The sequence below is a fragment of the Ruditapes philippinarum genome, unplaced genomic scaffold (genome assembly GCF_026571515.1).
Source record: "Ruditapes philippinarum isolate M1 unplaced genomic scaffold, ASM2657151v2 ctg19_1_1_1_1, whole genome shotgun sequence".
NCBI classification, from domain to species: domain Eukaryota; kingdom Metazoa; phylum Mollusca; class Bivalvia; order Venerida; family Veneridae; genus Ruditapes; species Ruditapes philippinarum.
Genome location: NW_026854201.1, coordinates 7,784 through 151,962, shown reverse-complemented (window position 1 = coordinate 151,962; position 144,179 = coordinate 7,784). Strand labels below are relative to the sequence as shown.

At 34.1% G+C, this 144,179-nt stretch overlaps 13 protein-coding genes across 19 annotated transcripts in view; 8 read left to right on the top strand and 5 right to left on the bottom strand.

The window, feature by feature from the left end:
• Positions 1 to 15,947, bottom strand: part of LOC132739392 (condensin complex subunit 1-like) — a 36,057-nt gene extending 20,110 nt beyond the window's left edge. For all 3 annotated transcript variants that reach the window (XM_060727086.1, XM_060727087.1, XM_060727085.1), the window contains exons 1-9: positions 15,804 to 15,947; positions 9,240 to 9,372; positions 8,676 to 8,751; positions 6,353 to 6,411; positions 5,196 to 5,365; positions 4,547 to 4,692; positions 1,842 to 1,969; positions 468 to 591; positions 1 to 39 (exon numbers count right to left, since the gene is read on the bottom strand). The exon at positions 1 to 39 is cut by the window's left edge and continues 109 nt beyond it. In XM_060727086.1, coding sequence (XP_060583069.1) covers positions 1 to 39; positions 468 to 591; positions 1,842 to 1,969; positions 4,547 to 4,692; positions 5,196 to 5,365; positions 6,353 to 6,411; positions 8,676 to 8,751; positions 9,240 to 9,357 — 860 coding nt within the window. In that variant the 5' untranslated portion in view covers positions 9,358 to 9,372; positions 15,804 to 15,947. The remainder of the gene's footprint in view (positions 40 to 467; positions 592 to 1,841; positions 1,970 to 4,546; positions 4,693 to 5,195; positions 5,366 to 6,352; positions 6,412 to 8,675; positions 8,752 to 9,239; positions 9,373 to 15,803) is intronic.
• A 224-nt stretch (positions 15,948 to 16,171) lies between these two features.
• LOC132739393 (nuclear pore complex protein DDB_G0274915-like) lies at positions 16,172 to 31,187 on the top strand. The gene is made up of 15 exons (XM_060727088.1): positions 16,172 to 16,759; positions 17,171 to 17,362; positions 18,182 to 18,271; positions 21,124 to 21,186; positions 21,768 to 21,896; positions 22,559 to 22,676; positions 23,175 to 23,393; positions 23,947 to 24,063; positions 24,532 to 24,649; positions 25,348 to 25,539; positions 26,064 to 26,150; positions 26,732 to 26,869; positions 28,224 to 28,817; positions 29,322 to 29,921; positions 30,697 to 31,187. Exons 1-15 carry the CDS (start codon positions 16,491 to 16,493, stop codon positions 31,170 to 31,172), a joined length of 3,402 nt encoding a protein of 1,133 aa, XP_060583071.1. The 5' UTR covers positions 16,172 to 16,490; the 3' UTR covers positions 31,173 to 31,187.
• Positions 31,188 to 38,624: 7,437 nt separating this feature from the next.
• LOC132739391 (2-phosphoxylose phosphatase 1-like) lies at positions 38,625 to 43,650 on the bottom strand. Its single transcript, XM_060727084.1, has 4 exons — positions 43,317 to 43,650; positions 42,504 to 42,615; positions 41,063 to 41,302; positions 38,625 to 40,405 (listed from the first exon to the last, which is right to left on the bottom strand). Exons 2-4 carry the CDS (start codon positions 42,580 to 42,582, stop codon positions 39,183 to 39,185), a joined length of 1,542 nt encoding a protein of 513 aa, XP_060583067.1. The 5' UTR covers positions 42,583 to 42,615; positions 43,317 to 43,650; the 3' UTR covers positions 38,625 to 39,182.
• Positions 43,651 to 48,949: 5,299 nt separating this feature from the next.
• Positions 48,950 to 53,617, top strand: LOC132739390 (endoglucanase-like). Its single transcript, XM_060727082.1, has 5 exons — positions 48,950 to 49,104; positions 49,634 to 49,773; positions 51,182 to 51,296; positions 52,413 to 52,654; positions 53,481 to 53,617. Exons 1-5 carry the CDS (start codon positions 49,065 to 49,067, stop codon positions 53,565 to 53,567), a joined length of 624 nt encoding a protein of 207 aa, XP_060583065.1. The 5' UTR covers positions 48,950 to 49,064; the 3' UTR covers positions 53,568 to 53,617.
• A 2,067-nt stretch (positions 53,618 to 55,684) lies between these two features.
• LOC132739388 (polyhomeotic-like protein 2) lies at positions 55,685 to 81,703 on the bottom strand. Of its 5 annotated transcripts, none has more exons than XM_060727077.1 (19): positions 81,585 to 81,703; positions 80,409 to 80,605; positions 77,233 to 77,361; positions 76,283 to 76,453; positions 75,069 to 75,162; positions 74,057 to 74,184; positions 73,107 to 73,337; positions 71,831 to 71,915; positions 71,328 to 71,398; positions 70,616 to 70,862; positions 68,360 to 68,472; positions 67,131 to 67,332; positions 66,525 to 66,721; positions 66,042 to 66,206; positions 64,963 to 65,092; positions 62,044 to 62,205; positions 58,494 to 58,570; positions 57,125 to 57,286; positions 55,685 to 56,711 (listed from the first exon to the last, which is right to left on the bottom strand). In XM_060727077.1, exons 2-19 carry the CDS (start codon positions 80,589 to 80,591, stop codon positions 56,514 to 56,516), a joined length of 2,745 nt encoding a protein of 914 aa, XP_060583060.1. In that variant the 5' UTR covers positions 80,592 to 80,605; positions 81,585 to 81,703; the 3' UTR covers positions 55,685 to 56,513. The 5 variants fall into 5 exon arrangements, with proteins under 5 accessions (XP_060583060.1, XP_060583063.1, XP_060583062.1 ...); XM_060727080.1 differs by having other exon boundaries at positions 70,640 to 70,862; XM_060727079.1 differs by having other exon boundaries at positions 74,057 to 74,181.
• A 5,390-nt stretch (positions 81,704 to 87,093) lies between these two features.
• On the top strand, positions 87,094 to 89,593 carry LOC132739384 (long-chain-fatty-acid--CoA ligase-like). The gene is made up of 2 exons (XM_060727073.1): positions 87,094 to 88,263; positions 88,530 to 89,593. The coding sequence occupies exons 1-2, from the start codon at positions 87,147 to 87,149 to the stop codon at positions 89,093 to 89,095; spliced, it is 1,683 nt and encodes a 560-aa protein (XP_060583056.1). The 5' UTR covers positions 87,094 to 87,146; the 3' UTR covers positions 89,096 to 89,593.
• LOC132739410 (uncharacterized PPE family protein PPE13-like) lies at positions 89,570 to 90,544 on the top strand. The gene has a single exon (XM_060727111.1). It carries the CDS (start codon positions 89,570 to 89,572, stop codon positions 90,542 to 90,544), a length of 975 nt encoding a protein of 324 aa, XP_060583094.1.
• On the top strand, positions 90,541 to 91,188 carry LOC132739409 (uncharacterized PPE family protein PPE13-like). Its single transcript, XM_060727110.1, has one exon. The coding sequence runs from the start codon at positions 90,541 to 90,543 to the stop codon at positions 91,186 to 91,188; it is 648 nt and encodes a 215-aa protein (XP_060583093.1).
• Positions 91,189 to 92,503: 1,315 nt separating this feature from the next.
• LOC132739387 (3-[(3aS,4S,7aS)-7a-methyl-1,5-dioxo-octahydro-1H-inden-4-yl]propanoyl:CoA ligase-like) lies at positions 92,504 to 96,198 on the bottom strand. The gene is made up of 2 exons (XM_060727076.1): positions 95,074 to 96,198; positions 92,504 to 93,696 (listed from the first exon to the last, which is right to left on the bottom strand). The coding sequence occupies exons 1-2, from the start codon at positions 96,185 to 96,187 to the stop codon at positions 93,131 to 93,133; spliced, it is 1,680 nt and encodes a 559-aa protein (XP_060583059.1). The 5' UTR covers positions 96,188 to 96,198; the 3' UTR covers positions 92,504 to 93,130.
• Positions 96,199 to 106,262: 10,064 nt separating this feature from the next.
• LOC132739408 (uncharacterized) lies at positions 106,263 to 112,063 on the top strand. Its single transcript, XM_060727109.1, has 5 exons — positions 106,263 to 106,398; positions 107,074 to 107,173; positions 107,949 to 108,102; positions 109,092 to 109,433; positions 110,514 to 112,063. The coding sequence occupies exons 2-5, from the start codon at positions 107,096 to 107,098 to the stop codon at positions 112,061 to 112,063; spliced, it is 2,124 nt and encodes a 707-aa protein (XP_060583092.1). The 5' UTR covers positions 106,263 to 106,398; positions 107,074 to 107,095.
• Positions 112,064 to 112,215: 152 nt separating this feature from the next.
• Positions 112,216 to 113,151, top strand: LOC132739407 (zinc finger and SCAN domain-containing protein 12-like). Its single transcript, XM_060727108.1, has one exon. It carries the CDS (start codon positions 112,216 to 112,218, stop codon positions 113,149 to 113,151), a length of 936 nt encoding a protein of 311 aa, XP_060583091.1.
• Positions 113,152 to 121,718: 8,567 nt separating this feature from the next.
• On the top strand, positions 121,719 to 122,729 carry LOC132739406 (protein zntD-like). Its single transcript, XM_060727107.1, has one exon. It carries the CDS (start codon positions 121,719 to 121,721, stop codon positions 122,727 to 122,729), a length of 1,011 nt encoding a protein of 336 aa, XP_060583090.1.
• Positions 122,730 to 130,852: 8,123 nt separating this feature from the next.
• Positions 130,853 to 131,863, bottom strand: LOC132739386 (protein zntD-like). The gene has a single exon (XM_060727075.1). The coding sequence runs from the start codon at positions 131,861 to 131,863 to the stop codon at positions 130,853 to 130,855; it is 1,011 nt and encodes a 336-aa protein (XP_060583058.1).
• Between the last annotated feature and the right edge of the window lie 12,316 nt (positions 131,864 to 144,179).

Genomic DNA, 144,179 nt, shown 5'->3' with positions numbered 1-144,179 from the left:
TCACGTGAGAAATCTGATCCATCCATTCTACCTATCTCTCTGTAAAATAATTTACACATTATCTACATCTTAAGAAGACTTTACAGTGTACCTCATTAGATAAGACAATCATATCATGTGATAAAATCTCACAATTACATATTATTTTCCATCTTCAATTGTCATACTATACAATTAATGCTTAAAGGCAGTTTGACAAACAAGTTTTCAGATATAATATTCAAGGAATCTCACTGCTTGGATGCATAGCAATAAATAAGAAGCACATTTAACTTCAGTAACTGCAGCAAAAGTAATTTACTTTGAAATATTAAGTAAATTTTCATCCACCTAGCAGCTGGGTAGATATTGTTCAGCGTGTCATGACTGGATTCAACCTACACTGGTAAATGACAAGCGATGTTAGCCACCTAAACTTCTTGGTTATAGGAACCCTTTTTTTACAAATGGTTATTTCAGGGACATACCTGATTAATTCTGCTACAATGCTTTTATAACCATAATCCTCTACACAAACTTTAACAGCACTAGACAACGGACCAACAAGATGCTCAAAATGTTGCAATAGTTGTATTATCTTCAGACTAGCACCTAAAATATACAAATTAACAAAATACAGTCAAACGTGTATTAAGCGACCGGGCAAGGGAAACACCCAAAACGGTCGCTTAATGAAACGGTCTCTTAAGACAGTCAGCATGATATAAAAGTCAAAATTTATAAATGACATCTTTTTTATTCGGTGGGATTGTTTTTCAACTTCATTTTTATATAAATGTTGAAAAAAGTACGCTCCGATAATCTAAATGGATGCAAATTTAAAAAATAACTTTCTGATATTTATTGACAAAACAGTTCAAGATCCATTATATACGTACATTCTCCGTTGTTTTTCCTTGTCTCCAACACGAAACCCCTATTAGTGAAGATGTTTTCTGTTGTTCATTTTTTTCATTTGAAATAAACAAACTACATCTATTTGTTACGATTAATTTAATGGCTGATCAAGTTCAAGGTCAATTTAATGCAGTCTAAATGTCAACAAGCGAAGCGTATACACCATCTTAGTATGGGCGGAGCATTGCATTGTTTATCCGATATTATTGGATAATACACATCACGCGTATACTTAACTTCATTTGCATACGCTAAAACGGTATGGGAAATAGAGTTTTTCACACGTTTATTGTTGTGTTTTGATTGTTGACACTTGTGACAAAACGAGGTGGCGTTCTCTAAAAACACAATTACTTGACAGGTAAAAGTGGTCGTTTAATGAAAAGATTGATGTCAATTAGGTGACTAATTAGCGGTCGCTGGTCGCGTTGAGCAAAAGTCGCTTAATACATTAAAGATATAGAGAGAAAATGATCGGGGGGAATTTAAAGTGGTCGTTTAAGACAAAAGTCGCTTAATACACGTGGTCGCATGGGCAAGTTAGACTGTAAATTCACTGACATATGTTCAAAACTAAAAGTTTCTGTTCATTGAAATAACAGTAAGACAGTGGGTCTCTGTATTCCAATATATTTTATCAACTATTCAATTATGGCAAAAATTCATGACATGGGTGGGCAATATATTGTAGTGTCTTAAATAAACAATTTTCCCTCAACATTGTTGATAATTTCTTTTGGTGAAAGCCGGTACAAGATTAACTTAAATTGGTGTTTCATTAAAGAATGAACAGATTCAAACCATTTCAAAACAGACATAAAAAAAACCAATTTCTATTTCATGGTAATATTTACTGATTGGTGAAAATTTGGCAATATTCTTTTTTTATAAAAATATTCTTTTTTTTTATCAGAAAAATAAAATATATCTTTATGTAAACTTACTTAAACCATGGTTATATCGTTTGACCATTACACCTATGATGTGACAGATGGCGTCCCTGAAATCTTTGTTTACAGCATGGGTTATCTCTGGGTTCTCCAGCATCTTGTAACAACAGTTTGTTACTAAACTGTAAAAATACACAACACTTAATATCTCATACAATATTACATATATCTTAAATTTCATACAATATTACATATTTCTTAAACCCACTTTTAATTCCCTTGATTCTTTTTTCTAAATTTCTGTCAGAGAACATTCCAAACATGCTTAAACCTTTTCATCCCTGCTTCATATTTTATTTTCTGTAGTAATAAATGATGATAGATAAGTATATGCTATGTTCAAAGGTAGAATCAACATTTTGGCAACTGGCTGCTTCAAGACATGAAAGTTTTTTGTTTCATGCTTTTCATACATGTTCTCTCTACCTAGTAAATCAAATAAACTGCTCATGAAATAGTAAATACAGAATCTATCTCTATTTAAGTCATTGATAGAAATATTTGAAGATCCAAATGATGCCTTGGATTGTTTCAACTCTTTATTTAGTCAGGTATTAAATGAACATGCCCCTCTAAAACGAAAACGTGTAAAACACACACATCTTCCAGACTGGTACAATCCTGATATTCTTCATGCCTCTAAACAAAGAGATAAAGCTAAAAAAATAAATAATAATGAAGATTATAAGTATTGGAGAAACAAAGTTAAAAACCTGATTTCTAGTTCTAAGAAAAGTTACTACTCAGAAACAATAAATAACAATAAAAACAATGCTAAAGAAATGTGGAAAAATCTCAAACAATTATCAGGGAAATCTTCTAATCACCAGACAAGTTATATTCAAGATGAAGATGGAAATAAAATTACAGACCCACTAAAAACAGCTGAAGTATTCAATAACTATTTCATTGATATTTTTAAATCTGCTCCAGCAAATTGTTCAAATTTATTACAAGAAGATGAAATAAAACTGCATGAGTTTATTGAAATGCATTCAAAGACTGATTCTCCATTTACAATACCAGAAATTACTGAACAATTCATAATCAAAGAACTTCAATCTCTTGATTTCAAAAAATCAACTGGTCTAGATGGTATAGGACCTAAATTTCTTAAAATGAGTTCTAAAATTATTTCCAAACCCTTAGAAAAGATATTTAATCTCAGTATATCAAATGGCATATTTCCTTCAATATTTAAAAAAGCAAAAGTTACACCTATACATAAGAAGGGCAACAAGAATGAAGTAAGCAATTACAGACCAATTTCAATACTACCAGTCCTGTCAAAAATTCTAGAAAGACATGTTAGTGATCACCTAAAATCATTTCTTGAAGCTAACTCTCTTTTTCAACCAAATCAATCTGGCTTTCGCACAAATTATTCATGTGAAACAGCTCTAACTTCAATTGTTGACAACTGGATTAAAGCAATAAATGAAGAGAAACTTATAGGGACAATATTTCTTGACCTTACAAAAGCATTTGACTTAATCAATCATGAATTGTTATTAAAAAAACTAAAATTGTATAAACTAGAACTGCCACTATCATGGCGTGAATATCCCCGCATACCACTTTGTCAGAATCAACAGTGGCCATTTAGAGCTCAAGGACAACCTCCCTGCCAAATCTGAGGTTACTAAGCCAGTGCATTGCTAAGTTATGTATTCTACATGCTTCAAATGTGAAAATGTCAAAATCAATACATTGCGGACAGGACATTCTTTAGCAATTGAGAAGAAAAGCTTTTTTTATCAAGGTCCCTGTGACCTTGACCTTTGACTCAGTGACCTCAAAATCAATAGGGCTCACCTTATAGTCATGATCAACATCCATACCAAATATGAAGACTGTGGGTCAAAGGAATCTAAAGTTATTGGGCAGACAAACTTTTTGAAGTCAAAGTCCCTGTGACCTTGACCTTTGACCTGGTGACCTCAAAATCAATAGGGGTCATCTACTAATCATGATCAACATCCATGCCAAATATGAAGACTGAGGGTCAAAGGAATCTAAAGTTATTGGGCAGACAAACTTTTTGAAGTCAAAGTCCCTGTGACCTTGACCTTTGACCTGGTGACCTCAAAATCAATAGGGGTCATCTACTTATCATGACTAACCTCCATGCCAAATATGACGACTGTAGGTCAAAGGAATCTTAAGTTATTGGGCGGACAAGCTTTTTGAAGTCAAGGCCCCTGTGACCTTGACCTTTGACCTGGTGACCTCAAAATCAATAGGGGTCAACTACTAATCATGACTAACCTCCATGCCAAATATGAAGACTGTAGGTCAAAGGAATCTTAAGTTATTGGGCGGACAAGCTTTTTGAAGTCAAGGCCCCTGTGACCTTGACCTTTGACCTAGTGACCTCAAAATCAATAGGGGTCAACTACTAATCATGACTAACCTCCATGCCAAATATGAAGACTGTAGGTCAAAGGAATCTTAAGTTATTGGGCGGACAAGCTTTTTGAAGTCAAGGCCCCTGTGACCTTGACCTTTGACCTAGTGACCTCAAAATCAATAGGGGTCATCTACTAATCATGACTAACCTCCATGCCAAATATGAAGACTAAGGGTCAAAGGAATCTTAAGTTATTGGGCGGACAAGAAAAAACCGACGGACGGCCGGACAGCCGGCAACCTTAATCTCTTGAATGATTCTTATAATTTCTGTTTTTTACAACACATACCTGACAAATTCATCATCTACGACTGGTGGGTCCCATAGTCTGTGAATATGTAACTGTACAAGATTGAGCAGCGTTTTCATGCCCGTCTCCCTCTCTCGTGCCCAGTCTATCGTCATACTAGATGCCTTCTTCTTCCTGCTCTTGCCCTGTAACAAACAGTGTAACATATAACATACACCGTTTATATAAGCACCACTTTGTTTGGCTGATTAGCAGTGATGTAATGAGTCCGCAAATACTCGCTGACCTGATGGTTTGACTATGACAATAGTCATTAGTTTTTTTAAATCTTCTTTATTAAAATTTGATTATGGTTGCGGAAATCCTATGTTAATGTCTGTGAGCGTTATACTTAGGTTAGTAAGGTGGCAGTGTCATTTAGTTAAGAGCAATATTTCTTTTTCCTTACAGATCTATATTTTAGCCGTGACAAAACCAACATAGTGCGTTTGCGACCAGCATGGATCCAGACCAGCCTGCGCATCTGATCAGGAACCATGCTGTTCACAATCAGTTTTTCTACTTGTTATAGGGTTTGTAAGCAAACAGCATGGATCCTGATCAGACTGCGCGAATGCGCAGGCTGGTCTGGATCCATACTGGTCGCAAACGCATTATGTTGGTTTTGTCATGGCGCGGCTCATTTTACCTTGATAGCTTGGTTTGTACTGGGTTTAGTTTCGTCAGATTCCAGCATCTCCATATATTGACAGAGAAGATAGCATGTCATCTTGACAAGGTTACAGTTTGTTTTCCTCATTCCTGCGTCTAAATCATCCTCCAGCACGGTGGCGAGTTTTGTAGATAACTGGGCAGCAACTAGTTAGTGAAACAAACAGGTAATTAATAATCAATTCTTAGTTTGTCTTAGGCTCAAAGTTATAAAGAAATCTTGTTTAGATCAAAACTCAGATCTTAGGTATTTGTTTGGTCAGAAACCGTCATAGTTATAATGTACACTGGCCAACGGGAATCCTGAGCTCAGAAAAGTTTTTGTTACCTCATTGGTTCAAGTTTAAACAATTTTCAACAAGTATTGTAATTAAATGCAGTCAGCAGTGACCTAACAAGTGGATTTTCTAAAAGTTCTTGCATGTTTTGCTGCAAGTAATTACAGTACTTTTCTGCATCACTTAAAACAGTAATGATGGGTTAACAACATTTCAAATACATTTTTCAACAGAAAGAAGGCCTGTTGCAAAACCTTCACCTCAAAGCAAACCAGATGGGTAGAAATGAATAAACATAAAAGTTCTGTTACACCATTATTAAATATACTACACATGTAAGAGAAATAATATGTGGCTTTCAGTATTATAAATTTATATAAAGTTTTTATTTGTTCAATTATTTCTTGATTTTTAAACATATGATTATAAGGATTTATAATCAAGTCATTCATTTCCTGTATTCAGATACCGTATCTTAATCAGCAGTGTAAGAAATTCGGATTTGAATCCACTAGGCTGGTTGGACTACCAGATTGGACTATTCACTAGCCCAAAAGACATTTCACTAGCACAATCTATTTGTTCAAAACAGTTGTTTATATTGCCTCTGAAAATACAGTAGCCTGGTTGAGCTTGTTACAATGTAAAGTTGGTAGCCCAAGGAGAAATATAGTAGTCAGCGGCTATCAGATTACTGCTAATTTTGAACACTGTAATTTATGTTAATGTATGCCGCTAATGCGCTTAAAATATCAATAATTTTTTGTAGCTTGAGATTATAAATACACATACAAAACATTTAAATTGAGAATAATATCAGAACTGGTGTGAGATAATATAAGCAATTAAAACTCACTTTTCACAATGTGTCCCCAGGCATCCTCTTTTACCTCTGTATCCACATCTTTTTGTAAACTGTAAATTTGTAAAAATAAATGTTGCATGGCTCAGCTAAGCTATGAAAGACCTGCTTTTATTGGCAATATATTTGCAATTTACCCTTCTGACAATATTCTACTGCGTTTTTTTCCTTATAAAAATTGGGTTATATAAAATGAACAAATTTTACACACTCCCATATCAGTTATAGATAGATAGATAGATTTATTTCGGCATAAAGGTAAACATGTTACATGATAAACAAACACAATATAGATTAAAACAATTACAAATTAATAAATAAATAAATAAATGAATAAATACTATATTATGTAAACCATGACATGTTCCCAAAACCAAGGATAACACAAAAAAGAGCAAGCTCTTATTTCCATTGTGGTCCTTAGCATTTGGTGGCATGACATAGAGAGGTATTTCATAAAAGCAAAAAAAATATCACAAATTATAAGATAAATCACATTAATGAAGGATATCATTTAAAATCATCACAATTTAAGATGTAAGGTATTGTAAATAAAAAGTCATTATCACATTAAGAAATAAGTATGTGCATAGTAAGAAAGGATTACATTAAAAAAAAAATTATCACAGTTGTTATGAGTATGTAAGGAAAGAACATGCCATAGATTACACTATTCAAAAAAGATAAAGTTTTTAAAATCTTAATAAACAAGAGCTGTCCGTAAGACAGCGCGCTCGACTTTTTTATTGCTTGCCAATAAAAAAAGTTTTTGCAGTAAAAGGCAATACAAGAATCTCTGTATTTTTAAAGTGAACAATGGCCATGAGCATTAAGATATTTAGTGAAGAATTATTTTACTGAATTGTGTGATACCCTTGAACACTGCAGCAAAGTTTGAAATGTTTAAGTCAAAAGAGGGCTGGTAAGAAAGAAAAAAAAACTGAGTTGAGCCTTAAATAAATTTAATAGTATTAAACCCACTTTGAGAGAATAAGGTATTTTTACGTCACTCAGAACACCTTGGTAAATGACATAATAACATAATTTTTCAAGAAATCTATGCCAAGGAAGCAGTATATTTTTGTACAATCAGCATAATATATAGATTTGACTTTGTATGTGAAAGTATTATAGTTACCTTATAATACAAGTAATAGACATGTTTGGGAATCATGATTGTAAACAAGTATTCCAACTTTCAAATTAATATCTCAAACAGTTCAGTCAAAAAGTGGACTGGTACTAAAAACTTAACCAAGATTCTAAGTCGATAAAAGGCCTTAATTTTTAAAACAAATCCTTGACAGAGTTACCTTCTCTTGCGTACAGATGGGGGTAATGATGTGAAATAGCATTAAAAGTTTCAAAGCAATATCTCAAAGGGTTAAGGCAATAAGTGGATTTTACCCATATTCAATGTATTTTCTAAGTCAAAAAGGGGCATAATTCTGTCAAAAACCTTGACAGAGTTATGTCCTCTTGTCTGTTGATGAAGGTCGTGATGGTAAACAAGTATGGTCAGTTTCAAAGCAATACCTCCAATGGTTTTGAAATAAAGTGAGGTGGTACAAAAAACTTAACCAAGCTCAATACACTTTCTAAGTCAAAAAAGGGCCATAATTCTGTCAAAAACCTTGACAGAGTTATGTACTCTTGTCTGTAGATGGAGGTTATGATGGTGAACAAGTATGGTAAGTTTCAAAGCCATACTTGTAATACTTCTGAAATAAAGTGGGGTGGTACGAAAAACTTAACCAAGGTGTGACGCCAACGCCGACGCCGACGCCGGGGCGAGTAGGATAGCTCCCCTTTTCATAGAAAAGTCGAGCTAAAAATTGGGTGTTCAATCAAATAGTCAGATGTCCCCACATTCCATTTCATCGCCAGTCTACATACTGACAGCTTGATGGTATACTGGTGGCATATATGTGGACATTACCGCAACTAGATTTCCAAGGTTTACACTGAAATTCTATTATCCCAAAGCCTGCTGGTGGCAACAATTTTTTGTTTTGTTTGGTTTTACGTTGCACAAACACAGTATAGGTAATATGCTAACTTTCCAACTTTACTGGTTGAGGAAGACCTCAGGTGCCCTTCTTTGCATTAATAAAGGCGCAAACTGGCATCTGAGTAGAACAACGACTTTCTGTAAGCAAAGTAGATAGCTTCCTCACATGAAAGAATCCAAAGTCTCTGTTGGGCTCTGTACCAACAGTGGTGAGGGGCAAGTGGTTTGAAGTAAATGAAAGATCGGCAAGTCAATTTAAGGTATTTAGTTGGGGTAAGTGTTAAGTATAATACAAAGGTCACTCACCAAAGTACACTGAAGAAAGCATCAAAATGTCCAAAAACACAATCTGGTCCTTTACTACGGAAAGCTGCTCTAACATCTGAAAAAATGTATTAGAAAATTTAACTAAAACTTGGCAATGTTTGGGATATTATATATGGTAATAGTTGATAAATGCAGGCCAGCTTACAGAAGTTGCAATTTTTTACAGAGTTTTTTTGCATTAAAATCATAGCAGAATGTAAAGGTTTTTTTTCTTCATTAGATTATAGAATTTACAAAACAGATGAAAATTTCTAATTGAATCTTAAAAAATTCTCCTTTACAGGAAGTTTTTTTTTTCAAAAGAGCTCAACTTATTACACATATAATCTATATGGCTTTCATTGAAAATCACCATTTAAAGGATACAACTGAGGTTTCTTGACTTTCTGTTTTAAGTGAAAGAAAATAAAATTTTATGTTTTAAGCTTGTGGACCTCATCAGTTTGTTACTGGTAGCTATTCTTTATTTTTCATAGTTTAAAAGCCATAGGCAGCTAACTAGTTGCTGATTAAAAGAGTTAATCACTGTTATGTATTACATACCTTGTATAGCGCCAGTTACTTCTCTTAGAGTGAGAATTTCATCAACTACAAACTGGTTCACACCAGTTTTATTCAAAAGGTCATCTCTAGACACTGGTATCACAAATTCAAAATCCATTTCACAACTTTAAATCTGTTGAAAAAAGAATTAACAAGATATGTTTGTAAAACATGTATGCCCCCTATCAGCAGCCAATTATTCATGTGATAAGGTAATTATGCATGAATTCTAACCCAGTGATCAAACAATTAATAAGGGTTATCAAGTATCTACTGGTCATGACCTTGACCTTTGACCCAAAACTCAATAGGGGTCATCTGCTGGTCAAGACCAATCATCATACAAAGTTTGAAGTTCCTAGGCCTAAGCGTTTTTAGTTAATTGATCAGAAACTGTTTTTACTTACAATGTCAATGTGACCTTGACCTTTGACCCCTTGACCCCAAAATCAATAGGGGTCATTTGCTGGTCATGACTAATCACCATGCCAAGTTTGAAGTTCCTAAGGGTTCTTTTATTATTGATCCGAAACCGTTTTAACATACAAGGTCAATGTGATCTTGACCTTTGACCCCAAAATCAATAGGGGTCATCTGCTGATCATGACCAATCACTATGCCATGTTTGAAGTTCCTAGGCCGAAGCGTTCTTTAGTTATTGATCAGAAACCGTTTTTACTTACAAGGTCAATGTGACCTTGACCTTTGACCCCTTGATCCCAAAATCGAAAGGGGTAATCTGCTGGTCATGAAAAATCACCATACCAAGTTTGAAGTTCCTAGGCCTAAGCGTTCTTAAGTTATTGATCAGAAACCGTTTTTACTTACAAGGTCGATGTGACCTTGACCTTTGACCCTTTGACCCAAAAGGGGTCATCTGCTGGTCACCACCAATCATCATCAGGGGTTTTTTTTACTAACAAATTGACACCGATAGTCGGCGTCTTCCCCTCGGTAAATAGCCAAGTTTTTTCCCCAAAAAAATTCTATTTTCCTTTAAACTGGTTCAGATTTAATAATCACATGGTTTAAAATATTATTTTTCTTCATTTTATGCAGGATAAACCACCAATTGTTGTTCAAAATAACCAAAAACATTGCAGGAAACTGCAAGTACTGTCTCAACATGGAGGCAGCCATTTTTTTTTCTTGGCTATATCCCGTACTGAACGGTACTATTTCTGGAAATCAGTTGCTATTCAAAATATTGTCATTTTCTTGGTTATTTTAGTAAAAGTAATATATTTTGTACTTCTTATTATGAAAATGACTTATATGGAGCTAAAGTGTGTCACAGATACACTATTATACCTATACTGTATTAACTTTCATACAAAAATATAAGTATAAAAACCATTCACCACCATACATATTAAGAAAATATGTTATACTGCAAAGAATATTTTGCATGATGATTAAGTTTTTAAGGGGAAAAAGATATAGTTGTAACTCTCTACTATGTAGTTAAGTATATAGTATAAAAAACGTCATAACAAAGTTTCCCCAAATTGACTTTTTTCGTATATTTTTTCCCCTCCCTACCAGCGTCCAGCGTCTTCCCCTTTTCCTAAAAAAAACCCCTGATCATACAAAGTTTGAAGTTCCTAGGCCTAAGCGTTTTTAGTTAATTGATCGGAAACCGTTTTTACCTACAAGGTCAATGTGACCTTGACCTTTGACCCCTTAACCCCAAAATCAATAGGGGTCATCTACTGATCATGACCAATCACAATATCAAGTTTGAAGTCCCTAGGCCTAAGGGTTCTTTCGTTATTGATTGGAAATCGTTTTTACCTACAAGGTCAATGTGAACTTGACCTTTGACCACTTAACCCCAAAATCAATAGGGGTCATCTGCTGGTCATAACCAATCACCATACCAAGTTTGAAGTTCCTAGGCCTAAGGGTTCTTTTGTTATTGATCGGAAACCGTTTTTACCCAAGAGGTCAATGTGACCTTGACCTTTGACCCCTTGACCCCAAAATCAATAGGGGTCATCTACTGATCATGACCAATCACCATACCAAGTTTGAAGTTCCTAGGCCTTAAGGTTCTTTAGTTATTGATCGGAAACCGTTTTTGCTTACAAGGTCAATGTGACCTTGACCTTTGACCCCAAAATCAATAGGGGTCATCTTACTGATCATGACAAATCACCATACCAAGTTTGAAGTTCCTAGGCCTTAAGGTTCTTTAGTTATTGATCGGAAACCGTTTTTGCTTACAAGGTCAATGTGACCTTGACCTTTGACCCCTTGACCCCAAAATCAATAGGGGTCATCTACTTGTCATGACCAATCACCATACCAAGTTTGAAGTTCCTAGGCCTAAGGGTTCTTTAGTTATCACTCGGAAACCATTTGGTCTACGGACCGACAAGTGCAAAGCAATATACCCCCTTTTCTTCGAAATGGGGGCATAATAATATTTAATTTTAGTTATTAACTCATGCTGGTATCTTTGAACATTCATTTTAAAACAAGCACACGGGGATACAACGCTTCGAGATCTGGTATTATCCCCTATTGCTACCCCCCCCCCCACTCCAGTCAATTGATGAAACTCACCAACGAAATTCCCGTCCAAATGATGAAATTAATTTCATACTGCAGTTACACGAAGAAAAATAAAACGGACATTTTCTTCTTCTCTCATGCTTCCATCACAAACACAAATACCTAACCCGGAATACTATACCTTTTTTACCTAAAGTAAAAGATCGATGCTCTATGATAAAATTAGAGTATTCAATGTAAAGTTAATTAATGTGAAGTGACGAAAAAAATATCCGTTTTTTTTCCACATAGCTAAAATATTTTGTAAGTGTCATTGATTGTTCAGTTTTTACAGATGCAATGGCATTTTTTTAATAGATACATAACATATATGAATGCATAATTTGAGATTTAATTGATGCAAAGAAAGACTAATCGATCTAAGCAGTCGCAGATATTATAAGCTTGGAACAGGTAAATATGATTTATCTTTTTTTGTGCGTAATACTTAAGTGACATAACGACCATCTTTTTCGATGTCATGTTGAATTTCATTAGTAATATATTTGAAAAGAGGCTAATATAATGATTATTGACTAATAATTGATCATGAAAAATGTGTATGATACAATATAAATATAATTCATATAAATTTCTAATTTGTATATCATTTAAATGAATATACATTTATATCATAATTGTTAACTTTTTCATACTTTCATTTAATTTTTATGCTTGCAGCTATCGTGCAAAACAACTTTCAGCAATGGCACTGCTGAAGAAGATTTCAAGTCTTTAACAACCCAGGGTATTGTGAGACAAGAAGCAGAGTAATGTTCAGTGATAAGAAGTGACAATAATTTGTGTGAAAAACCTCATATGCCCCATACAGTTACATGTATACTGTTTTGCATGTTTATAGTACATTGAAGATAAATGTTAAAATTGTTATACTCAGACAATAAATTGATTGATTACTTGCTTTGTTCAGCCATGGTTTGTCATAAGGTTAAGTATTCCCATCCACACAATTGTGTTTTTTATGCAACATTTAAAAAAAAAAGAAAAAGAAAAAAAAATAAAGAAAAAAAAATGGGGCCGATCTGACTATTTTGGGGCTGATTCAACTTGGGGCCGATTTGACTGTAAATCGTTCAAGTTAGCCTAGAAAAGTGGAAAAATGTGACTTCTCTTATACGGCAAAATTGAGAGGTATATATTTACTACCAGCAATAAATAAATTTCAGCTTGTATCGATATTTGAAAATGTGTATCGATATTTTATCAGATGATGAATATTGATCATATATCGATATCGCGATATTCAATGACAGCCCTAGGCCTACCTAATTTCATATTAATTATGTTCATAGTTTACTGGTTTAAGCTTTCTTCTTTTTATTCCCTCAAATATATCAATCAAATTCTTGAGATTGCCATTTCATTATTTTGTTTGGTACTTCAGAAAATCCTGCCAACTGTGATAAATTTATTTGATGTGTTTTGTGTACTGGCATGCGAGCAGTTCCCGTACAGAAGCAGTACCCGTATTTTTCATTTCAACGCTTGATTCTTACTTGCATTCTTCAAAAATTCATTTCAAATCAAGCAGATACATAAACGAGACAAAATCTAAGTGTCCGTTTGGCCAGGTACGTATATTAACGGTATCCGCAACTCTATACAGTAAATCAATAAAGGTAAATTATGCTGTCGTGGCAGATAATCCACCCAGACTGCCGACCGTTATTGATTTTTATCGACGATTACGTACCATTAAGCGGTGTTAAGCGATATGATATTTGACCTGGGTTATTTAAATTGCCGTCAACATGTTATTTTCTGTTCAATTTTCTAAAAGTAACATATTCTAAAAAGCTTAAAAATAGATTTTTTCAAATATATATTTTATAAATCAGTGCGTTTACTATGAAGAAAATTATGACGAGTTAAACACAGAGTTTTTTTTTTTTTGTCTCCCGATTATGTCAAAAATTCAGTCAAAATAATGATCCCCTCTTCGAACAAATATAAGATATTTTCGTCATTTATGGTCCGAATTACGCAAAGTTCCTATCAAAAGAAAGCTGAGAATTTGTTCTTTTTAACCGTGTAATTAATATTTACAGAGCTAAAATATTTTCGGAATTGCAACGAGTTAAAAACGCATCATTTACTACCAGCCAAATGGCGACTTGTACACAAAAAATCTTTTCATATAGCAACAAGTTATTATTGTTTCTTCATTTTTTGACCGAGAATTGTGAAATAACCTCCATAAAAATCGTATATTCTGTAGTAATATAAATATATATTTTTTTTTAATTTCTTATGCGTATTCAAATAAAATGCGACGAATTAACGCCCCAAATTCACGGTACAATCGCGCGGTTAAATTGTCTTGCATATTTCTAAGATTGAATTTTTATTGAGCTCTTTATATTTTTATTTCACCATTGTTTTAAAGAATGAAATTTAAAGTCAGACACTATTTTTTAAATAAATTAAAAGTATGATAAAATAATATTCAAACCGCGGTTGAAAAAAAAAAACTATTATAAAAATGTTCTTTTCTAAAAAAATGGCCTAAACACTTGTTGTGATAAAAGTATTGCAATAAAGATGAAAGAACATTTTGGATTACATTGTTTGTTGTTTTTTCATTTAAAAAGCCCTTTTCATTAAAGTATTTAATCCTCAATTATTCAATCAGAACTTTTTGAAAGGCAATTTGTCCCATCAAACACCTATTCATCTATTTGATATATCCTTTGATATGAAAAATAAGTACTGTCATAATTGATGTTTGCTGCAGATTCAGTAATTGGTTTAATTATGATAATTAATGTGCATCATTTTTATTGTTCCACTGTGATAGTTTTCACACTTTTTCTCAGTTGTTACCGATTGAAACTGGTAATCCAATTAAAATCCAAAACACACATATTTCTTAAGAATGGAATGAGACATATAAATGCTTTAGACTTCACTTTTTGTTCCTATTACTTAGTAATTTTTTCACATGCGACCTTTAATTTGTTAAGAATGGCATACTGTAAAGATGATTTTGTTAAGTTCTCAGATATCGAGGATCTTGAAGCAGTTTTAGGGGATTTTACTGAAAGTGAATATAATTTTAGTGATAGTGATTTTGAGGTAGAACAGGAACATAAATCTAAATGTAATAAGAATAAGGAGAAGATAAGTGTTACCAAGACATCTAAAAAATTGTATCAGTGTGATGAGTGTGACAAGTTAATATATATACCTGGTTTGGCAGTTCGTATATAAAGTCTCATTTTAAATCACTTTCACCTGTGCGTCGTCAAAACGTGACCTTGTTTTCTCTGGGGGATTCCGTCCTTGCGCGCATGCGCAAAAATACTTACACGTGAGGCTTGTTAAAGGGTTTTCCACTAATACCACCTGTTTACAAATAAGTAGGCAATGTGATGTAAACTTGTTTAATTATCAGAATGTTGACCAATATTACTATATATAATAATTTCATGGCTTTGATGCTTTGATGCGTAAAATATCATGCATACAAGCATGCTATTGCATGTGAATGCGTTGGGGTAATGGTACCGGGTAATTGATACCCGCGTTTAGTCTACGCTCTATTTCCTGAATTACATCTATTTATCTCTTAGATAATGGTCTGTTCAACAATTGTAAATGAAAAATAGGTCCGATATAATAAAATTGTATAATTATAATGGGTTAGATTTTATGTACGGGAACTACTTCTCTTCATACAAAATAATGGATAATTTCGGTACCCCATATGAGGCCTCATAAGTAAGGGTTATTCTATGTTTAGAACATCATGGAATTTCCATGATTTGTGTGACGAGCTGAATATTGATGTGTAACATTCTAATTGTGGTGAGTGAGCGTAATAAAAAATAATGTTTAAGTAACTGTGATTTTTGTACGGGAACTGCTCGCATGCCAGTATGGTTTTAGAAAATCAACCGACAGTGCCAAACATAAATTTTGGAAAAAACATTGCCTTATTTTTTACAAAATAGATCTAGATATATACTTTAATGCCTAAAATCTTACAGTATAGAAAAGGGTTTTGAAACAATGTTGTTTTTGTTGAGATTTGCCTTTTTCCACTTCCTCTTGTTGTTGTTGTTCCACCTTTCAAACAGTGCGCCAATACTTCACTTTCAACCAATTAAAAGACAGCCGGCATTTACAGCGATTTAAATTTAATTTAACAAAATAATAATTGTCTAAAATAAATAGAAATATTAAGAAATAATAAGTGAAATTAACGCGAGTTTGAAAAATAGTATGAATTAATATTGTTTATTTTTATTCCTATACATTTGAATTGATTATAGACCAATCAGAGAACACATTTTTTTCAGTACTCAATCTTTAGTAACTCTAAATACCAAATGAACAAACGAAAATTTTTATATTTTGTGATCATTTTGGATACTTTTATAAATTATTTTTGCTTATTATTATTATAATTTATGATTTTGTAATCAAGCTTTTATATGCTGTTTATCTAAGACACCTGATTTTTTTTTCTTTTTAAATCCTTCCAAGGGAAGTTACTCATGTAAACCTCAAAAACGAAAGCAAGATGTGGTGTTTAGACGTTACGAAAACGTGATATATTTAAATAACTCATCCACTTTCATCATTGTCAGCAGTTTAAATGGATACATAAAGCAAAACAATATCTAAATCGATTTAAGTTTACCGTCAACGTTCGTTGATTTACGTAAAATCATGTGGGGAAATAAAACCGCCTATCATGCCAGTCCAACAAATTCAAAATTAAAAAAGAACTCAACTGTGTCTATTTTACCATCTTCACCAATGATAACAAGAAGGAGGCAAGACATGAACAATTCCATTAATCTAAATGGTACACATAGTACAAATGGAGATTCAAGTCAGAATGTGCTTTCTGGAGCTGGACCACTTCTATCTTCACCTTTCATGCCACAGATTAAAAGAGCTCTTGGATTGGAGCCAAAATTACAGCATAAATATGGGTAAGTGTGGTAATGGGTAAATATATTGTCCTGCGCTCATAAGACAGGAAGAGATTTCTGTTTTTTTTAATGCTTACCTACAGGGGTAATCAGTTCTACCAAATTGATTTAGGGCTTTTTTGGGGGGAAGCAGTCCTGTCCTTAGGAGAAAAAACTATATATGGTATATTTGCAAAAGGGGAAGAAAAAACTTTATGTAAATTCAATTTTTGGGAAAAGTACATGATTTAATAAACTTTCTTTGGGGAAGCTGCCCTTGCTATAAAAGGAATGAAAGCCGTGAACTTTCTATCAGATTTATTTCTCATGAAGCAATATTATAATTGTTGTAAAAACTTTATGTAATATAATTATATCCTGCAAAGTGCAAATTACTAAATATGGCTTTCATGTTGTTTTTTGTTTACACAGGGAACAAAGGCGGCATAGCTTTGGCATTGGAATCACCCCAAAGTCCCCAACTATCACAGCAGGATCATTACCCCATGTGAGACTAAACAAAACAAGGAGATTGTCTCTCTCTGAACGGAATTCTTCAATGTTGAACAAATCAAGTACTGTGAAAATAGCTCCACCTGTCATTGGGAAAGTAGCCAGTCCAAGGTAAAATTAAAAAGAAACTAGTACATAATCATTTTTATTTTAGCATAGAATAATTTGTCATAGTTTATGTTAATTGTATCCTTATTCTTTTTTTATTATTTTTTTTATGTTTTAATATGAAATTAGGTGCTACCTATGGCGCGGAAAGCTCCTATGAATTATGATTTTAGCATAACATAGTTGAGTGTACATGTAAACCAGATCTTTCTTGAAGATATTTTGTACCATAAACAAAAACGAATAAATTGGTGGTGTTCAACCTATCATCGGAGCGCTCGGAATATTCCGAAAATCTCCGAACGTAAAGGGGAACCTCTGCGCATGCGTCGGTGTTCAGAAAATCCCGTCCGCCAGTTTTGTTAATCTCTAATCACAGTTGTTGTTTTAATGTTAATTTTAATGTGCTAATTTATCAAAAAAAATTTTTTAATATATAATCGTTACTATAATTCTTATCAATGAAATGCAGGTTTATTTTCTGATTTTGTACATCATTCTTTCACCGGAAGTGTTACTTAGCATGCGTCTGCTAGCAATAGTCTGAATTATGCTGACGCTCATTAAAAGCACTCTGATATCTATATTTAGCTCAAAGGGATTTCAAAATGGCAGCGCCCATTTAACTAAGGATTTTTTCACAGCTCATTAGGTATAGGATATATTTTTTTTGAAAATTTCATTTAGTTTGAATTTGATTTCATTTGAATTGATACGCGTCATACATGTTATCTAAGAGCGCTACAGCCCTCGCGGGGCCTTTGGCCCCACTCGGACTTTCCGCGTATAAAAAAATTAATGAAGATATGTATTTTGTTTCAGCCTCTATCACATGAGATGTAATACATCAATGCAAGAAGATAGGAACACTCCAGATACGTATGCTGTCATTTCAGCTTTAAAAGAAAGAAGGTACTTTTTAATAAAATAAAAAATTATACGGTATGCAAAATATAGAAAAATGTGTCCTGACATCAGGGAAGGCAATAAATTATCTGCTTATATGTTAAGTTATTTTTAGAAGAAAAGTTTATATGTTAGTAATATTATTTATGTATAATATTATCAGGCTGTCCAGCGTCCCTAAAATTCCTAAAAAATCCTAATTTTTTTCAGTTTGGCTAAAATTCCTAAAAAAATGAAAAATTCAAAGGGAATTCCTAAAAATGCCCTATTTTTTCACTTAAATTCCTATTTTTTTTATCTTTTGTGATAAACATATCCAGAAACAACCATGTTTAAATCACAACCTAAATTCAAACACAGTCAGTGGAGTTGATATGACATGTTTGACTAAATTGCATAAAGTCACATGTTGTATTTACTTCAACTCCTGCAGAAATGCCATACTTGATTAATTGTCAGATGTTATCAGAAAAATAATAAGAAACTGTTTTTTTTTAAATGGAACAATGAAAATTGTACCACTTTGACTATATCAAAATAGTCACTTGTTTAAAAATGTGATAAAAAATTTCCAAGAAAGTCACATTTTTATTGGCTGCAGAGTTTTACCATTTACCTCAGTCTTAGGTGTATTTAAAGCAACTATTAAAAATTTTACACGATGTACCACTATATTTCATCAGACTTTATGCAGGGGTCCTTATTAATAAAATCTTAATTTGTAATCAAGTTAATTTCAAGTGATGACTGTAGAACAGATCTTTTGTAAGTGATACCAGCTGGCAGATCTAGACAAGTTTCCATATTTGCTAATTATAAAATGGGTAAAGTAAACTGGCAGTAATGATTGAATGCTTTAACCATTTTGCTACCCAATTAGCGTACTAAGAAGTGATACATTCAGCTGCCCTTTTTGTACACATTAACATGTTCTGAACATATGTTATAACATACAGTGTAAGTTTTTTTTAAATCTGGAAAAAAACTGTTGAAAATCATTGAAAAAACTGACACGGTAGTTAAATTTTCTACAATTTTTAGTAGCCTGATTTATCTTGAACAATGAAATTTTCTACAATTTTTAGTAGCCTGATATATCTTTCTACAATTTTTAGTAGCCTGATTTATCTTGAACAATGAAATTTTCTACAATTTTAAGTAGCCTGATTTATCTTGAACAATGAAATTTTCTACAATTTTTAGTAGCCTGATTTATCTTGAACAATGAAATTTTCTACAATTTTTAGTAGCCTGATTTATCTTGAACAATGAAATTTTCTACAATTTTAAGTAGCCTGATTTATCTTGAACAGTGAAATTTTCTACAATTTTTAGTAGCCTGATTTATCTTGAACAAATTCTTCATAGGTGTATATCCTGCTGTTTGAATTTAAGTTTAGATATGCCTGGGAATGACTAGTGGGTCATATCATTTTTATCATTTTTTAAGAAAGCTCAAGACTTCTTGAAAAAACCTTAAAATGTTGATAAGAAATGCATTTTTAGCTTAAATAAATTTAAAGCATAACTTCCCCTTCCATTTATTATCAGCTTATTATATCTTTACTAATTATTTTAACTTGATTAATTGTCAGATGTTATCAGAAAAATATAAGAAACTGTTAGTTTTAAATGGAACAATGAAAATTGTAACACTTTGACTATATTAAAATAGTCACCTGTTTAAAATTGTGATAAAAAATTTCCAAGGAAGTTACATTTTTATTGGCTAATCATAGCTTAACTAATTGAATATTGGTTGTTCCTGGATTCTTATAACTTTGAAAATGTTTTCATTCTAGTTATGTTTTAATGTAGTTTTTCTTTTTAGCTCTTTTTAAAGGCAGTTGACCAGTGAATCAATTTATTCACTGGTGACTATGGAACACTGGTAACACATTTGCTATAACCGAATTAGAGCATTATTTGTGAGTTACTTTTGTGTCAAATATGCAAAATTGAGCCCATATGCAGGGCCTGCAAAATCAATTGTCCATATTACCCAGGTTGTCCCACAGCCTGTACGGACAAGTGAAAATTTTCAAGAATAAACTATGTAAATATCATAGTTACGGACAAGTTAAATGATGCTTCACATAAAAGCGGACAAGTAAGTCAAAATCAGATTTTGCCGGCCCTGATATCATGGTCTTTTGAGGCCATAATTTAGTATAAAATTCCAAATTTGAGCCCTAAAATTTCTTTTATTTACCCTAAAATTCCTAAATTTTAGCCCTAAAATTTCTTAAAAATTGCCCTAAAATTTGCCCTAATTTTTTGTCAGAAGGTGCTGGACAGCCTGTATTATATTTATTTTTATTATATGCATTAACTGGCTGTCATATATGTCATGTTTGGGCTTATAATAAATTTTGTGTGTGTTTTTTCTCTCAAGCAACTTTCCTACAAAAAACTGTCATGACCCAAAAGATTTAATTGCCATACAATTTTTTTCCTAATAAAATACAACTATATTTTGGTGGTACTGAATATTATAGCAGAAAATGAGAATCATTTTACATAATAAACAAACAAATGCTGAAAACAATGATCTAGCATTCAAATGTTCTTTTTCACAAAATCCAAATATTTCATATGTCTGATGACTAGATGCAAAATCATTTTATATAAAACGGTTATTTTAAATAAAAAAAGAAGATAATTTACCTACCTAGGCTAAACTGACCCTAAATGTTATGTGTTGTGGGATATAGATGTTTGTTTATTTTTCAGGCTGGCCTTATTCTGTTCCATATGTAACCTTCTCTATTTTCGTTAGAATTTCTATCATTATTTACATTTAATTTTAAGATGGTTTTTAACGTGTTTTCTTATCGGTCATTGATGATTTATTACAGGAAAAGATCCATAAATACATTTGAAGAGCATATAGAACCTCCCCAACAACAAGCTAAGAGACGGTATAGTATATTAGTTTATTTGTATATGAACACATTTTACAAAAATGTTAATTACGAAATTAATATATTAATTTGTTAGACTACATCGTATTCAAGGTGATAAGGTTAGTAATAAACAGGATAGAAAGTGTGGATTCAGATATTATGACTATAGTTCTGTTTAAGTGTTGTATTGCTAAAATTTATCAGCCGTAAAAGCCTGGTCAAACAGCATGGATGTGAAGGCTGACATAATACTTTAAGTTTGACATTAATTTAAGCATTCAAAATTTCCATGGCATACATCATATCTTTATGTTTTAAAGGTTTTCCTCCCCTGATATTTCACACCCCCCCCCCTTCTTGAAAATTGCCATTACACATATGTGGTATAGAAAGGAAAATTAATTTAATTGAAAGTGACCAATTATTGAAACATTTTTGCAATATTTATATTTCTGTTATTGCAGAACAACCTTTTTAAACATACAAAAAAAAAAACGTTTGTAATTTTACCTCAAAAGAAAAAGAAAGAAAAAATTTAGAATAAAAATTCATTTAAAACCAAACTGTGTGTAACTTTTGTTATTGTTTGTTTTCAGACGTCAAGAAAGTCAGCATTCAAATGCGTCAACATCATCTATGCCTTCAATGCCGGAAAACTTTCCCGATCTTACAGGTGCTGACTTCACAATGAGGCTGGATACTCCAAGCTTGAAAAGACCTTCAAGGTAATTGATTATGATGTGTTTGTTGTCTGTTTAACTATCTGTTGACTAACGGTAACAGATTCTACCTGTGTGATATCTGATCATGGTCTGCACTGTTTGCTTTTCAGTCAATATACATTTTGGTGTTAAATGATACAATTTATGATTAGTTTTGTCCAGGTTAAAAGATGGATAAGTCCATTTAATATATTTAGAGGAGTAAGGGTTATTTTGAACATATTCATTTAAGCTTACGAGTAATGTACGTATGGAGATTCACTTGTTTCACTAACCGGTCATATGAGAAACCATAAAAGTGACCTAAATAGAGCACAAACCATTGGTTTAAAAAACAGACTCTATAACCAAAAAGCCACCTTTCCATTTTATGCCTCCAGGTTATCTCTTTGAATATTCTGTTTTTGTGCACATTTATGTGTTAATATTGTAAGATTCATTTGAGGTTTTAAAGAATGCAAAGGTGAAAGAATTTCCTACATTTTTCTCTATATTTCTTGTCAATATCTTTCTGTATGTACAGAAATTATTTCTAAATCAGAATTTAAATTACGGATGGAAAGATAAAATATACATGTATATAGTTACTGTTGCATATTGTGTTTATCTGCACTGCAGAGTATGACTATGTAACTTTTAAAAATGAACACCTTTTTTTCTTGTAGGCCGAGTCAAGAAGATGTAGAAGAGTGGAATAAAATGAATAACTCAAAAAGACACCAGTATGAGGGCCGAAATAATTCTATACTCAGCAGTCTAAGCTCTAGTCAGAGATTAATTGAGGTAATTTAATAACTTTCAATGCTAGTTGACATTTTTGTATCAAAAGATGAATTTTTGTGGCATATTTAAAAAACAAGACTACATGTATAAGAAGAATAGAGTCTTTTTGATGAGATGGGGGGAGGGAAAGTGTTCACATACAGTCAAACTTTGTTCACTCAAACTCCGAGGGCCTGTGCAAATTTGTTTGAGAGATCAGTAGTTTGAACCAACCGATGTTGAACTATTATCAAGTAATACATAGGCCTAAAGGTTTTCCAGCATACATTGGTCGCTCGGTATTTTTCTCATCACTATCTTATAAACTTTACAAATTATATTGCTACTTTTCCGAGAGTCAGGTGATGACTGTCTGTATCAGACAAATGCTGACGTCAGACTATGTATATACCAGAAGGAGCTGTTAAACTGCCATTAGTCATTGAACAATATTGGTGTTCTTGAAGCAAAAATTAAATGAGAAAAACTTAAGTATCAGTAATTTTTACTTGTTTTCAGAAGTCAAAGAGGAAGGCTGAGTCTAGTTTCACTGAGAAGGAGAACAACAGTTATGTCACAAAGTCACTAAGAACAGAGCCTCCCAAACTTACACATATTGACATTCAGTACAATACAGATAATACTGTCAGGACACCAACTGTGTCAAAACCTTCAGAGAAATCTCCACAAGTGACCAATGGTCATTTAGTTACCACTTCACAGCCAGATACTGAGAAGGTATGTTATATAGACAATTTATAAACTTAATTATTCTTTAATATATGAATGATTTATTAATGTAAACAGTTACTATTAAGTCTTGCCAAGTTTTCATTTGCTGATTTTGTAAGTGACTTCAATTCACTTGCCCGTCACTGCTTTTGTGGGTTTAAATCCTGTCCGGGAGTTTGGATTCTTTCATGTGTGGAACTATATGCAGCTACCAACCAGAATGACAGTGGTTCTACTCAGGTGTGCTTTCATTCCTGAAATACAGCAAAAAGGGTCACCTGACATGTTCTTCCATCAGTAAAGTTGGAAAGTTGCAGTATTACCTTTACAGTGTTGATGCGACTTAAAATCTAAGAAAACAAATGAAATATTAAACAGACCTTTTACCTACATGTAGTTGTAACTTCTTCCTTCACAATTTTTTGTCAAATAAAATTGGACCCTTTATGGAATTACATGTAATATGGATATCAATTGATAGGTAAAAATTTGAAATATTTTTAAACCATTTATGCACATACTGATTTTTGTACATTTCTTTTATTTATGTGTGTTTCAGACCCAGCTATCACAGAAAAAGGAAGAATCATCAAAACCAGAAGTACGGAAGATGCCCTCTATGAAGAAAACGGCCAGCATATATTCGGGGTTGAGCTCTGCCACAAATTTCAAAAAGGTAGGCTTAAAATTTAGTATGGTTGATTTCTCAATGTGTTCTTCAAGTAATTAAATTGTTGGGTACTCTCTTTGTTTTGTTTGGAACATTATCACATTCAGGTAATTATTTTAAATAAAGTTCTGTTATTTAGTTATTTAGTCATAGGAATAGTTTTAACGAATTGATCACTCAAGATAATTCTATGAATAAATCAGGTAGTCTATTAGGTTAATAATAATTGAAGTTTTTTTAGATTTAGCACTCACGAAAGGCGTGTGAATAAATCATGTTTAGATAGTATTTTATGGATTTTTCATTCATGATACTTCTACTAGTAAGGATGAATATTTTCAAGAAATCTAAACAAACTACAAATATTAATGTCATTGAAATTCTTTGAGTTAATCACCTCGGGGGGAAAATTCTATAATGTATTAAGATATTTTACTATATTAATCAGCTCAGTTCTATCTTTATATATAACAGGCACAGTATGCGAACGTTGTAGCAACATTAGATGATTACGATGCTGATAAAGAAGCCGAGAACCAGAGAGTAAAACAAATGCTCATGGACTTAGATGAGTCATTCACACAGAAAGAAGGTTGGTTCCCGTATTCTCTAATACATAATTGTATAACATGCTGTTCTATATAACATTGAATTTGACACAAAACCATTAAACAGTGTGGTACCATTGAACACAGTTAGGATTAATATTATACAGGTACTGTGTGATGATGAGTTGAATTTCAAAGTCTATGGACCTGTCTACTCTGTTGTTCACTAAGGCCAAAGGAATTATAGAATTGAATGTTCACCAAATTATTCATTTGTTTAATTTTCAAAGTTGTCTGATTGCTTATTTTCATACAGACAACCCTAGATAAGTGTACAGAAAGAGCAGAAGTTGTTTTCCTGTTTCGGCACCTTCTTTTGTTAAACTTGTAATTTTCATTAGATCATCAGTGTATTTTTGCCCTAAACTTAAAATCACTGTCTGAATCTTAATTTACATATGATGTTTATTTTACATAGCATTGTTTTCGATGGGTTGTCAGGTACCTTATATTCTGTTAAGCCGTTCAAGATTGGTTTCTAATAATAGAAAATTATGCAACAAGCTATTTGACATAGGTTGTTTAGGTCAGTATAAGTCAAAATCAATGCCACTTTCAATCATTAAATTGTTAGTCTTAAAATAATATCATTTGTAGTATCTTATTTAGATTGTAATCTTTTCTTAATGAGACCTGTTCTCTACTTAAAGATATAATTGGTTTTTTTTCTATCTCCATCCAGCTAATAAAGAAGCGGTGGTAACTAGTACCACAAGTGAAACAACAGTTACTACAACAGTTTCCACGGTAACATCATCTTCAGTTTCCATAGTAACCACTTCAACTGGTCCTCTGACACTGAACGTCTCTAAACCTGCTTCTGTATTGTCAGCTTTGGAGAAATTGTCAAAATCCCCTGTACAGGAAACTGGAGGTAAACTTAATCATTGAAATAGTTCTTTTTAAGATTTTTAATCAGCAATTATTTAAGGGCTTATTATGAACAAAGGTAAGGTATAGGCCCCACAGGATTTTTTTGTCAGTTGCGAAATTGAAATTTAAGCAACTTTGATGGAGTTAGGTAACAGTTCATGGGAAATTTGATGTAAGTTTGTTAGAAAAACATTGGCAAAAATAATTGGCAATAGTTTCAATTAAAGACCTAAAAATTGATATTTTTCTGTTTTCTGGATAAATACTGCAAGTTTCTGAGGATAAGGAAATAAAATCTGTCTTGATTCCAGAAAAAAGTTTATACCATACACATGTTTAAGCACTGTCAAAGTAAAGGGCTTAAGGCAGACGAAAGAAGTAGACATTGATGTTGCAATTTTACTATTTTTTTCCTGACAAAGGATGACTGTTAAACTAAATGCAGAGCTAACTTTTGCAGAAAAGTTCATGTAACTAAAGCAGTACCATATTATGGGCTGTTAATAATGTTGAAATATTTTTTAGGGTTGCCAAGTACATCTGTGTCGACATCACAGCCAAGTATGACATTTAAACCATTGTTTGGTACACTCAGCACTTCATCAAGTTCAGGTAGGAAAATTGGCTAGAAATTTCAAAATGTAGTGGGGAGAGGTCGAGGCATATCTATCCTTGATCAACGACAAATCCATTGCAAGATACACATTTTCTATGTCCATAACACATATCTAGTTTACAGAATGTTGGTGGTTCTATTCGAAAGCCGGCTTGTGTGTGGAGATAATGCATGAAGGGGCATCTGAGATTGTCTCCCCCTAGTAGAGCTGGGAAGTTGCTATATATGACCTTAACAGTGTCAGTGTCACTTTGAAATTAAATAATTTGAAAAAGAATATAATATAAAGGATTGCCGTGGGGATGCTATTTTGCTATCTTCAAGATAATTTATTGTTCTTTACCATTCCAGAATGATTTTTAAAACCCAACAAACAAAGACTGTTGATTGTTTATAACTGAAGTTATTTTTAAGATCTTAAATCTTGATCTGTAATTGGAAATGAAATATTTTATTCAATTTTTATCCATTGTTATTCTAGTTTATGAGAACATGCCCCCTTATTACTGTGAATATAAGTTGAGTTTGATTTCTTAAAATATACTGGCATTACAAATCTGTTTCCTTGGTATTGCAGGGGTCAGTGGCACAACAGTGGCAGGGTCAGTAACGACTGCTACTGTGACTGGTACCCAGTCTAGTTTACCAGGAGGGTTCACCTTTAATACACCAAAAACTACACAGTCTACAGTTGGCTTACCTAATCAGACAACAGGTAACTTTTATTTAAACATAATATGACCAATGATAATTTTAATCAAGGTCCCCCCAGTTAATGCAAAGTAAATGTGTAAATGTAGTATAATAGATTGTTTCCCCATTAACAGAACATAAAAAGTCAATACTTACAAAGTATTTACGTCATTTAACCAATTTTTGTGTCGCCTCTACGGAGTAGTGGCGACATATAGGGATCACTTCTCCGTCGTCTGTCTGTCCGTCTGTCCGTCTGTCTGTCTGTCTGTCTGTCTGTCCGTCCGTCCGTCACAAAACTTGTCCGGACTACTCCTCATAAACTACTGGTGCAATTTCATCCAAACTTTACAGGAATGATCAGTACCAAGTCTAGTTGTGCATATTGTCAGGATTTTCCGGTTCAATGATTTTTGTCAGAGTTATGGCCCTTTAATAATTTTTAGTTTTAAAGTTTGTCCGGACTACTTCTCTTATACCACTAATGCAATTTCAATGAAACTTTACAGGATTGATCTGTAGCTCAAGTCCTTGCGCATATTGCAAGGGTTTTCCGGTTGAATGATTTTTGGCCGAGTTATGGCCCTTTGATAAAAAGGTTTCTTTTTCTGTGTGTTGCCAGATACACAAAAGCTTGTCCAGACTACTCCTCATAAACTACTGGTGCAATTTCATCCAAACTTTACAGGAATGATCAGTACCAAGTCCAGTTGTGCATATTTTCAGCATTTTCCGGTTCAATGATTTTTGTTTGAGTTATGGCCCTTTAATAATTTTTATTTATAAAGTTTGTCCAGACTACTTCTCTTATACCACTTATGCAATTTCAATGAAACTTTACAGGATTGATCTGTAGCTCAAGTCCTTGCGCATATTGCACGGGTTTTCCGGTTGAATGATTTTTGGCCGAGTTATGGCCCTTTGATAAAAAGGAGTTTTTTTCTGTGTGTTGCCAGATACGCAAAAGCTTGTCCGAACTACTCCTCATAAACTACTGGTGCAATTTTATCCAAACTTTACAGGAATGATCAGTACAAAGTCTAGTTGTGCACTGTCCGTCTGTCTGTCCGTCTGTCACAAAATTTGTCCAAACATGAAATTGGCCATCATGAGGCGACACATGTGATTACTGATCGCTCTTGTTTAGTGTCAAAATAACTCTTGAAAAGGATTTATGTAGTAGCTAGATATTAACAAACTCTGTGACTATTATGGAAAAAATATAATACACTTAAAAAAAAAATTGTGTTCCTACTGTTAAAAAATTGATGAAAATACCTATTAAACCCCTGCTACAAATTTTGATCATGTGTACGAAACTGACATTATTTTGAGCTAAAAGGATGACTTGATTTTGTTTTAATTTTTATTTACAGCTACCACAGTGTCATCAGGATTTTCTTTAGGAGGTTCCCAGGTGTCCACTCAGGTACCACAGCATACAGGTATTGGTGTTGTATTCGGGGCAACTACTACAACTGCAGCATCGAGTTTGGCTAATACTGGTGCCGGATCTGGGTTCAACTTTGGTAGTGTCACTACAAGCACTGCTGCGCCGTCTGCAGCAGGTGGTTTCAGTTTTACCGGAGCCCAGTCGACACCTTCCTCGACGCCAGCAGTAACAACAACGACAGTAGCAACCGGATTGGGATTTGGATCAGTCACAAGTTCCGGTGCAACTCAAGCGCCAGGTGCTGGTATTAGTTTTAATACTTCCACAGCACCTGCACCGACGTCATCTACTCCGGCAGGTGGATTCTCTTTCAGTTCTAAACCTGCAGGATCTACAGCTGCAGCTGCAGGGTTCTTGTTTGGAACAACAGGGAGCTCTGCAGCTCCTTCCACTGGAGGATTTTCTCTTGGAGGGCAAACTGCTCCTGCAGTCACGACAGTGGCTCCTTCACAGTTTGGAACAACAACATCAACATCGGCTGCTCCCACGTTCAACTTTGGTGGAGCACAGAATACAGGTTTGTTCTTTATTTTACAATAATTTTATATTACAACTTTACAGTTACTTCATTACTTGGAATCAACTCTGCACCTTAGTGTTATAAAATTGATTTCTGTTATGTCCACATACATGTGCAGTCAAATTTGTATTAAGAGACCATGCAAGGGAAACACCAAAAAGCGGTCGCTCAACAGTCTCTTAGACAAAGCATGAGAAAAAAATCAAAATAATTTAATTTATTAATGATAACTTTCTTGTAGTGGGGGAGTTTTTCAAATTTTTTTATATACATGTAAATGATGTATAATAATTATAATTCAGATAATCTAAAATATGCTAGAATTTGAGGAGAAAAAAAGACTTTCCTCCGGTATTTATTGACAAAGCGGTTTGATTGATATCCTTTATGTTGTGATATTTTTCCAAAATTTTTAAGAAAACAACTTTTGTTATTGAAGTATTTGGATTTTTTTTTGTTCAAATAGTTAATTTTAATTCAAAATTATCTAAACACTTGCAGGCACAAGTACAGCAGTTGCAACAGGCGCTGGATTCTCTTTTGGAGCTTCATCCAATACAGTACAGTCTGCGACATCAGTATTTGGAGCACCAACTGCAAGTACAGTTCAGTCACCATTTGGTGCCCCAGCATCAACAACACAAACCCCATTTGGTGCCCTAGCATCAACTACACAGTCCCCATTTGGCGCCCCAGCATCAACAACACAAACCCCATTTGGTGCCCCAGCATCAACAACACAAACCCCATTTGGTGCCTCAGCATCAACTACACAGTCCCCATTTGGTGCCCCAGCATCAACTACACAGACCCCTTTTGGTGCCCCAGTGTCAACTACACAGACCCCTTTTGGTGCCCCAGTGTCAACTTCTCAGACCCCATTTGGTACTTCTACAGGAAATGCGGCTGCAGCATTCAGCTTTGGATTACCAAAAACTTCTGCGTCTGCTTCTCCATTTTCATTCAATGCGGGGTCTACAGCTGCGACTGCAGGGAGCACACCATTCCAGACAGGACAGACAACTGGTTCTACACAGGCTGGAACTGGTATGTTCCAGTTTGGAGGAACAGCAGTAACAACTGCTGCTGCTCCAGCTTTTGGTAATGTTTGCATTGTTTAATCATACAGTTGATAACACAAAGTATTATAATTTGTCAGGGAGTTTGTTTTGTCATTTCTGGCAATGATTGACAGGCAGCTACCAATCAAATGTCTGGAGTACTATCATGTTTTTCTGCAAATTACTTCATCACATAATACATTTTAATCAGCATTTCTAGAATGCAAGGCACTCTTGTTATAACTCAAATCATTATGTATACATTTGACTGGGGCTATTTATTTACATTTTTGATTTTATGATTTGACAAATGAAAACTGAGCATCAGTATTAATAAATGTTTCCAGTAGATGATGACAAATGATCATATCTTATCATGCATAGGTTTGAATCACTTACCTCAATATGTAAGGACGATTGTTACCTCACTTATCCAGCTAGCTTACAGAACGTTGATGGTTCTACTCAGGTGCACGTTCCTGTCTGAAATAATCCATAGAAGGGCACCTGTGGTCTTCACCAGTGAAGCTGGAAAGTCGCCATATAATCACTAATGTGTTGGTACAACGTAATCAATTACTTTAACAAAATGACGCAAGACCCAAATATTAAGTTATATTAATAGAAAAAGTAGTATCGAGATTTTAAAATGATTCTGATAAATTGACTTTTGAGATATTATGAATGATGTTAAAATAATGAAAATGAGTATTTTGAACCGAGTTATAGAGTTGTTACAAAGTTCTTTTGATGATAAAAAACTAAAGAGAGGTTATATTTTGAATATTCATAAATTTTGTTAAATGTAATTTTAGGGGCACCTTCGACACAGCCTCCAGCATTTGGGACAGCTAATCCAGCAACTGCGTTTGGATCAACTGGTCAGACTCCCTCTTTTGGTGGTAGTAGTACTACACCTGCCTTTGGTGCAGCCAATCAGAATTCAGTATTTGGTGCGACCAATCAAACTCCAGCATTTGGTGCAACCAGTCAAACTCCAGCATTTGGTGCGACCAATCAGACGTCAGTATTTGGTGCAACCAATCAGACTCCAGCTTTTGGTGCAGCCAATCAGACGCCAGCTTTTGGATCTGCCACGCCTTCATTTGGTGCATCAACCAATCAGAAGCCAAGTACACCCGTTTTCGGAGGAACTGCAAACAACACAAGTGGATCAGTGTTTGGAACCACTGGTAGTACTGGAACTGGGTTTGCTAAATCCCATTCTATGCCAGCATTTGTTACAAGCCAAGATAGCACTTCAAATCCAGGTAATAAATACGATCAGTAATAACAACCCTACCTTGAATTTTTAGATCATTGACCAGATTTTTGAATTACTTTTATACATTGACAAATTGACAAAGATTTCTCGGCACTCTTAACAGGTAGTTTTACCCCCTTTTTTTTATTTTTTTAATTTTTTTATTTTTTTTTATTATTAAAAATTTTTTTTTTAAAAAAAAATTTAAATTTTTAAGGTTTTGGGTAATTTTTTTAAATTTTTTTTTTTTTTTGTTTTTGGTTAATTTTTGGTTTTCCCCTTTTTAAATTCAATTTAAAAAAAAAAAAGAAAAAAAATTTAAAAATTTTTTTGGGGGAAAAAAAAAAAAATTTTTTTTCTTAAATTTTTTTCCCCCCCCCCAATTTAAAGGGGAAAAAACCCCCTAAAAAACCCTTATTTTTAAAAAAAAACCCGGGGGCCCCCCTTTTTTTAAAAAAAAAAAAAAAATTTTAAAAAACCCCCCCACCCAATGGGAAGGGAAACTGGGGGGGAAAAAAAAAATTTAAAGGGCCCCAATTTTGGAAATTTTTAAATTTTTAATTTTTTTTTAATTTATTTTTAAATTTTTTTTGGAATTTTTTAAAGGGGTTTTTTTCCCCCCTTTTTCCCCCAAAATTAAAAAAAATTTTTTGGGAAAAAAAAAAATTTTTTTTTCCTTTTTTTAAAAAAATTTTTTAAAAAAAATTTTTTTTTTAAAAAAAAATTTTAAAAAAAAATTTTTTAAAAAAAACCCAAAAAAAAAATTTTAAAAATTTAAAATTTAAAAAAAGGGGGGAAAAAAAAAAAAAAAAAAAAATTTTTTTTTTTTAAAAAAAAAATTTTTTTTTTTGTTTTTTAAAAAAAATTTTTTTAATGTTAAAAAAAGGGAAAAAAAAAATTTTTTTAAAAAATTTAAAAAAATTTTTAATTTTTTAAAAAAAAAAAAAAAAATTTTTTAAAAAAAAATAAAAAAAATTTAAAAAAATTTTTAAAAAAATTTTTTTTTTAAAAAAAAAATTTTTTTAAAAAAAAAATTTTTGGGAAAAAAAAAAAAATTTTTTAAAAATTTTTAAAAAAAATTTTTTTTTTTTTAAAAATTTTGGGGAAAAAAAAAATTTTTAAAAATTAAAAAAAATTTTTTAAAAAAAATTTAAAAAAAAAAACTAAATTTTTTTTTTTTTTTGGAAAATTTTATTTTCCCTTTTTTTAAAAAAACCTTTTTAAAAAAAATATTTAAAAAAAAAATTTAAAAAAAATTTTTTAAAATTTTTAAAAAAAAATTTTTTGGCCCTTTTTAAAACCCCCTTAAGGGAAAATTTTTTTAAAAAATTTTTTTTCAAATTTTTTTTAATTTTTTAAAAAAAAATTTTTTTTTAAAAAAAAAAAAAAAAAAAAAAAAAAAATTTTTTTTTTTAAAAAAAAACAAATTTTTTAAAATTTTTTTTTTAAATTTTTTAAAAATTTTTTTTAATTTTTTTAAAAAAAAAAATTTTGGAAAAAAAGGGGGGTTTTTTTTTTCCCTTTTTTAATAAACTTTTTTTTAAATTTTTAAAAAAAAATTTTTTTTTTTAAAAAAAAAAATTTAAAAAAAAACCAGTTTTTAAAACTTTTTTTTTTCCCTTTTAAAAATTTTTTTAATTTAAAAAAGGGATTCAAATTTTTAAAAATTTTTTTTTTAAAAATTTTTGGGGAATTTTTTAAAAATTTTAAATTTTTTTTAAAATTTTTAAAAACCCCCTTTTTTCCCGGGGGGTTTTTTTTTAAAAATTTTTTTGTTGGGGGAAGGGGAAAAAATTTTTTTGGGGGTTTTCCCCTTTTGAAAATTTTAATTTTTTTTTTTTTTTTAAATTTTTTAATTTTTGGAAATTGGGGGGAAAAATTTTTTTTTTTTGGGTTTTAAAAATTTTTTTTGGGGGGGGGTTTTTCCCTTTCCCCGGTTTTTTTTTTTAAAAAAAAATTTTTTTTCTAAATTTTAAAAAAAAAATTTTTTTAAAAAAAAATTTTTTTGTGGAAATAATTTTTAAAAAAAAATTTTTGAAAAAAAAAAACCCCTTTTTAATTTAAAATTTTTAAATTTTTAAAAAAAAATTCCCCAAAAAATTTTTTTTTAAAAAATTTTTTAAATTTTTTTAAAATAAAAATTGGGGTTTTTTAAATTTTTAAAAAATTTTAAAATTTTTTTGGGGAAAAATTTTTTTTTTTGGGGGGTTTGGTTTTCCCCCCTTTTTTTTTTTTTTCCTTTTGGGGTTTTTTTTTTCCCCAAAAGGGGGTTTTTTTGGGGAAAACCCAAAATTTTTTAAAAAAAAATTTTTAAAAAAAAAAAAATTTTTTTTTTTTTTTATTTGGAAAATTTTTCCAAGGAAAAAAACCCCAAAAAAAAAATTTTTAAATTTTTTAAAAAAAAATTTTAAAAAAATTTTTAAAAAAATTTTTTTTTTTTTTTTTTTTTTCCCGGTTTTTTTTTTTTTTTTTGGTTTTTTTGTTTTTTTTTGGTTTTTTTTAAAAAAATTTTTTTACCCGGGGTTTTTTTTTTTAAAAATTTTTTTTGGGGCCCTTTTTTTTTTGGGGGGGGTTTTGGGGGAAAATTTTTTTTTTCCGGGGGGGTTTTTTTTTAATTTAAAATTTTTTTTTTTTTTTTTTGGGTTTTTTTTTTTTTAAAGGGTTTTTATTTTTTTTTTTTTTAAAATTTAAATTTTTTTCTTGGGAAAAATTTTTTTTAAATTTTTTTTTTTTTTTCCCCCCTTTTTTTTTTAATTTAAAATTTTTAAAAAAAAAATTTTTTTTTTTAAAACCTTTTGGGGGGTTTTTTTTTTTTTAAAAAAAAATTTTTTTTTTAAAAAAATTTTTTTTTTAAAATTTCAAAATTTTTGTTTTTTTTTTTTTAAAAATTTTTTTAAAAATTTTATATTTTTTCCCCCTTTTTTAAAGGGGGAAAAAAATTTTTTTTTTAAAAATGTAAAATTAATTTTTTTTGGGGTTTTTTTTCCCTTTTTGTTTTTTTTACCAAAAATTTTCCCTTTTTTTAAAAAAACCCCCAAGGGTTTTAAAAAATTTTTTTCCCCGGGGGTTTTTTTAAAAAAAAATTTTCGTTTTTTTAAAAATTTTTTTAAATTTTTTAAACAAAATTTAAAAATTTTTTTTTTAAAAATTTTTTTTGAAAAAAAAAAAAAATTAAATTTTCCCAAAAAAAAAAAAAAAAAATTTAAAAAATTTTTGGTTTTTTTTTTTTTAAAAAAAAAATTTATTGGAAATTTTTTTTTTTAAAATTTTTTTTGGGGGGGGTTTTTAAAAAAAAATTTTTTTAAAAAAAATTTTTTTTTTTTAAAAAGGGGGGTTTTTTTTTTTTCCCTTTCCTTTTTTAAAAAAAAATTTTTTTTTTTTTAAAAATTTTAAAAAAACCCCCCCTTTTTTTGACAAAATTTTTAAACACTGAGGGTTTTTTTGACATGACAGGACTGGAAACAATTTTTCAAGATAAATGTTTCATTTGATTTTGGTCTCGATCAATAACTTGTATACAAAATTTGAGATCATTTGTCCATTCTGTTTTTCTTGGTGATGATTCTTATTCTGAAAAATGACCTAAAATAGAAAAAGCATTGCACGCTTTTACTTAAATCAGGCAAAGAATTACACAAAAATACAATATTCAGTATATTTCTGAATATTTCTTAATAATCTTTCTGTTTTAAGTGCCCCAACAGATCAGTGTAAGAAATTCAGTTTTCATGTTTTTAGACTTTAGCACCTCAGGGGAGTCCCTTTAAAACATGAAACCGCCATTTTATGAAGTTCCAGATCTTTTTATGCCCCCACAAAGTGGGAGCATATAGCGTTGCACTTGTCCGTCCGTCCGTACGTCTGTCCGTCCGTCCGTCCGTCTGTCCGTACGTCCCGAAATCTTGTGAACGCAACTCCTCTTAAACCGGATGGCAGATTTTGCTTAAACTTTCAGGGATGAACAACCTTAATGTGTAGATGGTAGTAAAGGAAGGAATTTTCGCTGCGACCAAATTTAACAGAATTATGGCCCTTTGTTGATTTTTTCACTATATACTATATAGAAATTTTGTGAACGCAACTCCTCTTAAACCGAATGGCAGATTTTGCTTAAACTTCCAGGGATGAACAACCTTAATGTGTAGATGGTAGTAAAGGAAGGAATTTTTGCTGCGACCAAATTTAACAGAATTATGGCCCTTTGTTGATTTTTTCACTATATACTATATAGAAATTTTGTGAACGCAACTCCTCTTAAACCGGATGGCAGATTTTGCTTAAACTTCCAGGGATGAACAACCTTAATGTGTAGATGGTAGTAAAGGAAGGAATTTTTGCTGGGACCAAATTTAACAGAATTATGGCCCTTTGTTGATTTTTTCACTATATACCATATAAATGTTGTCAGTGGGGGCATCCGTGTCCTTTGGACACAGTTCTAGTTTCATTAATTTCTTTCTAGAAAAAATTAAGGAAAGTAAATAGATGTCATTTTCAATATATTGAATGTTTAAAATCTGTTTAAAATCTGTTTACATTGTATTTTGGTATAGATTTGTCAAAGTGAAAAATATTTTTTTCAAAATTTAGGTTTCAATAAAATGCTTACATGTTCATGTAATTGATTCGTAGACGTTTATTACTCCAATGACCATTTAAATGGCCCATTCTTCTTAGAAAGCTAGAAATTCGTGTATTTTATGAAGTGACAGCATAAAAAAACATTTGAACAATTACTTTGAAACATACTACAATTTTTATGTACAGTGATTTAATGTTTTCTAGAATTAATTCACAATTATGACATTAAATTGTGTACATGTATGATCTGATATTTTGAATAGATTTTGTTTTACTGTCTTTGTCAGATAATTTTGTAAATAATATTGATTGTAAATTACAGGAATATAGTCTTATTTATAAGATTTGTAATTTGTGAACACAAATGTGATTAAATATGATATCTTTTCATTGGTTATCTTGCTCTCTTTTAAAACCTCTTGATTGCTCAAGTTTGATGATAACTTACCAAGCACAGTAGTCAAATGGGAACACTGACTACAACAAGCATAGTAGTTCAAAAGGAACCTGCCTTCAAATGCTAAAAATAGGGCGATTATTTTATTTGTTTGTACAGTGCACCAACACAGTTTATATCATATGGCGCCGAAAAAGGAAAGATGATTTTGGCTCACCTTGGGTGTTACAAATTTAAAGCAACACCAGGGATCAAAAGCACCTCACCTGCTGGAGCTAAAAGATGCATAGGAGTTCAATAGATCGAACCCATTTTAGCCGCATCACGACAAAACCAACATAATGGGTTTGCGACCAGCATGGATCCAGATTAGCCTGCGCTTCCGCGCAGCCTGATCAGAATCCATGCTGTTCGCTTACGGACCCTATAACAAGTAAAGAAACTGACAGCGAACAGCATCAATCCTGATCAGACTGCGTGAATGCGCAGGCTATCCTGATCAGACTGCATGAATGCGCAGGCTGGTCTGGATCCATGCTGGTCGCAAACCCATTATGTTGGTTTTGTCGTGACGCGGCTCATTTAGTCTCCTGTTACGATCATGCAGGGTTAAACAGTGGCTGCAATTCTGATGCCTCAACCTGTAAAGACATCCCCGCTTTGGTCATCATATGCAATTCCAAATAAAGTTATTGGCTTGTAATAAGGATGACCCCTTTCAAATCTATTAAACTGAGCTACAGAAAATTAGCGTTAATATTATTTTGAACATTTAAAAAAAAACACCATAGATTTAATATTAAAGGGACTCCACTGAGGTTTAAAAGCCTAAACCCTTCACATTTGAATTTCTTACATAAATGAGCTGTGACACTTTAAACAGAAATATATGCAAAGATATTTCAGAAAAATACTTTGGAATAAATTGAAAATCATATTTTTAGCTCGACTATACGAAGTATATGGAGAGCTGTCCTACTCGCCCCAGCGTCGGCGTCCAGATTTTAGCTTAAAGTTTTGGTGCAGTAAAATATTTTTCACTGTAACTTTGTCATTTCTTAACGTATCAACTTCAAATATATGATCCTTATCATCAACCACATCTTATGTGACAAGGTTCATAACTCTAGCACCAATATTTTCAGATTTATCTCCCCTTGAACTTAGAATTTTCCTTAAAAAATACAATTTTTTACTGTTACTTCTTTATTTCTTAAGAGATCAACCTCATACTTCAAATATATGTACCTTATCATCATCCCCATCTTATGTGACAAGGTTTATAACTCTAGCACCAACATTTTCAGATTTATCTCCCCTTGAACTTAGAATTTTCCTCAAAAAATACTATTTCTTACTGTTACTTCTTTATTTCTTAAGGGATCAACTTCATACTTCAAATATATTTACCTTATCTTCATCCACATTTTATGTGAAAAGGTTCATAACTCTAGCACCAAAATTGCAAGAATTATCTCCCCATAAACTTAGATTTTTTTACTAGAAAAATGTTATTTTTTACTATAACTTTTTTATTTTTAAAGGTATCTACCTCAAACTTCAAATACTTATACCTTATCATTAATTACATTTAATGTGACATTGTTTGTAACTCTTGAAGCAATATTTACAGATTGATCTCTCTTTGAACTTAGGATTTTCTTTAAGAAATATAATAACTTCTTTACTTTCTAAGGTACAATGTATCTATTCAAACTTCAAATATATATTTCTTATCATTACACAAATGTTGTGTGACAAGGTCCATAACTCTAGCATGACTATTTCTAGAATTATTCCCCTTGATCTTGGAATTTATGTTAACAGATGTTATTTTTTTACTATAGCTTCATACATAATTATACATAATTGATTTTTCTTTCATAGTTTTGTCCTCCTTACTGCGTCCAGTATTTTATTAGTCGAGCTTCGCTGTCTCCTGTGACAGCTCTTGTTATACTTTTCTTAGCCTGATTCGAGTGAAAAGCGTTTAAACGCTTTTCTTTTTGGGTCATTTTTTTACAATTTGAAAAACGAAATGCGCGAACGATCTGAAATTTTGCACAAAGATAAGTGGTCTAAACCTACATCAAATGGTACATTTATCTGAAAAAAATATTTTCAGTACCATCATGACAAAATACCTCAGTGGAGTCCCTTTAAAATGCTCTTTGTGAAGACTGATCAAATATCTTGATTCTTTGTTCAGTGTCCAAAAATAAAATGAACATAACCCGTGCTTTCTCTCGCTAAACTTGAAATGAAGAGTATTTCAATGGCTACGAAAAAGGCGACTAAATTTGCTTTTACAAATAAATCGACAAAGAAGACATAACGACCCTAGCTATTTCCAGATGTTCAGCATAGCAAAATTATTCGAACAACTTTAGTAGAGCTTCATGCTAGTAACATCCCAGGAAATTGTCATCAAATTTGGCCCAGTGCAGAAGTCGTTAGGGGGATGGGGGAACTGCAACGCTAGAATGATAACGACACTCATGCAAAAATAAATTTTAATGACAAAATTGTATTGTTCATTATTGGTATACAAAATTGTATAGAATTAAAAGAACTGAATGTAGAAAAACACCCGTAAAATCAGAAAGAAAATGCACTGATAAAAAAAATAAACAGCACTAGATCTACCGATCACGAAATGGAAATACTGACAAAGTGGTTTTCTTATAATACATCCATTCTAGTTTCCTTCATTCGAAGTCTCACCATTTTCTCTAAAAAATGCAGCAGTAATTATCATCATAAAACATTCACGAACAGTCTTTCTTTGACATGGGATCAAAAATATGGCCCCAACTTTGACTTATTCATTTCTTGAGTTTACCATTCTTATGAAAGAACAGGCAAACCGGTGGTCTTATGATATTGAAATAAATATATTATACATAAAGTTTATACAAGTATTTTCCCTTTATCTAAACAATCGAGTATACTTTTTTTGTTTCATCACAACCCAACTTAACAATGTCGCCATTCAAATGGCAATAGTATAACCGCGATCACGCCGTCTTGCGTTGCGATTTTATATGTACAGCACAGCTTCACCCAAAACAGGCGTCACCATAATCTCTGTAACCAAATCTATTCAATATTTCATGAGTTATAAAGTCACTAAACAATTTAAGTTTACACAGGCCATTCAGCGTCTTATTTTTACAGAACACGACTTTTTCAGTTTTGTCAAGGCCGTTATACAAAAATTTTAAGAAATATTTTTCCTCAGTAAGGTCGTTTTCATTTTCATAAAGCTCCATGACAACGCGCGAGGCGTATGGCGGCCATCTTCCATCATGCAAACCTAAAACGTAGAGTAACGGTGACAACGTCACATCATGTCCAGAGTATAAAATAAATTTCGGTGTATTTTTATTTTCTATTAGTTCCTTTATTCTGTGAAAGACCTCTATCAAAACGGGAGTCATTTTAATACTGCAGTACTTCAAAAAATTAAAACTTGGGTCATCCCAGTTTGAAAATTCTTTGTCTGTTATGGCGTCCCATATTTTACCAAGCAACTTATGATCCACACATTTTGAGGGATTGAATGTAGAGCATGGAATTGTAAAGTTATGGCAAAATGTGGGGACCAAAGCGTCTGCTATCCCCGAAAGCCATTTTAAATCATTTTTATCTATTTTAAACAATTCACTCACGAAATTTCGAAGATCTTTAAAGTACGAACTATTTTTACCCATTGCGCTCTGGAACCATAAGGCGCGTATGTACAAATCACGCGTATGAGGACAATTGCAGTCCTTCACATGTTTCGTCGAACAAAAGTGAAGGTCTTTCGAGTGGTTTATACTTACATCAGACATGTTAAAGTTTGGAACAAAACCGTAAAGAAACGCTACTGCACTTTGAAACGTCCTTTTAGTACCCGTACTTATAGTGTATATTTGACTAGACAGTGGTTGTTCGAAAAGATGGTGATGCTTGCTGTAGGACTTGAAGATGTGTTGACCTAGTTTTAAATGCTGCAACGCTCCTCGGCTGGTCAAAACTGCATCCATGCACGTGTCGAACTTTGGATATGTCGGCCATCCCTGGAAATAATAATTTTCTTTTCTCCTTGCAGACGACATCATTTGATCCATACGCGACGGAAACGCTTTGAATTTTACGTCATTTCCTGTGTACCACCTGCTGAACTTACAATCATAAGTTTCCGGCTTGTATCCAGGGAAATTATGGATCGACGTTCTATCACCATGTCGTATAAAAATATGTACCATTTTCAGTTTAAAATCTTTAGAAGATGTACCTGGAAGTAGAAAAAAAAGAAACTGAATGGCAGAAATAACATCATACCGAGAAAATTGACATAAAGTAGATTTACATGAAAATTTAAAAAAAAAAATGTTTTTTGTTTGTTCGCACTAGCGGCATATGGCAAAACAGGTCGTACCGACCAAATAAGAGCTGACACCCGTGATCCCGGCATCAGTTTATATCAATGCATTTAATATCAGTTTCATAAGCGGATGCAATTTTGCCCCGGCTCTTCCCTGATATATTATTATTAGATAATTCCATATATCAGGGAAGAACCGTTTGCTGATGTTGTAAGAACTCGTGGTTCAACCCTATTGCTACTTTTGTATTTATATTATGATTATATAATGTTACAAATGTGTAAAAAAGAGCAATAAAATATGTTTAAATCAATTCAATTTTGCAGACTGTTTAATCATCATAAGAAGGGTTTCCCCCCCCCCCCTAAATTATGTTCAGAAAGTTGCGTTATTGAAGGCATAAATTACTAGCATATTATTATTATTTTTATTATTAATAAAGAAGTTATCGCCAAGAATAAAGTTGCCCGACAGAACAAGAAGCGTAAAAAGACAAACGATACAACGAGATCGAACATGTGCACAACGTGACTTGTGCACCACGTGACTAATCAAAGTACACTTACCTTCCTGTCCCACTGTTTCCTTCATGGGCGAGTTACAATAATTCTGCAATGCATCTATGCCCCTTATATGTGTTATTTCCTGAACTATGGAAATCCGTTCTGGTAACTTTTTCCGTCGTTCTGGTAGTTTTTCTCGTCGCTTGGATACTGTTGACTCCGGTTTGTAGTCGATCTTCGAAAGATGTGATTCATTGGACGAATTTGTTGCTTTCAACCAATCAATTTGGTAAAACAAAATAACTGAAAAGAAAACAAGAATGGGATCTGCATAAGAGCACATATGTATACAAGTACTCAAAATTACCGTCTTGTAAAATTAAAGTCGTATATTCTATTAAGTGATACATTAACTTATGCAAAACAAAATTCGACATCTTAGTGCAAGAACAGAATAAGTCATTTTAAAAATTTAATAGCAGTTAATCAGTTATTGCACTAAGGTCACTATATATTTCGTAACACTATCTTCATTAGCTTTACATTGAGCTAACAGCTTTTGAGCGAAAAAATATGCCGGTTCTGTTCTGTTCTGTTCTATACTTTTAACATCTCTCTATATTTGAAACCCCTTAGATAAAAGTGTACACTTTGTAGTATACCTCAACGTTTAAAGGCCCATTATGTTTCATTAATGCTTTCATTTTTATTTCTCAAAAACTCGTTATTTTTGGTATCTTGTTAAAGTTTCAAAAAATTATTCTCATTTGACATATACATGTAGTTGAACTATATTTTGCTTCTTTTGCTCTGTTGGTAATTGGTATGATATCATAGTGCATTATAGTATTTTGTAGGAAGTCAAAATTCTACTATGTATTTTGTTTATATTTTGCTACCTTTTACAACATATTACTTTATGTGTTCAGCACTACAATTGTATGTTAAACATCTAACATGCTTTTTATACAAATGATTGACATGTCGAAGAATTTAAAAATATGGATATCAGAAACATAATGTGCCTATATTAATTTATCTTCTTAAACAGATCTATATTTCCTAGTTTTTCATCAGCCTACAAGATATAAGCAGCTTTTCCCCTGCATTAACATCTGCTGCAGGACGTAATTTAACCTAAAGCCCGTAGGATTTTGAAATGCTTGAAATCTTCTGCAGATGTTAATGCACGAACAGGAGGGCCGTGATGGCCCGGGATCGCTCATTTGAAATACTTTGCTGGAAAATGTCACAAGTTTTTATATTTCAATAATAAATAAGGTCATTTTTTACCCAAGCTGCATAATCATTAAAGAATTTGTAGATGGCAGCAACGAAATGCTTTGTGCCAGTTCAATGGTATTTTATAGTACATGGTTCCGAGTTAACCTACCGCTTGCGCACTCTCTATGCAAGAATAACCCTTATTAAATGATATAGGCCTACATGTAGCGAAATTTTATATTTATGAAAAAAAAAAAGAAAAATGTTTTTCTAGACTTACAACATATAACAGCTGCTATTAAAAGTAAAATAGCTCGTTTCATCAGGCGTTGCTGTCGTCTGCGTGTTCCCATCACCATGACAGCACTTCATTCTATATATACGAACCCTTTCTGAAACAATAAATCAAACAAAATTAGTCACGTGACAGTCCTGGTCTGACTAGAGGAGTAGATCTTTGGTCTTTGTGGTAATATTTTGGTCCAGTACTCAAGTGATTGCAGTTTCGACCATAAAACCAACACCATATGTAAACATCGGTGTTCTGTACACAATGACATGTAAAAGAAGTGCAGGGTCACCTCTAAAACATCCGCCCTACAGCTACTTATTATTATATAGAAAATAACTACACCAAGGAAGCGTATCTTACATCTTAAAACCTACTTAGGGTTTTGTTAAACAGCATAGAATTTAATAAAATTTGTGAAGTCCTAGTTAGTAAGTTACTGCCACTTGCTTTCCTATAATTAGAGGGAATGGGAAATTTCTGTTGGCGTTAGACAATTCTATGGTTATATCGGCAAACTCCCTGGTAATGTTAATTTACGCCCGGCTACGTCACTGAAAATGACTTAATTACTTCCCTTGTAAAATTACAAACAAAACATCATACCCACATTTTAAAGTAGGCCTAAAATAATGTTATCATAATAATAAATTTATAACCTAAAATAATGTTATCATAATAATAAATTTATATATAATTCATGACAAAATGATGTCGATTATAGATCGGGTTAATCAGTGTAATAACCGGTTTACTGTTCGGTCATAATTTATACAATTTAGATAAATCAACTAAAGTACTCACATTTCACATTAGTGACATTACTGTCATCAGGCTACGAAATACGCATGTATATAAGCACTGTTTTCTAAAGTATTTTGAAGATTATCCAACATGTGTTTAATCCGGCAGTTCACACATCAATAAAGCTCTGTTGTATGTACATATAAATCAATAATATATAACCGGTGTACACATACAACTGCTCAGGGACGTATCAGGTGAGAAACCCGATGTTAACTATTGAATCATGAGGCGCAAAGTTCTGTTGCTATGAAATATCATGGTATCTATCGAACAATTAGAAATAGATATTTTTATGCTAGCAATGTACAGTTTTAATATTTTAACAGATTTGTTTTTATTTGCAAATACCCCAGGTGCGCTCTTGAATGAGCAGATGTCCGCAGCATGATATTTTCGTGTTTTGGAATATGACCAACATATTTCCGCTTCCGGTATGGCGGGATTTTTTATAAAAGAGAATCGAAGAAATATGATTTTACTGAAGAACTGAGGTATATGCATGAAGTGATGTTGATTATATCTGATACTGGTTGAAATATAGCAAACTTTGTCCGTGAATTTCGTGAAAATTGTGCGTCTGAATCTATACAGTAAACTTCACTTAATAGCGAACACGGTTATAGCGAACCTCCGGTTATATAGGGAACAATTTATTTTGGCCCGAATTTTGCCCTTCTTTTTTTAATATAAAAATATATATGGTTATAGCGAACACGGTTATAAGGAATTATCGCTTATAAGGAACTCATTTCTAAGTCCCAATTTAGTTAATACTACAGAAAATTACACTTTTATAACAAACTCCAAAAAATTGGCTATTCGTAAATAGATCCCGCATTTTCAACTTTCGTTTTCATTCGCACGGATGAAAACTCGGGCGAATGTATGTACTTCAATACATCTATTCAAATGAAATTTGTATAGTTTTCTATTTAGCTAGGATATGTTTAGCATGAGTTCTTTTCACCAAGATAAAACGGTTATTTATTTATATTCTTCAATAGTTTTGCTCGAGTAAAATAATTATAATAATTTATAATCGGTTTTCAATATAATCATGCATGCTTGCAAGCATGATCCATTGCAAACTGCAAAGTACGCTTGATTTAACTGAAAAGAAATCTATATCTTACATTAGTAGAAGAAACCCTTAAATTATAATAGAAGATATTCAATATAAAGGAAGGAAAAATCGAAAATCTTGTTTATTCGAAAACGAAAAGAGTTTAGAAACAAAATATAATAATTATATTTTATGTGAAATTGAGATAGGGAGTAAAACTAAAACTGAAATAGCAATGATTTTCAAATTCCAAAAAGTACGCTCTCGGGTATTGTGTCTAAAATATAAATAAATGACTAATATTTCTATTTCTTAATCAAATGCTCTTCAAAAATGGCGGACAATGGTAAACAATCAGTTCGTTATATGTAAATCTGTTCGCTATAAAAATTCCTGATACAAGGAACTAATTCTGTATATGCTTACAAGGAACTCCGGATATAAGGAACAGGTTTTGAATGTCCCAGTGAGTTCGTTTAACTCAGAGATCCATAGTCATAGTTATTAAGACACACAAGTCCAAGCTATCTTTGATGGCGTTCCTTCAGAGGCCGAAAATGACAAATTGCGACCTTGCGTTTCCAAACTTGAATTGCTGAGCAATACAGCCGACGAAATTGTCTACGTTTTAGCGGCATCCTTGAATCAAAACCTTGCACCAGAGTCCACTTGCTGCTCAGAGTACCGAGTTCGACCCTTTTGAAATCCCCAAAAATCCAATTTCGCATAATATTGTAGACGGTTTTCCTCTCAACTATGCATTTACAGATATCATATTATATTAGAAGTCGTGAAATCTATTGACCTGCCAATGGCATTATCGGACATTGATAGGTCACACCGATTGGCAAGAAAACCAGCGGAAAACTGTACGTGACATCATAGTTATATTTTCAACATATCGTACGTGCTAGTCGGAGTCAAGCTTTGATAGGAAAATTTTCAATGACCGGTGAATATCTATCAGAGTAAAAACTTTAGTTATGAATATACAAAATAAAACATGAACACTACTAAAATAACAGGGCACATAGCCACATTTCTTGAACTTGTATTTTAATTACGTAAATCTAGTTTTGTGATTACATAATATTATTCGTTATCTGCAAAAAAAAGTACGTCAGGTCATAATTTGATAATTAAGCTTTACGACCTACAATGATAATCTATTTTAACGTCAATTCAGGCCAACGAAGATGTAAATTTGTCCACTTTTTAAATTTATTTATTTATTTATTTTTTTTTTTTATCGTCCCTCATCCTATACTATTTTTTAATTAATTTATGAACGTCGATAACATCACTCGTCAGGTTAACGATAAAGAAAAAAAAATACAAAAAGACGGACAGTGGCAATCTGGCCGATTATGTACAACCCGTGTTTGTGGGGATGACCGTTGAAACATATGGTTGAGATCTTTCGTTTAAGTTGAGATTCTTTAAAACTTTGTATTATATTTGACCCTTCCTTGCATATCTATTAGGTGTTGTGCACCGGTATGTTAACTGTACCATAGTCTCTGTTGAAAGCCCTATTTACATTAGTCCCGGTCTTGCGTCCGGTTTGCTAGGTTTAGTCTATCGGGATCAACCGTGGTAAACCGGCGTAGGGCCGTAGCGATTCCGTGAAGTACCGGGACAAACCGAGATCGCCACGGTTGAATTAAAATGTTTAATACAACCGAGGCTCACCGGCACTCACCGGGAAGGAAACCAAGAACCGTGTTCTATCGGCTTGGCACCGGGAATCGCCGGAGAACCATCGTATCTGCATCCATACCGTGACACGCCGTGAAGTAAACCGCGATGCGTGTCAATGTCAAAAAACGGCAGAGCCCCGGTGATGACACGATGTCGCCACGGTAAAAACAGGCAGAGCTACTGTAGAGCCAGAGGAGAACTTTGCGGTTATAAGCGACAGCGCTACGATTGGACCCGGTATTGTCCCGGATATTGCCGGCAAGTCCCGGTTATACAACGATGATAAACGGTGGTGTCACGACCTTGTGCCGATAAGAGGCAATTAAAATACACTAAAAGTGCTACGTTGGATAATTTTGTTAAGTGAATATGAAGAAGGGGCGTTCTCTGCTATTTCTGCTGATGCGAGCTTTCCTTACTGTCCTTCCCCGAGTCGTTTCCAAAGGTACCTCTACCTCTGTAGGCGTTGTTAGCACAGTTGTCCCAACTTTCTTCCCCTTTCCTTTGGGTGGCATCTCTGCTGTCTTTTTACCAAATGACTGATGTCAACGTGGTCAAGCAGTTTTATTCTCATAAACTTGAACCGGGAAGCATCGGCGAATTACCAAGGCGTCACCGAGACTGTAACGGCATCACCCGTAGCTTAACCGTGGCGAAATCGGCGATGGTCGGGATGGACCGTGATGAAACCGTGTCTAGTTGGGTTTCCACCGGGATCAACCGGGAATATACCGGGTAAGCATCGGCACTTACCGTATATATCCGGTGCTATATCGGGTATGGACCGGGAATACACCTGGGCTTTGTGGGGGATATGTTAACGCAATTTGATTCTTAACTGAAAAACACCACGGAACACCCCGGTTTACCGGTTTAAGACACCGTAGGATACCGTGGCCATTACCGGGACAGTGTAAATCGGGCAAAATGCAGCTTTTGCTGTCGAGTACGGACCCCGAACATGTCGCCAGTCATGCCCTTATAGAGTTAATTTTGATGCACAAAGAGGTGATAATTTATCTACATGCAATTTCCACAGAGTATTAGCCAAAGATATGAATTTTGAGCCAAAAGTAGGTCACTGTACGGCGGTCAATGAGAACCTAAATGTACAGTAAACTGAGACAAATTGAAAGGGTAGCCCTTACGCCTTACAAGGGATGTTGGTGCCAGCAAAGGGCATGCCGTTCAAGCCGTCTAACTGTTCTAGGGGGCTCATGCTCCCTAGCACACCATTCTTGTCGACCCAAAGCCTATTTTGTAGGACAACTCCCCTCGGCTTTAGGCAGGACATCGGCAGCAGGTCCGCAGCACAAGTTCCGATCTTTTTCGCCGTCCCCAGTAATCTTCTGTCGATGCCCTTTGTCTTCTCGACGATGTACACTTACCGAGGGGAAAAGAGAAGCCGGTATGTTAACATGTGCATATATTGGCATATATCAGTCACAACTTTTCGGACTTGTCCGTCAATCTTCGGATAAAGACTACCAAAATCGCCGAGGTGTTTCGATTGTGAATAATAGACCAGGTGCCCTGATTGTGAATAATCTTCGAGGTGCGCCAATTATAAATAATCGTCGAGTCGAGGTGGTCCGTTACATGAAGGGAAGCACCGCGTGCCGTAGTTAGTTTCAGCTCTATTCTGGATGTTTAAACCACACACATCGGAACAATTCTTACACGCCCGAACTAAACTCAGATAACATAGAGAGGTTTAAACTGGTCGGGTCCGCATTTTAAATTCCCATTTCATTTTAATAAAATTCTGTTATCTCGTTGACACCGTTAAGAAAAGAAAAATAAGGTCACATGTAGTGTGAATTATAAATAAGTCAGTGACGTACATCAAGACTGTGGCAAGATGTAGTACAATGCTTTTGCTGTCTGTAGTTAATTCAAATCGTTGATAATGTTTAGCTGGATTATGAAGAAATATAACTTAATTTCTTTTTTTAAAGAATTTTTGTGGTTCCCTTCTAGTCTGTTCACTTGTGTCGGAAAACATGATTGTTTACCCAAGTAGAGCTGTAAACAACAATCTTTAAACATACATCACTCCAATTAATATGATGAAGCGGAAGTTATCATTAGGACACCACTATGCTTTGTCCAAGATAAGATTGAAAAATTAAATATGCTCAGTTCAATGCACTGTAATTTGCAGGCTCTGTAAATATGCAAGTGTACTGGTCAAGCTAAAGATTTCCACAATAATTCCACTGAAATTAATAGAGATATAGACATTGAAAAAACTTAAATTTTGTTCGACTGCAAAACTATTGGTGGCTTAACTGTGAATTAAATTCAAACATGTACTATAAGTAGATTGGCACCATCTTGCCAAATGAACTATTGCCGTTTTGGTGCCCAACAAGGACAAATATGGTATACGTTACTCTATAATATATTTTGTATTTCTTTGTTGTTGTTTCGTTGTAGCGGACCTGCGACCAATAATAGTCGGCGTTAAAAATATAAGCATGTATATCACCTTGTGGTAGAAGCCCTGACTACAATTAAGTTCATCTGTCCATTGGACGTTGAGTAATCCTTAAATGTGCTGTTGTCTCCGCCATACTGACATTATTCTTTGTTGCTGCTCACCATTATGCGACAATGTCCCGAAGATGACCATAACGACCTGAGGGCAAAAATGATATGTCAGAAATCAGCTAACATTGTGACAGTTGACTTGGAATAACTTTCTCCTTGCTCGGATCCGTAAGAGTCGCTGTATCCTTATTCGTCCGGAAACAACCCAGCAAGTTTGTAAAAAAAACTCGATGGTTCGACCCGAGAGCCAGGCTTCCTTAATTTGCACCAGTAAAACTGGCAAATCGTCAAGGTAACGCATACTTTATTCCCTTCATATGACCTACTAGGAATAGCCTTTATGTTGATAACAACTCTCATGTCAAAATTTGTGACTATTTTTTGGTTATATAAAGAAAATAAGTTCCACACATGAACATAATTGCAAAATGTGTCCCAAAGCGCTTGTCACCATTTTGGTCGTTGTTGGTGAGTAAACGTGTTAGAAACTTAGTTTCATTACATCAATTTAATAAGTTATACATTTTTAAGTTTGAACTTTCTTTGATTGCGATGATTCTAACATCGATGGTGATGATGACAATAGTAACGACAACATCGTTGATGATGATGACGTTGGCAGACAGTCATATCACGAAGTCGACGTAATATTTGACGTCATAATTAGCTGCCCAGCTCTTTAAATAGTTTGTTTGTTTGTTTGTTTCATTTTACGCCTTTTTCCAACAGTATTTCAGTCATATAGGCGGGTAGTTTTCTAACCATCGTTCCTGGAGAGTTACACCAGTACTAGACTACCTTCCTCCGCGCTAAACTACCAAACCATCTCCCGGGGATCGAACCCACGCCAGAGAGGTAACTGGATTAGAAGTCATCGACTCTATCCCATCGACCACGAAGGCAGTCTCTTTAAATAGATATGCCCGTCAAATATTCATTGTCATGTCTGCTCGAAACAGACACTTTCCGTCATATTTTGGAATTTGTAATATTTCAGGTTTGGTGTATGTCGAGGCGGGGCAGAAATGTACCGGAAGTCCAAGGATGTATAACGGAAAGAGGTGTGCGTCGACAACTCACTACCATGACGCCCATAAAGGTGCATGTGGTTGCGGACCGGACAATAACGACAATCAGGTCTGTTGTACACTTGTTTTGTTGGTCTATTTCCTATCTGTCCACTAACAAGTCAAGAAATACATTTGAACGGCATTAATTTGACTTATAAATACCGTATTTTTCCGTCCAACCATCTGTCCGTCCCCTTTTCTTGTCCGGGACATAACTTTGAAACAACAAGAGGTATCAACATGAAACTTTGTGGGTAGATTGATCTCACTGAGTAGGTTGCAGTGCACAAGAACCGTAACTCTGCCTTGCATAATTTTTGAATTATTGCCCCTTGTTTATTTTTACACTTTGAACTTTGTCCGGGACATAACTCTAAAGCTATAAGAGGTATCAACATGAAACTTTGTAGGTAGATAGATTTCATAAAGTAGATGTGCAGTGCGCAAGAACCGTAACTCTGCCTTGCCTAATTTTTGAAGTATTGCCCTTTGTTTATTTTTACACTTTGAACTTTGTCCGGGACATAATTCTAAAACTATAAGTGATATCAACATGAAACTTTGTAGGTAGATATGTCTTATTGGGTAGAAGTGCAGTGCAAAAGAATAAAAATCTGCCTTGCCTTATTTTGAAGTTATTGCACTTTTGTTTATTTTTACTTTTTGAATTTTGTCCGGGACATAACTCTAAAACTATTAGAGATATCAACATGGAAATTTGTAGGTAGATAGATCTCATTGGATAGAACTGCAATGCTAAAGAACCTAAACACAGGCTTGTCTAATTTTTGAATTATTGCCCTTTGTTCATTTTTACTCTTTGAATTTTACCCAGGACATAACTCGGAAACTATAAGAGATATCATCACGAAACTTTATAGATAGATAGATCTCATTGAATACAAGTGCAGTGCAAAAAACATAACTCTGCCTTTTCTAATTTTGGAGTTTTGCCCTTTGTTCATTTTTTTATACTTTCCAGTGTCAAAACCTTCTCGGGGAGCATCATACGGTTCAACCAGTTCTTGTTTATACAGTGTTACTTTCACTTAAACGGTGGATTCGTTGTGCAAATTGTAGGCCCTAATTCCAGAGTTCTCACTGCAACGGCAATACACAACCATCACTACCGAAATGTCACTAACTTCTAAGTTGTTACAAAAAGCCCCTAAAATCTGATTCTGAGTGTGCACTGTAAGTATAAATGAGCCGTGTTATGACAAAACCAACGTAATGCATTTGCGACCAGGATGGATCCAGACCAGCCTGCGCATCCGCGCAGTCTGATCAGGATCCATGCTGTTCGCTATAAGTTTCTCTACTTGTCATAGGGTTTGTAAGCGAACAGCATGGATCCTGATCAGACCACGCGGATGCGCAGGCTGGTTTGGATCCATGCTGGTCGCAAACGCATTACATTGGTTTTGTCATGACACGGCTCAAATGTTTTACTCAATATCTGTTTACACTTGCAGTTCAGTTGGAATGCCAACAGCTTTGTAACTGCTCCGAGTCAGCACTTGTTTGACGCTAGTGGTAAAGGTTGGTGTGGTTCCATGTGTGGAAGGTGTGTGAAACTCACCACAACAGGTGTGAATCTTTTCTATACAATCAGAACACAAACTTTTTAAATTTAAACTCGATACTGCACATTGCACTCGTAAGTGAAAGAAAAACAAAATGGAGATTTGTCGGGCGCAATGAAAGCAAAACAAATCAAAAACAAATAAATAAAGAATTAAAATTCGCATACTTGGTTTTTATTAAAGTGATTATCCTGTCCGTGCCCTGTTCTTTTTTTGTTTAGGGTTCTCCTGGGCTCTTGGCCCTAGTTACCGCGTCGAGTGGGGGTTGCGTTCATTGAACGCCGCCTTTCCTTGTTGATCTTGTTTTTCATATTTTATTGAATCTGTTCGTGAGATATAATGGAATGCGCAACACTTCTCAAGTCCCCACCCCAGCAACGGTAAAATTGGTATTAAATTCTCAAAACTAATATACCCAAAAATATTTTTGCCACACAACCATTCCGTTAAGTTACGATGACTTTGAACTTTGTATAGGCACAGAAATAAAACTATTATAATTCAAAAACATGATGTTTCAATACATACTCCAAGATTCATTTTAATTTTAATAAATTTAAAGACAGTTCTTACTTATAAATGTTTATGTACATGGAAAGTTTCACGTGCATTGTAATTAATTCATAGTTTCTTAATGATATACTATAAATTATAGTATAATTATCTTAGGATAAATACTTGTATTGCAGAAATTTATTGAATTCTAGTAAATTCTTCCTTAAAAAGTCATGTCTAATTTGAATAAGTGAATGTATAAAGTATGTTTGGGAAGCTGCAGTCCCTTTTACTTGTCAAATTGATTTAGTCTATATTTATATACATGTATACAAAAGCCAGTTCTTTTTAATGACACTGTTTAATCATACTGTAATTACCTTTTTTAAAGTGTGTAGTTTTTAAAACATATCATTATATTCTCTGTGTGTATTCAAAAGATGTGTATTTTACATTTCAAATTTAAAGATTTTACCAGTTTATTTTTTTTTTCAAATATCAAATTTGAGCAAAATAAATATCTAAACTATTGATATTTTTCCTTAAGTTTGATATATCTTCATGTCTTAATTCATCAGAAGATTTTATAAGTAGTACTTAGTATATTTCAAACTGTATTTTGCAGGTGGATTTGTCGATGGACAAGGCTCATACACACCGCCCGGTCAAAGTGCCGTATTTATGACAACAAACTTATGTCCAAATGAATATCCCAATCTTAGTTGGTGTAGTCAAAGCAGTCAAAATGGATACAAAAATCAATACGGTTACGGAGAGCATTTTGACCTTGAAAACGGCGCAGGACAGGTTTCTGGACTGGGCTGGAATAACCCAGAGGTCACGTGGGAATGGGCTGACTGTAATTCAGTAAGTGTAGACACACGCATAACGCATTAAAATTTAATCACTAAGAAGACACATGATCATGTTGACCAAAGAATCCATCTCCCAATATTATAATATGATTAAGTTTAAGCAAATATCAGCACATGATAATGCTAGATAAATATATCTATCTTACAATGGTTTAAACATACATATATTTAAGCTCGATTGCGAAACAAGATCTTGAATTTATATTAATCACTTACGAGTTCGCTTCCTGGAACCAACCAGTACTGGTGTCATATGTCGAAACATGATCGTGACTCGATTAGGGCTCGAACCCATGATCCCTGGGTTGAGAGGCAGACACCTTAACCACTATGCCACCGCTCAACTGAAACATTCACATATATACTTTATTAAGCATACCAACACATGATCACCTCAAAGAATCCATATTCAAAATATTAACACATAATTAAGTTGGCAAATATCAACAAATGATAATAGAAATCCGCCGACCAGATATTAACATAATGACCAAATATTTAATCATCTTTAAGTAACGGAATTTCACTATCAGTCTTTTTAAGCCATAGAAATCCAACAAAATATTGAAATATTATGATTTACAAAGAGAATATGCAACCTAATATTTGAATTCTATTGAGTTAAACAATTACATAAACACCGTTATCTAATAATAGATATCTTTGTAATAATCCTGACTTTTTTCCATTGAATAGGATGCACTAAACGTCAGTCGTTAACATTGCATGTGGCAAAATAAGCTAAAAATGAATGATATCATGAAATTAGGACATGTCTAAATAGAAATGCTATAGTGTTAACTACAATACAATTTCAGGCACACTCCCATAACAGTAAGACACCAAATGATGGAATGTATCATCAGTGCTATTGTGGAAAACACCCAGGTGGCGGCAAGAAATAATTAAACAACTTTTGTTTTGAGTTTTTCTTATTAAAAGTCTAAAATAAATACCTCACAGTTTTGTTTTGTTTTATTACTCAGTAGTTAGTCATCCGTGAATTGTTACTCTGTCCCAATATTCCCCCAACCCATATTTCTGAGGTAGTACAGGAATAGTCCATATTTCGAGACAGTACAGAGAATAGCCCCTTATTTCCGGGGCCGTATAGGGAATATCCCGTTATTTCCAGTACAGTACAGGGAATAGCCCGATATTTCCAGGGCAGTGCTTCATATAGCCCAATATTTCAGGGGTAGTACAGGGAAAAGCCCAATATTTCCGGTGCTGTACAGTGAATAGCCCTAAATTAAACACTATATAAGAAGAAGTTACCATTTTTCTTCCATTTATCAAGATGGTTTTGGTTGGGTTTTTAAGTTATTATGAAACTGTCAAGGTAAAATGATCGCTTTCCCGTTGGTTAATACTGATACCTCTCAACGCATTATTTCATGCACTAGCGAGCATCATTGACCTTCTGTAAGCTTGCTGGATAGTTTACGTCCCTGACAGGATTCAAACCCACATCAGTGAGAGGCCAGGAGATTCAGTCAAAGAGCTTGGCCACTACAAAACAGTGGTACAAATAAATCCAGAATGGCCATCAGACAATTGTACTATTGGGTCGTTTGCAACCCTGACCTTTCAACCAGTGTAGTGAGAGCAAAAAAACTCTACTACCCTGCCCCTTATTTTTGGCGCCAAAACAGCCGGAGATATGTCCAGTGCGGAGGCATTCAGCAGGCATTTTACCATCTTATTGTTGCGACAGGGCGTATTTTCTTGGGATTTGCCGATTCGTTGGTCAAAGTCTCCTATTCTCGGAAATGGACCAAAGTTACAAATACATTGTGAATATTAAACACTTACTTTATACAAATTTATTTTAGTTCCATTGTGTTGTAAGGCTATAAGCTTATTGAAACACTTAAATCTGTTCCTGGAACATACCAGTAGTAAGCAATGAATGTAAAGTTTCTTGCTCAAGGTAACAACAGCTCCCCCCCCCCCCCGCGACAGGGTTTGAGCCCACGCGGATTACAAGTCCGATACGTTAACCACTCGGCCACACCGCCAATGCTATTGAACACTTCATCATAATAATATACAAAGGACAGTGATAACAAATTCAATATGGATGTATCTGAAGCATATTTATATAGCTTTGCTCCTGTCATCAAAATTTACCTTAAAACATATAAAAATAAGCTGCACATGTATAATTCTACAATAAAATCATGCTTAAAACGCCCTTTCAAATGTCCACAACCAACTTTTTAATTAACATGTATTGCACACAATTTTTCTTTTTCTTCAGAAAGTGTCCTCCTTTGTTGTCAAGCTTAACAAAATTATTGGTATACAATATGAAGTTAAAATACACATTACATTTCAATTAAGTTTAGAATCAGTATTTTGTATTTGTCACTCAGCATTTCAATATTTTATAATGCATTGATTCAAGAAAACCAGTTTCCTATATGTGTACTACTAATATTAAAACATGTAACACTCTCCTAGTTTCCACATAATCTAAGTGAAATTTCAGTCAAAATATGTACAGCCAGCTTCCTACTTATGTCAACCAGTTTCCTACAAGGATCAACCATTCTCTTTTAGGTCAACCAGTTTCCTGCATCTGTTAGCCAGTTTTCTTTTCAGTCAACCAGTTTTCAGCATCTGTCAGCCAGTTTTCTTTTAGGTCAGCCAGTTTTCTTTTAGGTCAGCGAGTTTTCTTTTAGGTCAACCAGTTCCCTGCATCTGTTAGCCAGTTTTCTTTTAGGTCAACCAGTTCCCTGCGTCTGTTAGCCAGTTTTCTTTTAGGTCAACCAGTTCCCTGCATCTTGTTAGCCAGTTTTTCTTTTAGGTCAACCAGTTCCCTGTATCTGTTAGCCAGTTTTCTTTTAGGTCAACCAGTTCCCTGCATCTGTTAGCCAGTTTTCTTTTAGGTCAGCCAGTTTCCCCTACAGCCAGTTTTCTTTTAAACAAGTTTATTGTTCTTTTATGGAAATGGCTTTACAAGCTTAAACATTTTGTTTGGTTCACAAAGCATCAGTCAGCACAAAGCATCAGTCAGCACAAAGCATCAGTCAGAAACTTGGTAACAACTTATACAGGCAGCTTTTCGTACAACAGTAACTGTACTTCTTCATACAGAGGATATGCATTCAGTTTTTCATACAACTGTGATTATTCAAATATAATGTGCAAATACTACAGATTTCTGTACAACAAATATTGTAATATTTGAAGCAAAAAATATATATAGCAAAAATACTGTGCAGATGTACACTAAATATAACATGTACTATCAGTTTCTATAGAGATGTACATTAGATGTAACATGTACAAGTTTTCTGTAAACAAGATACATGTATAACATGTACTTCAAGTTTTCTGTGCAGATGTACATAAGATTTAACATGTACAGCATGCAGTTGCTCATAACATCTATTGCCTGTTTCCGGTAAAAATGCACACAAAGTAAAACGTGTACTGTCAGTCTATGCAAAAATAATTGATATGACAGTTTTTTTTTTACACAGATGTACACAGAATATAATATGCACCACCAGTTCTCCTGTACAGATGTACATAACCCTATTTTCTGTACTGATGCACATGACATATTCTACAGTTTTCTGTACAGATTTACACAAAAATACATCATGTACAGAGAGTTTTCTGTACAGATGTACACAACAAATAACATTAGTACTGCTATTTTTCTATGTAGATATCAAATATATAGCTAGATCTCTTTGTTTATAAAACATTCATGTAGCCTTGATTCAAAGATTAAAATCTTTTTTTGATTTGGTAGAAACAATTAGCCATACTCCATTTCAATGATCTAGCTTCCATTTTTTCCACTGAGCACAATCTCTCGTACTTTTTTCTTTTTTTCAACCAGTCTCCTCTTTAATGGTATTAATTCTAGCACATATTTTTAAAGCAGGTCCAAGTTTCATGTTCATCGTTGTCATTAAATGATCTTCTTTAAGTAAGAGTAATGCCTGCCCGTCAATCTCTTGCGACCTAAATTCCTCGGCATACATGCCGCAGCCTGGGAGATTCTTTATAAACTCGTATACTTCCATCACCTGGAAAACAAAAAATATAATTTGTTTTAACAGTTGTCATATCACTTCCATTCTATTCTAGGTAATAAAGGGATATACCACTCAAACAATATTATATATAAAGGTTTATCAAGGCTAAAAAATGCTACTATTTTCATTTTCAAAACCTTTTACTATCAGCTGTTCTGTTTTAATTTATGTAATGGTAATTGGCCAGATAGCTGAATTTACTTTTAATAATTATAATATAGCTTTTTTGTATCTTTGGTTGGGTTAAATATCGCACTAACGCAATACAGGTCATAAGGCACTTCTTTAAGGTCTAATCCAAACTAATAGAAGTCATTTTACATTTTGACTGAGTTGAATTGTGTAGGTTTCGACCATCGCATAATCAGCATGCATTACTATTACTGTATATAAGGAATACTTACATTCCATTTTGTAGGACTTGTAAGTGGCTGAATGTACTCTCCCTCCATCTGTAACTCAGGGGGCGGAGTCTGTAGATTATGGTCCGGTGAAGTTGATGGAGAAGGCGTGTCTTCTTGGCTTAGTGAACTACTCTGATCATCCATATCAACATCAGCTGCACCCTTTATAACAATTAGGATATAAAATCAGTACTCATAGTCTGAGAATTTAAAACAAGAGCACCACACAAGGTGTTAATGCATGTGGTGTTAACGTTCGTCCATTTAGAGCAATGACTAACAATGACCAAATCTTATAAATCTGCATACAGTCGAACTTTGTTCGCTCGAACTCGGAGGGCCTGTGCAAATTTGTTCGAGAGATTGGTAGTTCGAGCCAACCAAGGTTGAACTATTATTACGTTGATCATATGCCTAAAGGTTTTCCTAGCTTACATCGGTCGAATGATAAATGCGTCAATATAATTGTTTGTTAGTAGATCTGTTTGTCGAATATTTTATATTCAGAATTATTATCCCAGTGTTTTAATTAAGTATTAACGGTATGCTGTGTTAATCTATATTCATGCATATTGTAATTGGTTGAGTTCGATTGGGCAATCGCACAAAACTTTTGAACAATGTTTAAAATATATTTATATTTTTATAATGGGATGAATTTAATTTTAAAAAATAAATTAATGAAATATTTATTAAAAACATTTACAGCAGCATCTATTTATAGTCATTTACTAAAATAAACACACATACAAGTATAATTCTATAAATAGATTGTTACGATTCACTTTACATGAACCACGGTTGTAATTAAAGCCGTCCGGGGAAACGTCATTCTTTATATGCATGCATATTTCACTTATTTCACAAGTTATTTTCTTTTAATTGTTACCATAAACGGCAAATCAACAATATTATCATAACAAATAAATCGGTTACAACACCTCTTATTTTGTATCAATTAACCTTAATTACCTTTGTCACGATCACGAGGTGTTAAAAACATGTGTCGCCGACTGTCATTTTTTTTAGAACATTCCGACTTGTCTTTTTGTGTTCAACCGAAAAGGTGTGATTTTCACTATATTTCTGCCGAAGGGACCAGAGATTAGGTTCGAGAGTTTGAGCGATCGGTGTTCGAGCAATCCGAGGTAGAACAATATATATTATAAAGGAATTTTGCCGGGACTGGGCTATGAGTACGAGCGAAGGGAGGTATTCGAGCGATCCGAGTTCGAGTGAACGAAGTTTAACTGTAATTTAAAAAAAACAAACATTTATCAAGAACTTTTTGAATGTATATTTCTTGTAGCTAAAATTTCTTTCTAGAACAACATAAATTATAAATCATGAAATAATTATCTAAACTTACCATTGAACTAGAGCTCTGTAGTCTGTTACCATGCCAACCTTTCTTGCCTTTTCTTTTCCTTTTCAAAATTCTTCCTCCTGCAAAAAAAGAAACCAAACAAAAACTTGAGAAAACAGATAATTCCTTGTAGAAATCACATACACATTTCTTTACATTTTTATCAGGTATATAAACATTTTTAGAATTGAATGAAAAGAAGAAGGCAATACAGTTTAAAGATGGTCCAAGTTACAATTAGTCCTGTTTCAACACTATAATAGGCTTTCATCATGATCAGCACCTTGCAGCCAAATTATAAGACTTATGCAGTCTGTACAAATATCTGCTGATAATGATATATAAATTACCCTAAAATTACAGTATTACCCTTACTCTGCTGACTTTGTTGTGTAATGGATTCACCCTGGTTTGATTTTGGAACAGTCCATATTAAAAGTTTAAGGGATTTATATTTCAACAGTATAGAATCTGTTCAGACAGCACAGATTTTTTAATTTGTCTGGATTTTAGTAACACTTCAAGGTTTACATGGTGACTTTCCTAAATTTACTTGGGACAGAAGACCATAGTTGGTGTTTTGTGCATTATTTCAACCTGAGTAGAACTTCTGACACCTTATGATATTATAGTAACCTAATAAAAAGCATATTAAAAAGTAAATAGAATAGCTTTTAAAAAGCTGCATAATTAAAACACAGTTTAACCCATACACCACTAAATATCTTAAATGAACTTGTCCATCTTTCAATTTGGATGAAATCATTAATCATTATAGGGGAAATTTAAAAATATGTATTGACTGAATAGCAAACAGTGCAGACCATAATCAGATATCAGGGAAGTGCCAGCTGATCTTTGTTGTTTCCTTTTACAGGTTAAAGTTAATATACTTGAGTTAGAACATATTTTTCAGGACACGTGAATCCGTGCAGCATGCCTTGGTTTGTTTTTTTTTTGTTTTTTTTTTGGTTTTACGTCACATCGACACAGTATAGGTCATATCGCGACGTTCCAGCTTTACTGGTGGAGGAAGACCTCAGATGCCCTTCCGTGCATTATTTCAGTCACAAACGGGCACCTGAGTAGAACCACCGACGTTCCGTAAGCTAACTGGATAGCTTCCTCACATGAAAGAATCCAAAGTCCCTGTCAGGATTCGAACCCACAGCGGTGAGGGGCAAGTGGTTTGAAGTCAACAACCTTAACCACTCGGCCACGGACGCCCCCTACATGCCTTCGTTATAATCACAACATCTTAAAGAAGTAGAGAAGTTAAGTTTTTACATTTAACCACATAGAGATACATAAATTTATTACAGTTCCATCAGGGTTATTAGAGCGGAAATACAAAGAAAAAGATTATATTAAGAAAAAGATTCAATGGAAAATCATTGAAAAATTCATTGCCTGTTCCTTGAACAAAACAACAATGACTTCATTTAAGGAACAATGAAACATTTATATTGCTATAATTTTCAATTGGTCATTTTTTCTAAAACTTTATGAATTCATTTGTAGATGATTTTACTCCAATAACAAGAGGGCCATGATGGCCCTGAGGTCGCTCACCTGTATATAGCCCCCCCCCCCCCCCAACACACACACCCATAAGAAGATGTTTCATGCTAAACATCTAAGCTCTAGCTCATTGGGCTTTTTTTAAAAGAAGATTTACACATATTAGTTAAAAAACAATGACACCCCTGGGGCGGGGCCAGTTTTGACCCCAGGGCTTTTATTTGAACAAACTTTGTAGACACCTATTAGAACATGTTTGATGCTAAATATCTTAGCTTTAGCTCTTTGAGTTCTTTAAAAGAAGATTTTTTAAGTTTTTACTATATGCATATAGGGAAAATCAATGACCCCCTGGGGCGGGGCCAATTTTGACCCCAGGGCTTTTATTTGAACAAACCTGGTAGACACCTATAAGAAGATGTTTCATGCTCAATATCTAAGCTCTAGCTCATTGGGCTTTTTAAAAGAAGATTATTTAAAAGTTTTTACTATACACATATAGTTAAAAACAATGACACTCCTGGGGCGGGGCCAGTTTTGACCCCAGGGCTTTTATTTGAACAAACTTTGTAGACACTTACTAGAAGATGTTTCATGCTCAATATCTAAACTCTAGCTATTTGGGTTTTTTCAAAGAAGATTTTTTAAGTTTATGCTATACACATATAAGGAAAATCAATGACCCCCGGAGCGGGGCCAATTTTGACCCCAGGGCTTTTATTTGAACAAACTTGGTAGACACCTATTAGAACATGTTTGATGCTAAATATCTTAGCTCTAGCTCTTTGAGTTCTTTAAAAGAAGATTTTTTAAGTTTTTACTATATGCATATAGGGAAAATCAATGACCCCCTAGGGCGGGGCCAATTTTGACCCCAGGGCTTTTATTTGAACAAACTTGGTAGACACTCACTAGAAGATGTTTCATGCCAAATATCTAAGCTCTAGCTCTTAGGGTTTTTAAAAAAAGAAGATATTTAAAGTTTTTTCTTTCGGTTGCCATGGCAACCAGAGTTCTGCATGGAATTAAATTCTTTGAACAATTTTTAAAGGTGACCACCAAAGGAACATTCCTGTGAAGTTTGGATGAAATTGGCCTAGTGGTTTATGAGGAGATGTCATTTAAAGTAAAAGTTTACGGACGACTGACGGACGCTGGACGAAAAGCGATCACAAAAGCTCACCCTGTCACTTTGTGACAGGTGAGCTAAAAAAAGGATAGATTGCCAAATTAATGCCATTTATTCAAATAAAATGGAGAGATTGACAATTTAACATCATTTATTCAAATCTATGGAACTGACTGACAAAAAAAAGCCATTTATTCAAATCAATTAGACAGTTCGACAAAATAGGTTTATTTACTTTTATCATATTCAAGTTAACTGATTGCCAAATACATGTAACATACTCCTATCCTTTGGTCAAACTGTCAAAATAAGATTACTTTTTGACAATGGAACAGTTAGGAAAAATAATTTACTCATATCAATGGAACAGATTGCCAAAATAAGTAACTGACTCTTATCAATGGAACAGATTGCCAAAATAAGGTAATTTTTCTCCTATAAATAGAACATATTAAGGTAATTTACACCAATTAATGTAAGTAATTGAAAAATTAAAGTACAATGTTAATTTATTGGAAGTTTGCCAAATACAGATTATTTATCATATCCCTCAAACAAATTGTTTAATTTTACCAATGGGACAGATTGCAAAAACAGCATACTCCTATTAATGGGAAAGTTATTGAAATAAGTTTAATTGCTAATTGTGACTCAATTTTAGCTTCTTAAATTAAAAAAAATTATTAAGGAAACTGCCAACAAGCACAAAAGTGATCAAGGTCCATGGACATTATTTATTTTATTGTAAAGCAAAGCTTAAAAAAATTTGAATAAAAAACAGTGTTGTCACTTCAGTGCCAAACTATGGTATCCACTATTTCATTGTACTCTGTAGATACAACACTTTGGCACTGAGACTACAAACACCGCAGCACGTTCTAAAAGCATTATCAATCTTAGTACCCTTATCTTTAGGCCTTCCTGGAAAATGGTGAAGCCGTTTGGTACAGCCGACATTGTAACGTTTAGCGCAAGATTTCGAACAAAACCTCTGAGCCGAATTAGAGCTGTTATAAATGCTGCTACAGTATTCACATCGCAATGATTTCTGTCCCATTAGCGGACCTGGAGTGAACAGAAATAGATTTCAATATTTCACGATTTTTAGATTTTTTTTTTTCTTCAATGAAATGATGATTGTAATGAAGGGATGGTAAAATAAGGTATAAATGTCCACAAAATGTACAAAGTCATGAAATGCTAATATAAGTCATTGGATGGTAAAATAATGTATTGATGTCCTTAAAATAAACAAATTCAAATTTTTGTCTCATGCTTCGGCCTTAAATTAAACAGAAACAATCTTTAATGCTAAGTGAAAGCAATAGATAATGAACAATAATTTAAATGAAGGGATATAAGTGCATATATGATGTCAGGTTACTTTTGCACAAAACAATTTCCAAGTTTACAAACATTTAGTGCTGTAATTTCACTTTAACAACTGGAGTGAAGAACAGAAAACCACTTCAAATATTTTGTTTTGATGCTCTAGTTAATATTTAAATGGCTATGGGAAATAATGAGTAAAGGTAAATCTTTGATGCAATTTGTTCCAACTCTTCCATGTGGCTAGAAATTTCTCTTACATGCCTCTAAGACAATGGGGTGGGGAAGGGAGAGAGGGTGTGTGTGAAGAAAATATGGATTTTTCATTAGTTAGACTGGTGGTGGTGGAGAAACTTTAGAGTAGCTACTTAAGTACCAATTAGTTCTACTGTTTAGTTTGAAACAATGATACATTACCAATGAGTTAATGTTATAAATGAGAAAACACATTTAAATCATGAGAAACCTCATATATTTCATGAGAAACTTCATATAATTCATAAGGAACTGAAAAAATTTCTCATGAATAATTTCCTTAATGGGTTTATGAGTAGAACCATCAACCTTCTATAAGCCTACTGAACAACTTCTCTACATAACAAAAACTGTTCTGATCCGAACACATTGTGTCATGAAATGCAAGTGATTTTAAAGATGTTTCACCTTAATAACTGCTAACCACAACATATATCCCATATAATATTACTTCGTTTATGTTGTATCAAAAGATAAAATGTAATAATGTAATGTCAGCCAATGATGAGAATGATGCTTGAAAACAACAAAACATTATAGTCCACAACATTCATAGTTACATATTACAATCATGCAAAACAATGAAATAAAGAAGTTAAATATTGGATAGTTACAGTTATACACCTCGACGCTCGACTATTCAAAAAAGTTGTCACAAGGGTGTTTCATTGAGTATAATAATGCTTACCTATATGAATAATAAAATTGTCCAAAATGGTACATAGGCTTGTTATTAAGATGTTTTATCGAGTAAATCACTGCTTTATTATTATGAATGCATAAAATTGTCCCAAAAAAGCACAAACCTTTCAGTAGTTATGGAGATACCAGTTTACAAGCAAAAAACTTTACCAAGAATTTCTAAGCCCAAAAAGGGGCATAATTATGCAAAAAAGCAAATCAGAGTTATGGGACTTGTGCCAATCATGTTAGATAATCACAGAGAACAAGTGTGTGAAGTTTTAATCCATTCCCTTCAGTAGTTATGGAGAGGTACTTGCTTACACACAAAAACTTAACCACAGAGACATGGACAAATGGGTGACTGCATTAGCTTGATTATTCTGCGAATAGTGGAGCTAAAAATGAAAACATTACATGTTCTAGATATTACATTAACTACACAAAATATTTTTATGGGTTGATATTCATATGTTAGTTTTAATTACAGTGATTTCACTTTGGTGGGCATGAAATTTCATGTTTTTTTCACAAAGAACATTTTCATGGGTTCTTAAATTTGTGGAATGTTTATTTTTTCCAAAGGTAAAATGTAATAATTTGATGCAAAATAATCTTACAGCAGACAAAACAAAATTTTGTTGGATCTTAAATTTGTGGACTGACCTACCAACAAAATCATGAAAATTAGTTCTCCACTCATAATAATGATTTTGCAATAATTTAAGACCAGTTTATTAAATGAAAGTGTCAAGAGACAAATCTACATGAATAAAATACGTAAACTAGTATAACTTTCGATGTAAAATAAATATATCAGTGGACATTTACATTTCTACAGATGTTTCATCTAAACAAACAGTGCCTTATCAGATAAATAGCAGAAAGCTTACAGTGGTTTAAAAAAACTTGATATTTTTCTCAAATACTTTGATGAACCAACATGCATTTTAGTTACAAATTTATCAATGAGGAGCTGTCACAAAAGCCTTACAGGAATAACCTTAGTATACAAAGGGAAGTTATGGAGTGAAATTCATGCAAGAGTTATTGCTCCTAGTGGGTGAGAACCAATTATGAAATCAATTTTATTATATGAAGTATCAAGAGTATACATTGACCTATTGTTGTGGAAACACAATTTGAGACAAAACTAAGCCTAAAAATTTTCCAGTATCATTCAACAGAAATCCATGCTAGAGTCATGAGTCTTTCATTCGGAATACATGAATGCAAGTTTGAAGTATTTCTTGAAGATAATGTTTTCTATGTTTGTTTTTGTTCGACATTAAGCCACACAGACATTGTGAAGGTTATACAGTGACTTTCAAGCTTTACTGTTGGAGAAAGACCCGAGAAGAACACCTACATGTAGTTCCATTAAGCTAGATTGATAACATCCTCGCATGGAAGAGTACAAGCCCTTTGATGAGATTTGAAAATACTGCATTGAGGGGCAAGTGATTGAAGTTGGCATCCTTAACTAATTGGCCACGGAAACCACTTGAAAGTTATCAGTGTGTATGAATATGAGAGATAATGTAAACATGCTAATACCTTGCTCCTCATGACTCGTATCATCATCATCCTCCATGTCTGCCTCGTCCATCGAGATCAACGATGATTGTTCCACCGGCTGACCTGGCTTTGGTGGAATAAACTCGGTCAATAATGATGACCTTTGAACCTATAATATAATGTAAAGACCTGTTTTGTTATCTGTCTTTGTAAATTATGAATGTAAAGGCAAATGTTCTGTAACATTTCTTTTGTGATGCCAAATTTTTATTGACGTCAAACTTTTACACATTCTACATTTTAGATTAACTGGCAAGATTTAATATCAGTCAATTTCTGCTTTCTGTTCTGTTAAATACTTAAAAATTGAGTATTATTCCACCTCTTGCAATTTTTTTTATTTATTTTAAAGTTAGGAACAACAAATAATTATTTTTCCATAATTTTGCTTTCACAAAAGAATTTCAGTAACATTCATAGCTAAGCAATTGTCTAAAGTTTTTGGAATTTGTACCATTCCAAACCTGTTTTACCAAATATTCGTAGCCAATAGTTTGCATTTGCACTTATCATAATAAAATCCCTTATGAAAACGCAAAGATACTGTACAGAAAAACTGTTTAAAATCCAAGATTATTTTATAAATATTTGACATTTTATGACAAAATTGACCTTAACACATTATTGTTGACTTTTGTTCAGACTTAATATTAAAGAATCACTCTATCTGTAGGGAACAATCCAGAGGGAACAATCCAGAGGGAACAATCCAGAGGGAACAATCCAGGCAAGAAGAAAGGTCATAGACGTATTAACACACAAACATTGATCTGCCATTGTAACAACTAAATCAAGCTAACCACAAGCAGAGTTGGTAAATGAATTGTATTTCAATCAAGTTAACTGTCAACAAATTAACATCCATATCTTAAGACAACATAGTAACTTAAGGTCGAACATGCTTCCTGTTTTGATTTTTTTATTTTTAGCTGGCAACATCTGAATGAGATGCAATTCATTTAGTATTTACCCACCATTACAATGTTGATTGACCAAAATTGAACAAATTTAAGTTATTCCTATCATACAAATACGTAGAAAAAAATATTAGTACATACTGGGAATGGCTCCGGGCCTTCTTGTATAACAAATCCCTCTATAACATGGGTTAGAATGTGGGGTTTAACAATGGCACGCTGTTTCTCCACAGGGTGGTCAGGTATCGAGACTGGCTTGTGATCCAGTTCCACAACCACAGGCACTTCCTTTACCTCCATTTCTATCTGAAGTTATATAAAATTGAATAAAATTAAACAAGTACTTATTATATGTATATAATAAATTATGTATTACTAAAGAATTTTTTTTATAGAATGTTTTGCAGTGTAAAGGAGTACTTCTTTCATTTTCACTTATTTCTTTTTTACAAATGTATTAATAAAATAGACTTTCAGTCACAAAGATTATCATTTTTAGTTCCCTCTGTGTAAGGGTAACATTCATACTTTCAAAAACATCACGGCCATCATTGTAAGTTTAGAGAATGCCATGTATAAGGTCTGTTTCCTGGGAAAAGAAAATTAACTTTTGTTTCTATTTACCTGTTTAGCTTCAATTTTTTCACTACCAGCTGAGATGTCAATATCTTCAGACGGAGCCTCCTCATTGGTTGATTTCCTCTCTACCTCAGAATCTGATTGGCTCTTGTTGTCATGTGACCCAAATATAGGGAGACTGATGGTTGGTGTTGAAGGTTTAGAGGGAGACTGGACAGGGTCAGATTTGACTTGATTTGTTGCTGGAAAATAAAGTTATCCTTCAAGTCTTACCTTATACATGTATATATAGAATTAATAGACATAATTTCATCCTTCTATATAAACATATATATGACACTTGTTGCATAATTATTTTTATTACAATATGATATTTACTTCATGGCCAATAATTTCAATATAAAACATGTTTCAATCACTATCAATTTTACCTACGACATTTCAATGTACCAACATTTTTACATTTTCTGGATTATTTATCACTGTTTTAAGACAAAATATATAGAGTCCAAGTAAAGAATGCACTGGACAAACATCTATGAAATGTTGTACAAAAATTTTATTACAGCGTTAATTCATCTGTCTGTGATACAATGATCAAATTTCCATCATTTTAATTTTCTCAAAAAGAGGCAAGAAATCCAAGCTCACCTGTTACAGTTACTGCAGGTGATGATTTCCCAGTTCCCTTTGGTCTCCCTTTAGGTTTGGGCATTGTCTGGGTACCGGTCTTGGCCGTGCCGGTCATACTGGTGGGCGGTACTTTGGCGGTCACAGGTTTCGAGACTGACGGCAGAAGCACTTTACCAGTCTGAGCTGCCGTAGTTTGTTTCTGTATTGGCACAGCCACAGTCTGTAACATAACGAAAAAAGCTTTAACAAAGAATAATGGTAACTGAAAGGATGGTCCTAATCTAACATTGACACAGTCATAAATAAATATGGCCTTAAAATGAGGAAAAGTAGAAAATTCTATTTTTAACCTATATAACCTTGATTCAAACCAAATCAAGTTGATACCCTATGTAACTAAGGGTACAGGTCCATAGAATTACAGTAAACAATAAAAGATTCCAGACATAACACATAAGAAAGTTGTTACTGTTTCAAACAAGAGCGATCAGTAATCACATGTGTCGCCTCATAATGGCCAATTTCATGTTGGGACAAATTTTGTGACAGACGGACAGTGCACAACTAGACTTGGTACTGATCATTCCTGTAAAGTTTGGATGAAATTGCACCAGTAGTTTATGAGGAGTAGTCCAGACAAGCTTTTGTGTATCTGGCAACACACAGAAAAAAACACCTTTTTATCAAAGGGCCATAACTCGGTCAAAAATCATTCAACCGGAAAACCCGTGCAATATACGCAAGGACTTGAGCTACAGATCAATCCTGTAAAGTTTCATTGAAATTGCATTAGTGGTATAAGAGAAGTAGTCCGGACAAACTTTAAAATTAAAAATTATTTAAGGGCAATAACTCTGACAAAAATCATTGAACCGGAAAATGCTGATAATATGCACAACTAGACTTGGTACTGATCATTCCTGTAAAGTTTGGATGAAATTGCACCAGTAGTTTATGAGGAGTAGTCCGGACAAGTTTTGTGACGGACGGACGGACAGACAGACAGACGGACAGACAGACGACGGAGAAATGATCCCTATATGTCGCCACTACTCCGTAGGCGACACAAAAACTAGCAATCCTGACCAATCGGCAACTAAGGCCCACAAAAAAAAAAAAAATTTCCTCATAATAATTATAAGATAAGTAAAAGATTTAAATAATTACTTAACCAACTTAACCAATATATAAAAAAAACTTGAAAAATGAAAAAAAAAAATCACAACAAAAGCTAAAGGGAAGGTTACCTGAAGTGTCTGTTGGTTTGGGTTTTTAAAGTTAGAATTCATTGCCGTCTGTACACCAGTGACCAAACCTTGTGCCTGCACTGGATTAGCTGACCTTATATATAACCCTTGACCTGAATATATAATAATAAACTCACATTAAAATCTGATCAATTAACTCACTTCCATACAGAAATACCTTTATTTTCTTCCAAAATTGACTCCTTTTGTCTTAAATTTTGACTTAAACTTTATCAACTGAAATGCACATTATGCCTCAGAAACAAATAAATGTTTAATTCTTTAGAAAAGATAAACATAAGTTTAATTAAATTTAAATATTGGTTATTACTGCATGCTAGATGCTTGTTACCTGAAGAAAGTAGCAATAAATGTGAAATTATTCGTCATACAAGCAGTAGAATGTAAACAAAGAGTATTATTTTCACTTCCATACAAAATACCAAATCACTATAACTATATGCCAAAAGCGACTGAAGGAAAAGATGGTTCAGGTAACTGGCCAATGAGAATCTAAGACACAATGGACCATTAAAACATTACTAATAGCCAAGCAAACTCCTCACAGCGGTTACATCAGGCTTTGCTACTTTAACCTCTGCCACCACTGAAATCACGTGATGATAGTTGTGTCATGTGACAAAAACATGGCGGCCAGTTTCAGAACACCAAGGATCCCATATCCAACTGGCAGATTTATAATTGCATCCTTACCAGATAAAATATGTTCGAAACACTCAATTTGTTTAGACTTTAAAAGAAAAGCCGGATCAAAATCTTTTGCGCAATCATTCAATCAGTCATTGCTTACTATACATACCGTTTCACAGTGAAAATATCTTTCGTTATTTTTACAAAATAATTTTTATAAGTATATCTTTTTACATTCTTGTACATTAATCATAACAATTTAACGAAAGAAAACTAAAATTATATAAAGTATTCTATTTTAAAATTAAAAGTGAAAAAAATATATTCGGCTCTCTGAAGCCGAATTTACTTGTGGTGGCAGTGGTTACTGTTCTGATCAGGGGGAGTAACCGCTGCGAGGAGTTTGATAGCCAAGTGGCTCCTGCACATAATATGATTAATTCAAGGTAATAGTTACGAGAATGATATACACACAATCTAACAAGTATTTCTATATCCTGTATCAGTACTTATTTAACTTTTATATTATTTTTTTATCAAATGAACTTCTTTAATATAAATCATTTTCATCAAAATTCAAAACTAACAAGCATTAAACAAAAGTTTGTCAACAAATCGACATAAAGAAACAATGGCTGCACCATTCATTCCAACATCTAAATTCTAGACCCACAGACTTACAGCTCTAGACTACAGACTGAGCTTAGCATGCAGCCAGGAAAATGCAGGAAAATTATGTGACTTCAGAGATTAAATTTTTGTAGACAATCAATATCCAAAACACTAACTTCACATCAAGATACAAGGAATAGTTTTAATTTTTACAAATGTAAGAGACAGGCTGAAAACAATCACATGTATGCTTATTTTCTCATGGTTTAATATATATAATACTTGTTGTTAATTATCGTGATCTCTTAAAACAGTACGAAGACAATCTCATAATATAGATTGTCATTTGCAATATATATAAGAATCCTCCTAACACTAATGGCAGATAAAGATTATAAGGATATTACACTGGCTGCCAATATCAATCGGAATATCCTGCTCGAGGATATCTGTTTACGGCAATAATGAGGCTCTGCTGAGTTTCCGTTAAACAGTTACCAGAGAACTAAATATTCCTGTCTGTTACAAAACCTGGTTTTAATTCTTTTTCTGGCATATTACATATATTACATATTTATCATATTTCTGAAAGTAATTACTAAAACTAATATTTTTATTTAGCAATTTTTTCTTATACTAATGTATGAATTTACATCTTCATTCATTACAGCAAAATAATGTCATTTTAAGAACACAATTCATTCATAAGATGCGTGTGTGAATGATGTCATTTAAAGCATGCAACTTGTCTAACTTAAGGGATGTAAGACACGTTATTCTAGCATTGGTGTAAACAGTTGATAATCCTGTCTCATATGCAAGAAACTAGCTCATCCTCAACCAAAAGTAAGCACTTGCCCCTTCCAAAGGCAAAGCAAAACTCGATAAAGCAAGATTCAAAATCATAGCAGAAAGTAATTCTATTTCATTTTCCTCTCAACTACAAAGACCACCAAGGATAAAATTAATTGATCAGAAAACGAATTAACATACCAGATATAATTGTGGGAGTCTGACCTTGTGCTGATATCATTGGTTGCTGAGGGTAATGCTGTAACTGGGACATAGCCTGTAACATCTGGTTAGTAAACACAGGTTGTGACGAGATCAGCTGCGCGTTACCAGCGTTACTAACCAGTAACTGCGGCTGTGAGAATCGCATTGGACTCTGGGAACTATTTAGCTGTACCTGACCTTGACCTGAATTGGTTGCCATACTAATCTGCTGACCTGGTTTCGACTGAAAATTGGAATAGAATTGTTTTACAGTATCAGTAATATAAAACAGTTCACGTCAGTCAAAAAAAGGTTCATGAATATACGTTAGGCTTGTAGTGAATAAATGTTATCCGGATATCGACAAATGTCTATTTTTCAAAGCTAATCTCCTATTGAAAACAAATTTTTACATAGAGCACTACCGTTCACAATAGATTAGTTAGCCTGTTGTGCTTATTTTCGAAGCTGTAACTGTTAAAATTTGTTTACACCCCTCCCCATAAGCTGGGTAAAACCAAAAATTATTCTTAATTCCAGAGACGATTGTCTCAGACTAAATCTTTTTAATTTAATAGTTTAGTTAAAGTCATAAAGCCCTTTTATCTTGTTGGGTTAAACCAGCAATCACTTTTGCCTAGCAACAAATGCAAGTGTACTGGAGTCGGGTCAGCGTAAGGTCAAGGTCATCACAATGTTAAGAAATTACCTGTATTTGTCCGAATGTTTGACCAGTAGCATATGCCTGTGTTGTTTGTAACTGCCCGGCAGAAATCACACCTTTAACATAACCAAAACATATATAATCATTTTAAATTATATCCAGAGAGTATAGTATGCATTGTGTAAATTGTACAACAAATTAAAATACACAAATCCCAAAAATAATAAACGATATCAATGAATACTAGAATATATGTTAAAGGGAATATGCAATGATTACATAAACTACCAAAATCACTGTGTGCATTGTATATCCATAATTCAGGAATGTAAAAATAAATCAGATATTGAAGTAACAAAGTGTGATGTGTTGATGCAAACACTGGATGACTAGAACTGCTCTCACTTTTCATCAAACAGTCAAGCTAAGAATATCTAACTTACACATGTAAATGAGAACAATTCATCATTACCTATATTGACCCTAAGAAGATAAAACCAAAATAACTTATGCATTCTAATATGTAAATTGGTACCAGTGTTGCTTACCTATCTGACCCTGTAATAGGGAACCAGCTTGACCTAGAATAATTGGTTTCCCTCCAATCATAGCAGTTGCCTGGGCCTGCTGTACCTGAAAGTAAAATAGGAATTTGAAAACAAAAGTTACCAATAAAGGACTTCATATTTACTGTGAGATATAACAATATCACTCACTGCATATTACAAACTGCAGACTTCCCGAAATACGTCGGTCCGACGGACATGTCCGATAAATTTTGATCAGGTCCGACAATTTTTTATTCCGGATCGGTCCGACTGTCCGGCTTTTACCCAAGCCGCATGTATACAAAATGGCGTCGCTAAAGGTGCCAAACCTGGGAATAACCGAAAATATACGTCAGAAGAGTGCGCAGAACAGCAATAAAAGGATGAAAAGAATAGACCTGAGACAAAATTTAATGAAAAATGGAAGCAGAACCATGAATCATTGGTGTATGACAGGGAGGAGATGAAAATGCGCTGTACGGATTATGCCGATTTTTACGGCGAAAAAATAAAAAACAAAAAGTGTCTTAGGAATACAAACACAAGTTTTTCTTTGATTTTGATCAATTTTATTTGGTCCGACAGATTTTGTTTCGGTCCGACAGATTTTCGTGGTTTGTCAGACCGAATGTCTGACAGTTTTTTTCAACTTTCGGGAAGTCTGCAAACTGTACAATTTAGTAACATTTTGCAATACAATCAGGCGCTATTCACTCTTTATAAGGAAGAGGCCATAGCCCTTATTGCTGAAATTGGTGATTTGGAAATAATAAAGTCAGTGTTAGTTTGAATTTTTTGAACAACAACAGCATGATGTTAAGGATTTTTTTTGCCATTTACTTTTGTGACTGCAGCCATTTTCTTTATTCTAATTCTTGCATATTATGCATTTACTTAAGTTCAAAAAGAAATGATGAAAAGTCACATTTTTGTTTTCTTAATGTACTGAATTTAAAACTTAAAATGCATCATCACAAATATTGACGAGTTAAAAGACAAGATATTCTTTTATCAGGTTTTAAAACTTCCAGGTAATATCACAACATTTCAAGGTCACACTTCAAAGTCAAATTTCAGCATTTTAAAATGTAGCTTTTGTGTATATGCATGCATAGTCTAGGAAAATTATATTTCAAACTGTGAAGATATAAGATAAAAGCTGAGACTGTCCACAGGCACTGGCAGACAGACAACAAACAGACAGTAAACAAGTAATATAATTTCCCTATTAATATCAATTGATAGATAAATATAAGTTGAAATTCATCTACAATACCTGATTCAGAGCATGAAGTTGTTGTTGTTGTTGCTGCTGACCCTGATTCTGTTGCTGAATATTACTTTGTTGTTGCTGTTGTTGTTGCTGTTGTTGTTGTGTTGACTGTGACGACTGTTGCTTAGCAACATTAGATATGGTTGGTTTGACAGCATTGGTACTGGCCGTGGATGAGCTGGTAACCAGTGTATTACTTCCAGATGAAATATTCATTATGTTAGGTGTTGTAGGCTGTAATGTAAATATTTCTGAGAATTGACAAAAATTGTATTGTTTTTTTTTTTTAAATACAGTATAACTCTGAAGTCTCGACACACCGCAACCTTCAACATTAGCAAAACCTATTTTGTATTCAAGTTCTGGCTTAAGGGCATCCATGGCCAAGTGGTCAAGGTCATTGACTTCAAACAACTTGCCCCTTCCTCAGTGCTGTGGGTCCAAATCCCAACATGAATTTAGGATTCTTTCATGTAAGCAAGCTATCCAGCTAACTTACGGAACATCAGAGGTTCTATTCAAGTTCTGGCAAAGTTGCTTCTATATTGCATATTTATAAACAAACCAATATTAATATAAACAAACTAATATTAATGCTAATTTATGAAGTTTTTTTTTCTTCTCTATCTTATGTATTCTATCTTTAATGAGGGTCCATCTGCCTTTTAGACACTTAGAGTACAGAACCCCAAGTTTGTTCTTTTTATTATACTTATTGTAATAAAACCATACTTATACATAGATTACCATTACAAAATGTCAAAATCTTAAAACATTTACAATTGTGAATAAATGTAAACTAAATCCACAATCACAGACATGTATAGTCCTTTAAAAAGTAAGCATTCAAACACGAACCATTGAACCTTTGGAAAAACTCCAGTAAAGAGAAGATAATTACTTAAGAAAGTGAACAGTCAACAAGACAGCATGAAGTATTTATCAGAACTTACTGTGGTGGGAGTCTGGGCTGCTGCAGCTGGGGTGAACATACCAGTGTTTGGCCTTCCTTGCATAGCCACCATGTTGGCCATGTTGATCTGTTGAGGGTTCATACTCATAACATTTGCCTGCATGGCTGCTGCAAATAAAATCCCTTACTTTTTATAGATACAAGCATTCCTATATCCATGCCTAGTATTTGTATTGAATAAACCTTACATTTGTACTGAATAAACCTTGTATTTGTACTGAATAAACCTTGTGTTTGTACTGAATAAACCTTGTATTTGTATTGAATAAACCTTGTGTTTGTACTGAATAAACCTTGTATTTCTATTGAATAAACCTTGTATTTGTACTGAATAAACCTTGTGTTCGTACTGAATAAACATTGTATTTGTACTGAATAAACCTTGTATTTGTACTGAATAAACCTTGTATTGGTACTGAATAAACCTTGTATTTGTACTGAATAATCCTTACATTTTTTCTGAATAAACCTTGTATTTGTACTGAATAACCATTGTATTTATACTGAATAAACCTTGTATTTATACTGAATAAACCTTGTATTTATACTGAATAAACCTTGTATTTGTACTGAATAAAATTGCATCTGTACTGAATAAATCTAACATTTATACAGAATAATCCTTACATTTGAAGTGAATAAACTTTGTATTTGTACTCAATAAACCTGAATAAACTATGTATTTGTACTGAAAAAACCTTACATTTGCACTAAACAAACCAATTAAACCTGAATAAACCTTTCATTAGTACTGAATAAACTTTGTTTTAGTAATGAATAAACTTTGAATTTGTACGTAATAAACTTTATGAGAAGAACAGTTAAAACACAAACATTTATATAATATCTGGACACAGGCCTTACCTGGTTAAGGAACTAGCACAACACCATATTACATTTCTTAGTCTTCATAATGAAGAGCAAATATAACTAAATATTGTCAAGACCTAGCATAAAATATACAAACCTTGCATATCATAAAATATACAAACCTTGCATATTCTGCAGCATAAGTTGTTGTTGTTGGTTATATGCAAACTGTGGCATGAAGGAAGGGCTGTGCATGGCTTGATGAATCACCTGAACCTAAAAATATATATCCAGTACATATGTATCACCAAAAATTATAGCTTTCAGTGCTGCATTATTTCTATAGTAACTGTAACCATTAGCCTGCTGGCAAAGATCAGCCGACACATCTGTGCCTTCTGATGTTGCACTACAGTGTTTACTATTCAGTCAGTATAAATTTCGAAATTTATCTCCTTTTTTTTCAATAATTTTGTCCAGATTGAAAGAAGACCAAGTCCACTTAGGCTATTTAGCATGGTATGGGTTAAATTTAAAATATAAGCTCTGACAATTTTACCTAATTGAGAGAGCACTATCTCAAACTTTACTATCAGATAATTTGCCAAGACCAACATAAACCCCAATAGCTGGAATATTTCTTGCTTCTAAGTTTTCTCACATAAAAAAAAAATCTATGACAAGACAAGACAGGAAAAATTGAATGACTTATATCTACATAATGAACTGAAAGACATATATAGTTTCACATACAATATAGGGATTAAACAGGGATATGGTATACCAGATTATGTCAATTTTTATATTTCTGCCATATTTCATAGCACTAGATGCCCATGTTGAACATTTGTGCCAGGTAATTTGAAATTTCACCAGCTTGTGATAGAGTTATGGTGCAGACAAGCTGTTTGAGACCTTTTTTTGCATTTGACCTTAAAGTATGACCTTGACCTTTGATCTAACCACACGGTTCTTATGTATGACACACTGTCTCATTATTGTGAATATTTATTATTTGAAATTCTGCCAGAGTCATGACCCAGACAAGCATAATCAGAACAGACTGACCGAGGCATGTACATACACTGAACCACCATTGTGACAAAAATAATCGGTATTCCAAAAGCAATTGTGACTACATTTTTATATAAGGAAACTATGTTTTTGTACAAGGAAAAATGTGTGTGTAAATGATCCAAAATTTTGCGCATGTTATTGGTCCAGTGCTATACCAATTTACCAAATGGTACACTAATCTTATTAATATATTTCCAGCCCCGTCACATAAAAAAAGAACAGAGTCCCGTAAAAATAAAGCAAGTCTATAGAATTTTAACTAGTCTTGTCAAATTTATTGTGCTAACCATTGGCAGTTACAATGACTTTGGATACATACCTGTGGTAACTGAGCAAGCTGTGGTCGTAAGTTTGTGGTGGTCATCCCTCCATTCATGGCATTACCAGCCATGGCCATGCTGAGTGGCACCGACGTCATTGTCTGTAAGTTAGGTAATGACGTAATGGTCTGTAAGTTTGGTAACAAGTGCTGCTGTTGCTGAGGTGCTATCTACAAAACATACGAGAGAAATATATAAACATTTTTAATATCGGAATCTAATCAACGCCCACTTATCTGATTCTCAATGCATCATATTGTTCAACCTTTATCACCCACCACTCCCCATTTAACCAAGAGAAAACTAAGTTATAAAGACTAAAGCATTTTATTGTAAATCCATGGATATCAACAAAGTTGTTGCTTCCAGTATATATAATCCAGTGCAGAAAATGACAGTAAAAAAAGTTTTGTTTTGATAATAATCATCATTTTTGTACTTCAATAAACATTCTGCTATTGAAAAATGCTAGGGGCATTTTAAAGAGTATATAAGGTATGATATATAAAAGCAATTAAATGGGCAATTACAGCAGCAAAGTGACCTCAAGTTTCCCAACTTGACTGAGTTTGAATATCAAAGCGAAAATGACTTTTCCACATTTTTTATTCACCGTATGTACAGCTGTTAATGTAACACACAATGCTTGTCAATAGTTTTAATACTGTCGATAACTGACTGCAATTTATTAACACATTTAAGTGACATATTATGCAGTTCCATTCGACTTTGTGCCCCTGTTATTCGCCACTGTAAATATTAAAATTAAATGAGCATAATTTATACGACATGTGCAAATCCCTGATGTAAGCTGAGGGAGAAGTTATTTCTCCCTAAAAATGACTTCTCCCTAAAGTTTTAGTCTAGCTAGAATCCTGATCTTGTGACTTAAAACCCAACAAACTTAACACTATCTTAGTAAGCAGCCTTGATACTCAGTAAACTATACCTGTTGTAACTGGGGCAGTTGTTGTATTGTCTGTTGTTGTTGTTGCTGTTGTTGAACATTTTGTTGTTGTGACTGTTGCTGGGGTTGTATACTCTGTTGCTGGGGCTGTGGTTGAATATTCTGTTGTGGCTGCAAGTTTTAAGAAAACGTTACTGATTCATCTCACTTAGTTAAACTTTTTTAGAAAAGGACTTAAACGTCTTGGGACTCATATAGCACTTTTGATTAAATACCTTAAATGACAGATTCATAAGCCTTCCTACTTTATAAACATTTACAAAGTAGTCTGAAAGCAGCAAAGCCAGAACATTGGACGGGGCAATTCATTAATGTAAATGATCCCTAATGAAACAAAACTGGAAACCCATGCAGTTCATGAAGGGAATTAATTCATGAATTATATTATAAACCAGGCTCAAGTTACCATATTTTCTCCAAATTTTTAACTACAACTATGACACGTGTTAAGTACTAAATGAAAACCTTGAAAGACTATGTAGTCTCACTTTTACATAAACTGAAACCAAAGATTTTGTTAAGTAACAAAAGATATGAATCATTAATAATTATATAAAACCAATTTTTGACTTACAGGTCAAATACGGTAGTGACCTTGACCTATGCAGATGCTAGCATCATTGAAGTGGAAGTGACCAAGGCTTCTGAAGATGCTAGCATCAACATAGTGGTAGCAACTTGGGCCTATGCAGATGCTAGCATCAACATAGTGGTAGTGACCAAGGCCTCTGCAGATGCTAGCATCAGCTTAGTGGAAGTGACCAAGGCCTCTGCAGATGCTAGCATCAGCTTAGTGGAAGTGACCAAGGCCTCTGCAGATGCTAGCATCAGCGTAGTGGAAGTGACCAAGGCCTCTGCAGATGCTAGCATCAGCTTAGTGGAAGTGACCAAGGCCTCTGCAGATGCTAGCATCAGCGTAGTGGAAGTGACCAAGGCCTCTGCAGATGCTAGCATCAGCGTAGTGGAAGTGACCAAGGCCTCTGCAGATGCTAGCATCAGCTTAGTGGGAGTGACCAAGGCCTCTGCAGATGCCAGCATCAGCTTAGTGGAAGTGACCAAGGCCTCTGCAGATGCCAGCATCAGCTTAGTGGAAGTGACCAAGGCCTCTGCAGATGCTAGCATCAGCTTAGTGGAAGTGACCAAGGCCTCTGCAGATGCTAGCATCAGCGTAGTGGAAGTGACCAAGGCCTCTGCAGATGCTAGCATCAGCTTCGTGGAAGTGACCAAGGCCTATGCAGATGCTAGCATCAGCGTAGTGGAAGTGACCAAGGCCTCTGCAAATGCTAGCAGCTTAGTGGAAGTGACCAAGGCCTCTGCAAATGCTAACATCAACATAGTGGTAGTGACCAAGGCCTATGCAAATGCTAAGATCAGTGTAGTGGAAGTGACCAAGGCTATGCAGATACTACTAACTAGCATCAGCAAATTAGTAGTGACCTAGGCCTATGCGGATGCTAGCATGATCGTTGTGGTAGTGACCAAGGCCTATGCAGATGCTAGCATCAGCGAAGTGGTAGTGACCTAGGCCTATGCAGATGCTAGCATCAGCGAAGTGGTAGTGACCTAGGCCTATATGCTAGCATCAGCTAGAAAGGAGATGCTAGTAACAGCAAAGATTCCAGTTTAAAATGGAGAGATCTGACATTCTTAGAACAGTTAAACCACAAAAAAAACAAAAAACAAGAGGGCCATTATGGCCCTGAAGTCGCTCACCTGTATATACAGTTTGTAGGCCCCCAGAGTGGGGCCAGTTTAAATCCCAGGGCTTTTATTTGAACAAACTTGGTAGACACCCATTAGAAGATGTTTCATGCTAAACATCTAAGGTCTAGCTCGTTGAGTTTTTTAAAAGAAGATTTTTTAAGTTTTAACTATACACATATAGTTAAAAGCAATGACACCCCTGGGGCGGGGCCAGTTTTGACCCCAGGGCTTTTATTTGAACAAACTTTGTAGACACTCACTAGAAGATGTTTCATGCTTAATATCTAAACTCTAGCTATTTGGGTTTTTTCAAAGAAGATTTTTAAGTTTTTGCTATACACATATAAGGAAATCAATGTCCCCCAAGGCGGGGCCAATTTTGAGCCCAGGGCTTTTATTTGAACAAACTTTGTAGACACTAACTGGAAGATGTTTCATGCTTAATATCTAAACTCTAGCTATTTGGGTTTTTTTTCAAAGAAGATTTTTTAAATTTTTGCTATACGCATAAATAAAATCAATGATCCCCGGGGCGGGGCCAATTTTGACCCAAGGGCTTCTATTTGAACAAACTTTGTAGACACTCACTAGAAGATTGTTCATGCTTAGTATCTAAACTCTAGCTATTTGGCTTTTTTCAAAGAAGATTTTTTAAGTTTTTGCTATACACAAATAAGGATAATCAATGACCCCCGGGGCGGGGCCAATTTTGCACCCAGGGCTCTAATTTGAACAAATCTGGTAGACACCCATTAGAACATGTTTCATACTAAATATCTTAGATCTAGCTCTTTGGGTTCTTTAAAAAAAACTTTTTAAGTTTTTACTATATGCATATAGGGAAAATCAATGACCCCTGGGACAGGGCCAATTTTGAGCCCAGGGCTTTTATTTGAACAATCTTCGTATACACCCATTAGAAGATGTTTCATGCTAAATATCTTAGCTCTAGCTCTTTGGGTTCTTTAAAAGAAGCTTTTTTAAGTTTTTACTATATGCATATAGGGAAAATCAATGACCCCCCGGGGCGGGGCCAATTTTGACCCCAGGGCTTTTATTTGAACAAACTTGATAGACACTCACTAGAAGATGTTTCATGCCAATGGCTAAGCTCTTCCTCTTTGGGTTTTTTTAAAAGAAGTTATTTTAAGTTATTTCTATCGGTTGCCATGGCAACTAGAGTTCTGCATGGAATTAAATTCTTTGAACAAGTTTTTAAGGTGACCACCAAAGGAACATTCCTGTGAAGTTTTTAGAAATTGGCTATGTGGTTTATGAGGAGATGTCATTTAAAGTAAAAGTTTACGGACGCCATAGGACGACGGACAGACGAAAAGCGATCACAAAAGCTCACCCTGTCACTTTGTGACAGGTGAGCTAAAAACAAATTAATAAAATTATATAAATTATGTATACACTATATCCATAAATAAAATTGAAACCTAATATAGTACCTGTGGCTGTATGGCCTGTGGAGTACTGACTTGTCCTGACGCCTGGCTCTGTGCCACTGATGTCTGGGAAACCTGTCTCTGTACAGTCTGTTGTTGTTGTTGTTGTTGTGCCACAGCAGTTACCTGTTGTTGTTGTTGCTGCTGTGGTTGCTGGGATGATTGTTGTTGCTGGTTGTCTGCCATTGTCACAATTTAATCTATTTGAGAAAATAAAATCATGAATTTCATTTCTAGAATAGTGATAAACATTCAAATAACTGTGACATATATATGTTCATATTTAACTAAATTTATGCTGATGGATATGCAATTTTCATTATTCATATTATCAAATCAGAATTTTATCATTTTAAATGAATGTTTTCAACCAAAAGCAACCTAATTTCATACCCTATAGTATATGTGGATGTTTTCAACAAAAAACAACCTTATCCTGATACAGGTTCAAAGTACTATATTCTAATACAGTAATACACAACTTCTGTTTTTTTTTAAATAATGTTAGCTTAACAGTGGCCATTAGGTCCTAGGGGGTCACAACTTGAGCTTTAACTTGAGTTTAAGTTATAAATGCCAGTTGCCTGCTAGTGCTTCCTAGAAGGTGTCTTATTCTTAATCAGAAATAGCAACAATCATCAATCAGATGAAAGAGAATCTCCACAATGACTTCGTCTAAGAGATTATGAGTCTGATCAATGCTCAACCTCTAAAATTGTAAAACACAATTCCTCAAGCTCCATGCAAGAAATGCATAGAATTAGATTTATAAGCTCCAAAACAATCAAGGTAAATTTTGATTTAACAAGCATGGAAGGCATTATTTAACCTTTTTTTCAATCTGAAACTGAAAGTAAGCAGTTTTTGCATAAATTTTCATACTTTGTAAAATTAAATCTACTTATAATAAAGTAGATCTATTTTCTAGCTAAGAACTTACGAGCTAAAGTAGCCTTTTACCAGTTTACAAAGTGCAGGCTAAAGAGGCACTTTAACTACTTTATTCCTAACACATTTGTAACTGGGACATATTGGACATTTTTTTTACTGTATCCGAAAGCTACTACAGTTCTTTGTTTTTCGTGAAGTTCAGACACTGTAAAAGTTATATAAAAATGTATACACATTTAAGAAAAAAATAATAATACTTTATTTCAAATACAAAAATAGTTTCCTTGCCTTAAATAACTAACTGTTTGCGCAGGAAATAGAGTTTTTCCTAATTAAATTTTAATAAAAATTCCGCCATCTTTGACCCATTAATTGTTTGTAGTGAGGATTATAGTTAAGAATGCGTTTCCCCAAAGAAGGGATAAAGTGTATTGGCGTAAATCTTCAGTTTTTAAAGTTGATGCAAAACAAAAGATATGTGAATCAAACATAGGGCCTAAAAGATATTCAAGTTTGTTCTATAGATGCAGAATTTATTTCTATCAAGAGGAATGAATTTAAATATTTCATGAGTGATGGTAGCCAAAAAATATTATAGAAAAAAACTTGAAATCTTTTTTACCTTACAATTTGAAAGACTTCACTTTTTAATTTGTGTATTGGCTGAATTTATAAGAAAGTAGTGCGGCAAGGACGCCAGTAAAAATAGGGGAATCATATTTTACTGCAGTGAAAAATAATTGTTTACAGTGAAATACGGAAAATAAAAATATGCATATCATTTCATCAATATTTCTCAATATTTCATTTATAAGTATTACTATGTTTGAATTATTGTATAACATGTAATGAAAGTCATCGATACAGAGTGTTATCTACATCTCTGCTTAAATTCTGCACGGGGTGCACATGTTCATGTATCTGTTTTCCCCTGTCTTCTCCTGCTGCACCAGCATTTCTATACTTTATTGACGGTGTTGTACCAAAGAACAAGTCAAACAGTCATGTTAAATATGGATCTGACATTTATAAAAGTTTTGGCGGGAATTATATGGTGATGAAGCGTATGCTTCATGAAATGCTGTCAGACTAAATTGACAACACCATGCAGTTTAATCGGTGAACTTTATTACAAAAGAAAACTGTGTTGTTGCAATTTGTCATTCTATGAACTGGGAAATGTTAACGGGACTTGTTATCTGTGGGCACAGGGGAACGAGGCTCGTGCGAAGTAGGAACTTGTGTGTACTTGTATGTAACTTCTGTTGCAAGTTAGACATCTGGTATTGAAGAAGTGACATTATATAGAGATACATGTGGGGGACAGAATTGCAATCAGTTTGTTGCAAGTTGCTAAGTTCACTGTGTCCAAGATATTTCTCACATCAAGTGTATAAACCACAAATTTCTCGAAAGTGGCCATTCAGAAATGGAATGTAATTCCATACATGCATCTATCGAGCATGCAAAAAGCTTCACAAAAGTCCATGATCCATCTCAGTGGAAAACAGTTATATCATTAGTACGCCGGAAGCAACCATATATTGTCGTTCCAATAAAATACGCTGACTTACTAGATTACAAGTTGTGCAAAGATCAAAACTTTGGCTCAATGAAAATCGATGTTGATGGAGAACGTGTTAATTGGCTGAATATAAAATGGATTCAAGTTCGTTAAGACAAAGAATACAGTATTTTGTGAACTATGGTTTTGATGTTAGTGAGTTCAAGGAAGTTAGGTTAATACAGAAGAAGAGCAGAAGCAAAGAAAAGTATCTTAAGGCTCCACGAGAAGCTTCCAATATCTGCTGCAAAAAGGCTGTTTTGATGTCACTTGTTGCCTCTGGGACAATTCCGAAGAAGTACGAATAATACTATGAGTCATTGCCATGCAGCAAATCTATAAAAGACAAACTTCCAGTGCCTTCTGTTAGTGAGAGTGAAGAAGATGAGTGAAGGTCATGGAATAATAATGACAAACATTCACATTTTTTGACATGAAACAGTAGTCTTTATTTACTTAACAATGATATGGGTCACTAATATCCTTAATTGCTGATGTCTGGGGTCTGTTTGACTTCAGTTCGATTATATTATATACCAGAGAACATTCAAAATAAATGAAAGTTTGTAAACTATGATTTTAGTGCGTATTTTCCTAATTTTCAGTTATCTATTTATTTCTGTAGTATCTAAATATTGAGCAGGTACATATTTCATATTTCTATGAATGAAAATTGTCAATTTTGTGTAGAGTATTATTGTGCATGTGTGTGAATGACATTACGTAAGGTTCTTCAAAGTAAGGAATAATAAATAAAATTGCAACAGTAACAATAACTGCAACATCTAAATTCTTTTCAGAGGAACAAGGCTATAACTGCACTTATAACCTTTTACCACAATTTATCTGTAACTTTTATTGCTAAACCTTCAGAAATAAAGGTCGTAAGTGCAGTTAATACCTTTTACCTCCCAACATTGTTGTCTTGACATGATCTAAGTACATTTATTACCTTTTACTTCTGTAAAATGATATTATTTTGATCTTAGAACTTTAAAACAAAACATAAAATTTTACAGTGTTTTATCAGCACCAAGCACGGTAAACTAAACAAAATATGATCTAATGTAGTCAACAAATATGGGAGAATCAAAATTGTTATAAAAATATTACGGAAAATAAGGTTGTATTAAAATATATGTTTTTTTGCGTTTTTCTCGAAATCAAGAAAATGGCAGTTATTACCTTTTACCTTTGAACCCTCGATATGCCCGATTTTAATTGTATCAACGGAAGCGTATTTTAACTCTAGTAACAACAGCAGAGAGTAGCTATTTTTACAGTAACATTACATTGTAAAATATAATTACATTTTATATACAAAGCCGAATAAAAATAGTACATCACACTTATCCAATCGGTATAGGTGCTTGTCTCGTTTATAAACTGTCCAAGCATCATCTTAATCATCATTATCAACATCATCATCATCACCATCATCATCATCATCATCATAATCATCATCATCATTATCATCATCATCATCATCATCTCTGCAGTCAATATTACCTTTATCTCCTATATACGCCTTCATAATCATTATAGATACCTCCACAACAACCGCCATCCTCACATTATCGGCCTCAACATTATCATTAACAACACTTATGTAACTATCATCACAAAAGTCGTTAGTTTCACAAGTATTATCAACATGTGACTGTTGTCCTGTTCTGGGTTCGGATCCCCGACAGAAATTTTGGATTCTCTCAAGTGAGGAAATTATCCAACTAGCGTATGACGTCGGTGGTTCTAGCTAGTACTCAGATGCCTTTACGTGCCTGAAATAATGCACAGAAGGCCACGTGAGATCATATTTAAGTTTATACAATGCAAGACGGAGCCTCGTTACCGCCATAAACAATTAAGGTGATACGCTTGAACTGGATATATTTCAGTCTGTACCGGAAGCTGGTGTAAGATTCTTATATAATCTGATGTGCAAGAAATCATTGTCGTGAGACGAAACAAATGTTACGCGATAAAATGAAAGTGCAACATTGATATCCATGACACGACAAAACAGCAATGATGATAACCTGATATTAGTACGACAGTAAGAGTATGATTCTGAAATAACGAAAATGCGAAATCACGATATAAGAAACAAATTAAAAGGCAACAATGTGATATTACGATAATCGTCATCAGATTATCGCAATATCGTATGGTCGGTTAAATAACCGTTGTATCGCGTCTTCATCATCGTGTTTCTCGAAAAATAGCGTTCTATAAAAGCACGATAATTATTTAAAGACGATGGCCCGAAAGGAATTCCGTACTTTTTTATACGATACTTTATTTAAATTCACCCTGGTTTCGCTTAACCTCACCACAGATAACTATAAACGTTTATTCACCTTTATATAATTAAGATCCGTGCCGAGGTCAAGGGCTAAACAACAACTAGTTAATTCAACCTGTTACATATTTTCGGTGAATTTCGGATGCAGGTATTTTTTAAAATTTATTTTCTCTTTTTCTTTGTCCTAATACGCGTCTTTGTCTTGTTTCCCGTCTGTAACTTTTGTGTATACAAATAGTGATCCAATGAACCAAATAAACAACAAGTATTTTGAAAAAAAAAAAAAAAAAAGATTCTCGGACGAACTGAAACGACTTTTACTTGCAAAGGTTATTTCAAAGTTTTTTGCATAGCTATAGCACGAAACACTGCAATAAATGTTTGTAAATGTAACTGACGTGTTTCGGTAAGTGAACCTTACACTTTATGTACTCATGCACACATTTATATATGTGCTTTATAAATATGCAAAAATATAAGGAAAGTTTGACAAAACATTAATAATCATATAATGTCATGGACGCTAAAAGTAATCTACTGAGAGTACCATTTTTTCTTCTTTTCTTTCGGTATGCATATGACTTTACGGGACATTTTTTGTTGTTATTTTTTGACAAAACTGAGAAAATGCCATTTATTACTCAGTAAATTTTTATGATAAACTAGTTTTAAACTAGAGATTAAATGAAATTTTAAAAGCAGTGTAAAATTTAATAGTGGGGCCCAAACAAAGATCTCAAATATACGAGAAATCTTAACTAGAAATTTTATTTCCAATACTTGTTAATATAGATATAGACGTGTATACGTTTAAGAAAGGTCCTTTATATCAATATACTAATTTTAGAATGGACAATGAGATTCCCTGATTTCAGTTTGTTATATTTAAATGACCAGTGATAATCCTACATATATTCAGTTCTTCCCTGTAAAAATTTCAGGAATTCAAAGCGTTCTCAGGCGGACTCTTGTGTGAAAAAATATGATGTATGATTTACGTTTATTTACATTGCTACTAAAAATTACAGAGTACTGTTAGGAACATCGTGGTTATACTTTATAATACAGAGGGTGACAATGCGATAGTGCGATGACGACAATACAACAGTGCGATGACGACAATGCTATAACACGATTGCGACTGTACGATTGTGCGACAATGCGATAGTGCGATGGCGATAGTGCGATGGCGTCATCACGATAGTGCGACAGTATATCGCGTTGTCGCCATCGCGGTATCGTACTGTCGCCATCGCGTTATCGCAATGTCGTCATTGCACTGTCGCATTATCGCACTGTCGTCATCGCGTTATTACACTGTCACCATCGCACTATCGCACTGTCGTCATCGCACTGTTGTTTTGTCGTCATCGCACTTTGGCACTGTCGCCCTCTGAATTTATGTGTTTTAAATGATAGAACGTGGGGGAATAGATTTATTTTTGTCAATAGATTTCTTTCTCTTTTTTTTGTTTGTTTCTTTTTGTACTAGTAAAACGTCTAAATAAATTTATAAATTAATAAAAAGTAACATTTTATATTAGGGTACATTATCTGCTCCATGTAACTTTGTGTCTTTGTTCATAACATGGCCCCTTTCCGTCACACTTCGTTTGTGATCGGCCAGGCGTGCTTAATTGATTGGCGCTATGTAACATTTGTAATTCAACACCATGCACACGTTCATAACATCTTTCCTTCAACGCCACAATATTCATAGTTTTTCGGGAGAACTTTGATAAACTCAAATATGTTAATGTAAGAACTGGTTTAAGCCAAACGATATATGAGTCAGTTGATGTCTTCAATAAAGAAATAAGAAAAAAAAATAACTAAACATACATGTTGTTACCTCGATCAAAGCCCCCAAAAGTTTGTTTTTAATACTGTATGTATAGTTTTCTTGACATGTAACGATTTTACGAGTATTCTCAATTTCTCATATTACTTTTTTTCTCAGTTTAAAGTCGACGTGGAAAAAATGTCATCTTCTACACAAGAACTAAGTTACAGTTTCTGCCCATTGAACGACCACTTCATTTATCAGTCACTTCCGGATCGACTGCGCATGCTCGCAAAAGAAGATCCAAACAGGGAGGCATTTGTTTTTTACAGCATGGACCACACAAGAAATGTTCTAACGAGACAGGAAGTTTTGGAGCAGACGACGCATCTGGCAAAACGACTTGTACATCTCGGACTTGAAAAAGGAAATACAGTCGCATTTCTTATGAAAAATTCATTACAAATGTTAATTTGCAACATGGCTGTTGTGATGGCAGGCGGTATCCCATTTTTCTTGTCGTCAACAATAAAAGACGGCAGGGATCTGATAGCTACTCTTAGACATATGGAAGGATCATTTCTGTTTATTGATGCATCAGACGGCGATGAAAACTGGGAACTGGTAAATAGAATATGGCCATCAGGTGAGAATTCGTCAGGAGAAACTCCAAGTTTAAAATCAGTCATTATTAATGGTAGAGCTGATGAATGTTGTAAAAGGAGAATCTCCTTAGAATCATTAATCAAGCTTCAATTGTCAGGCACGAAAGAACTCCCTGTTGTTCTCCCAGAGGACACTTTGGTATATTTCTGTACTTCCGGTTCAACTGGACAGCCAAAGGTGGTTACCATTACACACTATAGTTTGTTTAACTGGACAAAACAGGCAAATAAAGGATTTGGTATAACAAGTCAAAGCCGATTTTTTAATGATAGATCGTTTAGTTGGATATTCGGCTATCCAAGAACATATGTCACTGACGGTGCAACGCGTATCTGTGTTGATCCCCGGATTTCCGTTTCCGGTAACCATGTTGAATTCCTTTGTGATGTCATCGAAAGGGAGAATTGTGATGTCATATTCCTACCTGGGTATTTAACAGCTGACCTTAAATCTAGACTTTATTTGAAACATAAATTCCAATCAGTTACAACACAGATTTGGGGAGGAGAAAGACTTTCCAAACAGAATATTGCAGGACTGAAAAGTTTGTTTAGCATGCGGATTTGTTCATTCTACGGGACGACGGAAGCCGGTGGTGTTTCTCTTTTTGTATCAAACGACATTAACGAATATGAAGATGGCATAATAGGTATAATATTTCACACTTATACCTCGATAAATTCATGTTCAGCATATATTTCAAATTTCTCCTTAATATTTATGTAATATACAAGTATATTTATGACGCTGTCCAGCGAAACGGTAAACATGTGTTGTCATGACTTCGTCCATCTAAGAAACACACATGTTACTGGTAAGAACTGCACATGTTTGTTTTTATTTCTGAATTAGATACATGCCTTTTATCTAAACAATTATTTTTTTCTGATATGACAGTCGTTTATATTTTTTCAGGGAAACCCCTTCATGGAGTTGAAATGAAGATCATTGATTCTTTAGGTAACACGTTACCTGCCGGTCAAAGTGGTGAAATATGTACACGCATTACGTGGCGTTTTGACGGATACCATAAAATGCCGGATATGTTTACGGCAGTGGTTGATAACCAAGGCTGGTTTCACACTTCAGATTTCGGCCACATGCGAAAGGATGGAAATTTCATTGTAGAAGGGCGGTTGAAAGAAGTGATATCGTCAGGCGGCTATGATTTCTTTCCGTGGAGTATCGAAAACGTATTGAAGAACATGCCCAATGCTGCGCATGTCATTGCCGTAGGTGTTCCCGATCAGCGTCTCGGACAAGTAGTGTGCGCATGCGTTGTTCCAAAGGTCGATCACGTGATAATGGATGTCGATATTCAAAAGTTTTGCGATGATGAATTTAGTGAACACGCTTCAGTGATCGGTGTAAGCAACAAGCCTCAGTATCATATGGTGCTCGAAAATTTACCTTTAACATCGACTGGAAAAATAGACAGACGTACAGTCGCAAAACTTGCAATGGCTAAACTAGGCCTTTGATAGATATATGCATTTCTCTACAATATGTTTTGAAATATATTTTTGTGATATATAAAAACGAATAACAGAATGCAAAAATATTACACTGATCTATTGTTTATACAGTTCAAACTTTGACGATTGGTTCATACATACGACCAACATTAAAAACATGATTTAATGAAAAGACAGTGGTATGAGCGATTTATCTGATCATGGCCTTCGATTGTTCTCATTTACTGAAATGACTGCCAATGGAATCCGCCTATAATAAGCGCAAAAAGAACACGCCTTTGTCCGCTGTTTAAGGTATGCAGACAATATAGTGTGATGGAATAAAGGAGTCTATAAAACGCTTTTTAAAGAACAATTTTCATATAATTTTGCTATGGATTTTGTGTCCCTCGGTAGTGTTTTGCCCCAGTTCGTCCGTCCGTAAGCAACATCTGGTCTGGCCCCGTATCTTTTGAATACTTGGCAGAAATGTTTACAATTATGTGTGAGGACGTGCAGAACGCTAGTCTAGGCAGTGAGGACATGCAGAACGCTAGTCTAGGCAGTGAGGACATGCAGAACGCTAGTCTAGGCAGTGAGGACGTGCAGAACGCTAGTCTGGGCAGTGAGGACATGCAGAACGCTAGTCTGGGCAGTGAGGACGTGCAGAACGCTAGTCTGGGCAGTGAGGACGTGCAGAACGCTAGTCTGGGCAGTGACGACGTGCAGAACGCTAGTCTGGGCAGTGAGGACGTGCAGAACGCTAGTCTGGGCAGTGACGACGTGCAGAACGCTAGTCTGGGCAGTGAGGACGTGCAGAACGCTAGTCTGGGCAGTGAGGACGTGCAGAACGCTAGTCTGGGCAGTGAGGACATGCAGAACGCTAGTCTAGGCAGTGAGGACGTGCAGAACGCTAGTCTGGGCAGTGAGGACATGCAGAACGCTAGTCTAGGCAGTGAGGACGTGCAGAACGCTAGTCTGGGCAGTGAGGACGTGCAGAACGCTAGTCTGGGCAGTGAGGACGTGCAGAACGCTAGTCTGGGCAGTGAGGACGTGCAGAACGCTAGTCTGGGCAGTGAGGACGTGCAGAACGCTAGTCTGGGCAGTGAGGACGTGCAGAACGCTAGTCTGGGCAGTGAGGACGTGCAGAACGCTAGTCTGGACAGTGAGGACGTGCAGAACGCTAGTCTGGGCAGTGAGGACGTGCAGAACGCTAGTCTGGGCAGTGAGGACGTGCAGAACGCTAGTCTGGGCAGTGAGGGCGTGCAGAACGCTAGTCTAGGCAGTGAGGACGTGCAGAACGCTAGTCTGGGCAGTGAGGACGTGCAGAACGCTTGTCTGGGCAGTGAGGACGTGCAGAACGCTAGTCTGGGCAGTGAGGACGTGCAGAACGCTAGTCTGGGCAGTGAGGACGTGCAGAACGTTAGTCTGGGCAGTGAGGACGTGCAGAACGCTAGTCTGGCAGTGAGGACATGAAGAACGCTAGTCTAGGCAGTGAGGACGTGCAGAACGCTAGTCTGGGCAGTGAGGACATGAAGAACGCTAGTCTAGGCAGTGAGGACATGAAGAACGCTAGTCTGGGCAGTGAGGACATGAAGAACGCTAGTCTAGGCAGTGAGGACGTGAAGAACGCTAGTCTGGGCAGTGAGGACATGCAGAACGCTAGTCTGGGCAGTGAGGACGTGCAGAACGCTAGTCTGGGCAGTGAGGACGTGCAGAACGCTAGTCTGGGCAGTGAGGACGTGCAGAACGCTAGTCTAGGCAGTGAGGACGTGCAGAACGCTAGTCTGGGCAGTGAGGACGTGCAGAACGCTAGTCTGGGCAGTGAGGACGTGCAGAACGCTAGTCTAGGCAGTGAGGACGTGCAGAACGCTAGTCTGGGCAGTGAGGACGTGAAGAACGCTAGTCTAGGCAGTGAGGACGTGAAGACCGCTAGTCTAGGCAGTGAGGACGTGCAGAACGCTAGTCTAGGCAGTGAGGACGTGCAGAACGCTAGTCTAGGCAGTGAGGACATGAAGAATGTAAAGAACACTATAGTCGTAGAACACAAGTCTTTCCTTTCTTACATCAAGGTCAAGATCTCACCGACCAATTCAAAGACCCTTATTAAAGTAATATAATTATATCAAACGGAGTATACTTAAGTATTTATTAGTATTTATATAAAAGAGAGAATACCTTTCAAGTACATGCATAATACTAATACATTTCTCTACACTTAAAAGAGCAATCTGTTTCTGTAAAATGATCAGCTATCACAGGAGTCGAGCGGGCCAAACACCATAAGGAGTCAGTTTGTTTATATGTTGTGATTTTCTTCACTCTAATTTTTTTGTATATATCATGATTTTTCTTTAAATTCATTGAAAACGTTTCGAGTCAGAAATTCTATGTAAATTCAGTGTTATATGCTTGTGTTTATTGGACAATAGGATGAGCAAGAATCTTTGAATAAAATCTGTGTTTTAAATATTGTTTGTCACTGGTTAATTAAGATAAAGCATGTTTTGGACAATGTCCATGAATAAGCCTCGTTTCTAATTTGAAATATTATTTTTGCATTTCTCAAACAATGAAATTTGCATGCATGCACAAAATGCTGCGCCCATGCAGTGATCTTGTTCCTATATTATAATTATTGTTTAGAAATCAATTTTGCAGTTCTACAGTTAAATGTAAATTGAATTTTTATGACATTTATAATGTGTCGATAGTTTAAGCATGATATATATTTAAACAAAAGAAAAACTGTCCGCTGAAATGATCGAGATTTTAAACTAATGTAAAATCCTAAACAAGTATTGTAATTAGGAAGTAGATTTTAAATTTTAGTACATTGTTGTAAAATATTGCACGGTTTGAGTTCAAATGCTTAGGAATATAATCACGAAGGGCAATAGATTTGTCAGAATGATTAATTACAAAGCATTTAAACGAAAAACCGTGCATTGGTATACTACAATGCAATAAAAATGATATAGATTTCCATTCTAACATGCTAATAAAAAGAAGAATGGATAAAAAATATGTTGAACTACATTGAGCGTAGAAGTAATTTTCCTAACGTCATTTGAGTCGCGTCACGACAAAACCAACATAGTGCGTATGCAACCAGCATGGATCCAACCCAGCCTGCGCATCCGCGCATTCTGATCAGGATCAATGCTGTTCGCTATCAGTTTCTTTACTTGTAATAGGGTTGGAAAGCGAACAGCATGGATCCTGTTCAGACTGCGCAGATGGACTCATTTGGTTAATTGCCGTCATATCTGACGTCATACGACGTGTGGTAGAATAACTACATGTGTACTTGTATTTTTTTCTTAACATTACATAATGAACAATAACTTTATGTTCTGTTTACATCACAGTTTCTTTGAAGCTTTTTTTTATTTTCAAAAATATGTTGTGTCCAAATATAGATGGTATAAGAGTATAAAAAACACAATTTAAGAGTAGAAAACGATGCAGATTTAAGAGTATAAAACAGATAAATTCAAAACAGTCTCACTACAAATACCTATATTAAATATAAACATTCATCTATGAATGCTTTAAAATGTTTGTTTTTTTACATGTTGTGCCTGGAAATATATTCTCGACATTTGATGTAAGTCCTGCCTATAAACTGGTACTCATCATGCTCGTTAAAATGTGAAAATTTCGGGGTGCTTCTTCACAAAAAATGGCATAATCGCTTAATTTGAAATATCGCTAAGTACGTTGAAGGCCAAGGATACGAGAGATCTTAAATTATGATATACAAGATCAACAAGGAAAGACGGCATTCAATGAACGCAACCCGACACGACCCAGCAACAAGAACCAGTGGCAAGGAGCCCAGGAGGACACCAAACAAGAACAGGACAAGGCAAGTCCGATTCATATCCCTGTCATATATTTATATCCCAGATAAAGTTAATATTAAATGTTTTTCTTTGTTGCATTTGATACAAGATAAAATATATATACATGCAAAAAATTACTCATCATCCTTTGTTACTTATATTCAACAATAAGCTGCATGATTCTATCTAATCGGTATGGTTCAACATGGAACGATTATAGTCCAAGTTTTTTTTTCGCCAGTATACCTATTGTTCTTCTATCAATCTTGCCAGAGACTGTCAGAGGTACCTTGTCTAAAATAATCTTGTACACAGGTTTAACAGTTACTCCAAAAGCAGTCGACTTTTCCAGGAATGTTTCATCACAGAATTTCTTAACATCCGACTCCGACAGGGCAGTACCTTGTTTAGGTAACACGCATGCGCAAACAACTTGACCTAGCCTTGTATCCGGTACACCGACCGCAAATGCGTTTTCAGCTCCTGGAATGTTTTTCAAAACCTTTTCAATAGACCAAGGGAAGAACTTATTTGTTCCAATTGAAATCATCTCTTTTTTCCGTCCACCAATCACACAGTTCCCATCCTGGCGAAAGTGAGCCATGTCACCCGTATGGAACCAATCTTGTGCGTCGACTACCTCCCGGAACAATTCTTCCATCCCCCGGTAAGTAACAAATCTAAAAGGACTTCTAACACACAGCTCGCCTTGTGTATCAATCGGAACAACATCTCCGTTTTCATCAACTACTTTAAATTCACATCCTTCTAGAGGTTTTCCTATAAAAGAAATAAAATTGCATCCATCAATATTTTATTATGTATGTTAGTTAAAACAGCAACAAGAATTGTCGCGTAAACATCGTTTTACGCTGAAATCCCTGAAATAATATCAAGTTTATCTCCGGACAAGAGTTTGACGGACTGACAGACAACCGGATGGAAGGAAGAACGGACAATGCGGCGACTATATATATGCTCTTCCTTCGGGTGGGAGCATAAAGATATGCACCAGGGCACTGATTGACAAACTATCTGGAAAAAAGGAACCCAAAAGGAAATATAGAAAAAGTTGCGCACATGAATTATTCTATATCATCTTACACAAGTATAAATAAACATGCCCATCATTACGCTAAAATCATGAATTCTTGGCAATAAACAGCAGGACACTTGCGACAACATTTCACGGAAACTTTCGTTGACAGGAACCTCTTTAGAAATGTAGAAGAAGCACAATCAGAAACGCATTGTTTCTTTATATCGGTATAACTTGATGTAGAAAATAATCACGAGTTTTAGTTGAAATCCCTTATGAAGATTAGGAGTGGTATATTACGTGAAAAATAAAGGGCCATAATTCTGTAAAAAAAATCAGATTGTCGCAGTCAAGTTTTCCACCTGGCTGGATAAAAAGTTGGCTATTCAGTATTGTTTGCAAAAGGGCAAATTTTATAACAACAGGTCGGTGAAAGTTTTGTTAAAATCTGTTATGAAATGTAAGTGTTGCGCTCAAATTTGTAGTTTTGCAAAAGGTATAAAAAATTGAAATAATGTTTACGTTTTTCTAAATAGGCGCCCGTGGCCGAGTGGTTAAGATCATTGACTTCAAACCACTTGCCCTTCACCGCTGTAGGTTCGAATCCCGACAGGGCCTTTGGATTCTATCATTTGAGGAAGCTATCCAGCTAGCTTACGGAACGTCGGTGTTTACTTCAGGTGCCCGTTCATGCCTGAAATAATGCACGCGAAGGCACCTGAGCGTCTTCCTCCAACTGTCGCCATATGACCTATACTGTGTCGGTGTGACGTAAAACACAAACAAACAAAACTTGTTTCTTGTTTCGATTCCGGCAACATATCAGCTATAAATCGACCCGTCAGAGTATTATTAGTATACAACACATTCCGAGTTCAAATCAAATAAGGATGGTTCCTTTTACTATTCACAAGAATAGAACACTAGAGCACAACTGAGTAGCCATCTAGCTTGAAACTGGTGGTTAAAGTTTATCATCGGTCATCGATTCGTGCTTATAAGGTTTTGGATTGTTGACAAAATTTAAGACTGGCTGGATTTCGTAAAGAATGAACAATTGTTTAATATAGAAAACAACAAAATGTTCGACATAATTTTAAAGCATTTTGTATAATTACCGATTATGCCGTCTTCAAAAGCATCCCCACTTGTACTACTGTACTCACTCACTCCCCCACTCTCTGTTGTTCCATAAAACGACTTAACATCGGTGCATAATTGCGCTTTCACAGCTTGGTAGTTAGCATTTTGTATTCTTTCACCGGACAAAAATATGCTTTGCACTTTGTTGAACTTCTCTGAGACGTCTGGATTCTTTAGAATATCAACGACCATATATCCCGGAAGGTACACGACGTCACAACATTCTGCTTTAATGATGTCAGTCAGGAAATCGCTATGTTTCCCAGAAATACTTAATTTTGTGTCAACAAAAACACGGGTGGCGCCCTCTGTTACGTACGTGCGAGGAAACCCAAGGACCCAGCTAAATGTACGGTCACAGAAAAACACGCTTTTCTCTGTAATGTTCAGTTGTTTATTAGAAGACTTTGTCCAGTTCAAAATACCAAAATGTGTGTAAACAACTTCTTTTGGTTTACCCGTTGAACCGGAAGTACAAAAGAATGCTAACGTATCTTCAGGCTGAATATTCGGAAGTTTTATCTTGGTGTCCGAATTCTTCTGTTGAAACGAAGAAAGACTCTTTCTTGTTTCGTTTTCCCTGTCTATATTTCCATTGCAAATCACCATTCCAAGACATGGTGTCACCTTTGAACGACTCTGACCTTCAGGCCAAATATTTTCAAGGACCTTCCAATTTTCATCCCCTTTATTAGTATCTATTATAAGGAGCTTCGCCTCGAGGTTGTTGATAAACTCTGCCAAATCACTTCCGTCCTTGAGATTAGCTGATACATAAAATGGAACGCCTCCCGCCATTATAACGCCTAAGTTTGAAGTTAACATTTCTAAAGAATTAGTCATGCATATCGCAACTGTTGACCCTTTTTCGACACCATACTTTACAAAGTTTTCTGCAGCAATGGTAGTTTGATCTAATAGTTGTTTTCTTGTAAGACTTTTTCTTTGTTTGTTAAAATCGTAGAAAACAAACGCTTCTCTATCAGGGTCTGCAGCCGCTAGGTGGCGTAGTCTGTCAGGAATCGTCTCGTAAATGTAAGGAGTGGTTGAAGGACAGCATGAGTAGCTCAAACGATGATTGTCCGCCATTCTTTAGCACAACTGTCGGGGGGAAAAAGAAGACATATTTAGTAAGATAAAGTTATATTAATTGGTCATCTTTGATATACTGAAGACATAGGCCTGCACAAATCAGAAAATCTAGAAAAGAGTGGATTGTACGCATAAATCAAGAAGCACTAACAGTTGGGGAGGTGCTTCTATAATAATATATCGTCAGTTCAATAAAAACAAACGCGGTGGCTGAACTTTGCTCTGGTAAATTCAATGTGGCTAACTGCCGTGATCTGGAGTGAAGAATGCCAACTACCACCACCACCACCACCACCAACAACAACAACAACAACAAAGACTTATTAGTAATTTTAGTTGGCCTGCCCGGGAATCGAACCCACAGTGTCGAGATTTCAAGTCTCGATTGAGCTATGCGGGCTGGCGTTTCCCCATTAAATCTGTATATTAACTGAGGTTGGAAAAAAAGGCATACGACAAGACGCCAGTGAAAATACCTATAACTTGTATTGATTAACTGCAGTGAAAAATATTTTACAGTGAAAATACGAATATAATACGCCAGTCTGCTATGCAAGAAAATGAAAATATGCATATTATTTTATAAATATTTCTCAATATTTCATTTAAAAGTATATGATAAAAGCTTTATATTTATTTATTTAAATAATGATGACATTCCATTATTACTAATGGAAAGAATTGACTTACTAATCTAGGTGTATATTTCTGTATGTTTAGCTGTGATCAGTACTAAGACCTACTAATGTTTTGACTTAGTCAATAGTTATACTATAATTTAGAAAAATTGTTTTATTTATCCGACACGGTACTAAAATATCTCTAAATATAACTTTGCACGTCAAGATATTTTAACTAGTATCGAGAATTATGTTGGCTGATTTGGAACGCTTTTGTGCGTCGTGTTGTCGCTAGCGAAAACACGACAAAGCGCCAAACGGCGCGTTGTCGGACTTTCGTCGTGTCGTCCACTCGCTAACGATGCACGCCAAACGGCGCGCTTCGTGCGGCGTGTTGTCGCGATGTCACATTGTCGCTCGGCTCAAATCGAAGGATTGGCGACATCGCGACATGGCGCCGCACGACAACGCGCCGTTTGGCGTGCTTCGCTAGAGACAAGACGACAGTGCAACAAGGCGTCATTTCGCGCGTTTCGCTTGCGACAAGACGAAAAGGCGATAACAATATAGGTTGTGTTGTCGCTATCGACAAGACAACGTAACGCGCAAAGTGTACCAAATCAGCCACCATTGAGAATAGTGAAGATCTATTAAACATTAAATGCATCGTCAGATACCCACGGTTGATTAAACGTGTAAAAATGTATATGGTTCGGCTGTGGATATCCGACGATGATTATATGCTCATGGCATATATTTTGGAACAGTGGGTTTAGTGTGACATGAATATACTTATTACACTGTTGTATACATTGTTGTATATGTAACACGTTTTGTTTTGTTTGACACCGGCACTGTAAAAGTTATATGACGAATTTCCGTATTATTTCAGGCACAAAAAGGTCACCTGAGTAGAGCCATCAACCTTCCGCGAGCTGACGGGATTCGAACCACAAACGGTGAGGGGCAAGTGACCTTACCACTCGGTAGCCAATAGATTTTAAGTAAAAGTTAGTGGTGACAGTTATCTATGTCCCTGGTGGTATACTGTAAAATGAGAGGCCTAATTCCATAATGTTATGATAAATGAAGTAAAATTCCTTTATCTTATTAATAATCTCGCCATAGGCCATTGTTATGCCACACCCTATATGAATCAGCTACATGATCCTTTATCTGATATGATCAGATCCGTTCAGACTGCCCGAGGTCAAACAAATGTGTTTATGGCTAGTTCTTATGGGGCAGGGGACATATCCGAATGATGGCCCCCGGTCAAATTTTTTAATAACTCAGACAAGTTTCGTATGAAGGTACTGGAAACTTCTGATATTTCTCTGTCATTGTAATTCTTTCTTGTTTGTCTGTAGAAAATGAGAAGTATTTTTTGGTTGTTACCCGAAACTAAGCATTTTGGTAGCTTTGTATGTATTTGTGACTCTCCGAATGGAAGTGAAAAAGTTAAAAATCAAGCTTGACAGTTGGCGCTAAACAAGTATGAAATTTTGGATAAATATTGTGAAAAATCTAAACGTATGACAGACACTTTAATGGTCATTTTTGAAAATGCCATTGCTAGCACTGTGCGTTAGTGATGTTTTTAAGGAATCGGGTGCATTCTGGAGTATGCTGCACCTTCATGAAGATTGCCTATATTGGTATATTTTAGGTGTGATTTTGGCTGGGTGGGGGCAAATATAAATTGCTGTCGGTCAATTTTTTAAGGAGCAATGCATGCAAACTATTATTTTCTTCAATCTATGTCATTTATCATTGAATAATGTTGTGCATCTGGTTATCTGCTTGTGAAACAGATTTTGAAATATTTGGAATTGTGTTTCTGGCCACACTGAAATAAAAATTGTTCATTTTTAGGTCCCCCAGCTGCCCCCTTACTCCCATGTATTATTTGTCCATCCACTTAATCGTTTCAGTACACGCCCCCCCCCTCCCCCATTTTACTTTAAAAACTGTTGTGTCGAATTGTATACTTATGATTATGATTTTGATCTACATTAGCTTTTGTTACACATAAAATGTTTTTCACAAAGTTTATTTATCTCTCTGTAATCATGCTATTACTGATTTGACTTTTGTATTATATGTATGATATTTATATAGACGAGGAGCGTAGAGAATAAAGATTTTGTTCTTTTCTGTTATGTTCTTTAGGTTTATGCAGGAAGAATGACGTCTTTATTGAAGAAGAATAATTATATTGAACAGTTCAAATACCGATATATGCACAAATGTACATGTATCAACAACGAAAGAAATCTTGAATATTGTCGTAATAAGATAATGAACTTTGGTAACCTAAATAGTTCATTAGCTAGACATTAAACAGGAGAATAAGAAATCTTTAAAAGTCGTAACTCGTCTGTACTTGTAGTTTACGAGAATGTATTTTAATATCGGTGTTAAAATTTGCATTTTTTTACTAGTTTTATGTTAACGCATAGTTTCAATGCGTGTTAAATACCATGATAATATTTCATTACATTTAGCCTCTTAACGTAATCTCCACCATTTGAGCCGCGTCACGACAAAACCAACCAAATGCGTTTGCGACCAGCATGGATCCAGACCAGCCTGCGCTACCGCGCAGTCTGATCAGGATCCATGCTGTTCGCTAAACTATCCTATTACAAGTAGAGAAACTAATAGCGAACAGCATGGATCCTGATCAGACTGCGCGGATGCGCAGGCTGGTCTGGATCCATGCTGGTCGCAAGCCCATTATGTTGGTTTTGTCGTGACGCGGCTCATTTATAGTTTGTTTTATACAGTGTGCAAAATACTTCATTATAATGTCGACCAACACAATTTCTGTAAAACGAATATAATTATAGATCTATCCAGATCCAGTTTATTGCTGAGTCAACAAAAATGCTTTTCTTCCTATGTTATGAATTCTCAAAACTATGTAAATGTATATTAATTACTAAAATAAGTAATATATTACTAGATCTAAATAAGTAAATATTAAACTACTTAAACTTAGTTACTAAAATAAGTGGATTCTAAATATATTAATAAAATCAGAGTGTATTTATATGTCTATGATAAAATATGTAAACTTACTGAATATTATTGCCGCTTAATCCCAGTGAGTTTTAAACAATATTGACACCTAGTGTTTACCAAGTCACAGATAAACATATACATGTATTTAGCTCCATGACTGAGTGTTTAAATCTGCATAGTGTAAGATTATAATACAGCATATGTATGTCGACATATTTAAATGTAGGACTGTAGATCGAAGGGATCATGTTTCTGTGTAGAACCAATCGCAACTACTCGGCCCTTTCCGTCAGTCTTCGGATAAGGATATAATATTATAGATAATAGCCGAGGGTGTTCCGAATGGTGTAGAACACGAGCGATCCGCGGGAAATGGTGGCGAAATTCCACAAATTGAGATGACGGCATTAGAATTATTTTTTCGAGATTAATGTTCCATTTGATGTATATCTGGACCAATAATTTGTGTGCAAAATTTGTGATTATCCACCCACTCCAGAATGTGAAAAATGACTCAAAATTGAAAAGTATTGCATCGATTTCCACTCGAATCGGACTAAGAATAGCACAAAATATATGGTTTTCCAATTTATTTCTGATTGTATTTTCTATTAATCTTTTGCAAATATTTCTATTTTATGTGCCTCAGCTAATCTATGTAAGGAATTCAAATATTATGTTTTTAGGCTTTTGGACCTCAGTGGAGTGGAGTTCCTTTAATCGACTGGTATCTCAGGTGACCCGCATTGTTTTCAAATCAAGTTGAGAAGTGTGAAGTCTTTATACATCTATCATAATTTGATATACGTTCTTTTGTGCTGTGGAAATATAATAACACTCACTGGTATCTTTGGAAGTTTTAAAATTACATGATAGCCAACTACATCATGCAAAGCCATGCCTATGCTACATGTTCCGCATAAATTTGAACAGTAATTGGACAATGTTTTATAAAGTATTTATAATGAGTGAGATGTTTTACTATTATCAGTTAGTGCCATATACTCAGAGTGCCTTTTTTCTGAGATGGGTGAGAAGGAGATGGCCACATTACCTAGACTGTGCCTCTCTACTGCGTGAGAAGGGATCATAATTTTACGCCTAGGGAGTCAATATTCTTGACCGGTGGTCATTTGAAGTTCTACTATTCTTGTATGTAGCGCGGTATGGACAATATTGATATCGCACTAAACGTAATTGTTTAGATCTGAAAGGATTACATTGGTGTCCGCATAGTTGCGTGGAACACGTGCAAAATTATCCCCCTTGGTGCTCTTTATATAAGTACACTTATCATATATATAATCTGATAGATAAATCACGACAAACAAAATAAAATAAGATAAATCGTTAACAAAAGTTGGACCATGGACAATTTGAGGTAACACTTTTACAGCCTACATGACTCGGCTGGCCACCAGAAATCAAACAAAACACGACACCCTTTGCTTCCTCGAAACAAATCACAATTTTTTATTTCATAAATGCACCCATATAATATTTACATTTATATATATATTATTCTAGATACAGACTGGACCAAAAGTTATTTATTCTTTGGGGTGAGGAGGGGGCGGCGCCTTCCTTGCGAACGCTTGACACTTATTAAAACGCGGTAAAACAAGTCGTACAAATCATATGTTGTATATAGTTTAAATATGTTTATTTGAACTTTAAAAAGATAATATATTGTATTAGATGAAATAAGTAAAAAAACAACAAGAAGTTTCCATCAAACCAATTTTATATAATCTTTCCGTTTTAATGTTTAAATTCCAAGCGTTTTACCCGTTTATTTTGCGAACTCGATCAAGTCAAGTCAATTAATTTATTGGCTAAAACATATTTTTGGTGGTACAATACAAAGTACAGAAAAGTGAAATACATACATTATAAATTAAACATTATAAATTATACATTTTTTTTTAAATTTTTGTTCGTACATGTCATTATTGATATGAATTTATTTAAATTAGGCCAGGAGCAATAATATCTAGGTAAACAAGTTTTCCTTAAGTCGTTATAATATGGACATACTAATATGAAATGATATTCGGTTTCATTTTGTTTCATATTGCATTTTGTACAGAGGCGTTGTTTTCTTTCAACATTTCTTTGTCTGCTAATTTGTGCGAAAAGCTACCAGACCTTGATAGCGTTACAGTTGTTGTTTCAGGTGGATCAAGCAATAAAAGGCACTCGATCGAAGGACTCGAAATATTTGTCACACATTACTATAGAAAAGTTGTCAATTTAGTCAAAATTAGTGTCATACGTACAATGTGATGTTAACGCATTATAGTTACTTCTACTAAGCTTAATCAATGTTTACAGTGAATGTAATATAAGCTGAGATAAGAACTTAAACAAACAAGTCTTGAGATATGCAGTGGGTGGGAATTCTTATCATAAGACATTGGTGAATGCTGTGAGACTAGCAAGCCGCGTAATCATTGTTTTATTATGTCCAAGATCTATGGTTATAAAATAGTCACTTATGTCACAGAAACTCAACCAAATGTTTTTTAAGGCGATTTATGTGCCAGTGTTTATTTACATGATTTCCAGATATTTATACATCACAACACGGATTTATATGTAATGTAAATCTGTGATCACAAAAGCAGGTGTCTATAGTGCCGTGTGACAGTCGTAAAAAGTTGCCCCGTACTTCACTTCAGTGCTGTTATATTTTTCTGGTCCATCGCGATCATTGATCATTGAAAAATTGAGTACCGTTCAAGACGGTGCTGGAGAGGAGGGGGCGGGTGATGCTGCATTTTTTCATTATCCCTCATGCACAGACTCAATTAAACCGAGCCTGCAAATTTCAAGTAATATTGCTGATTGTAATGCTTCCGAGCTACCACTTTTTACCAGATTATACCAATGACAACCAGACGGTGTGCTATAAATTTATAATTTTCGAACAAATGCTGTTTGAGCCCATAAACATATAGTAAAACTGATAGTCATAAAAAAAAAATAGGAATATGGGCTGCAAATTTCACCTTTGCATATGATTGTCATTTCTAGTGATGGTTGTAGCCGACCAAAAGCAGGAAAGCGCCCTCTAGCAGATACAGTCTAAGTTTTATTTGACATTCACCTCTTGTTTCACCTCTTGTGACCCTTAAGCTTTGGCAGGAACTAAATCTCAGTAAAACAAACATTGCGCTGGACAGGTTGGCATGACATATGGTCATCAAATAATTGCAAACCCCGATAACAGATGACTACAACCTGTACAAACATTCGGTGGCTGGGGGAAGGGCACACATGATCTGTATTACTTCAACACCTAAAAAGCAGATCCCTTAGATAAAGGGCTAAAAATCAGATTCCTTGGATAAAGGGTTGTGCCATGCGCTTTATGTAGAGTAAATAAATTAACCAAACATAAACATAAAATTTGCACTATAGATGCAGCAGTTATGTGAATTATACTTTACCCAGATTAATTATAAGTTATATCACGGATTTATCACTTTTTTCTGTACAGTGAAAATTTTATGTTACAAGTAAGTAATATATACCTAATTAAATTCACTTTACATTTTACATGACCTTGAAATATGTTGGATAATCTGGAGTCATGCAAGTTAAACCTGCAGTATGATACCATTTATTAAATGAGCCGTGTCACGACAAAACCAACATAATGGGTTTGCGACCAGCATGGATCCAGACCAGCCTGCGCATCTGAGCAGTCTGATCAGGATCGACGCTGTTCGCTATCAGTTTCTCTACTTGTTATAGGGTTTGTAAGCGAACAGCATGGATCCTGATCAGACTGCGCGGATGCGCAGGCTGGTCTGGGTCCATGCTGGCCGCAGGCCAGCAAACTCATTATGTTGGTTTTGTCGTGACACGGCTCATCTAATAAATAGGTTTAACCTGCATGACTCCAGATTATCCCACATATTTCAAGATCATACAAATATTGAGAAAAATGTTCTAAGACTTATAGAAAAAGTAAAACGATTCAAATAATAATTTACATGTGAGATAAATGACTGGGTTTGCAGTATTCATTACCACATATATATACTATATCTATATTTAACTCCATGTTATTATCATATTTCTATTGCGTGACTCATGCTTTAAGGGCTACTTTTGCATGCCCCCATCCTTTTTGGTAATTTATGTAGATCGCAGTTGCCGTTTGCAATGCGTAAATTGCTTACTTGTTCATTTCAAAATATTTTACATTTAAATACAATTTTACATTAAAATTAGCATATGATCCTGATCGAGGGATGCTGCTTTGAAACTATTATTCTTGTATTTAACACTGCGGACTTGCAATTATCGGGTCTTTGCCGTTTTGCTAGCTTGGTTGGTTGTTCTAGTCCTTTATAATTTGGTTGCATGCACCTGTTAAATATTAATTATTAAATATAATTACGTATTGTGAAAGTATGCTTCCTAACAGTGATGATTAATTAAACAATTCATGGTTAAATATGCAGATTTTTAGTGAACTAGACTTTTACAAGGACAACAGGTTATCATTACACAAATATAACTAAAGTACATTGCAATAAAATATAACAATTTTATTAAAAAAATACATATAAAAAGTTATTATTACATTTTCTTTCAGAGTGAAATCTAGATATTTCACTAAACAGTGCAACATTCACCTTGAGAAAGGAATCGATATTTTCCAAAATGACCCTTATTTCCTTGAAAATTTTACATAACTCGGGTTAATCAGAGTTCAGTCTTGAAAATTTCGTAGGAGTTTCATTTGCAGACAATATTTTTAACAGTAATCTAAATTGGAATAATAGGGCTATATTACATAGTGATCTCTTTTTTACCCATAAATTACATGGAATTAAATACGTGAAGTGACAAATAATAAAGTGATTTTGATAATGTTTTAAGAAAACTAGACCAAAATACCATTCAATTTTCTTAGCTGCTCAAAATTTTGAAAATTAATATGACTTTTAAATTTACCGTTAGGCATTCCAGTCAAATCAGATTTAGGATAAAGTCAAGCAAACTAAAAACTGTACATGCATTATCACATGTTCAGAACATTTCATAATGATGATGTGTTTCCTGAACACGTACTTTTAGAGACCCGTTGACTAATTCAAGGAAAGAAATTAGACATGTTAAATTATACTTTTTAGGGATTTTTCTTAAAACACTTGACCTCTTTTCTTTGGAATGGCAATGAATAAATTTCGAAATAGTATTACAACGATTATCTTAATGATTTTCATGTCCAACGGAGTCGCAATTGGGAATTTTTTTTATTTGTTTCCATATTTTTTATGGCAATCCTATAAAGGCATCTTTTTGTGTGATACTTATATAACCTAAAAGTCTCTATTAATTATATGCGTACGGCGATGATCTAGCTCTTTGCACGTGCGCGTTGAGATAGGCCTACTTCATCCGGGCGACTCTGCATAGTAGCGGATCAACTAGAATATTCAAAATAATTCGTCAGTTTTAATAAGTGCGAAAATTATAACTACATTGTTATTTCTCAAACATTGTTATTTCCAAACCTTGTTTCTTTTAATGTCAGCATTCAAAAGATTTATTTTATTAACAAGACAGGCTAATATTCTTCTAATCCCACAACTTTATTGAAATGATTGGATGCTTTATAAACACGACACATATCTATTTAAAAGTAATCAGATAAAGAATGCAAATTATTCGTTCAAAACACATTTGATAGCTCAAGAGATGCGGTCGAAATTGTTTCCCAGTGATCACAATAGGCGGTCTATCTACTGTAAACACAACCGCGCGACCAATGCTCAAACGTCACAAACAAACAAACAAACAACATAATTAGGTGTTATATACCTAGGTAATGTTCAGCGCATATATATATAGAAATATATTAAGTTTTTTACATCATTGCTAAATATCTGTTACATGTTTTTGTACGGTACATTAGCAATTTGAGATTTATATTAAATAAACTTTGGATGCACATCTTTAGTGGTGTTTCGAGCGGTTTATCATTTGAACAGTCTTGTGAAACAGCGAAGTTTGGATACAAAACGTCGGTTCAGTGGTAAATAGACCGTTATTTTTTTCAATAATGATCAATCCGTCGATAATTATATCAAAAAGCTTCTAAAGCATTGTAATAATGATCAGGACAAGTGTCAACAGGTTACTTATATCTACTATTTCTACTATTTCTACTATTTCCTTGAATATTTGTTTTATTTATTACTCAGCTAAGGTTTCACAAATTGTTTGATTTAACTTTTTATGTACATGTAAATTTTAATACCAATATATCTATGACTGCATAACTTGAACGCATTATTTGCGTCCACAATACTTCTGATAAATTTAGCTAACAATAATTATTGAAGGAGAAGTCTCGTTACGTACCGTATTACGGAAACTGGACTTTAAACGACTTGATAAAGGAAGTTAGATTGTGGGAAAGTTATGATTTCTTGCTAGTGCAAATTGGTATTTTGAACGCATCGTGCTGAATTACAGCATTGTCAAAGTTTTAGAAAGGTGATAATTGCTATGAGAAGCGTGATCTGACACATACCAGTGGTAAAAATGCAAATTTCTTTTCTCTTGCATCTTATTACAGAATTCAAGGAACATTTTTTTTTTAAATTCGCCTAGGATTAGGAGTCCGTTAGTAACGGTTACTGTTTTACCACTGATATACCGGGCATTATAATCAAGTCAAAATCTTAAAAACTTGTTAATATTGAAATGCGATGTTCTGAATAAAGGGAGACAATCTAATCATGACGTTTATTGTAAACATTATTGGGTTACTTCCCTTTCATTAAAACATCACAATTCCTGTCATTTCATTATTGCATGTATACACTATTAGGACTTAATATATTATTTAGTGTATTTTAAGTCCTAGATGTATACAAAAAAAAAGTCTAATTAATTCTAAACTTGTTTGTTGTAAGCTTGATGGGAAACAAGTTTTTGCAACATTGTAATTTGTAAATAACTTTCGAGTCTGCTTCCTGGAACTAACCAATACTGGTGTTATATTCATGATCCAGTTCATGACCCGAGAAGGTCTTGAGCCGATGCTCCCTGGCTTGAGCAGCAAACAACTTAACCTAAACCACTGGGTCACTGCTCCGAAAGATAATAAACAGATAACTACAGTGTAATTTAAACAATATTTATAATTTAAATCAAATCATGAATAACACATGGATCAAAGTTAATTTATTAATTTGTTTTTATTTCCAGAACTAATGATAACCTGTTCACCATGTTGTTGAAGAACTCAGATTCAGATGAATGCAAAGAAATTTTACGGAAAGTCATAAGGTCACAGATTCTCCACCTGGTAAATTCCACATTTTTGTATCACTCTAGAACTAACACAAACATAGGTTCAAAACATGATAGTAGAACTACCTGTCTAACAGCATACATGTGAACTCTTCCACTTTTAGCGGGGCCGGCAGCCTACTCCAACTTTCTGCAGCTATATTTTCAAAAAATTTTCTTAAAATAAGGAGTATTTTCAGAAATTAAAGAAATCTCCTTCTTTTTGTTGTCAGAACTTCCTTCTTTGTTTATTGCAAATTCTAAAATCTCCCTCTTCTTGAAGAGAAATCTCCCACTTGATCATTGAAAAAATTCACATGTATCTTTAACAGAGACTTGAGATAAAATTCAAATTTATTGTTTATTGACTGGTACCTTAAAAAGGTTTTTTAACATGTATGATAACCAGACTAGATTTGTTTTTTGTTTGAGATATTTATACTATTTGATGTAGATCAATACCAATAATTTGATTGTAACTTAAAGATAATTTGCTTTCTACATATTAACATAAACAGAATGCACTTTACTTTCCATTTTCAATTCATTTCTAAGTATATTTATTATAATTTTCACAAGTTTCTGCTTTAAATGCACTAGCTAAGCTGACTTGGGTATGATATTTCAAGGCTTTCAGTCTTAATGGAGCTCATTTAAAACTCAAGGAGGCCATTTTCATGGTCTTTCTTTATTAAATTTCAATCAAAGCACTAGTTATTTCAATTTCAAATTATTCCTGTTTTGGTAGAATTTGCTTTATTTGTATTATCATTTTGATAATGTATTTTAAGGTGAACCAATTAGCAGAGACAGGTGAGGAAAGTTTTATGATCAGTGCTACAGGAGAGGATGAAGTGCCACATATTGTGGGATCAAAATACGGGCTTGTCTACATGCAAGGATTCAGGGGTGTTCAAGATGGATTTCCTAATTTTATTCAGAAACGTGAGTTTTTTTAAAAAAAAATCATAATGAATGTGTTCTTATGGCTGTATGCTTGGAGATTCCTGAAAAAGAATTTTAGAAAATCAAACTTTTTGAGAGGTAGTATGCAATTAATCAAGCTGTAAAAGAAGTGAACAAATGCTCACTATTTATGTGAAATTTTAATTAGTTTAGACATATTCATTTTAGTTGATTGTGCTAAAGTTTGAATCTTTTTTGAACCACTGATAAGTACACTGCCTGGTACGAACCAGCACTGATGACATAGTGTGACACATGTTTTATTCTAATTATGGCTGACTGTTTTGTGTTTATCATTATATTGTAACAATATTACACAAATCAAATTGGTGTAGTGGTTAAATGTGGTGAAAATATATGGTGATGAAGTTGTAACATGGTGAAGAAGTGATAAGGTAGTGAGGTGGTAATGTAGTGAAATAATAAGGAAGACAAGTAAAGTAATAAGTTGGTGAAGTGGTAATGTACTGTAGTGATAATTGATAAGATCACAGGGGCCCCATCCAGTGTTTGGATGGTATATACTGCTTGGTAGTGACCTTAAAATGAGATTTTAGTCATAACCTTATAATATGTATATAAATATAGGCTATATTTACATACATATGATAAGGTTATGACTAAAATCTCATTTATAGGTCACTATCAAGCAGTATATACCATCCAAACACTGTGTGGGTCCCCTGTGGATAAGATGGTGAAGTGATAAGGTAGTGAAGTGGTAATGTAGTGAAATAATAAGGTAGTAAAGTATTAAGGTGGTAAAGTGGAACTGTAGTGATATGATAAGATTGTGAAGTAATAAGATAGTCTCATGGTAAGGTGGTGAAGTGGTATGGTGGTGAAATGGTTCTCAGGTAGTGAAGACCTAATTATATTTTATTGCTGAAACAAACTGATCCTTATTTTCTCCAAATCAAAATGAAAAAGATGCCTTCAGTATTCATAATTTTCATTGAAAATTTCAGACATCCATTCTCAAATACACAAGTCAGAGACAGATAATGGAGTGAGTCCTACAAAACTAATGCCTAGTCTGGAACGGTTTGATGTTAAAGAGTCTGGTGCAAAAACCTCACCAAAGCACAATATAGTTTCGTATAAAAAAACCAGCATTTCCAAGACAATTGTAACTGAAGCTGGAGGAGATTCAGGTGACAGAATAAATGAACTAGAAAAGATGGATGACAAGGAAAATGAATTGGCTATGAAAGTACCAGCAGCAGATGATGTAGGCTCAGCAAGAACTTCAGGCATTAACCAAGGGTTCAGGGGTGTACAGGATGGATTTCCTAACATACTACAGAAAAGTAAGTTATTACATGTACAAAGAAACTTATAAAAGAATCTTATTTCTAATGATGCATGTACACTATTAAAATAAAGTTGGAAAATGGTAAGATATATTAACAATTAAGTATACAATCTGCATAGGGATCTCTGTAACAAAAAGGTCCTACAAGATCACTTGTATTCTCAGATAATTCTCCTTTATGTACTTCTTTCGTTGAAATTCTTGAACTTGCTTAAAATTGTTAAAATTCTTGGACTTGCTTTGTTGAAATTCTTTGATTTCTTTTTTTTTTTTTTTGAAAACGTTAACTTCCTTTATTGAAATTCTTCAAACTTTCTTTGTTGAAATTCTTGTACTTGCTTTGTTGAACTTTTTGAACTTGCTTTGTTGAAGTTCATTGATTTCTTTTTTTTTTGAAATTTTTGATTTTCTTTGTTGAAATTCTTAAATTTCCTGTGTGGAAATGTTTAACTTTGTTAAAATTCTTGAAACTTCCTTTGCTGAATTTTTTTAATCTGCTTGTTGAAATTCTTGAACTTCCTTTGTTGAATTTTTTTTACTTCCCTTGTTCAAATATTGAACTTCCTTCGTTGAAATTTTAAAACTTCCTTTGTTGAATTTTTTGAACCTACTATGTTAAAATTTTTAACTTCCTTCGTTGAAACTTTTGATTAATATTTTGAATGCAAAGTATATCTCCACAACCTTTAATGATATTTGCTTGAAAACATCACACATGCCTACAGGGACTTCATAATTGATGGTCACTGTGATTACTCATGATTTTTTTAATGTGGAATTTCCCTGTTAGTTGAGGACTTCAGGACCCTTGCTTTCAGTAATATCATGATATGAAAATAAGTTAATGGAGCTGTCATTCTGATATAAGAGGGCTTAATGTTACAAATGCACATTATGGAAGGTTATAATGAATGTGGTCAAAATCAAGGTCATTCAGTACTGATCATTATTTTATGAAAAGTTGGTAGTTGCTTGTCCAATTACTTTTTGTCCCATTCATTCTATATCAAACAAATAAATAAGCTAATAACAGGAATTCATTATATTAATCATCATTTTATATTTCTAATTTTAGATCAAGTAGTATCACAAAAGAGACAGTTTAAAAGAAAAAGGGAAGTTGAAAAATGTAGGGCTAAATCAAAAGAGATGAGATTAGAGGACAAAGTTGTTCGGTCCAGTCCTGATTCAATAAAGTCAGCGAGAACCAGTTCAATGAATGCCCAAACATTGCAGTCTGATCAAAATGGAAGATTTGACAGAGGGAATGTAGATGCTTTAGCATGTGTTGATAACTGTTCTAAAGAAGTGCATGAGACAAATTCTGAGACAGAAGCAGAAATTGCAAAAACCAGGCAAGATGTTTTGCAAGAAAGACAATGTGTTTCTGAGACAAAAGACAATCCGATGGAACATTTAGATATCCCTTCGCGAATACACAAAACAAATATTGGAGACAGTGCCATGAAACAAGTATCTGATCCTGAAAGATTTAATGAAAGAGATGAAGATCCTGAAACCTCTCTAAATACCAACGGTATACCTAACGATAAAGTAGTAGCTGAAAAAGTAGGAAATTTAGTTGATGATTTGGATGAACTGGACGAATTGGATGAAGATCAAGATGACATGTCTTTTGATGATGATATGAATTCTGATGAAAAAGAAACTGATTCAGAATGTGATGAAAGTGAATTCGATGAATTTAAAAAGGACGAAATCTTTTCTAAGCTTATTTATGACTTTAAGAACATTAAGAATGATCGGAAAGCTGCAAGTACAAGATGTAGCAATATTGTTGAAGAGAATGTTTCGAAACATGTAGGTGAAGCTTCCAAAACAGAAAATCTGAGTCAAGTATCTCTTGAAGAAGACAGGCATGTCTCTGAAGAAACTGTAAGTGAAATGCAAGACACACAGAAGGCAAATACAGGTGGAATTGAAGATACAAATGAAGTGAAATTAGTGTTTCTTAACAAATGCAATACAGCTCAGGGATACATGTATAAAAATATAGTTTATCGCTTATCAGAGTTAATCTCACCTGGAGATCTTAAATGTCAGTATTGCAACAAGAGCTGTAGAGGTCTGAAAGAAGTCAGAGAACATCAGGGATCACATAGTAAGATATACACTTGTTTTAGATGTGATCAAAATTTGCCTAGTCTTGCAAAGCTTAGGGAGCATCATGTCAGGTGCTACACTATACCGAAGTTTGTGAAAGATATTTTCCGAAAAAATCCAAATTTCTGTCCCAAACCACGCTTGGTAAATCATGAGATATCACCCGGTGTCTCTAAGCCCGATGAGAAACAGTGCTTCAAGTGCAAAACATGTTTTAAGAAGTTTTCATTTCGATTTAGTCTCAAAAAACATTCATGCAAAGCAGTAGTCACTGATGAAAATGTATATCGTAACTCTTCGAGGTCAGGAACGGGTGCAGAAATGAATGTGGCCAAACCAGTGTCATTTAAGGCAGAAATCGCATCCCTTGCTAGAAAACCAACTTCAGTTCTCACGGCAAATTTCAACTCCAGTCAAAATATAAAAACCAATGAAAATATTTCAGACATCCCCATGAAAAAAAGGGATAAATGCCAAAAATTGTCAAAAAAAATTTCTTAAAACATAGTCCCCCTAAACCAAATATTGTTGTCCCCAAATGGTGAAAAATCCCGAAGGGTTCTTTGTTAGTTTAAAAAAATTTCCCTAGAAAAGGGGAAAATTTTTTTTAAATCACCCCAAAAAGATGTAAAAATTTAAAACCCAGGGAAAGCATGCTTTTAAACATTTTGGGTTTCACAACAAAACGAGAAAAAAAAATTAAACCGGTTAAAGGTGACTTCAATGAAGACAAGCAACTAAAAGGTGCCGACAAGCAACTAGAAGGTGCCGACAAGCAACTAAAAGGTGCCAACAAGCAACTAGAAGGTAATGACAAGCAACTAGAAGGTGCCGACAAGCAACTGGAAGGTGCCGACAAGCAACTAGAAGGTAACAACAAGCAACTAGAAGGTAACAACAAGCAACTAGAAGGTAACAACAAGCGACTAGAAGGTGACGACAAGCAACTTAAAGGTGCCGACAAGCAACTAGAAGGTGCTGACAAGCAACCAGAAGGTGCCGACAAGCAACCAGAAGGTAAGGACAAGCAACTAGGAGGTGATGGTGTAAAAACAGCAAGTGTCTCTGATAAGATAAAAAAGTTCAATTGTATGTATTGTGATAAAAGCTTTACTCGAAATGCTAATCTTCGCGATCATATTGTTCTACATACTGGTGAAAAAAATCTGAAGTGCTCAGTGTGCTTGAAAGCATTCCTTACAAGAACAAAATTTGTGAAACACAAGGAAGAATGTGAATTTGAAAACCCAGGCGAGATATGTAAAATTATGAGACTAAACGGTAAAAATCTATCAAAGGAACCTTTGAATCAAGACAACAATCATGAAAAAAAGGTTCAAGAAGATAAAGGTAATGACATAGATGGTGGACCTGATAACCTGAATTCTTGTACAGAAGTTAACATGCCTAATGGAGAAGAAAACATACTTGGTTCACAGGGTATCATTCGTAATGATAGTGATGCCAAGAAGAATGATGTTGGGAATTCCCAAAGGGCTGAAAACATGTTTGATTTTGGAAACATTTTGAATGACCTGAGCAACTTTTTGAGTGAACGAATGTTTGATACAGACTTGAATGTATCATAAGCTGCAGTGACTGTCACATGCAGAGGGAAGTTAATTTCCATGCCCATCTAAGTTCAGACATTATAATTTGTTAAAGAATCTAGCTAGCTTAAGCGAAGGGGAGTGACCATTCCTTTATGTAAATAGCATGTATTGAAAAATCTTGAGCAAAAAAAAAACAAACAAACAAAAAATGACAAAAAAACACCCAAAAAACTTAGTATAAATTGAAATAAAGTTTTGTGCTTGTTGAACATATATTAATGTTAATATCTAAATATCTCAGCAAAAAATGATGTAACATTCTCTCTTTTTGTAATACAGAGAAAACTTTCCCTCCTACAGTTTAATAAATGTTCCAAAGAATTTGTCATATTCTTGCAACTAATACTGGGCCAGATATATCTCAAAGTTGTTATTCTATTTAAATTTATTGTTTTTCATATTCTTGTTATGTATATTTTTTCTGTTGTATATTTTTACTAGTACTGTTGTGTTCTTATATATTTGTTTTTACCATAATTGTTTTAGCAATTATACCAAAAATTGTAGTTCAAATTGGACTATATCTAACTATATGTATATATCGTTATTATTCAAGCCAATGTTTAAATTATTTCGATTATGTCTCATCCTTTGTAATTCAGAGATGTTTTTTTAATTTATTTTTAACTGTAACATCTGGAACATAATATACGAGACAAGCAAATATACTTTAGTTGGCTACCTTTTGACAGGTGATTGATCTGTAACCGTAGTGTTTAAATAATAAGTTAATGCTGTTACTATGTTATGTCATGTAAAAATTTATTTAATTATTTTTTATTTGATCAATGGGTACTGAAAATCAGCAAACTAGATGTACAAATTACTTTTGCTTCAGTCTCTATAAAGCATTTTAATATAATCATAGAAACCAGTCCAAAGTTATTATCATTTGATTGGTTGTTTCTGAACAAATATTTTTTGAAATTAACCAATGGCAACACTTAATCCACAGACTAGTTTCCAGTTTATTTTTTTTAATTTTTTTTGTGGGGGGGGGGGGGAAGGTATTACATATGAAGTTTCTTGTATTACTTTAGTCCATGCAGCAGGTACTGTTTTTATAGGCACTTATACTTTGGATAAAACATATTTTTAGAAAAGTTTTCTTTATATTTAGTATTAATGAACATTACATGGAATTGTTATACATGTATTTTGTTTTTTGTTTGATGCCTTATATAATATGTGTTGACAGTTTGAAATGTTCACTGGCTGTGGAAAAAATAAGTTTATATATCTTGATTTTTATTTCATAATTACCTCCCTTTATTAAATTTTGCACGATATTATTACATTTAATAGTTCAAAATTATTCTTCAAACAACTCTATCCATACATAATAGTTTTTTTTTCCAAACTATCTGAACTATATCGCATATAATATTTCATGAAAGTTCTTTTTAATCTACATGTATCTATAAACTTACTATATTGGGTAATAAGTTTAAAAAGACCCGTTACTATTTTTTACATAGGAATAATCACTTATGTAGTCCTTTTCAAACCATTTGAACTATGTCAATAAGTCATAAAGTCCTTTTTTAAATGTATATGAACTAATTCTTCCATTTTAACTTGGCAGTTCATTAGGTCATTTTTAAATAATCAAAACTATTAAAATTTAAAAAGTTCATTAATTTTTTTATTTGCAAGACCATCTAAATGTGTAGCAGTAGAAAACTGCAAGCTCGTGCACAAAATAATATAGTGGAACTTAAAAAGTAAGACTAAGTTATTTTCTCATTGTTTTATACATTAACGAAAAACAATAAAAAGAATATTGTCCTTGAAATATGTGTTTCTTTTCTTTCTTTTATTTATATTATATGAATATTTCATACTTAGTTGATGTGTATGATATCAAACTTCTTAGTAATATGCCAAGTTAGATATTTTGCCCTACTGGCAGTGTCTTGCAAATAAAATGTGAAAACCCCAGCTGAGTGTTAATTAAAGTGCCTGACTATGAAGAACTTGCCCCTTACTGCTGTGGGTTCAAATGCTGCCAGAGATTTTCATTCCTTTACATTAGGAATTTATCCAGCAAGGCAACGGAAGGTCGGTGGTTCTACTATTTTTTGGCAGCTTGTGAAAATGATGCTTGAGGGACACTCGAGGTGTTCTTCTCCAATAAAGATAGAATGTCTCCATAAGACCCTAACAGTGGCCCGGGAGAGCTACTATAATTCTTACCCCAATATATTAATTTTACAAAAATGCTTAAATAGGTATAATGTTATTATCAGCAATATAACATAGATGGTTTAATAGGTTCACCATTACTATCAGCTATTTTACATAGGTACTTTAATAGTTATAACGTTATTATCAGCAATTATACATATATAGATTCTTTAATAGGTATAATGTTATTATCAGCTATTTAACATAGATACATTAATAGGTATAACGTTATTATCTGCTTTTTAACATAGATATATTAATAGGTTTAACATTATTATCAGCACTTTAACATAGATGCTTCAATAGGTATAATGTTATTATCAGCTATTTTACATAGATACTTTAATAGGTATAACGTTATTATCAGCAATTTTACATAGGTACTTTTATAGGTATAACGTTATTATAAGCAATTTTACATAAGTACTTTTATAGGTATAACGTTATTATCAGCAATTTACATAAATACTTTAATAGGTATAACGTTATGTCATAAATTCTTTAATACGTATAACGTTATGTCATAAATACTTTAATAGGTATAACGTTATGTCATAAATACTTTAATAGGTATAACGTTATGTCATAAATACTTTAATAGGTTTAACGTTATTATCAGCCCATATAACCCCTGCTAATTTGCCAGCAAGGTTGTTCAAATGATTTCTATGTAAAATTTGAATCTGGGTCATCCGGGGTCAAAAACTATGGAAAAACCTTGTTTACATTTGCACGGTTTAAGATGCAGATATAAACCTTATGATATCAGTTTAAGATTATGACATTTTAACTGTTTTTCATTCTAAAGTTACAATATTAATTGTCTCTTGTCATTAATTAAGAGTCAAATAGTCAGGTGAGCGATGTAAGGAACATCAAGGTCCCCTTGTTTTAATAAAACCCGGATTTATGTGGTGTTTATATTTATGTTGTTTAAAATTTACATTTATAACTAAAGATCCGGTTTAACGTCGGGTGTTTGAAGGGTTTTTTTTTCGCCATACATGCACGTTATGTGTAAATATTTTATGTATTTTCCTTGCAACAGTACAGATGGGAAAGTTGCCGTGTGAATTTTACAAAATAAAAACTGCAAAATAACGACACGTCGTCCTTTAAAAAATAAAGAATTAATAACTTATTTAATTGATACATAAATGTTATAGATGGAAAATGAATTTAAAAGTAAAATGAAAAGAACAATGTACATGGACTCAAAGAAACTTGTGCCTGTGATAGTAATAGTGGCTATTATCTCCAATATGATATACATTATTTTACAAAATTAATCCCCCATGATCAAAGTCAATACTCAAGTACGGAAACGTACATCGACCCGGGTTCGGGTCCCGGACCGTGCAGGCCACTTTCGTTGTGATTGATCATGAATTCCTTTCTACGGTCATTCTCACAGTCCCCGTGCGCTAGCATGTACAGAAGATATCAGTTCCCTGCGGAAGTGAAGGCATGTAGTACATGTACGAGTAAACTGCTTGACGGCCTGCCCTGGAACGATGCGGTGGTCGAACTGTGCTCTGGTGAATTCAATTTGGGTATCCGCCGCGATCTGGAAGTCAAACTACCAACATCAAGTTGGTATGATATGATAAGAGTACGAATGTATATATTTATCCCAAATATCCTAATTGTTGAACTTTTGTATATATATATACGTTCATGTATATGCACTTTTACACAAACGTTGATATCTGTGACCTGTCGCACGGACTAGGGAGATAAATTTCACCGTGTATGCCCAGTAACGCCAGAATGTGAAATAACTCACGATTCGTGCATAATATATTTCAAAAGTGCTTAAGAATTTATTACAGAGATGATTCCGTTTATTTCAGATACATGTAATAATATAATCTCGCAAAGTCTGGCCGGAGTATTTCTGATATGTTCAAGACGGGGGAAAGCACAACTGGAAAAGAAAACAACTCCATTTTTAAGTGAGATATATTCAATATTCACTCAAAAAAGTAATTGTATAACATGTTTTAAAATTAAGAATAAGTCAGGCACTTTCAAAATTTATGCTAAGTGACGTTCGCCAATTATATATAATAACATTACCGTGACATCACAAAAATATTCACATTTTTGTGATGTCACGGTAATGTTATTATATAATTCGTACTCTTATCATATCATATACCAGTTTGATGTCACGTTGTCATAAAAGTCTCAAAAGTTCAAAAACTAAATCAGGACAGGAGAAACCCATCACATAAAATTAGAGTTTCAAAACGAAACAGATTCACAAAGCTGCACACCATTAAAAAGTGTCAAAAATTCTAATTTTAAAATAAATCTATGAAATCTTAGCGTATCGTGGATAGGCTTTGCTCGGTACCAGAACATTATTTTTGATTCGAGGAGAACCAAACAAATATAAAAATGATGGACCGTAATTTAAATTTTTTGCAGACGACAATTTTCCCATTATGTGAAGAAAAGAATATTGAATTGTTTCACGAGTCATATTGGGTTTTGATGGTAGAAAACACTTTATTATTACAGCATTCATAATTGTGCCGCATTTGGTTTAAAAAAATAGATTCAAGGTTATGAGGCAAAGTTACTCGATTAACTAACAACAACAAATTTCATATAAATTAAACTGGAATCTTGCCGCTTTGTGGTACATTGTTGAATTTGATTGAAATACCTTCTTTGTAATTCAACGCGTTTAAAGGTTGAATCAAATCAAAACATTAAACTTGTTTGGAAATCACTGATGTATTTACTGTAAACAGTAAATAGGATGCTGAAGTCTTTTTTTTACTATAAATACAGGATTTATTTTCATTATAAAATTTCATACCACAAAGTTAAAAAAATAAAAAATCATTTTTACATGAAAAACTTGAATTTTCTGTTTGTTATTTACGTTATTTTTTACGTTACAATTTGTGAAAGATTTCCCCTTAAATATTGTGTATTGGCTGAATTAAGAAAATACGGAAAATATGCTTCACTTCAGTGAAAAATATTTTTTACAGTGAAAATACGAAAAAATAAAAATTCGCATTTTTATTTTATCAATATATTTCTCAATCATTTACAACTATATAATAAACAACGCTAACAAGTAGTCAATTTTTTAAATCATAAATATATAGTTGTATATTTTTTTATATTTGGGTCGTCAGAAATGGTAGCGAAATTTCAGACTAATTGCAAATGCCGAAAGTAGTCCGTTTTTTTAGGCGGTTACTGTCCTTTATATGTACACTTACGCCGAAAAATTCAGGGGAGATCACTGCGTAAAGATTGTCAAATGACAGGCGCATTAATTTTCAAGCAAAATAGTTCCCGAATGGTCTAATATTGTTTTATTCTTTATAGATATACATGCTTATAGTAAGCTCCATGATTATTTACATCTGTGTTAAACAACAGGTTAAGCGAGTTACAAACCCTAATTTAGAATAATATGGTTCTCTTCAGGCACTTCACATATAACTTCACCGTGGCCGAGGGATTTGCACGCTCGTTTAGGAATCGAGAGGTCTGGGAGTTCAAATCCCAGTTAAGGCAACTCATTTTTTTTTCAAATTGTTTAAGTCAAATAAACATTGAATTGAATATCAGTGTTGCAATTAGTCTTATAGCCAATTTACTACAGTTAAAACACTTGAAAGCATTGGTGGCACTACACAAAATCAAATTGGTTTATAATCTCACAACTTTCACCTTTCTGACATTCTGAGACCCAAACAAATTCAGCGCCTTCTGTGCTTTGATTTTAATTGGACTCACTTTCGTAATTTATTAACCGAGGAATGGTCTTTACTTACTAATATTATCGTTAAGGTTAAAAAAGAAGAACAAGTTAACGGGTACTTTATGTTCTTACCTATAAGAAGCTCTTTCCATTAGGTATACACTATTAACTAATGATGTCTGAAATTGAATCATCTTTTTCCATAGCTATATGCTGTTATTTATTTGTTTATCTACCTACTTTAATTTATCATGAAATTATTGAATACGTAAAATGTGATATCCAGATTTTGTTTGTAAATTTTCATGCAGCTAAAATATATGCGAATATAATGTATTGCAGATGATGTACTTTGTGCAAGTCTTAATAAAACTGTTCTGTTCTGTTCTTATCTTAAAGGTTCGTGCGCAAACAAATGTATCGAATAAAGCAGTATTTTATTTTATTAAAGAGAAAATTAACTTAAGAAAACTGTAACAAAAATTTTATAATTATTTTATTTTTACATTAGATTTATTATCAGAAATAAAACTTATGTATTCTGTTTCGGAAAAGGTTTGCATTAGTAATTTGAATATATTTTTCTAGGTGAATTATATTAAAAGAGAGTTAAATTAATTCAACGTTTTGACACTTTCTATTTTAAAGTTTAACATTATTTATTACTATTTAATTATTGTTTATTAGTTTTTATTACACAACCGCCAGCCCCGATCTGAATCATATTTTTATGATAATTTTGTAAGCACGATCGTATATTGAAATTAGAGATATTTCATATTCTTGTCGTCGGATTTTTCAAATTCGCAAGGTTGATTGGTAAGGGCTTACATAGACTAAATAAATTTTGTAAAACTTGAACATTCTTACGCTATTTGTTTAGTTCATTAATAACAACATAACGTTATTTAATTTACCGCGGAGTCCAAAAGGTTGTCGTCTGATGTCCGACAGGTCAAATAAAAGCATAAAAGCGGGAAGACTTAATATTGGGTACCTGGTAAACAAGAATGGCATTGACCCGCTTTAATAACAAGCATTTGTTTGCGATCGTATTCTGTCTGTGTGTGTCGGAAAACATTTGCCAATGGCTGATGAATAATAGTTTCGGCAAAATAACCAAAATAAGAGAAGTTAGAGGTTGAAAACAGTGAACTTAATTTACGGGTAGCCTAAACAAACCAATATGAACTTCCTAGTCAATTTTTTTTTATTTTTCAGTATTTGTGTTATTTAATGTTTACATCTAACATGATTTTTATATCGTTTTTGTAATTTACTTAAACCAGAGAGGAATTTGAAATACATATACGTATTTGTACTTGATTTCAAATTCGGTTTGACAAATATATAAAGTAAATGACAGATAAATAAATTCATGATTTTTTAACATATACACAGCTGTTCACAATGCAATATCCATTCAAACAATTATACAAGATAAATGATTGTAAATCAAGGGAAGCTGCACGTCCTGTATTATATCCAGTTATGTTTTGCCTAGCTCTAACTAACAGCTGTATAAATGTACATGTATTATCTATTGAAAATTAAGTGCTTAACTGCTTATGACTGTATACGTCGTGAATGGTTATTTAAAGCAACGGTATACATGTAGTGTTAAAAAATAGAACAACCTTAAAATGATCATGTACATTTCCCATTTTCAATTTGGCATGGTAATAACATAATTTAATGCGTTTGTATGCGTTTGTATTTTGATGTAGATAAACATATATGTGTCTTATTGTAACATACATTGAACAATAGTTTAAAATGACATGTACATGTTCTTATTGTTGTTTATAAAAATGTGAAAGTCATTTGAAAATAACGTGAAATGTTGACCATTATACATGTATTTATAAACGAATTAATATTGTGTATTTGGAAGGATTTTCCATGTATGTATACTTCTCGAATTCGACAGAAAAAGATAGATAGATATGTAGTAGGAAATGATATATCTGTTGCAGTTAAATGGATTTATTAACATTAAAAAGTCATTAAAAATTTTCACGTTACTTCACCATGATTGATCCTCGGACAAATGACCTTTACTGCGTTAGTTCAATTAAAATGTGAAGATTGCAGTTATCACAAGGTTAACATGGGTTTATCAGTTTATACCGGTGTTTATGTTGTGATAAAGTACTGTATACATGTACACGTTGATAAATTGTAAAATTCCACACGCAATTGCAACTGCTCTAGTGTGACGCGGGTTTTATTGCTCGGATATTAATTGTTATATATCAAATATTGTATCAACTTCTTAAATACAAAATGTGAAAGTGTTAAGGTATTTTGGATCGTAACAATAAGTTTTGATGTACATATAATATAGATCGACACTGCAGAAGAGTCGTTTATCATTTGTGATACAATAATTCAAAATCGAATTTAAAATATGGTGGCTACTGCTAAACTAGCTTCAACTTTCATTTTGTTTGGTCTTTCTGTACTAAGTGGAGTAATTTCCTGCATTACGGTAAAATGTTTGGTGCTGAAACTTGGAACTTCAACAAAATTCACTGGTGCAATCAGTCTTCTGAATTGCTTTTCCGGTGGCGTTTTCTTCGCTACTTCCGTTTTAAGTTTACTTCCGGAAGCGCGCGAAAGCATGGAACATGCATTGGAAGGTCTTGAGTTTAGTTCAGAGTATCCTTTCACCGAACTGGCAATGTGTATTGGATTTTTCATGATTCTAATGCTTGAGCATATTGCTCACAAGTGTTGCTCTTCTAATACGACATCTCGCCCAATTCGCCCAGACAATGACCCCAGATCAAAAGAACGAAATTCCATGTCAGAATCAGCCCGTGCAGATGTGGCAGTAAGTTACAAGATAGTGAGCGGGAAAAGATATAAAGGGGTGTACACAAAAGACCCTATACAAGTAGCAAGTGATTTAGAAGATTCTTCGTACCATGACGACATGACGTATCAAACATATGGCGCGGTGGACGAATCGGTCGACAGCCCGACAAAAAGACCTTATTCAGAAGTTAGAAATGACTCTGCAAATTCTAAAACGAAAGAAGTTGTATTCCAAGACAGTGATAGAATTCTAATAAGAAATGCAAAAGTTGCAAAAGAAGTTAAAATCAAATCGACAAATGAAGCTCTTACAGAAGTCAGAGATTCCGCAGACGATAATCGTGATCCTACAAGGTCAAGGTTACGAGGTCTTGTGCTATTAATAGCATTATCTTTACACATGATTTTTGACGGTCTCGCGCTTGGGCTTCTAAAAGATGATTCTAAAGTTTACGAGCTTCTAGCAGCCCTGTGTTTACACAAAGTTCTTGTATTCTTCACAATCGGGGTTCAAACTTTAGAGCTCCTCGCCTCCGTCAAGAAAACCATTTGTGTCATTGTAGTTTTCGCTTTAATGAGTCCATGTGGTGTTATAATAGGTGAAAGTATTAATCTTTCTGGCGAATCAGAAGCAAAAGATTTATCGTCTGCCATATTGCAGGGTATTGCAACCGGTACTTTTCTTTTTGTCACCTTCTTCGAGATTTTACAACGCGAGTTGGGATCCGGTGACCATGACATTTTTAAAGTATTCACAACTATTTTCGGATTTGCGCTTATTGCTTGTACACGGTTGCTTGAACACGAAGAATAATACATACTAGTTAACGCCCAGAAAGTTTAAATAAACCACTTAGCTTTTTTCTTTTTAGTCAATTTTCAGAGTAAAAATAATAATGTATTCTTAATATATGTATGTAATTTGTATGTTCGCTAGTGTGCATATTTTGTTAATCAAAGCCTTATAGTTACTTTAAAATTGCAAAAGAAGAAACGCTATATTAAATTTTTAAGAAGCACAATAGTTTAGAATAAGAGTTGATTAAAAAGCTTTGAAATTTCGTTGTAACATTGTTATGTAACAGAGCTCAAAGAAACCTCCGATTGTGAGAATGATATTTCTCTCAGTTGTGGCATTTAGGAATGTTTCTAATTCTGATGGGGCCTTCATTTTCAGTTACAGCCGGTTGAGGATTACAGAACATACGTGACTATTTTTGTATTTAGTGCTAGTGTTGATAGTGTTACATGAAAACATTATTTTTATAAAATATAGTACAGAACATACGTTACTATTTTAGTATTTAGTGCTAGTGTTGATAGTGTTACATGAAAACATTATTTTTATAAAACATAGTTTGTTAAAACAGTTACAATGTAACTTTGCATAACTTTTTAATATATATTCATCATACATTTTGCAATTCCTCTTGTATAATGTGTAAAATACATGTAATAAAATTGAACATCTTTGTCGCTTTAAAGCTACAAGATTATGTCGGTACAAACATTCATTTCTCATTGTTTCATTATTTTACAATGAAAATAATAAATAAAACAAAAACATTTATTTCCGCTTCATTGTGTGAATTCTTTAATTTTTTTCGAGTACAGTTTTTTGATTTGTCAGCACTTGTAGGTATATGTATGTAGAAAGATTGGTTTGTAGTAGTTTGTGCTCAATCCTGCTGACTGGTTTAAATGTATTCTAATCACGAGCTTGGTCGAAGTGTTTATATAATGGGGGCATGGGACATATTCGAACTTTAGCACCAGTGGAAGTTATTAATTATACATGTATATACATAATGTCGAAATATTTTGATAGTTCTGTCAGTACATTTCTTTGTTGTTTGACAGTGGCGTAAGAGCAATATTTCTGAATGATAACATGTTGATGCGCAACTTAAAGTAAGGTGGCTTTGCATGTTTTTGTGACTATCCAAAAGGAGATTTGAAAATAAAATTGAAAATGAAAGATTTTGGCAACTGTCACAAAAATAAAAAGGAAGTTTCCTGGAATATCAACTGCTGTACATTTTCAGGAAATTACCCTGACTGTTTTTCTTTTGGGTATGATTTCGGGTGTATAGGACCAAATATAAATGACATTCAATTTCTATGATAGAAACAAGCAATCAACAAAGTGTTGCAAGTAATTTCAAAGAGGTTACAGGTAGAAATGTTGATGCATTGCAGCAATTGAGAAGCTCTGTGCAAAGGAAATGCGCCCACCAAATCATTCCTGCACACATGTCATTTTCTGGTTGGATTAAGTACTAATGTACATTGTTCTGGATGTTTTGTAATTCATTTAAATTTGCATAATTACACTTATCGAATGCACTGTTCATGAGAGTGGGGCCAGATATTAAATAAAAAATGCTTTCACTGATGCCTACGGTGTAAGGAAAGTACATGTAATTCCAATACAAATAAGACTTACAATATTTGTAAATGTAATGTTAGATGACAGTAGAACAAAATTGTTCTTTTTGTGTCACTACAGTAAAAAATATAAGATGAAATAAACAATATCAAAGCATGTACATTTTCTTTTTCACCTATAATGCTACTCATTTTCTACATATATCAATAACTACTCTTGGCAAGATATATAAAAATCCATATGAAAATAAGCCAAAACAAAACTTTCATCGACTTTATTTTTCAAAGTGTCTCTCACATGTTTCGCGGCAAACTGTACATCAGGTTATAACAACAAAGCATCAAAGGGCGTCCAAGTGAGAAATGCAGCAACTACGATGAACTTGTTGACATCTGATGACCAGATATTCTCAACAACTTTTCAATGGTTAATTGGATTTAACCAGAAATGTACACATGTATATCATAGATGAATGTGCGGACAAAAGACATTGTTCAACATGAACTTTGGTAGGCTTATATTAAATGGAACATACCTTTGGAACATACAAAAGAGTAGTCAAAATGAACAAAATAAGTTTGATTTATTAATATAATTGTAACGAATATACAAACAGTATATAAAAATAGTAACAAAAGGGGACTAATGCAGTAATATAACTTCACGCATTTTTATCATGTCAAATTTAATATTGGAATTTTTGCAATATTTCAAGTCATTTGTTACAATAACAACCAAATTTTATTGTCAGAAAAAAAAAAAAAAAAAAAAAAAAGAATCTGCAATCTGCCATCTATCCACATTCACAGTTGTAAGAAAATGTTTTCAGTACATTTTGAGTTATCACAAGTTCCAATTATCGCGGGCAGATGAACAGACAGACAAAGGGGATTAAACTCACAACAATGTTGGAGCAATACCTCTTTATCTAGAAAGAAACTGCTCAATAAGTATTTAGTTTTGCTGCTGGTTAACATCTATCCTTCGCCTTTACTTTCGGTGGGATGGTTAGACTCACTGGGTAAAATATGGTATACAATATCCTGTGAGGTTGCCAGTAGAATTTCTATTACTGCTATGATTGAGAAAATATTTACTTATTACTCATAACAATGTACATTCTATTATATATTCTAAGTATCGTATTGTACTTTGTGTTACCATGATCACGTGACGTGATAATTGTTTTATTTATCTAAATGCATGACGATGTACTATGTACAAGTCTAAATAAAACGTATGTTCTGTTCTGTTCTTAATAACGCTTGCATATATCTTGATCAAAAGTAGAATAATATGAGCAGTGTCACGACAAAACCAACGTTATGCGTTTGCGACCAGCATGGATCCAGACCAGCCTGAGCATCCGCGCAGTCTGATCAGGATCCATACTGTTCGCTACCAGTTTCTCTACTTGTAATAGGGCTGGTAAGCGAACAGCATGGATCCTGATCAGACTTCGCGGATATGCAGGCTGGTCTGGATTCATGCTGGTCGCAAACCCTTTATGTTGGTTTAGTCATCACGAGGCTCAATATATTTTTTCGCCGATTCTTACAATTTTCATTCATTATCGAATATAAATCGGTGTTAGAGTTTTAAAATTTATTTTGTTGGGTGAAAAGGCGACTTTTAAGCATTTCAAGGAATACAGTATTTTACGGAAGAGCATTAGTGCCAGGTGTATGTTTTTTATTAACTCGAAATTTCGAGTTACTAACTCGAAATTTCGAGTTACTACTAATTTCGACTTACTAACTCGAAATTTCGACTTACTAACCCGAAATTTCGAGTTACTTATCTCGAAATTTCGACTTACTTACTCGAAATTTCGACTTACTTACTCGAAATTTCGACTTACTAACTCGAAATTTCGACTTACTAACCCGAAATTTCAAGTTAGTAACTCGAAATTTCGACTTAGTAACTTGAAATTTCGAGTTACTTATCTCGAAATTTCGACTTACTAACTCGAAATTTCGACTTACTAACTCGAAATTTCGACTTACTAACCCGAAATTTCGACTTACTAACTCGAAATTTCGACTTACTAACTCGAAATTTCGAGTTAATTATCTCGAAATTTCGACTTAGTAACTCGAAATTTCGACTTATTAACATTACAAGAATGGCCAAAGTTATTTTAGATGGTATAAGATATAGTAGGCAGTGCCTTTGAACGATGGAGATGGAGAACTTGGTGCCTGGACAAAAACTATTGAAATTTAACTTAAACTTAGTAATGGCATGTACACACCCGACATAAAAAATACAAGGCTTCCTTTAATTCGTACGTTCAGGTGTTCTTCATACGTTGTATTGTATCCCATCTGTTCGAACATATCTTTTCACTAATCATATTCTCCTCATCACTGTAAAAAAACCGATCCTATACTTTACGTGTGGGACATCTGAGGAAAGTATCGCGGCGTGGCCAAAATAGAGCGTGCTGAGGCCTTTGTCAAAATTGTTGGACTGACTATATTTCTTGTAAAATCGGATGCTTTTATATTGTTCCCAACATATATATTATAACAAGTATCACTTTTATCAACACAATATGAATCAAAGTATTAGTAAATAATGAATAATGTTACAAAAACATTATTAGTATAAAGAAACGTGACAGACTAACTGGCCTATACACGTCATTTTTTAAAAAAAAAACTTATTTAACACATGATATTGCACAGTTTACAATAGGGTGGGTTTTGGACTTGTTGTTTCTCCATATGATGGTTGTATGTGTGCTTAAGAAAAAGAAACACCCTGTTAACACGGAAATGTGGAAAGTGTGATTTTACATCCCCCCCCCCTCCACAAAAAAGCGAAGGATCTGTTCAGTATGTGTGGACAATTTGACCCTATAAAATTGTTCTGTTAAAAAAATGTTAAATGTGCTCTGTCAATGTGCAACAACTACACACGAAAGAAAGTATCTTGAATTCAATCCTTGCTTTCACCGGCAACCAATGAAAGTCGTGCAATGTAAGTCGAAATTTCGAGTTACTAAGTCGAAATTTCGAGTAACTAAGTCAAAATTTCGAGTAAGTATGTCGAAATTTCGAGTTACTAAGTCGAAATTTCGAGTTACTAAGTCAAAATTTCGAGTAAGTATGTCGAAATTTCGAGTTACTAAGTCGAAATTTCGAGTTAGTAAGTCGAAATTTCGAGATAAGTTACTCGAAATTTCGAGTTAGTAAGTCGAAATTTCGAGTTAGTTAGTCGAAATTTCGAGTTAGTAAGTCGAAATTTCGAGTTATTAAATCGAAATTTCGAGATAAGTAACTCGAAATTTCGAGTTAGTAAGTCGAAATTTCGAGTTAGTTAGTCGAAATTTCGAGTTAGTAACTCGAAATTTCGAGTTAATAAAAAACATACACCTGGCACTAATGCTCTTCCGTAGTATTTAGTGTGATGCTCCAACATTTTTAAATTTCACTCGGCATTTCTTTTTTGGTTGGGTGGGGGAGGGGGGTGGAAAGTCTAAAGTGTCCGTATGTTAAACTGGTCGGACGGCCGGTATTGACGTCCTATAAAATTTATAGGGAAGAACTGAATATAAAAAGAGTTTTAATTGGTCATTTCAAAATTCCAGATTGAAATCTTGGAATCTCATTGGCCATTCTAAAAGAAGTAGGATAATTTTTACTATTCTAAGATAACCTAAATGTAAAGGATAGTTCTTGCCATTATGCAATAAAATGTAAAGGATAGTTCTAAAATAAAATTTACATGATAGTTATTTAATGCTCAGATATTTAAGTTCTGTGTAACAATACTTCTTGCATTCAGATCTCTTACATTTTTCCGTGAACCGTTTATATCATGTTAGAAATGGGTACAAAATAATATCTTAGCTATCTAATTTCAAAATATTTGTACATTTTGTAGATATCTTCTTCGAAAAATGCTTAATGACAAATATCTTAGCTCTAAGCATTGCAGTTTTCTGGAAAAAAAAAATGAATGAATTTTCATATACAAGCCTATATACAAAGTGACCTAAGGGACATGATAAATACTACTCTCTACTTTTAAAGGGGACCACAAGGTGATTCTACATGCCAAATATCTTAGCTATAGACATTGTACTTTAAGAGAGATTTTTAAGACAATTAGGACACCAGATCGTAGCCATTTTCACGTTCCTTGTTGTCAAAATATGAAATCCCAGAAAAAAGTAACCAATGAACGAGTATCTGAATATGATATTTCTATCGCTATCCCTTTCTCTGTCGTCACAATAAGTAAACTGCAGAGACATTTAGCCCTTTGATGGGCACGCTCTGGAGTGTGGGTAAGTAATACCTGCACCCAAGTTAACGCACTTTGTATGTACATGTATGTATATGATTTAACTCTGACATATTTTCTACAGAAATATATGGTGGCTGATTTGGAGCACTTTTGTGGTTCCTGTTGTCGCTAGCGACAGCACAACAAAGCGCCAAACGGCGCGTTGTCGGACTTTCATCTCGTCGCCCTGTCTAACGATGCACGCCAAATTGCGCGTGGTCTCGCAGCGTGTTGTCGCGATGTCACATTATCGCTCTACTCAAATCGAAGAAATGGCTTAAATGCCAAGCGACAGGGCGAAATTGCGCCGCACGAAGTACTAGTACTGAGGGCAGCTAGTATTGGTAAAGCAATTGACAGCCTGCCCAGAAACAATGCAGTGGCTGAACTGTGCTCTGGTGAATTCAATATGGGTTTCTGCCGGGATTTGGCCCGTCATATTCAAGTCAGCATGTAACACGTCTCATAAAATTGTGTGTGTGTTTTATCTTTATAACACCAAAGGTTTCAACTCTCAAAATGGTTGAGTCAATGGCCAATCAGTGGGCATGCTCTAAAGTGCGGGTAACTAATACCTGCATTCCAGTTAACGCACTGTGCATGCAAATTACATACGATTTAACTCTCACATTTTCAACAGAAATGTCCCCAAACTATGATACAATTTTAACATGTATTATTAATAAATACTATATACTTATATGTCCCATGCCCCCATTATATAAACATTTCAATCAAGCTCGTGATTAGAATACATTTAAACCAGTCAGCAGGATTGTATGAAAGACCGGTGGGGACATTTAAACTTCATGAATTCCAGATTTCATCTTCATGAATCGCATTGCAACTTCACGAACCCACGATTCGTACTTCATGAAGTTACAATCGTGAATTCTCTAAGTTGGAATCGTGAATTCGTAAATTTGAAATAGTGAATTCACGAAGTTAAATTCATGAAGTTGAATATTGAAATCGTGAATTCATGAAGTTGAAATGTGAAATGGCCCTACCGGTCTCTCGTATGACTGAGCATAAATTGCTACAAACCAAGGTTTTACATACATGTACATACAAGTGCTGGCAAATCAAGAAACAGTACTCGAAAAGTAAATTATTTTAATACACAAGCGAATTTATTTAGATTCTATTTTTTTTTTGCTAAAGAAAAGAAACAATCATAAATGAATGTTAGTTTATACGACATAATCTTGTGGTTTAACCGCGACATAAAGCATTTGTTCAATTTTATTACATGTATTTTACACATTATACAAGAGGAATTGCAAAATGTATGATGCATATATATTAAAAAATTAAGTATACATGTAGTTACATTGTAACTGTTTTAACAAAATATATTTTATAAAAATAATGTATTTATGTAACACTATAAACACTAGCACTAAATACAAAAAATTGTCACGTATGTTCTGTAACCCTCAACCAGCTGTAACTGAAAATGAAGGCCCCAGAATTTGAAACATTCCAAAATGCTATCTTCACACATAAGAGAAATGTCATTCTTACATTTGGAGGTTTCTTTGAGCACTGTTACACAACAATATATTTCAACAAAAGTACCGTCTGGAAATATCTTCTTTTCTCTGCTATCTTACTTCTTCTTTTCCTCTTTTTTCATATAGTTGATTATTTTACAAAACATATTTTTTAAACCTTCTTCTAAGCAACTACGAACTATACCATAAGATTCATTTTTATTAAACAATTACTCATTGTTCTTTCAAGCATATCCATGTACATACATATACACACTGACAATATATAGCAAATAAAACTAATATAGGACCTATATAAGCATCAGCTTTCGGTTCTGATCCTTTTTCATTCGTTTCATGTGATGTAAAATTCTATTTGCAAATTGTAAATGTGTATACTTGTTTGAAATAAACTATGTTTAAACTAACAAAAGTTCAAAGCTTTGTTAGGAAATCGGGATAGTCAACTCTTATCCTAAAACATCCCAAGTTACTATATTACAAAATGTTATGTTGAAATATCGTAATTGGAAGTTTTGTTTTCGTCAAATTAAGGAAAAACTGATTAGTAAATTGTACTTCATAAAAATGTTAATATCGCGCTTCCTTTTTTCACATTTTAAAGTAACTATAACAGGAATGAACATTCAAATTTTACATATATTAATGAGACATTATCAATTTTACTCTGAAAATTGGCTTAAACGAAATAAGCTAACTGGTTCATTTGAACTTTCTAGACGTAAGTTTGTATTATTCTTCGTGTTCAAGCAACCGTGTACAAGCAATAAGCGCAAATCCGAAAATAGTCGTGAACACTTTAAAAATGTCATGGTCACCGGATCCCAACTCACGTTGTAAAATCTCGAAGAACGTGACAAACAGAAAAGTACCGGTTGCAATGCCCTGCAATATGGCAGACGATAAATCTTTCGCTTCTGATTCGCCAGAAAGATTAATACTTTCACCTATTATAACACCACATGGACTCATTAAAGCGAAAACTACAATGACACAAATGGTTTTCTTGACGGAGGCAAGGAGCTCTAAAGTTTGAACCCCGATTGTGAAGAATACAAGAACTTTGTGTAAACACAGGGCTGCTAGAAGCTCGTAAACTTTAGAATCATCTTTTAAAAGCCCAAGTGCGAGACCGTCAAAAATCATGTGTAAAGATAATGCTATTAATAGCACAAGACCTCGTAACCTTGACCTTGTAGGATCACGATTATCGTCTGCGGAATCTCTGACTTCTGTAAGAGCTTCATTTGTCGATTTGATATGGACTTCTTTTGCAACTTTTGCATTTCTTATTAGAATTCTATCACTGTCTTGAAATACAACTTCTTTCATTTTAGAATTTGCAGAGTCATTTCTAACTTCTGAATAAGGTCTTTTTGTCGGGCTGTCGACCGATTCGTCCACCGCGCCATATGTTTGATACGTCATGTCGTCATGGTACGAAGAATCTTCTAAATCACTTGCTACTTGTATAGGGTCTTTTATATACAGCCCTTTATATCTTTTCCCACTCACTATCTTGTAACTTACTGCCACATCTGCACGGGCTGATTCTGACATGGAATTTCGTTCTTTTGATCTGGGGTCATTGTCTGGACGAATTGGGCGAGATGTCGTATTAGAAGAGCAACACTTGTGAGCAATATGCTCAAGCATTAGAATCATGAAAAATCCAACACACATTGCCAGTTCGGTGAAAGGATACTCTGAACTAAACTCAAGACCTTCCAATGCATGTTCCATGCTTTCGCGCGCTTCCGGAAGTAAACTTAAAACGGAAGTAGCGAAGAAAACGCCACCGGAAAAGCAATTCAGAAGACTGATTGCACCAGTGAATTTTGTTGAAGTTCCAAGTTTCAGCACCAAGCATTTTACCGTAATGCAGGAAATAACTCCACTAAGTACAGAAAGACCAAACAAAATGAAAGTTGAAGCTAGTTTAGCAGTAGCCACCATATTTTAAATTCGATTTTGAATTATTGTATCACAAATGAAAAAAAAAACTCTCTTGCAGTGTCGATCTATATTATATGTACATCAAAACTTATTGTTACGATCCAAAATACCTTAACACTTTCACATTTTGTATTTAAGAAGTTGTTAAAAATTAATATAACAATTAATATCCGAGTAATAAACCACGTCACGTTAGAGTAGTTGCAATTTCGTGATAATCGGAATAAATGTTGAATTTTACAATTTATCAACGTGTACATGTATACATTACTTTATCACAACATAAACACCGGTATAAACTGATAAACCCATGTTAACTTTGTGATAACTGCAATCTTCACATTTTAATTGAACTAACGCAGTAAAGGTCATTTGTCCGAGGATCAATCTTGGTGAAGTCACGTAATAAACTTTAATGACTTTTTAATGTTATTAAATCCATTTAACTGCAACCGATATATCATTTTATACTACACATCTATCTATCTTTTTCTGTCAACTTATCGAATTCGAGTATTAAAGACATATTTAAACACTGATATTTACTTACATGTCCAAAATGTGTACATGTACGCTTATATATAATTATAATAGTGAAAATAGGCTGCTTATTTCATATATTTCCAAATGAAATACAAGTTATTTATAAACAACAACAATTACGTGAATATGTAACTTTAAACTATTGTTCAATGGATGTTACAATAATACACATATGTTTATCTACATATAGATAAAAACGTATAAAATTGTGTTATTACTATGTGAAATCGAAAATGGGACATACATGTACATTTAAAAGTTGTTCTATTTTTTATCACTATATCGTTAGTTTAAATAACCGTCCAGAACGAATACATATATGTACATACAAGCTGTCATAAGCAGTTAAGCACTAATTTTTCAATAAATAATACATTTGAACAGCTGTTATTGAGAGGCAAAATATAACTGGATATAATACAGGAGGAGCAGCTTCCCTTGAATTATATTTTTTTAGCTTGTGTAATTGTTAATGGATAGCTGTGAACATGTTAAACGTCTCATGTATTTATTTGTCTGTCATTTAGTTTATATATTTGTCAAATTGAAATCAAGTACAAATATGTATATGTGTTTCAAATTCCTCTCTGGTTTGTGTCAATTAAAAAAGATATAAAAATCATATTAAATGTAAACATTAAATTATACAAATATTGAAAAATTAAAAAAGAATATTAACTAGGAATATTAGGATTAGTTCATATTTTTTTTGTCCAGGCTACCTGTGATTTTATTCCCTTAAGTTGTCTTATTTGGTTATTTTGCCGAAACTATCATTCATCAACCATTGGCAAAAGTTTTCCGACACACGCAGACAGAATACGATCGCAAACAAATGCTTTTAAATAAAGCACTTAAAATAAATAGGTCAATGCAAGACTTGTTTACCAGGTACCCAATATTAAGTCTTCCCGCTTTTATGTTTTTATTTGACCTGTCGGACATCAGACGACAACATTTTGGACTCTTCGGTAAATTAAATAACGTTGCGATATTATAAGTGAACTAAACAAATAGCGTAAGAATGTTCAAGTTTAACTAAATTTATTTAGGCTATGTAAGCCCTTTCGGACGACAAGAATATGAAATATCTCGAATTTCAATATACGATCGTGCTTAAAAAAATAACATTAAAATAGGATACAGATCGGGACTTGCGGTTGTGTAATAAGCAATAAATAAGCAGTAATAAATAATGCTAAAACTTTAAAATGGAAAATGTTAAAAAATATAATTCAAATGACTGCATCGAAGCATAATTTCCGTATTTTTTAACTTTAGCCAAAACACAATATTTAAGGCGAAATCTTTGTCAAAAAAGGAAATAATAAACTGAAAATTCAAGTTTTTTTTCTGTAAAAATGATTTATTTTTGCCTTGTGGTATGAAATTTCATAATGAAAATACATCCTGTATTTATAGAAGAAAAAAAAAACTGAAACATCCTATGTACTGTTACAGTAAATACATCAGTGATTACCCTTTTTACATCATACAAGTTTAATGTTTTGATTTGATTCACCCTTAAAACGCATTGAATTACATTAAATGAAGAAAGAGGATATTTGAAACAGATTTGTCAATGTACCACAAAGCGACACGATTCCAGATTTATGTTAATTTATATAAAATTTGTTGTTGTTAGTTAATCAGGTAACGTTATATACCTCATAGCCTTGCATCTATTTTTTTAAATCCAAAAACGGAAAAATTAAGAATGCTTTGATAATTAAGTGCTTTCTACTATCAAAACCCAATATGACTCGTGAAACAATTCAATATTCTTTTCATAAACTCATTACGTAATGGGAAAATTGTCGTCTCCTAAAATTTAAATTAAGGTCCATCATTTTTTTTTGGTTCTACTAAATATCCTCGAATCAAAAATAATGTTCTGGTAACAAGCAAAACCTATCCACGATACGCTAAGATTTCATAGCTTCATAGATTTATTTTTTTAAAATTAGAGTTTTTGACACTTTTTAATGGTGTGTAGCTTTGTGAATCTGTTCCGTTTTGAAACTCTAATTTTATGTAATGGGTTTGTCCTGTCCTGGTTTAGTTTTTGAACTTTTGAGAGTTTTATGACAACGTGACATCAAGCTGGTATGATATGATAGAGTACGAATGTACTCTAATATATATCTCAAATATCCTAATTGATGTACATTTGTTATATATATACGTACATGTATATGCACTTTTACACAAACGTTGATATCTGTGACCTGTCGCACGGACTAGGGAGATAAATTTCACCGTATATGCCCAGTAACGCCAAAATGTGAAAATAACTCACGAATACGTAAACTTGATGAGAAGACGTATTGAAGCAATCATTAGAGCCAGAGGTGATCATAACAGGTACTAGGGTGCATTAGAACTTCGATTATCAGACAAACTCGCAAGCAATTTTAAGTTATCACCACTGAAAAGCAACCTAATGGCAAAAGTTTTAAAATGACAAAATCACTTTTGACCCCTACCTTACATTGGACGTCTTTTAACATTTTGACGCATGCCCTAGAAAAATCACATTGCATAAATTCTTCAGTAAGACATTGCTGTATAATGTCCCATTTTGGTTTGACACTATCCCGATCATATGTTCAGATATCAAATAACATATTGTCAGGTTTCTTTTTTTGTTGTTGAGTGTATTATTGCAAGTAATTTCAAAGTGGTTATGAAGTTAATTATATTGGTATTTTTGCAATATTTAAAGTCATTTGTTTCAATAGCAACCAGATTTTATTTTCAGAAAAAAAAAATAAAGTATTGCATAATCTCTAAACTGCCATCTGTTCATATTTAAAGATTTAAGAAAATATTTTCAGTACTTTTTGAGTTATCACAAATTAGAGTTCTTGTGAGCAGATGAACAGACCAAGGGCAAACCTTAAGTTTATGACATTTGAGCCACATCACGACAAAACCAACATAGTCCGTTTGCGACCAGCATGGATCCAGACCAGCCTGCGCATCCGCGCAGTATGATCAGGATCCATGCTGTTCGCTATCAGTTTCTCTACTTGTAAAAGGGTTGGGTAGCGAACAGCATGTATCCTTATCAGACTGCGCGGATGCGCAGGCTGGTCTGGATCCAAGCTGGTCGCAAGCCCATTATGTTGGTTTTGTCGTGACGCGGCTCAATTATGTTCATGTTTCAAGTTATATTTTTATGCTCCCCGAAAAATTCGGGGGAGCATATAGTCGCCGCCTTGTCCGTCCGTCTGTCCGTCCGTCCACTTTTCTTGTCCGGGACATAACTTTGAAACAACAAGAGGTATAAACATGAAACTTCGTAGGTAGATAGACCTCATTGAGAAGGTGTGCAGTGAAGAACTGTAACTCTGCCTTGCCTAATTTTTAAATTATTCCCTTTTGTTTATTTTACAACTTTGAACTTTGTCCGGGATATAACTCTAAAACTGTAAGAGGTATCAACATGAAATTTTGTAGGTAGATAGATCTCACTGAGGAGTGTACAGTGCACTAGAACCGTAACTCTGCATTGCCTAATTTTGAATTAGCCCCCTTTGTTTTATTTTATTTATCTTTGAACTTTGTCCTGGTCATAACTCTAAAACTATAAGAGGTATCAATATGAACTTGTAGGTACATGTAGATAGATTTCATTTGAGCAGGTTGCAGTGCACAAGAACCGTAACTCCTCCATGCCTAAATTTTGAATTATTTTGGAGTTATTGCCCTTTGTTCAATTTACACTTTGAATTTTACCCGGGACATAACTCTGAAATCTTTAAGAGATATCATCAGGAACTTTATAGATAGATAGATCTCATTGAATAGAAGTGCAGTGCAAAAAAAAAAAAAAAACATAACTCCGCCTTGCCTAATTTTGGAGTTTTTGCCTTTTTGTTCATTTTTATACTTTCCTGTGTCCAAAACCTTCTCGGGGAGCATCACCCGTTCAACCGTTTCTTGTATTTTAAGGTATAAATGGGTCCAACTATATTGCTATTTCTTTGCCGAATTTTAAGTATATTTGTTGTTGTCATAGCAAACAATGACGTGTATAAACTCCAAACTGTCATCTATCCATATTTCTTTGCGTTATCACAATAAATTGGTATTTTAGCCATGTTTTAAATCTGTTTCTTGTCAAAGAAACCTAAATTCTGAACATGGGAGAATAAAAGAAGAGGGCCATGATGGCCCTGGCTCGCTCACCTGAGACTGAAATTGCTAGAAAATGTAAAATTCTTTTTCAAAATTCAAGTCAGTAGTGAGGTCACATTTGATTGCACTCTTTTACCCAATTTTCTGCCTCGTTTTTCAAAATACTTGAAGTTGTCTGCTTCGAAATATGCTTAATGCCACTTATCTAAGCTCTAAGCATTGCAGTTTCAGGGCAAAAAATGAATGGATTTCCCTATACAAGCCTATATACAAAAATGACCTACGGGGCATGATTAATATTACTTTTGTAGATGACCACAAGGTGATTCTACATGCCAAATATCTTAGTTATAGGCATTTCAGAGAGGAGATTTTAACGGCACTTACGACATAAGGGATCCCAGAACGTAGCCATTTTTCACGTTCTCTGTTGTCACAATATGAAATCAAAGAGAAAGTAACCAATTAACGAGTATCTGAATATGATATTTCTATCGCTATCCCTTTCTCTGTCGTCACAATATGTAAACCCCAGATAAAATGATCCTTTCAATGGGCATGCATTTGAGTGTGGGTAAGTAATCGGACTTTCGTCTTGTCGCCGTACGTCAAACGGCGCGTGGTCGTGCAGCGTGTTGTCGCAATGTCACATTGTCGCTAGACTCAAATCGAAGAAATAGCTTATAAGCCAAGCGACAGAGCGACATCGCGCCGCACGACAACGCGCCCTTTGGTGTGCTTTGCTGGCGGACAAGGCGGAAGATGACGGTGCGACAATGCGCCGTTTGGCGCGCTTCGCTAGCGACAAGGCAAGACGAAAAGGCGATGGCGATATAGGTTCTGTTGTCGCTATCGACAACGCAACGCGCAAAGTGTACCAAATAAATCACCAATCTATGATACATATTGTTGAGAAACTCTAACAAGAAATGACCATTATCAAACGCTAAACAGTAGAATATCATATTATCTTACTTTAAAGATGGCAACAATGTTAACAGTGGGCCTTTTCTTGCGTTTATAATGAAATTCAATTACAAATATCTTAAAACTACATTATGTTTTGAAATTAATTAATTATACGTTGGGACTTCATTTAAAGGTCCATATACATGTAAAGCATAGTTCTAGAAACAAGTATATAAATAATCATGAAAAGATTAACAAATATATAACAGATGTAAGTCATCAATGTATATAACATTCGCTGTTATAACTTTCATGAATATGGATTTACATTTCCATCTCGTGTATTACATTACAGGTGCAGAATATATAATTAGGTCTCAACAGACGGTAGGATTTATGTACAGCACTAATAAGAGATAAAATGTACAATTTTTCAAAGCAATACAACACTTGCATTCAGACGGTAATTCTACACTGTAGGAATCATCTGAGGTTTCTCTAAAAAGGATCCCTCCCAACTGATCTTTTACATACTTTACTCACTAAATACTTTTTTCGCCATGAGTAATGATTGAAACACCTCTATTTAAAAAAAAATAAATATATTTTTTTAATGTGAAGCCTGACCGAGACTCAAACCTGGAACCCTCGGAATACCGTACTGCGGATCTACTGACTACAAACTACCTCCCCTCCCCTAATTAGAGAACAGTTCAATACCGTGACATAATCATTTTCGGAATAATTTGGGATTCGAACATAACACAACGAAGAGTTTTTCAACATCATTTTTACCCCATCTTACTACTATGTTTACCTTTTAGCCCTTATTACTCTGGAATTCATTCATTACACCCATTATCAGGAGATAATTTGGTAATATGTTACTTGTCATTGTGGGAGGTCTGTAGAAATCTGTACGACAATATTTTCAAAATAGAACATGTCCTATCCCTTACATCTAGAATTCAAGAAATAGTAGCCTTCACACATTAAGATTTGCCTGTACATCTTAGTTTTAATTGGTGTTGTACTTCAAAATCCTACCCTCTGTTAAGGCCTCAACAGACGGTAGGCCTTAAGATAACGTGCCCGAACACGATATCAGCAATGTCCGCTCCTAGTAAGAATACATCTCGTATCATATTACAATACTTATTATTACCTTTACCCTACATTCGGGGGAGCATATAGTCGCCGCCTTGTCCGTCCGTCTGTCCGTCCGTCCACTTTTCTTGTCCGGGACATAACTTTGAAACAACAAGAGGTATCAACATGAAACTTCGTAGGTAGATAGACCTCATTGAGAAGGTGTGCAGTGAAGAACTGTAACTCTGCCTTGCCTAATTTTTAAATTATTCCCTTTTGTTTATTTTTACACTTTGAACTTTGTCCGGGATATAACTCTAAAACTGTAAGAGGTATCAACATGAAATTTTGTAGGTAGATAGATCTCACTGAGGAGGTGTACAGTGCACTAGAACCGTAACTCTGCATTGCCTAATTTTTGAATTAGCCCCTTTGTTTATTTTATACTTTGAACTTTGTCCTGGTCATAACTCTAAAACTATAAGAGGTATCAATATGAACTTTGTAGGTACATGTAGATAGATTTCATTGAGCAGGTGTGCAGTGCACAAGAACCGTAACTCCTCCATGCCTAAATTTTGAATTATTTTGGAGTTATTGCCCTTTGTTCAATTTTACACTTTGAATTTTACCCGGGACATAACTCTGAATCTTTAAGAGATATCATCAGGGAACTTTATAGATAGATAGATCTCATTGAATAGAAGTGCAGTGCAAAAAAAAAAAAAAAAAAACATAACTCCGCCTTGCCTAATTTTGGAGTTTTTGCCTTTTGTTCATTTTTATACTTTCCTGTGTCCAAAACCTTCTCGGGGAGCATCACCCGGTTCAACCGTTTCTTGTATTTTAAGGTATAAATGGGTCCAACTATATTGCTATTTCTTTGCCGAATTTTAAGTATATTTGTTGTTGTCATAGCAAACAATGACGTGTATAAACTCCAAACTGTCATCTATCCATATTTCTTTGCGTTATCACAATAAATTGGTATTTTAGCCATGTTTTAAATCTGTTTCTTGTCAAAGAAACCTAAATTCTGAACATGGGAGAATAAAAGAAGAGGGCCATGATGGCCCTGGCTCGCTCACCTGAGACTGAAATTGCTAGAAAATGTAAAATTCTTTTTCAAAATTCAAGTCAGTAGTGAGGTCACATTTGATTGCACTCTTTTACCCAATTTTCTGCCTCGTTTTCAAAATACTTGAAGTTGTCTGCTTCGAAATATGCTTAATGCCACTTATCTAAGCTCTAAGCATTGCAGTTTCAGGGCAAAAATGAATGGATTTCCCTATACAAGCCTATATACAAAAATGACCTACGGGGCATGATTAATATTACTTTTGTAGATGACCACAAGGTGATTCTACATGCCAAATATCTTAGTTATAGGCATTTCAGAGAGGAGATTTTAACGGCACTTACGACATAAGGGATCCCAGAACGTAGCCATTTTTCACGTTCTCTGTTGTCACAATATGAAATCAAAGAGAAAGTAACCAATTAACGAGTATCTGAATATGATATTTCTATCGCTATCCCTTTCTCTGTCGTCACAATATGTAAACCCCAGATAAAATGATCCTTTCAATGGGCATGCATTTGAGTGTGGGTAAGTAATCGGACTTTCGTCTTGTCGCCGTACGTCAAACGGCGCGTGGTCGTGCAGCGTGTTGTCGCAATGTCACATTGTCGCTAGACTCAAATCGAAGAAATAGCTTATAAGCCAAGCGACAGAGCGACATCGCGCCGCACGACAACGCGCCCTTTGGTGTGCTTTGCTGGCGGACAAGGCGGAAGATGACGGTGCGACAATGCGCCGTTTGGCGCGCTTCGCTAGCGACAAGGCAAGACGAAAAGGCGATGGCGATATAGGTTCTGTTGTCGCTATCGACAACGCAACGCGCAAAGTGTACCAAATAAATCACCAATCTATGATACATATTGTTGAGAAACTCTAACAAGAAATGACCATTATCAAACGCTAAACAGTAGAATATCATATTATCTTACTTTAAAGATGGCAACAATGTTAACAGTGGGCCTTTTCTTGCGTTTATAATGAAATTCAATTACAAATATCTTAAAACTACATTATGTTTTGAAATTAATTAATTATACGTTGGGACTTCATTTAAAGGTCCATATACATGTAAAGCATAGTTCTAGAAACAAGTATATAAATAATCATGAAAAGATTAACAAATATATAACAGATGTAAGTCATCAATGTATATAACATTCGCTGTTATAACTTTCATGAATATGGATTTACATTTCCATCTCGTGTATTACATTACAGGTGCAGAATATATAATTAGGTCTCAACAGACGGTAGGATTTATGTACAGCACTAATAAGAGATAAAATGTACAATTTTTCAAAGCAATACAACACTTGCATTCAGACGGTAATTCTACACTGTAGGAATCATCTGAGGTTTCCCCTAAAAAGGATCCCTTTACATTGATCCTTTACATACTTTACTCACTAAATACTTTTTTCGCCATGAGTAATGATTGAAACACCTCTATTTAAAAAAAATAAATATATTTTTTTTAATGTGAAGCCTGACCGAGACTCAAACCTGGAACCCTCGGAATACCGTACTGCGGATCTACTGACTACAAACTACCTCCCCTCCCCTAATTAGAGAACAGTTCAATACCGTGACATAATCATTTTCGGAATAATTTGGGATTCGAACATAACACAACGAAGAGTTTTTCAACATCATTTTTACCCCATCTTACTACTATGTTTACCTTTTAGCCCTTATTACTCTGGAATTTCATTCATTACACCCATTATCAGGAGATAATTTGGTAATATGTTACTTGTCATTGTGGGAGGTCTGTAGAAATCTGTACGACAATATTTTCAAAATAGAACATGTCCTATCCCTTACATCTAGAATTCAAGAAATAGTAGCCTTCACACATTAAGATTTGCCTGTACATCTTAGTTTTAATTGGTGTTGTACTTCAAAATCCTACCCTCTGTTAAGGCCTCAACAGACGGTAGGCCTTAAGATAACGTGCCCGAACACGATATCAGCAATGTCCGCTCCTAGTAAGAATACATCTCGTATCATATTACAATACTTATTATTACCTTTACCCTACATTCGTGTGTGTATATTTGCACTGGTAGGATGTTGTAAAGAAAAGGGTAAAATTCAAGGTTATTTTTTATATTTAAAAGATGGAATATGAATTATGTTTCGTAGTATTTTCTTTGCATTATTTAAAACGATTAAACATTTTGACTGCATTGTAAGATGCTTTCAACAGAATAAGAATTTGTCCTTTGTGACCTATTGACGAAGAATTTTCTTAAACGTTTTGTTCTTCTGCATATCAAATCATACTGGTAGAAATTTATGAGTCATGTACTAGTCAGTTGCGTTTTGTTTGTTTGTTTGTTTCATTTTACGCCTTTTTCAACAGTATTTCAGTCATATAGGCGTGTAGTTTCCTAACCATTGTTCCTGGAGAGTTACACCAGTACTAGACTACCTTCCTCCGCGCTAAACTACCAAAGCATCTCCCGGGGATCGAACCCACCCCAGAGAGGTAACTGGATTAGAAATCATCGAATATAACCCCTCGACCACGGAGGCGGTAGTCAGTTGCGTGATAATCGGGATGGGCCCCCTGCAAAACCGGGGATTGTGCTATGTCGTATTTTCGCTTTGCGGGGCGCCAGGCGATAACTTGAAAATACGTCAAAGTGATGACTGTGTCGTACTTCCGCTTTACGGGACGTAAGTCGAAGACACAAGGATACGAAAGAGTAATGACATTGTCATATTTCTTTACGTTATGACGTCATATGGAACAGCAGAGAGTGGGATAGCGACTTTTTTTCAGTGATGTAAGTGGGGATGATTTCGAGGACGGCATGATCGGTAGGTAAACATTAACTGTATATTGCAAATTTTGTCGTAAATCAATACTAAGGCCGTCATAATTATAGGGCCAGAAACTATTTCTTGCAACTTTGGGGGTAAAGAAGTGTCATAATGACATAATTTTGCTATCTCTTTTAAGCACAAAGGGCTTAAAGGTGAGCTTTTATGACGGAAATTTCTAAATGATTTAAATGCCCTCCAAGCCAACATTTTGAATTTTGATCAAACTTCAAAGAAAAGTGTATATATAAATGAAAAGTGTATATACAAATATATATATGTTAATGGTTCCAGTCGGAGTATATAAGTAAGTCACATGAGCTGAAAATACACTTTTAAAATCTTAAAAAAAACTTTTCCTTAAACCACAATGTCTAACCACAAAGATATTTTGCATGTACATTTAGCATCAACTTAAAGCGGTATAAACATTTCAATGATTTATCTTTAGAATCAAAATTGGCTCTACCCTGGGATCATATAGTTTACAAAGATTTGTGCTAGGAAAGATATTTAAGTTTATAGTAATGTGAAACTACAGAGCTAGAGCTCAGGTATTTGGTATGAAGCTCATTGTCAAAATGACCTCAATAGATGTTATTAAGATCATGCTTTGGAATATAATATTACTTAGTTTCCAAAGGCTTATAATTTAAAGGAAAAGAACATTAATTCTATTTCTACAATTCCAAGTATCAGTAATTGGGATGTTTTTGTTTTGTTTTTATTTTTGGGTTTTACGTCACATCGACACAGTATAGGTCATATCGCGACGTTCCAGCTTTACTGGTGGAGGAAGACCTCAAGTGCCCCTCCGTGCATTAATTGGGATGTAACATGACCTTGTGACCATCTACAATATAAACCAAACTCTTGGAGTAAGAATTTTTCCCGCCCCGGTTTCCCCTTTGTTACATCGACCTGTAAAAGAAACATTTTTCAAACATCCTCCTGGATCTGCAATGACCAGATCTTAGATATTTGGTATTAATTAGCATCACCATTTTGACTTAATATAGATTTTGAATAGATATAAATTATGCATTCAGGATGAAAAGAGGCCCGCCCTGGGTTCTCTAAGTTTACATTAGATTGCTACTAGTTGGCTGTTATATTTGGCTTTACTCTTGAATTATCTAATGGACTTGGAATTTTAAGACACAATTTCTCGTAAATAACTTGTGTGCCTCCTGAAACAAATCCGCATGCACAATATATGTTGTGCAATTAATATACATATAATAAGTAATTGGCATATTGAAAAAAATCGTAACATTGAAGGTGTAGAATTGGCATGATACATTTAAACTAATTTTCGAGGTGCGGGTATTAGGTATAAAATAATAAATTGTTTTCTTTCAGGAAAACCGATTGATGGTTATGAGTTTAAAGTAGTTGATGACAACAGAGATGTTGTTCCGATTGGTCAAAAGGTGAGCTGTGCGTCAGGTGCCCTTTTAGATTTGTTACCTATCTTTATATGGAAGAATTGTTCCGGGAGGCAGTAGA

Coding starts and splice junctions, on each gene's coding strand:
- LOC132739393 (XM_060727088.1), top strand. CDS start 16,491: ATGTGGGGAAATAAAACCGCCTATCATGCCAGTCCAACAAATTCAAAA. Junction 24,064..24,531: donor CTGCCACAAATTTCAAAAAG/GTAGGCTTAAAA, acceptor TATATATAACAG/GCACAGTATGCGAACGTTGT. Junction 24,650..25,347: donor GTCATTCACACAGAAAGAAG/GTTGGTTCCCGT, acceptor ATCTCCATCCAG/CTAATAAAGAAGCGGTGGTA.
- LOC132739391 (XM_060727084.1), bottom strand. CDS start 42,582: ATGGTGATGGGAACACGCAGACGACAGCAACGCCTGATGAAACGAGCT. Junction 41,303..42,503: donor AATAGCAGCTGTTATATGTT/GTAAGTCTAGAA, acceptor TTTTCTTTTCAG/TTATTTTGTTTTACCAAATT. Junction 40,406..41,062: donor GGAAACAGTGGGACAGGAAG/GTAAGTGTACTT, acceptor TTCTACTTCCAG/GTACATCTTCTAAAGATTTT.
- LOC132739390 (XM_060727082.1), top strand. CDS start 49,065: ATGTGTCCCAAAGCGCTTGTCACCATTTTGGTCGTTGTTG. Junction 51,297..52,412: donor TGTGAAACTCACCACAACAG/GTGTGAATCTTT, acceptor TGTATTTTGCAG/GTGGATTTGTCGATGGACAA. Junction 52,655..53,480: donor AATGGGCTGACTGTAATTCA/GTAAGTGTAGAC, acceptor ATACAATTTCAG/GCACACTCCCATAACAGTAA.
- LOC132739388 (XM_060727077.1), bottom strand. CDS start 80,591: ATGGCAGACAACCAGCAACAACAATCATCCCAGCAACCACAGCAGCAA. Junction 75,163..76,282: donor AGCTTGCTCAGTTACCACAG/GTATGTATCCAA, acceptor ATATATTTTTAG/GTTCAGGTGATTCATCAAGC. Junction 56,712..57,124: donor CAAGTCCTACAAAATGGAAT/GTAAGTATTCCT, acceptor TTTGTTTTCCAG/GTGATGGAAGTATACGAGTT.
- LOC132739384 (XM_060727073.1), top strand. CDS start 87,147: ATGTCATCTTCTACACAAGAACTAAGTTACAGTTTCTGCCCATTGAAC. Junction 88,264..88,529: donor ATATGAAGATGGCATAATAG/GTATAATATTTC, acceptor ATATTTTTTCAG/GGAAACCCCTTCATGGAGTT.
- LOC132739410 (XM_060727111.1), top strand. CDS start 89,570: ATGTGTGAGGACGTGCAGAACGCTAGTCTAGGCAGTGAGGACATGCAG.
- LOC132739409 (XM_060727110.1), top strand. CDS start 90,541: ATGAAGAACGCTAGTCTAGGCAGTGAGGACGTGCAGAACGCTAGTCTG.
- LOC132739387 (XM_060727076.1), bottom strand. CDS start 96,187: ATGGCGGACAATCATCGTTTGAGCTACTCATGCTGTCCTTCAACCACT. Junction 93,697..95,073: donor TTTTGAAGACGGCATAATCG/GTAATTATACAA, acceptor TTTCTTTTATAG/GAAAACCTCTAGAAGGATGT.
- LOC132739408 (XM_060727109.1), top strand. CDS start 107,096: ATGTTGTTGAAGAACTCAGATTCAGATGAATGCAAAGAAATTTTACGG. Junction 107,174..107,948: donor GGTCACAGATTCTCCACCTG/GTAAATTCCACA, acceptor ATGTATTTTAAG/GTGAACCAATTAGCAGAGAC. Junction 108,103..109,091: donor TCCTAATTTTATTCAGAAAC/GTGAGTTTTTTT, acceptor TGAAAATTTCAG/ACATCCATTCTCAAATACAC.
- LOC132739407 (XM_060727108.1), top strand. CDS start 112,216: ATGCTTTTAAACATTTTGGGTTTCACAACAAAACGAGAAAAAAAAATT.
- LOC132739406 (XM_060727107.1), top strand. CDS start 121,719: ATGGAACATGCATTGGAAGGTCTTGAGTTTAGTTCAGAGTATCCTTTC.
- LOC132739386 (XM_060727075.1), bottom strand. CDS start 131,863: ATGGAACATGCATTGGAAGGTCTTGAGTTTAGTTCAGAGTATCCTTTC.